The sequence below is a fragment of the Nomascus leucogenys genome, chromosome 21, assembly GCF_006542625.1.
Source record: "Nomascus leucogenys isolate Asia chromosome 21, Asia_NLE_v1, whole genome shotgun sequence".
In the NCBI taxonomy this organism is placed as follows: domain Eukaryota; kingdom Metazoa; phylum Chordata; class Mammalia; order Primates; family Hylobatidae; genus Nomascus; species Nomascus leucogenys.
The window spans coordinates 35380944-35525122 of NC_044401.1; positions in this window are offsets into that span (position 1 = coordinate 35380944).

The following is a 144179-nucleotide window of genomic DNA, read 5'->3' on the forward strand; positions in this document are numbered from 1 at the left end:
TTTTAGTAGAGACGGGGTTTCACCGTGGTCTCGATCTCCTGACCTCGTGATCCGCCCGCCTCGGCCTCCCAAAGTGCTGGGATTACAAGCATGAGCCACCATGCCTGGCCTAAATGACCTAATTTTTTAAAGGAAAAAGTGAACACATGTACACAGAATAAAATATACAAATGGCCAGAAAGCACATGAAAACCTGCTATTATTAGCCAATGGAAAATGCCAGTTAAACTACAATCATATTACATTTCAGCCAGTACAATGGGAAACAAAACCAAACCTAAGGACACTAAGTGTTGGAGCAGATATGGAACCACCAGGACCCGGTCTTTCATCCACTGCAGATGAGAATGTAAAACAGTACAACCAATTCGGAGAATTGTTTTGGGAGTTTATCATATACAGTTAATTATTCCAATCCTATTTATTCAATAAAAATACAAGTATATATTCACAAAAATATTTGTATCATAATGTTTGTAACATCTTTATTCATAGACGAAAACTGAAAACAAACCAAATGTTCATTGGCGGGAAATTGGACAAACATATTGTGGCATGCCCATGTGATGGAATACTGATGGTCAAGCTGAATAGTTACAATATGTATAGCTTAAATTATGTTAACTGTATTTTAATAAAAATTCCCAATTATTAAAAAATAAGATGACAAAAGAATATTTCTATGAAATAAATATAAGCACATCATATAACCTCACTGAGCCTCAGTTTCTCCAAGTAAAATAAAGAATATAATAAAATATATCTAAAACGCAAGTCTCATTTTACTGTATATTTTGATAAGGAATTATTTGTTTTTTAAGGAAGAGGAATATATTCAAACTAATTTTGGAATGAAACTAATTATGAAACATACAAAGCAAGGAATGCTCTATGAGTTCACAAAAAACTAACACAGGAAATGAAACTTAAATGGTGTCAAAATACTCTCTCACCCTCCTTCTACTTTCCTTTTTATCATCTCTGCTTAATTTTCTTTTTCCCTCTGTAATCTGACTCTCACAATCTACCTTCCTGCAAACCAGACGGGCTGCCCCAAATTGATGCCATTGGGTACTAAGTTGACAAAAAGTAACAAATTCTACCCTTACACTTGATTGTCCCATTCTCATCATGAGCCAGTATGTAGCAAAAAGAAAATTATTAGACCAGCTCACACTTTCAATATCATATGTTCACCTCTGGCCCAATCAATTGAATTCACAAAAAGCAAAGGCTGTATACATAGAGACATGGACAATAATTCCAGCTCTGAAGCAACAGAGAGAATGGAAAGCTTTTTGGAGAGCCCACATTTATAAATAAAAGCAACAACAATACTTAGGAAATACGAATAATGCAAAATTTATTTTTAATTATACAAATATTCATTTTAATTACATGTAAATTAATTGTATACATATTTTGTGGTTTTTATACTTAATTATATGTACCTGTTTGGTGCTGATACCCCAAAGTTATAATAAAAATAATAATTATACAATAGAAGCAAAGAATTACATTTTACTTACATGTGAAACTTGTTCTTGCGTCTGAGTGCTGGGCTCCATGTGTTTGATTGCTTATACAAACAGATGTTCATTAGCTGCTAAAGAGTACAGATTCATGGGAAATATTCTTTGTTATCCAAAATGTAATTTCTAGTAGCAAACTTCTAGCTTATTGGATAGCAAATTATTAAAAATTAATAATAGCTAAACCCAATATTTTCCTTATGGCACCCAAGAAAGTTGTTAAATAAAAATAAAAATCATGGCACTTTTTACCTAAGCCCAAACTTAATCATTCAAGAGATAGGCAGTGAAAGATTCTCACTACACATTAGTTTTTAGTCATTTTAAACCCCTGTAAGAGCTTTCTCTATTGCCCCTAAAGCAAATGATGTCTAAAATAAGATATAAAACTATTGATATTTTTTACAGAGTTTATAATTTATCCTCAAGAATAAAAAACACAATTTCTGTTCTTCTTGAAACCAAATATACTTATTTAAGTCACCACTCCAAATGAAATGAAGTCTACCTATTTTTGTGTGTGCACATGAAACAACTGTTTCTACTAAAAATGAGACTGCATATCAAATAACAATAGAAAATAGATTAAAAAAATCATATCTCCTGTGTTCAAATAATAAAGATGTGCCTTGCTTTGTACCCTCTACCAATAATCTTCAGAAGCAATTTGTGGATAATGCCATATCAACTCCATGACAGTTGCAATGAGGTTAATGCAAAATTGAAAAAGTGACTTACAACTTTCAGTTAAAAATCTTAGTTAAATATAGAAGCTAACATATATTAACCTAATTTATCTCTGTTTTATTTGATCTGAAAATTTCTATGTATTAGATTCAATTTATATGAGAATACGAACTAATAGGAATGAAATTATTATTTAGAGATAAAAATAGTACTGCTTGATTTAGAAGAAATTTTCACAGTCCTCTGGTTCAAATACGTTTTGAATATTTAAATACTGAACATGTTATCTCCATCATTCAAATGTTTCCAGTATTGGAACCTCCTAAAGAGCTATATTTCCAGAATGCTCTGGAGTCATGCTTAGGCCACCAACAAAAGAACGTCACAAAATTCGATAATGAAAAAAGTTTTTGATAATGTTTTCTGAAATAATTTGAAGTGTTGATGTGTCAGAAATAGTATTAACAATAATAGGGAGCACATAATTCTTCTAGACTTTTTAATACATCTTTTATGTTTCATTGATGCTATATTTTAAATTAATTATGAGAGATGTGGCTCCATAAAGTGCTTTGAGCCCCCGAGTTCAGTGCATGGGTTTATTTGCTGCCCCGTAATTTTCCATTCTTCATATTAAATATTTCTGCCTCCTTTAATATTCAGCATACAGAACTACTAAAAGCCCATACAAAGCACTAGCTACTCTTCCCTGACTATACACCAGTTCACGTTTTTGCCTCTTAAATTGTCATGCAACAAAACTGAACATAACTCCACTTGTGGTCTAACAACAGACTGTGTGAAGAGAGTGGAATTATCACTCTTCACCGATTATTACTAATAATGAAGTCTAAGATTATTATCATTTTGACAACCAGATCTCACTGCTGTCTCACGTTTATTTCAGTCAGAAAACCTCTAACTGTACTTATATGTATATATGCTGGCCTCTCACATATTCTGTTGTGCAGATGGAGTTTTTGGACACAAGTTTGATACTAAATTTATTTCTATTAAACTTCATTTTGTTTGAGTCAATCATCCAGCACAACTCTGACATATTTTTGATTACTGATTCTTCTATTAAACCTACCTTCAATGACTTGGAAACAAAAATCCACTTTATAAACGACCTTTACATAAAACTATCCACTATTTAATCAATGCGCATTTGGAAATGAATTCCCATTGTTTTAAAATGTGAAGTTCTCTCTCAACTGTTTGTTCCTTATTAATTAGAACCCCAAATTTCCATCTCCATAAGATAGCAGAGAAGTTAAAAAGAGAAGATACATTGCCAATCCTATGGCCATGCCTTTCTGCTGAATAATTTAAGATGTCACGAAAGCCTTTTTAACTGGAAAATAAAACCACTGGAATAAGAAACAAATGAATCAGGTGGAAAACATTATCTTTATAATACCATGAAAATAAGCTAGAACAAAAATATAAATTAATTAGTTTTAGCTACATTTGGGGTCAAATAACCCTTTGTGTATTATCTTACAGATAAAATACCACTTAATGCATTTTTTTAAAAAGCATATATGTTAGTTTTTAAATCGCTTTTGGGTTATAACATTTTTAATGTGAGGATCATAGCTAAGTATACAATAAGGTAGTATATTTCGGTGTCACTACTACATTTTTTTTTTTTTTTTTTTTTTTTTTGAGACAGAGTCTCACTCTGTAGCCCAGACTGGAGGGCAGTGGCATGATCTCCACTCACTGCAACCTTCGCTTCCCGGGTTCCAGTGGTTCTCCTGCCTCAGCCTCCCAAGTAGCTGGGACTACAGGCATACACCACCATGACCGGCTAATTTTTGTATTTTTTGTGGTGACGGGGTTTCACCATGTTGGCCAGGCTGGTCTCAAACTCCTGACCTCAAGTGATCTGCCAGCCTCAGCCTCCTGAGACTACTTTTTAATTTCAAAACTATGGCAGGACTTAGTAGTAGCTTTTCTCTATGTAATTTCTTTACATCTGGATTTTTTGCCTGATCTTACGTTTTCTTCCCATACCTGTAGTTTTTCATCTGTTTGTTTGTTTTTTGAAAATTCTATCTCCAGAATTTGGACCTCCTTGTAAAATAATGTTGAATTTTCTTTGCATTAACATCACTTAGATGTTTAATGTGACCTTCTACTGTTAGAATAGGTTTCGTATTCAACATAAATCATTGTGATCATTTCAGTTTCTAGAAATATCCCTTTTCTTTTATTTTTTCCTTTCTTTTTTTTTTTTACAAGTGGGTTCCATTTGTTGCTTTAAAAGAAAAATGCTTGTAATGAATCCAATTTTCCTCCAAGGAAAGAAAATTTTTTCTTGGTACCATTCGTTTTGTACAACCAAGGAAGAGTCGCTGTTTTAAGTGACCTCCTGGCATGTTTGCTCAAGGGTCCAGGAAGTGCCTGCCCTCTGTGGACACCGGGGCAAGATGCTCTCTTCTGTGTAGAGCTGCCGGAATTGACTGATGCTGAAGTCAAGCTCTGTTAAATAGAGCACTTCCTTTCTGTGAAAAGATTTCGCTTTCAGATCTCCTGCCTCCTCTTCTGGGGAAGCTCATTCTCTGATCTGCACTTGAATACGTGTTGACCTACAGGTCTCTCAGGTGGATCTACCTCCATTCTACGTTAGTTTTCTTCCGGTGTGATGTTGCTTTTATCACATTTTCAGAAAAAGGCCAGTTTTTCATCTTCCTTTTCTCTGCTGAATGTGTCAGATCCTAAAAATATTTCCCTGAAGCGTTGTTACTGAGACCTCTGGTGCTACCATCTCATCCTGAATGACCACAGAAAGAAAATGTTTCTTTTTGTCTACAAGAGTTGAATTAAGTTATTTTAAAAGCAACACATGAACTCGCTGGAAAATATTATGTCAACTGAGGTAGAAGTAAAACAGAGAGCATGTCATAAATTTCTATGATCAAGGAGAGTAGCATATGGTCCTGTAATATTAGAGAAACAGCCAGAAATAACATCCTCGGGGTGTTTAGAAATATAGCAGCAAGAGGGTGTAGAGCAATGTCACGAGAGATTAAAAATACTGATGATACCTGAAGAGACCTGGCAACAAAATCATCTCTCCCCTTTAGAGCTATTTCCATAAATCATTGGGGAAAAGCCATCGATTGCATTGTATTGTATGAAAGATGTGTTTTTGTTTTATGCTTGTTCAAAGTAAAATATTTTCTTTATGCTATGAAAGCCAATACAAGTAGGTTGACCAAAATTAAATAAAACAGCAAAAACCTGTTTGCTCTTTTATTTTCTAACTCATTCCTCAATTCTGCTGCTTAAAGAAGCCTTCTTTCTCTGATGAATCTCTCCCCCTTATCTGCTTCATCCAATCAGTCACAACCATTGCCAATTTAATCTTGAAAATGCTTCTATTCTGTTCCCACTGGCATTCTTTTAGCAAATTACCAATGAACCTGAAAAGGAGAACAAAGAAGATGCATTTAAATGAATCAATAATAATAATATCAGAAAAAAATGAGAAAATATGGTACAATCTGCTATTGAAATTAGTTTTTAAAGTGAGTATAGGAATAAGAAAAGGATTTACCCAAAGTTTATATTATACGGGGTTAAGATGCCAGATGACAAAAATAGTAGCTAGATTAAGTCTTCTTTTTTTCTTTTGTCTTCTGTCAGGAAGAAATATACTCAGTTGGGAATAGTCTTTTAAAAGAGAAGTAACAGCTAACCTATGTGAAAGAGAATGAGTGCACCTAGTTTTTTGAAGGTAACGTTTTTAGTCAAAACACACGTTAATGTATGGAATTCATACCTAAGTGATGATTTCTCATTAACTTCAGAGGACACTTAGAAAAAAGCAAAAGGATACTCTCCTTGAATAGCCTATCGCAATCAGTAATACTACCTTCCCACTTCCCACCCAGCCTAAGTCAGCAACCTGAACACTATCTTCTACTCACTAGTTTCCTCTCCAGACTTAGCCAAAAATGATTCGTTAAACTTGTCCTGATGATTCTACTTCCCAAACACCTTTTACATAAGTTACTTTGTTTTCTTTCAATAGCAACAAACTTATTACTTAACAACTACAACAGTGTGATACATTTTTATTTAATAGATATTTATTATATGCCTACTAATATGCCAGCCACTGATATAGTGCTGTACATACAGTAGAGAAAAAAAATTACAAAGTTCTGCCGTCTTATGGAACTTTTGAATGGTTTCTTCAGCCTTGTATCTTCCAATACAGCCTCCAAACTGCAGTCAAAGTGGCCAATGCCCGAATTAGAGCAATGTAGTAGGTTACCGAAGACCATCTAGGAATATGAATACTGAAGATGAAGATTCAAAATCACACTTAAAACTCTACACTCAAAAAAATACAAACAAACAATAAAAAAATTCTAAGTACAAATTTCACCTCATTTAGACCCAATACAGTAAAAATTATGATGATTTTGGTGAAAACTATAATATGTCCCTTGCTAATATCTCCAAATTCATCTTCTGCAAGAATTCTACAAACACCCTATGCTTACATTTTTTTTGAAATATCACAATAAATTGTTCTGACTTTTCATAATCTGCCATATAATTGTCTCTCCTATTATTTCTTGTTAATTCCCAAGACTCTACATAAATATTATTATTTCTTGGTAATTTTTCCCAGTCTACAGCAATTGTTCACTGAGTTAGAATCTCTCAGTATTTGTATAGCTCCCTAGACACACATTAATACAAAATATAGTATACCCTATGTTAATTTTTATTTGTATAAGCCTGGTCTACAAATGTATAAAGTCTGAATGGTCTGAATGGGGGAATAATGGCCTCGTCACTTGTGTATGCTCATTACCTAAGCCAGTACATAGCATATATTAAGTAGATATATAATAAATTTTGACTAAATAAATGAGTCAATGGGTATATTCAACCAGTAAACTCTTACTTCATCATTCTTTTATCCTAAAAATTTGACATCTCTTATTAAATCTTCCAAGTTTACTGGAGCCAATTCACTATGATAAATCATTTACAAATATACTATTTCTCAATGCTTAATTTTAATTTCCAAGCACAAAATGTCATGTTGATTAAGTACTTCTTTAGTTAATTTAGTGGTAATAGATATATGAAGTGAAATTATTCACATTAGGAATTGGCAAGATTCTTTAAACCTCTCCAGTTTCCAAGAAGTGATGGAATCTCACAGCCAAAACTTTCTTGCTACAAATATTAAAGTTAGTTCTTTTGTCATTAGATGTCACAGTTTTAGCTTTTACGCAACATCTGCCTCAAATTAAAAACTCAAATATATTTTATTTAAAGTAGATGACTGAACCTTGAAGAAACTAAAGAAAATCACAAGATACAATTTATTTTTATTCATTATATCTAGAATAAAGAACTCAACTTTTTGGTGAAGTCTCTCATACATTTATTCCAGGTTTGGCTATTTAGATTTTTGCCTTACATTTTCCAAATTGTATTTAAAAATTCCAGATAAAAATGCATTTTAAGACTTCCCAATAAAGCATTATACATCTCATTTGAAAATATCTTCATCAAATATTGTAAATATTGTACTGTGTTAAGAAAGTAGTTTCTGTTTTAACAGTTTCAGTTCCTAAGTGTTGCCAGGGAAGTTTATCTAAAAACTAACAGTTATATAATTAATCAGTATCGAAACTTTACTTATTCTGTATCTAGACTGAAAGAGGAGGTATGCAAATTAAAGCAATTTTCTTTGGGAAAAAATATCTATGGAAAATAAAACAAATATAATCTTAAAAGAAAACGAAGCTCTAGCATCAGCATAAATAGATATGGTTTTCTTGCTTTTAATAAATGAAAGAAAACATTCATGTTGGAGACGCCTGAATTTGGTAGATAATGTATTATAATAAGATTTAGTAAACACAAACACACACACACACACACACACACACAAGTTCCTGATGCCATTTTTAAATTCAGGTTGTTTTTAAAACATGAGTAAACTAAATATACAATGAAGCATATTGCTACCTGATATTTTGCCCCAATAATATTCAGGGGATTTGCCTGAGTTATAGATAATCATAGAGAGCATTAATTTTCAATTATTAAGTTATGAAGTGACAGCATACAATAAAGAAACTAACTCCACTCTTTGAGAAGGCGAGGCTGTTCCATTTTAGAAGCATATTAATTCATACAATCCACAAGGGGCCCATGTCACCACTGTGAAACGTAATCAGTGCAGTTAAAATAGGATAGCTTGATCCTTTGTAACCTCCCTTCACTTCATCCTAATAATTACCTGAGGTATTTTGGGGTTGGTACTACATACGGAACTATTTCCTTACCAATTTTTTGTTCTATGTTATAGGCTAAAAATCCTGTTGAAATCACAGCAGAAATTTAAATGTAACAGCTACGGAGGGGAAACATTTATTTTCTTAATTCATAAATAAAAGAAGTGTGAGTGTGGGTGAGAGAGGGACAGACAGAGATAGAGAGAGAGAAAGAAAGAGAGAGAGAGAGAGAGAGAGAGACCTGGTAATATTACGACCATATCCAGAACACTGAATGTTTTCCTTCCCATGAGCGAGGGTGATAGAAGCAGCTAGCAAACAATATTTCTTTTTAAGAAACATATAATTTCTGTTTTCACTCCCTCCGTTGACTTCTATTTTCTCAGGTCAGGAAAATTTTTCTGATTTTTGTTTAAGTTGGAGGAATATTGTAATGTTGAGGGTAAAAAGCTTCAGAGTCAAGCTTTACATTCTGAAGACTGAAATATGTTTATCTTATAACACAGAGAAAAATAGGATTCTCCAGTCACAACAATAGTTTTCATTGCTACAGTTAAATATTAGGTCTTGCATCTGCCATTTTTCTGATTCCCAGCTTTGTCGTTGTTGTTTTATTTGTAAAATCATTTCATTGCATTTCACAACACAATTAAAAGAGAAAATCTAGCAACCAAAATCAAGTCTTTACTTTTGGAAGTTTCAACTTCAAGATAATGAAACTGTCTTTGCCCAAATTTTTCTGTAAAAAAATTCATAATTGCCCTTCTTTACATTTTGACGTCCACGGAAATTTGTTAACAAATGACACAATTGTCCAGGCATGGTGGCTCATGTCTATAATCCCAACACTTTGAGAGGCCAAGGCGGGAGGATCACTTGAGTCCAGATGTTTGAGACCACCATGAGCAACACAGCAAGACCCCATTTCAAAAGAAAATAATTTTAAAAAAATGTAGCAGAGTATGGTGATGCATGGCTGAGTCCCAGCTACTCTGGAGGCTGAGATGGTAGAATCCCTTGAGCCCGGAAGTTTGAAGCTTTAGTAAGTTGTGATAACACCACTGCACTCTAGCCTGGGTGACCAAGTGAGCAAAAACAAAAACAAATGACACAGAATTGAGAATTGTACAGATTTATATGAACTCAGAATAAACTGAGTAAATTAAATGAATACTGTAGTAAAATTTGGTAAATTTGGTAAATGATGGCAAATGTAACCCATAGATCTCTCATTATCGAGTTGAATGGTCAAGTGTGTGTGTGTGTTTTTGTGTGTGTGTGCTTCTTACTGTGTTATTTAACAATTATACCTATTATTTTGTGACAGCTTTGTTTGATATTAGCAAAGAAGATCTGTATTTTATATCAATGTTTAGCTTGATAGTTTCATTTCTCAAAATGAGAGGGGGGAAAAAGAGAATATACAGAAACTGATTTCCAGCCTGGATGCTACATTTCTCTTTGCTATCTGATTGCATATTAAAGGTTCTGCAGAACGGGAAAAAGAGAATAACGACAGGAAAATATTCAAAAGAAGAACTCATGAAAAGAATGGTACTTGAGACCTTGAGAAAACTTTCAATGTCAAAAACAAAAAATTTTCATTCAGAAAATGGGAGAATCAAGTTTAACATATTAAAGGAGTATGTTGCAGATTTAAGTAATTAGTAGAAAATGTACAAAAAAGAAAATGGCAAATATCCTTTCTCTCTGACATCATAACTTTAGTACAGTTAATTTTTTCCGAAAGCCAAAGTAATAATGATATATTAACCAGATTAGTATTAGACTGCCAAAATTTTATGAAAAAAATCTATAAAGTTTGTCAAAAAAGCCACCAATATTTTAGATTTTAAAGCATACCTTTTCTTCTTACTATCTCACTACTCTTCTGTGTCTCTTTCAAACACCTTTTCCTCCATTGTTTTTCCACTGAACTTCTCCAGTGTTATCCGGATGGCTTTCTTCACTTGTATAATCTCCACTTAACCTTTTATATTGCACATCCGAAATGAAATCAACGACAGTCAATTTGTCCAAGAGAACAAAGGGAAGATGCAGCAGAAAACATGCCAAGGAAATGTGTGTTAAGAATATGGTAATTGAACAGATGTTAAACTACATCAGAAAAGATCAAAATGTATTGATAAATCAACCGAACAGAAATCATACAGACAGAAAGCAGAAAGGTGTTGTTTCAACTGGGTAAACACGCCTTTTTTCTTTATCATTCCTACTATTAAACATATGCAGCTCCTTAAAATGTTTTATGAATTTCCTAAGTGATATATTCAAACTACAACCTGAGTCTCTGCTAACGTCTAAAGTGCTAATTAAATGCTAAAGAAAAAAATTATCTCTCAAGCCTATACAGTCAGTGATTTTGATCAACAGACATTGTGCCAATTGTTAACATATTCAAATTTTTTCCATACTGGTTGATTTGCATAGCATTGGCCACAATGGGCAGTTAACAGGCCCTTGCACAGATGCTGCCAGTGGTTGTTAAGTGCATTAGGGTGACAGGGGCATGAGCGAATACATGTTTTATGTTCCCCACTACTCCAAAAAAGCTCAAATCCACTGGGGGCAGTGGAGCAGGTGACAAAACACACAGCTTTTTCAGAGGCCTTATCAATAGTGGTCCAGGTCTCTCTGGGATGAGTCATTTCAGAAGGTACTGACACAAAATATGTACCATCCAGGACAGGTGGCAGGGCACCTGGTCGCCCTCTGGCTGCAACAATGTGCCAGGTGCTGGGAAAATCAGAGGATAAATGTTCTGGAATTCCTTTTCTCAGATAATATATCAGATAAGGGCAGGTTTTACCTAGTGATGTTCTTTCAAACAATTTTGAAAAATCAACAAATGATTTGAAAATTATTAGAAGGATTTGATTAATAGTTTTCACTACAATATATACTTTTGGTAATCGAATTTATGATATATGAAGTCCAGTTTCTAAAGAGTGCTGTAAAATATGGAAGGCGAGAATCACATATGGCTATTTAAATATTAATTTAAATGAATTAAGGTTAAATAAAATTAAAATTCAGTCCTCAGTCACACTAGCTACATTTCAAGTGTTCAATAGACACATGTGGTTCGGGGCTACTATATTGTTCTGTGAAGAAACAGCTCCATCATTGTAAACAGCTCTTTTAGCACAGATTTAAGGATTAAAATGGAATATATTATTATTTGTATGTAATAAATTATATATTAATGTATATTATTATGCTGATTGTGAATATTTTAATATATATTTGACATATAATTAGCAAATCATTGGTAGGCAAGGGTGCCACTTCATTGTGAAGAAATTGTTTGATTTCAGAAAAAAAACACTAAGCGTTTTCAGAAGTTCTTTTGTTATGCCATATAAATGTATCTATAGAATATCTACACTCATTAACAGTGCTCAGTGTCTATTTTGATACACATGGGAAACATTACCACCTTTCTCTCTTTGAAAAAAAGTCCTCAGCACCTCAAAAGCTTTATTTTTTTCACTGTTCACATTATGGCCTCTGCGTTTAAAAAGCTCTTGGCCTTTGCAGTGGTCTGAATTATTAAAAAATAAAACAAAATTTTACAGTTTTAAGTAGAATATTTCAGCCCAAATCAAAAGGCTCCATAGCTATATGAGAGAGAATTACAGTATCTGAGATTTCTTGTTCTAATTTATTGCTACAGATTTGTTTTCTGGTTTCCATTTACATGAATAGCAATATACAAGTATCACTATTTGAAAATTATTATTGTCTTGCATAAATAGATGTTAACAAGTGACATTATTTCCTAAAGAGTAGACACTATTTTTTCTGATGTTTTAACAATAATCTATTATATCTCAGAGTAAACACAATTATTATCCAGACATTCAGACTTCTATATCCATGACAATTGTTAAAAAAGACAGGCCTTAAGGAGATTACTTAGAGAGTTTAGTATTTCCCCATTCAGTTCCAGGAAGTGGAGGGGACATACAGAAGCCTTTTGTTTGTTTGTTTTTTGTTTTTTGTTTTCTGTTTTTGTTTTGTTTTGTGTTGTTTTGTTTTACTTCTGCCAAAGAAAGCTAAGGACGTGAAGTTGTGCTGCTAGCTCCCTGCTGAGGAATAAGTCCTGGAGAGGCAGCACATAGGGATAGGTCTGCACCCCATGACTTCATGTGTCAATCAATTCATGAGTGTTCACCAGTTGGAGCTGAGCTACACACAATGCCCAGCCATGGGTTCATCTTAGGAACTGTATAATAGGACCAAGCATAGTAGTTATTCAACAGTCAAAAGCTAAAGTCACTATCAACATTTCTAGGCATCGTTGAAGAAGTAAAGCTACCAGTTAATTTAGAGGAACCCTTTTTAGATGTAATTAAGAAATCTTCAGTAGGGATGTAGCTAGGAAGAACGCCCCTTACCCCTACAAACACAAAAAAGTGTCACTTAGGATAAATTCAGTTTTAAATATCTACCAGACCCAGCAATTATGAAACCATCTGGTAAAGTAAACAAATATGCCATTTTTCTTACTTTTCTTCTGATTCCTAGATCCTACTCTAAAGAAATAGGAAAGTGTTTATATAAATTTCAGAAAAGGTGAGGAGCATAGAAAGAAACAGGCAACTGTTTTCCTTCCTAGACACCACAGGGCTGTGCACAGCCTTTTCTCCATGAGAGGAGAAGAAACAGCTATAACTCTAAGTAAAGCTAGAAACATTACAGGGAACTGAATATTCTAAGAGGGCAGTTGAAATTGTCACTTATAATTTCAAGTTTCTTTTTATTTTTATTAAACAATATGTTTTTTGCTTAAAGATAATAGGAAAAAAACATACAAAATTCATGAGTTTTTACCCAGGGATAATGGGTAAATATCCCACAGTAAATATATGTTAAAGAAACATGGGAAAACAAAGTAGAATTGCTTTTTGACTGAATTTTATGAGACATATTTGTTGCAAATATGTTACAATAGGGTTGAATGAAAGATAGAAGGTGGCCTTTCTGATGTGTAGTATTCTATATTTCAATATTATCAACATCTAAAACAATGCTAGGTTATAACAATGATAATAAAGAAAACATAGAAATCATTCCTATCCTCTAAGAACTTACTATCTGTTTTGTTTTGGTTTCACTGGCATGTGAACCAACCCCTTTCACACTCTCCTGCCAAGCAAATTCTCATTGTTTGGAAACAATCCTACTCTCCATGAATATTTTGATGTTTCTGCATGATCAGGAATGAATGATTAAATGGAAAGCAGGATTTGGAAGTTAGAGATTGTGCATTACTCTGAGACATTTGCTATTTGCTTATGTTTGTAGGAGCACCTACCCTATCATCCTCAGAGATAATTTGTTTACATTCCAAAGCAAAATGTCTCTCTCTCACTCCCTGTCTCTGGGTGGGAGGTGGGGTACCCAATGCAGGATTTGCATCTGTTTATTTTGTGGTTCTTCCCCTGGGGTGTAATTCCTACAACATATCCTGGTAACCTCTGGGTCTTACTGTCTTGTCCCACAGGGAATTGGAGCATGGAGATCTATTGCTACTAAGATTGCTCTGTGAGTAAACAAAAGGTTGATTCTTTGATCCAGAGGTCTAGGATTCCTCTGGGGTAGGGATGTGGGGAGGTGAGACAGAGAAATAGTGGCAAGCTTACTTGTTAGTTTAAAAGTAGGGTAATATCAAAGACCCTTCAACCCTTCTCAGTTTTGTACTTAATGTTTCTACTCTTATACATACAAAAAATTTTTTTGACACCTAGTCTCACTCTGTGGCCAAGGCTGGAGTACAGTGGTACAATCTCAGCTCACTGCAACCTCTGCCTTCTGGGTTCAAGCTATTCTCCTGTCTCAGCCTCCCAAGTAGCTGGGATTACAGGCCTGCACCACTACACCCAGTTAATTTTTGTATTTTTAGTAGATAAGGTGTTTTGCCCAGGCTGATCTCGAACTCCTGGGCTCAAGGGATTCACCCACCTTGGCCTCCCAAGGTGCTGGGATTACAAGCATGGGACACCACACCAGGCCTCTAATTAATATTTTTAACAATGTCTTTGTCAGTTTTCTAGATGAACTCAAAGAAGAGCTAAGTACTTATTTTGATTCTATTATATACCTAAAACCATTATATTCACTCCCTCAATCCTTAAACTACATTCACTTTCCTATATTTTCCATCAATCTGCCTCCAAGCCATGCTAGTCTCAACACATCGTTTGTGTTCCCCATACCTACTACTCATAAGAGATGAAATCAACTCAAAATAGTGGTTGCCATCTTTGAGCAGTCAGAATATAGCCTTGAGAGTTGCATGAGAAAAGAGGAAAGGTAGATATGATTTTGACCCAACAGAGGAGAAGTGTTTAAAGGTTGATTACATGTATTACAATTTAAGTTTTATTTTAAAGACTGCCTATCACACCATCTCGATCCCTTCTGGGTGGGTATCCTAAAGCCACTTGGGATTCACAGACCAGAAAATACTGCATGGCATTTCTTGTGCACAGACATCAGTGCTTCAGTTTTTACACATTCATGGATTAGGTTAGGTGGTCTTGGTCTTCTGTTCCGAAAACATTTGAGCATTATTTAAAGAGAGAGTCTCCAGCACTGCCTTTGATATTCGGCTTCCATTTGCAAAAGCTAGAACATAATGAGAATAAAGCCATTTTCCCCTCCTCTATTATGCCTTTGCTTTTGTGCTTTCCCCAGTTGTATGTCTCTTGCTATGCAGTACAGCTCATAAAATCAGTCAGAGCCAGGGCTCGTAAATGTCACTTTGGTTAGGACTTACTTTGGGGCTATTGTTTTGCCACTGATTATATAAGAGAATTCTAGCATACTCTGATAACACATAGGATCTTCACAGGAGTCTCTTTTTAAAGCAAACTAGAATGATAGTAATATATTAAAAATTACTTCCTTGAAACACCTAACATCACTAGAGTTGGTGAATTACATAGGTTGCCAACTAGTCTTAACTTTGCTTCCAACAGCTCATAATATCATCTCTGTCAGCAACTTACCTACACTGTGCCACTGTTTGCTCAGGTATCAAATGAGGGTGTTGAATATGATGAGGTTGCTCGATAGCTTCAGTAAATACGACTCTATTTTCAACTTTTCTTATTAGCCTTTTTAAGAAAAAAAAATGTATCCAAGACTCCCAAGATTATATACTCAAAATGTAATTATCGTTTTGGTGGTTTTTTGTTTCTCTGGGCCATTTCTTTAAAAAGACCTGTGGGGTCTTGGTTGGCTGCTGATGTTCTTAGAGAATTTTTTTTAAAATCATGCCATAAGGCATAATTTCTTATTTGCTATTTGATATAGTTGGGCTATGTTCCCACCTAAATCTTATCTTGAATTGCAGTTCTTATAATCCCCATGTGTTGTGGGATGGACCCAGTGGGAGGTAATTGAATCACGGAGGCAGTGACCTCCATGCTATTGTAGTGACCGTGAGTGTGCTATCACAAGATCGGATGGTTCCATAAAGGACTTTTCCCCTGCTTGGATCTGCACTTCTCCTTGCTGCTGCCATGTGAAGGACCTGTTTGCTTCCCCTTCCACGATGATTGCAAGTTTCTTGAGGCCTCCCTAGTCGTGCTGAACTGTGAGTCAATTACACCTCTTTCCTTTATAAATTACCCAGTCTAACGTATTTCTTCATAGTGGCATGAGAATGGACTAACACACTAGTCTATTCAAAGGAACTCAGCAGTAAAAAATATAATCCAGATCTAGGAGCACTGAGCATAATTCCCTCAGGGAGCAATTGTACAGCAGCCCTCCATCTTGGTCTTGCATTTTAATATTATTCTGTTTTTATTATTTTTTAATTCTACATTCTCTGAACTAGTTTTCCTACAATTGCAAAGATTACAGTGTCCAGTGAATGGATACTATCCCACATTATTTGTGGAGCAAAATGTTGCTTTCTATACTTCTCATTTAGGGAGATCAGAAGCTACAAAATAATTTGACAAGGAGTAAATGCCAGATGTGATCTTTCCTACTCGATTAACAGACACACACCTGCTTCTCTTAAGCCACAAGAAGTATTAATGTAGACTTAGCAGATGCTTATAGTGGATGAAGGTTAGTGAAGCAGCAAAGCAAAAGGTTCCATAAGCTGATTCCTCCCTAGGCAACAGCTAAAGATATTTTTGCCTCAGGACTTTCATAGGAAGAAAAAATGCCATGAAGGAAAAAGAATTTGAGAAATTAGAAGAAAAAAATAGAAAAAAAAGAAAAAAGGTAGGAATCTGTTTGTGATGAACATGAGTTGTATATAGAGAGTTATTCTTTTTTAAAATAATCATATTTTGCCTCTCTAAATAGAAAAGATCCTTCCATAATTCCTAGGCATTAATGGTATAGTCCAGAATATGTCTACTCCCATGACTTTCCTTATGACCTTGGGCAATTAGGATTGTTCTAACACAGTGTTTTGTGCATATGGCTTTTCCACACTGAAAATATGGCAGGTCACATCTGTAATGCCTGGCTCCTTCCACCTTGTAAGTCTGAATAACAGTATAAGTTTCAGTCTAGGGCCAAGTTGAGAAGCTACGACAAGCAGTCTATGTTGTTCCAGGAAAATAAGTAATTAAAAAATATTGTTCTCTTATGAGAATACAGTTCTGTATTTAACAACTCTCATTATATTACTATGATTCTCAATAAAGAGGCTGATGTCTTGAAAATCACTACTCTCTAAAACGAAGGAGCCTCAGAGCAGTCACCATTATCTCTGTACTATGATAGGCATTAATTTTTCTTTGAATAGGCTTTTGGGCAAATAAGCAAGTGGGATAATAATGTATAGGCATTTGAATACTTCCAGGTGAACTAACAATTAAGTTATTCCCTTACATTTCTTTTAAGTTCAAGATAATGTAAACATGGGTCATTAAGCAATACAAACCTAATGTCAGGTTTTACACTTTAGTTACAAATATATAGCTTAGGAAATTTTACAGAATATTGATAAATAACTGATATATAAAAATTAGTAAATGCAAAACTGTTTATTTGGTAACAGTTAATACAAGTGAGTTTGAAATATGTTTTCTGTATAAGTATGGTGAAGGTATTTACCCAGCATTGTCAATAGAAAAATTCATATGACTTAATATTTTGCCATTCAATGCCCTACTTACATAATTTCTACATAATACATTTTTAAATGTATATTTTTAAGATAAGAATGGCCTACAAATTTTACTTTTAGAAACATATTTATACTGCCTTTTGCTATTCAGTTCCTGTCTTTTCCCTAACTTTTTATCAGGTAATTATATAGGAGAAAATATTATTTTCCAGTTGAATTCTTTAATGAATACACTACACGTGGCATATTACCTACCTGTATCAGTTCTTTTTCACACTGCTATAAAGAACTTCCATGAGGCTGGGTAATTTATAAAGGAAAAAGATTTAATTGACTCACAGTTCTGCATGACTCAGGGGACCTCAGGAAACTTACAGTCGTGATGAAAGGGGAAGCAGGCACCTTCTTCACAAAGCAGCAGGAGAGACAGACAGCAAGAGTGGAACTACCAAACACTTAAAAACCATCAGATCTCATGAGAACTCACTCACTATCACAAGAACAGCATGGGGGAAACTGCCACCATAATCCAATCACCTTCCACTTGGTCCCTCCCTTAAAACCTAGGGATTACAATTTGAGATGAGATTTGTGTGGGGACACAGAGCCAAACCATGTCACTACTTCACTTTTATTTGAATATTTAAATGAAATGGTTAGTATCTATGCAAATTGGCAAAACACTGCAAATTGTCCAAACACAGCTTATACATTTTATCCCAGACATATTGTTAATTGGATAGTAAAATATACAAATAAAACAGAAATCTTATCTGCCAGAAAATTTAGAAAATAACATTTAAGAAGATTTAATTACGCAAAAATTATGTTGTTTATGCCTATTAAAATATTAATGATCAGTTTTAAAGTGTGGAGAATTGCTGCTTTTGCACATGCTATGGTTTGAATGTGTCCCCCAAAGTTTATGTGTTAGAAACTTAGTCCCTAGTGCAACAGTGTTGGGAGATGGGGCTTAATAAGTGATTGAGTCATGAGGGTTCTGCCTTCTGGAATCAATTATTATTCCAGGAGTGGGTTAGTTATCTGGTGAGTGGGTTTGTTATAAAAGTGAGTTTGGCCCCCTCTTGCTCTTACTCTTGTTCTCTCTCACTCTCTTGTTCTTCCACTTTCTGCCATGGCATGATGCAGAAATGCCAAATGCCAGCACCCTGCTCTTAGACTTCCAAGCCTCCAGAACTGTGAGCCAAATAAATTTCTTTTGTTTATGAATTACCTATTCTGTGGTATGCTGTTATAGCAAAACAAAATGAACTAAGATAGCACATTAAAAAAATTAATGAAAGGGCTAGTATTACTGGTGGAAACTGAAAGGGGATTAAAATTTTTCTTCCCTCTCTGTGAGATAGTTTTTGTTTCTATAAAATGTACATTATATTGGTTGAATATTAAATTTTTTCAACATGTAGATATCTAGGAATATCTATGCTTAGGATATGCTTGCTTGTACTTGATTGAATTATCATTTTAAAGCATATACAGAATATTTTCCTAACTAGTTAACGAATTTTAAATTATCTTTATTATAATTTGTCCTCAGTACAAACAAGTTATTCAAGAACATTTTTCTAACATAATGACGAGGGTGCAATTTAACTTAAGAAGCAATATAGAAACATATCACACCCCAGAATTCCCACACTTTTTGCAGTCTCACAGAACCATGATTAAATCCTAGCTTCAAGCCTCAGCTCTCAGTAACAAGATGAAAAGAAAGTGCAAAAGTAAAATGCTAAGCATGACAAGTACTACGTAAGTTCTCAAAATTAAAAAAGGGAGTTTCCTCTCCCTCTTTTCCTGTTTCTCTTTCACTTGACATTTTTCCCCAGTTTCCACCATCAGTGCACTTTTAGCATTCACCTACAGTGTTCACCTACAGTGGTCACCTACAGCTATATTTCCTGAAATAAGAGTTTTGGTTTTGTTTCCTTAAAGTCTCCACTTTACATCTATTCAAAGAAAAGTTTCTGACCTTATGATATATTATTCAGTCTGGCCACTATTTCCACATTATCAGCCTGAAATGTATTAAAATACTTACTAAATAGTAGACACTGAATATCTTTGAAATGTTGGGGGGATAAATGAAAGAGAGAGAGAAATGTGTGTGCATATGTGTGAGAGAGAGAGGTAAATGAGAGAGAGACAGAGACAGAGAGAGATCACACAGGTGGAGATCTCTGTAAATTGTTACCTAATGATTTGAGAAATATTTTTTCAAAAATATCAAGACTATGCTGTATATTTTTTATCTTAGAAGTTCATTTAGCATTTTATCACAATTTTGTTATGTTTTTGAAAGCATATTTATTGGCCTCAAATTAGTGCTAGAATTTAATTTAGTGTCATAATCAACAAATATTCTTTGTGCAATAATTTAGTCAACACATATCTCTTGTGGAATTTAAGCTTTGTGTGCTCATGTGTATGTGCATGTATGCACACATGTGTGTGTTTTGGCTATTGAAAATAATCTTTCCACAAATACTCTTGCAAATGACGTTTGATTACTTCCCTAGGAGACAGCCACTGAAATAAAATTTCAAGCTGAAAGCCATGGATATTTCTGAGCTTCTTTATAAATATTGTCAAATTGCTGTCTATAATTTTTATGCCAATATAAAGTAACTCATAGTTTAGAAAAAACAGGTTTACCATGCCTTCTTCTGCTACATGAATTGTTTTCATTTCTTAATTCAAAGGGAGCATAAAACTTAAGCAGGTCTCCTAGATTTTTGTATTTCTTCTGTTGCCAAGTGATGTGTTAAAAATATTTTGCCTTTATTTCCATCGGAGGATTTTCCCTTCTTTACTGACATATAAGATCATTTTATTAAAGATCGAACTCCTTTGTTCATATATGTTTCAAATATTTGTTTCTAATTTGCTATTTGCCTTTTAATTTGAGGCATGTAATATTTGAGCATGTAATATTAAAACATGTAAAAATGTACTTATGCAAATACTGTTTAAGCCTCTATACCCCTTTTTTTGTGCTTTTGCATTATATTTACTCTTCAACTTGACGTTCTCTAGTAATCTACAGCTAAACAAAAACTCCAAATCACTAACAGCAAATTAAACATGAATGTAGCTCACTCAACAAACATTTAGCAGACTTATCTTCACTATTAGAATTAAAACATGAGATTAAAATAATTGTATTTTATTACAACTTGAAAACTTTTGCTTCCTAACAAAGATGTTTTGTCAAAGTACAAAGTCCTTCTTTAGATAATATAGAGATAACCTCTTATGCTTTCTCTTGATCCCCCACCTCCAAGCAAGTTCTTCCTGGCTTCTTGTCCTAAGTGCAACTTACTCTGTCTTTGTAAAATCAGGGTCAGTAAAAACCTTCTTCTCCTAGAAGACAGGGGATCTAGAGAGAGTACACAGCTGGCATGCATCTGGCCTACTTGCTAATACATTACTTTGCAAAAATCAAGTGGTATGTCTTTCTGCTATGAAAGTGGGTGCTCATTGTATTTAGATATACAAAAATAAAAAGAAATACAGAAATATTTTTGGGAAATGTATGTTTAATAATACAAAAAGAACACATATACCACTTAATACATTTAGGCTATTACACAAATATTAAAAAGAAATATACAGTTATTTTGGGGAAAATGTATGTTTAGTAATATAAAAAGAACACCCCTACAGCTACTAGACAATCACTTCCTAAATCCACGTCAAATAATTGCTCTGAGTTTTCCTCCTTTTATCCTTCCTTTCTTTCTCCCCACCTTCCATTTAAAAGTTGACTTTTATTGCTTTTTGTATATAGTATTGTTAGGGGTTTGGCTTTATTTTTATCCAAATAGCTTAAAATATACCCCTGTACATTTATTAAAAAACCATACGTCGGCCAGGCGTGATGACTTATGCCTGTAATCTCAGCACTTTGGGAGGCCGAGGCAGGCGGATCACAAGGTCAGGAGTTCGAGACCAGCCTGGCCAACATGGTGAAACCCCATCTTTACAAAAAATACAAAAATTAGATAGTCATGATGGCGCGCGCCTGTAGTCCCAGCTACTCCGGAGGCTAAGGCAGGGGAATCGCTTAAACCCAGGAGGCAGAGGTTGCAGTGAGCCGAGACTGTGCCATTGCACTCCAGTGCCTGGGTGACAAAGCAAGACTCTGTCTCAACACAACAACAAAAACCCATATGTCATGAGTGGTTTAAATTCTCCATTTTATTATATACATAAGTCCCTTCTAAAGTCCTTTTCTGGAGCTTTTTGTCTGTGTAATGGGTATTTTCTTACAGGAATTCACTTTTCAAATTAGTCCATCTTTATCACATATTTATTATGTAGAAAAGCATGTAACTTCATATTTTCAAATTTGATTATTTTTAACTATTTTTCCACATTAACTTTACAATTGTTTTCTATTTCTTACCCAAAATACCTTAATATTTCTTTAAGTGCTCACTTATTTTGTTTAAAAATTCATTATTTATTTCTAAAATTGTTGGATTGTGGTCAGAAATTTATATACGCAATTCTAATTGGGAAAATAACAATTTTTCACTTTACAGTACACATACATTATGAGTGTTTCTAAATATTACATTGATGCTTGATTATTCTTTGTTAGTTTTTACACTATATTATCCTGTTTTTCAACATCTTTGTTTCTGCTTTTGGGTCAAAGAATTAAAAAGTATATGAAGATTATGTTCTACAATGATGTTTCTCTGTTTCCTCTTTCATTTCTTATAATTATTTTTTGTTAGTCTGTTAATGTTATTCACTACTAAATCTTCATAACTTACATGTTTATGAACTTTATATTTTTCAACATATAAAAATTATTTTGGGGCTATGCAACAACTTTTGTTTTAAATTTTTCTAGAATTACTATTTCATATTTTACTGTCTTCTGCTTTTATTCACTTGGCTTTTGACTTTTAAAATCTTCCTATGCCTCTTTGACTCAGGTGTATGTTTTGATAGTGTAATGCTTTTGTCTATTTTGTTTGATCCCTACTTTAAAATCTTTGTCCTTGGATATGAGGATACAGAGAAATGAGTGGCCAGGTGCAGTGGGTCATGCCTGTATTCCCAGTGCTTTGGGAGATTGAGGGATGAGGATAACTTGAGCCCAGGAGTTTGAGACCAAATAGGCAACATAGGCAACATAGCAATTATTTGTCTCTACAAAAAAATTTTAAAAAGTAGCCAGATGTGATGGCAGGTACCTGCAGTCTTAGCTGCTCATGAGGCTGAGGGAGGAGGATCCTCGAGCCACGGAGTTTGAGGCTGTAATGAGCTATGATTGCACCACTGCACTCCAGCCTGGGTGACAAAGTGAGACTTTGTCTCAAAAAAAGAGAGAAGGAAAGAAACAAAGGAAGAAGGGGAGAAAAAAAGAAAGGGAGAAAAAGAAAGAAAGGAAGAAAGACAGAAAAGAAAGAAAGAGAGAAAGAAAGAGAGAGAGAAGAGAAGGAGAGAAAGAGAAAGAGAGGGAGGAGGGAAGGGAAGGGAAGGAAGGGCAGGGGAGGGGCAGAGAAGGGAGGGGCAGAGAAGGGAAGGGAAGGGAAGGGAAGGGAAGGAAAAGAAAAGAAAGGGAAGGGAAAGGAAGGGAACAAGGGAAGGGAAGAGAAGAGAAGGGAATGGAACTAGGGAAGAGGAGGGAACTAGGGAAGGGAACGGAACTAGGGAAGGGAAGGGAACTGGGGAAAGGAAGGGAAGGGAAGGGAAGGGAAGGGTACTAGGGAAGGGAAAGGGACTAGGGAAGGGAAAGATCCTAGGGAAGGGAAGGGAACTATGGAAGGGTTAGGAAACTCTGGGAAGCCAGATATTTTTCAAGACCAACCAGACACAGATTCTGGTCCTTCCTCTAGGATGATAATGTGACCTTGCTATAGCTGAAATTCTTTCATGAAACAGGACAGGACAATATTTAACAGGACAGGATGATATTTATAGATTCCCTTAAAAGGAAACACTTAGATGTTTAGAGTAAGTTATGCTAAGATCATCATTTCAGTACCAAGAGGTATGGAAAGAATTGAGACTTCCAGATGTGTCTAAACTCTATGTATCTTGCACAGTGTCCCTAACAACTTCACACCCTCCGCCTTTCTTTGGAATTCTAAAACCAAAGGAAATTGTCATGGATCTGTTACCTCTGATTTTATCCTATGTTACCAACCTACATCTCGAATGATTACTAATATATTGCATTATTATTTAATTGGAAACTATTAAACACACAATGATTGGATGAAAACGGTTACTGCCTGCAGAAATTTCTATTTATTTTTATTTACCAAAGTCACTTAAATATTTGGCTTTATGTCATTTTACCTTTACTTAATATTTCATGGGATTTATACTTAGTCTCTTTAAAGTATTTTTATTTTACACTTTTATGGGTTCATAGTAAAAGTACATATTTATGATGCATATGTGATATTTTGATGCAGGCATACAATGTGTGATAATCACATGAAAGTAACTGAGGTATACATTACCTCAAACATTTATCATTTCGTTGTGTTAGAAACTTTCCAATCTCATTCTATATACCTATTCTTATTCAATTCTATTCTTCATCTTCTCCTCATTCTCTTCCTCCTGCTGCTACTTCTGCTTCATCTAATCCAGTAGGATTTATCACCCATTTTTAATTATAATAGTGGCCATTTATAATAATTTTTATTAGCTTCATAATGAAATAACACTTACTGATGCCATTAGATCATTACATTGACTAGGAAGTGGTAAAAGTATGAATTTAATGCAGACATCAGTAAGGTCAGGATGAATATAAAACTTCTACTGTAACAAAAGAATAATAATGATACAACTCAACAATAACATATGCAACTTAATTTAAAAATGGGCAAAGGTTTTGAATAGATATTTCTCCAAAGAAGATATACGAATGGACAATGAGCACATGGTAACATGCTCAACATAATATTATTAAGGAAATGCAATTAAAATCATAATAATAATCCAATTCACACACATTAAGATAGTGATGATATACAGGCATGCATACCTACATAAAGTCAAACAGAAAATAACAAATTTCAACAAAAATATGGAGAAATTGGAGCTCTTCTGAATTGCTGGTGAGAATATAAAATGATGCAGCTGCTACAGAAAATCATATGGTGGTGACTCAAAAAATTAAACATCAAATTACCATTGGGGATCCAGCAATTCCACTTCTGGGCATATCCTCCCAAAATTGAAGACAGTAACTCCAACAGATATTTATACATCTATGTTCATGGCAGCATTATTTTCAATAGCCAAAAGGCAGAAGTAATCCTAGTGTCCATGGACAGATGAATAGAAAAACAAAATATGGTATATTTATACAGTGAAATATTATTTGGACCTAAAAGGGAAGGACGATCCAGTGCATGCTACAACATGGATAAACCTTGAAGACATTATATTAAGTGAAATAATCCAGTCAAAGAAAGAAAACTACTGTATGATTCCACTTATTTGACATACCTAACTAAAGTAGTCAAATTCATAGATAAAGAAAGTAGAATGGAAGTTGCCAAGGGCTGGGAAGAGAGACAACGAGGACCTGTTGTTTAATGGGCATTAGAGCTTCAGTTTGAGAAGATTAAACAGTTCTCTAGATGGGTGGTTTTAATTGTTGCCCAACAATGTACTTAATGCCACTGAAATGCAAATTTAAAAAATGTTAATAATAAATTTTATGATATTTATGTTTAACCACAATAAACACAATTCTGATATTTAGCTAGAGTTAAATAGGGGGACATAGGCTTTAGTCAAATTTCTGGTATCTGGTATTAATCTGTTCTGATGTCTGGATTGAAGGAAAAAATTCTTGGTACTTCATCTTCTTTATGTTCATAAAGTGTGGTGGAGAAATTAGTCTTTACTGTAGTCTTTAGTTGACTCCTTATTGAAAAATCATGGATGCAATATGGCCACCAGGCAGTGCTCACTCCTGCGGCTTTTCCTGATCCAGCCACTTTCCTATTCCTAACTTCAAATGCTGGTTGCATCATGCTTCAATCTTCCTCTTCTACCAAAGGGCATGCCTCATTTATGTTAATTATGGTGACAAATGAATATTTAAAAGAAATGAAGGGAGCATTTGAGGGTCAAAATGTGCTTAGCCAACTTAAAAAGCAATTTGCAGTTTTCTAGTTGATTCAGATGATGAGTCAGAAGCAAGTTGTAGGTAAGATTACATTGTCCCTTGAGCAACCTTCCAGTCACAGCTCTTGCTCTCCATCACAGGTGGAAGCTTGTATCTGTGTCAACCACACTGGATTTCTAGGATAATAGTTTAGTTTGGGACGTTGCAAATTATTGCATTTTTTGATACTTGGTATATTTCACAGTGGGAAGTTGTCATGAGTTGAGTCACAAAATTTGTATCAATTTGTTTATTTCCTGCCTCGATTCATTTGAATTAATGTTTATTTTACAGTTAAGCTAGAAGGAACTGGTTGCCTAAGGTGATTTTTTTTTTTTTTTTTTTTTTTTTTGAGAGCAGTCTGCTCTGTCGCCCAGGCTGGAGTGCAGTGGCGTGATCTTGGCTCACCGCAAGCTCCACCTCCCGGGTTCATGCCATTCTCCTGCCTCAGCCTCCCGAGTAGCTGGGACTACAGGCGACCACCACCACGCCCAGCTAATTTTTTGTATTTTTAGTAGAGACGGGGTTTCACCATGTTAGCCAGGATGGTCTTGATCTCCTGACCTTATGATCCGCCCACCTTGGCCTCCCAAAGTGCTGGGATTACAGGCGTGAGCCACCGCGCCTGGCCGCCTAAGGTGATTTTTAAAGTAGCTATTATATAATGAATACAAATTCGTTTTTATAATAATTTATTCTCAGAACTTTTGATGTTTCCCTTTTCTTATCTTTAGTCTTGTCTTCAGAATGCATGTTACATGTCAGTATATTGGGAGGAAGGGCAGACAGTGAGTAAATTCCTGGGCTTAGGAAAAGATGAACACTTCCTATCTTCATACAGATGCACTGCATTTAAAGGATGATCTGCAAAACTCTACTTTGCAAATTATGCTTGAAAAAGTCTGACGGAGCTGAGATTTCCTGTAGAAATACCCTCAATTCTAATTTTTCAACCTATTACTAAAGCTTTATGGTCTTATAAAAATAAAGAGGGATCTATATACCTAGATGATCTAGATGGAACAGACACATGTATTCCTTTTTCCATGAAAATATGAATTCCACACCATTGCTTCTCCCACTAGTATTCATTAATGTGCCATATTCAGGACATATTTGAATACTTTTCTCTGTTTACATGTGTTTATTTGGGTTTCACTCCTTTTGAAGAAAAGATTGTAACAAATTAATTCATGACTAAATGGAAAAAAAAAACCACTATTAGTAATTGCTGTCCTTTACTGACAACATTTTAACCCTGTGGCAGGATATTTTGTCCCTTTACTTTTCTGGATTTGTAACGCCTTCATGCCGAGGAGTTCATCTTCTGACAGAAAACGAAAGAAAACCACTTGTCTGTTGAACTGAGAGAACAGGCTCCCCTCAACTCAAAGCACATGGGTAGCTGCCACGGTTTTGCTTCCCACTCTAAAGCTTCCTTTTGAAAAGTAGCATTAACATTGTTTTGGGAGAATAATTATCATCCTCCACTGATACAACATATAAATGTGCCATCTTTACTATTCTGAGTCTGAAACAATACCTTGGGCATCTGTAATACAGCTCACCTTCCCACACTAAGGAATAAATCAGATTTCTTGTGTAGAGGTGATTATCCTTTTCTATCTTTTGCTTGGCTATCATTTAAGTCTAAGGCCATCACATATCGTCCCTGTCATTTTTATGTGGGATATTCTCAGTGATAAGGTGACAGAGTCTGGCAACCCATTTACCGCCCTGGTTACTATCACTCATTCTACTGAATGCTCTATCTTTATTGTGGAGATATATAGGTAATTGCCTCTTTCTTGAAGATTTTGCAGGACAGTCATGTAGACATTGGAGAAAACATTCACAAATGAGGCCCCTAGTCCTAACCACCTGCTCTGTCAATGTTCCTTCAGTTACCCCATATATAAATATGATTATCAGTTTTTAAAATTTTTGGTATTATATATGAGGATCCAGACTAATATGTAAGATCTTCACAAAATTTGAAGACATGACATCCAACATATTTGCAGTTCTAGATTTTAAAGAAACCAAAATAATCAGTATGTTGGAAAACAACAGAAATGTTAATATTCACTTCATCATTATCACCATTTTTCCTACTAAGTTTATTTACATGTTAATAAAGGCATGCAATTTCCAAAGCTTTACTGGTTTCTCTCTTATTGTAAAGCCTTCACCTTTACAATATATAATATACTGTGTATATATATATATATATTATCCACAATATACATTTAAAATGTAATCACTCTTAATGCCACATTATTTCAAATATATCTACATATTTATCCAAATAACCTACTTAATGATAAAGTAGCTTCAAAGTATAAAACCTTATAATGTCTGTTTTTTTGTTTTTTTTTTTAGATGAAGTCTCACTCTGTTGTCCAGGCTGGAGTGCAGTGGCACGATCTCAGCTCACTGCAACGTCTGCCTCCCAGGTTCAAGCTATTCTCCTGGCCCAGCCTCCCAAGTAGCTGGAATTACAGGCACCCGCCACCACTCCCGGCTAATTTTTGTATTTTTAGTAGAGATGGGGTTTCACCATGTTGGCCAGGCTGGTCTTGAACTCCTGACCTCAGGTGATCTGCCCACCTCGGCCTCCCACAGTGCTGGGATTACAGGCGTGAGCCACCATGCACAGCCCAGAATGTCTGTATTTTATACTTGGATCTTTATTACATGTCACTTATTATAGAACACTTGTAACATTTATGTTAGCTCACGGAATCTCAGATTCAGCTGCATATTTTAAACCCAGATTAATATTTTTATCTTATGTAATCAAAATAATTGGACTAAAACTTCTTTTGCCTGAATTAACTGGTGATGTGGTATCATTGAATATTAAAATAAATCAAGTCAGGTGTGTAATTGCTAAATCCTATTGTTAATGTAACTTTAAATAACTTGAGGAAAAAATTCTTACTTATCATTAGAGATTGAGTTCATAAGATTTGTTTTGGAGATTAGGGCCTCTAATAAAATTCCACCATAATGAGAAAGAAAGAATACATGTTCCTGCTATAAATATGGTTTAAAATGCTTATCATATTTATGTTTTCTATTATGTTTAAATGTTTATTCAATTTTTTTTTTTTTTTTTTTGAGATGGAGTCTCACTCTGTCGCCCAGGCTGGAGTGCAGTGGCATGATCTCAGCTCACTGCAATCTCTGCCTCCTGGGTTCATGCAATTCTCCTGCCTCAGCCTCCCAAGTAGCTGGGACTACAGGCGCCCACCACCACGCCCAGCTAATTTTTTGTATTTTTAGTAGAGACGGGGTTTCACTGTGTTAGCCAGGATGGTCTCAATCTCCTGACCTTGTGATCTGCCTGCCTTGGCCTCCCAAAGTGCTGGGATTACAGGCGTGAGCCACTGGGCCAGGCCATTTATCCAATTTCTTAAATAGAATGTTATCACAAAATTGCAAATGCTGTATCTTAGAGTCTTCATCTAACTATTGTCTCCTTCTATTAGAATTTCTCATCACCTGATAAAACTGGTCCTAGTCTCCATATTTATCACGTATGACTCACATGTCTTTTCTTATCCAATCCCAACCATCCAACCACAGTTGATTAGTTAGAAGCAGGAGTCAAGATAGGCCAACCAATGGTTCTCTAAGTGAGTTAGAATTGGAATCCTGTCACATGGTGCTAGGTCCCATGAGTGAGAAATCCGATGGTAAATAACAGTCTGGGACATAACCGTATTTAAAAGACAGTTAAAAAATAACTAGAAATAAAGGGTAAACTATCATTATGAGAATAAGTGGAGAGTTGGAAAAAGTATGCACAAATTCAAACTTGCTAGTTCATAGTTCCTGGATGTCTTTCCTTCCAGAAATTGATTCCCATTTTGTGGTTAGCAACTGTTAAATTTATATTCTAACTACTGTGCAAAAATGTGTTTATTTATTGCTTTATAACAATTTAACTGTACATGAATTCTATTTCTAATGATGACATCTATTGCAATCTTGACAATTCATGATTGATCAATTCTTGCTTAAATTTCCATGTCTGTTGAGTAACCATTTGTTCAATTCAGAATTTTCCTTTTCCCATTTCTCCTAACCTTCTACCTGATGGTAATCTTAAGTCAAGAGATACTGAAATATTGCTCTAGTATTGAAAAGAAGGCCTATGATCCATAGTTATTCTAGTTCTCTGAAGTTTTCCACCAGTGAGATTTTCACCTAATCTGATTGGGTAATTCTTTTTACACAATTCTGCATTCTTTACAGCTCTATAGTTTCTGGGTCAAGTTTTTCAGGCTTTTGCTGCTCATCACCATTACAATATTTTTGGACTTTTCTTTCACAGATTCCAGCCTTTAAAAATCTAAAGTATTTTGGTTTTCAAGACTATTGACTCTGCTATGATTTTTCAAGGGGATATTTGACAGTTGGTTCTTAGCAATATTAATTTTCTCCTGAAAACGGTGCTTATGAAATTCAAAGGTTGCTGCATACATCATTGCTGTATATTAGTATTATGAAAAGACTAAGGGGGTGGACAATAAACTTCAAATAATATCTCAAAAACTATTTTCTCAATATTGCCACCAAAAATTAAATATGCTTAGAAGGCACAGAGCCTGGTACACAATAGTAAGCATTAAATGTTTCCTGGTGTGCTAGAGGGATAGACAAGTTGATGCATAAAGAATACGCAAACATCTAAAAAATGCATGTTTAAGTTCAAGAAAAGGTCAATAATTTTAGTAGTAAGATAATAGGGAATAAATATTTTGTAAACAATTAATAGACCACAAGGGAACAAGTGGTCTGGAGTAAGATGACTCATATAGCATCTTTCCTGATAAAGAAGTTTCAAATTAGTTTCCAAAAGTTGGAAAAAAGCAGGTGATGTATATTCATGTATGTGTGTGTGTGTATATATATACACATACATGACATATATATGTATACATACACATATATATCTGTACATATATGTATGTGTGTGTATATATATACACATATATGTATATGTATACATATACACATGTATATGTATACATATACACATATATATGTATGTGTGTATACATATATACACATTCCTTTCAAGTGTTTTATATCAGTAAATCTGATTTCTAAGAGTTCAGAGATTTTCATTTTTTCTTTAATGCAAATAAAGTAGAACCTTGTGAACACATATACTCACAGGAGTAAATGGATGTAAGAGAATGAGTGCTCGCAATAATTTTTAAAACATAATTGCACTTAAAAATGAGTTATGTGCACTAAATGGTTTCCCAGATCCCTTTCTACTTTATGAGTTCATTGTTGGATGATAGAACATTAACCTTGGGCAAACAGCAGAAAATTGTAAATTGCGTGTAAATCTTATTCCCTTGGGTTTTAATCTTTTTAAATGTTCTGACTTTGTAATACATTCAGTGTTACCATATCAAGTAATAGTGGATATAGAACAGGTGAGAACGATTACGGAGAGAAATAGTACTGGCAATTTAGATGAGAGCGGGAACCAAGAGTTATATTTTGTGTTTTCTTTTGACAATCCTAGTAACTTTAACATGTTACCTGCTATGAAAGAACAAATAAACCATTGCCTCCTTTTTTTCATAAATTCACTACTCAGGAAGCCCCTTTCGGGCCACAATGCTTGTTCTCTGTTATTTTAGCAGAATGATGTGTTACAGAACTAGAACAGGAATTACGTCACCCTGGGAAGTGTCTCAAGATACTTGCATATTAAAAGCAGAGGATGAACATATTGTGAACCCATGATTAGGCGTCTGAGGACCATTACCATTGAAACAGCTGCAAGACTACTGTGAACAGCAAGCACTGAACATAGCAAAACCTGTTGTTTTAGATATATACACTAGTACCAAATTAGTTTAATTTTTTTAAATGTTCATATTTAAAAACACATTTTCTTGCACTGGTAAACAATTAGATAAGAAAGCCTATAACTGCAACATATAAGTATAGAAAAAAAACTGTATACTTTAGGGAATTTTCCCATTTCCAATTACAAAATAATTTTTCTTTGAGTTTTTAAACAGCTTTAATTTCTTCTCACCATCTGCTAGTCTTTTCCATGTATTTTGGGAAAAGCAAAATTAAGTTTATGGGATGTGGATCACAATAAAATCAATCACCATATCCTCTAGTTCAGGATAATACAATTCTCTAGTCAATTATTTTTCAAAAATATTTAGTTCCTGAAAAATCTTTACCCATACAGTCAGCCCTTGTGTCTGGGATTTAACCAACTGTGGATCAAAAATGTACCTAGGCCAATGATGTTTGTGTCTGTATTGAATTTGCACAGACATTTTTTTCTTAACATTATTCCCTAAACAATATGGTATAACAAATATTTACATAGCATTTACATTGTATTAAGTGCTATAATAATCTAGAGATCATTTAAAGTATATGAGAAAATGTGCCTAGGTAATATGCAAATATTACACCATTTTATATAAGACTTCAGTATCTTAGGATTTAGGGATGCTCTGTGGGGACGGTGGGAGTTCTGGAATTAATCCCTTGCAGACACCAGGGGACAAAGACTATATATTGATACACACCAAAATCATACTCTGTAATGAATCAGAAAGTGGTCTTGTAAGTGGTGTAATTTTTACGTCCCATCATTAAACAGGAAATTGGTGTCCTCCTTCTTTCACCTATTATTATACTTCTCTGAACTAACCTTCCTTGAACTCAGTTTATCTTTGAGTCATTCTCATTTTCCTTAGAAATTTCTCATGTTTCCATTATTAAATTCTGTTAATGTTTTTAGAATAGTGGTGTTAATTATACAAAAACTTAAGAGAGTACAGAAATTTAAATGACTCTCTTCTATTAAATATTTATAACTTAAAAACCTATAAACATTAAAAATATACTTCTGCTGTTCTATAAAAGCATTATATAAAATATATATTTAATATATGATAAATATAGTAACAATATATAATAAATAATATATATTTTAAATATTATAAATATGTAACTATAATTATTACAAATAAACACAACAGTTGTTCTATACAAATTTACATATATTACATGTATATTTAACATATAAATATGTTATTTAACATATATGTTACATATAATGTATATTTAATATATTATAAATATCTAAGTTTATATATAAATATACAATTTATTATAAATATATATTAACAAGTGATGTTCTATAAGAGTTTTTCATGTAAATATACATTCATACATAATATGTACTCATATATATTTAATATACATTATAATCATACACTATATATTATTAATATATATATTTATACTGCATATTAAATGTATACATGTGGCAAATTACATACATATTATATACATAAATACATAGCATACATAAATACATGCTAAAATATATACTAATAATATATACCAAACATCTATATATAAAACTTCTATAGAACAACATCAGTGCATTATTCAATCTTTATAGGTGTGTCAATCAGAATATTTAATATAAATTTATATATGGTATCTATGTATAAGTATATATGAATAAGATCATCAATAAAATTAACTCTGCCATAAAAAATTATCTGCGTTATTGAATTTCTTTCAGTGCTTTGCTTCTTCAAGTAACATACAAATCTTTTGTAATGCTTTGTAAATTATGCTTTTCACATTTAATAAAACCAATGGCATTAGGCCACTAAGCATATGAAGAAGTTAGTAACAATGTAAGATCGTAAATACTATAAAATTAAAGGAAGCTAATGTATCTTTCACAGGGTACATAGACAGTAACTATGCATATTTATTTAAATAGAAAATCTATGATTACTCCAAATTCTGCATCTTGATTTTTGTAAGAAAAAAAGAATAGAAAATTGCATATAAAATGTAGTAAGTTCAAGCATTATGTAGCCAGATTCCTATCAAGTAGCATCTATATGAAAAACAGTCATTTATAGGAGATAAGATTTTACTATGCACTTTTGCTTTTTTTTTCCTAAAAGCATCATAATAAAACTAGTTTTTTTCACCCCACTGACAGTAGCTATATCTGTGCATATAAATAGAATACCCATTTAAATGATTTTTTAAGTCATAAAGCATTAAATTGGCTTCTCATAAAAAAAAAGAAGTTACAGTGCTCAGAACTGCTAAAATTGTCTCAAACTGCCCACATGCTCCTCCTGTGTGAAAGCTGATAAATGATACTGCTCTTTTTTAAGTTGGTTCGATCTACTGCTGTGACTTTCAAAATGTGCTACATCATTTTAAAGGCAATATGCAAGACTTTTTTATTATTTTTAATTAAAAGCATTTATAAAGAATATCAATCTGTCCCTCTGCCAAAGACATTTGTTACTTTCTTGCTATTATTGGAAAACAATAGTTGTACACTTTTACATTTATTTTGATCCCACTGAGCTACCTGTTTGAACGATAATAATGCTTTCTTGAATTTCATTTTTTGAGATGTGATTGTGATATTGGATTTCACTGAGATAATCAACATAAACAAGACTGGAATTTATGCATACTCTATATGCCTGCTGTTTTTAAAATGTCATAAAAATAAAAAATTTCCCTAAAGTACAATGTTTCATTTAAAAGCAAACCAATATCTGGCACTTTTGAAACTTTTATTATAAAATCTTAAAACTCTTTATTTTACTCACAATCAGAATCTATCGTAAGCTCACTAGATTTATTAGATTACGTGAGAGATACTACGGTGTGTTCTACAGTTGATTAAATGTATTCATGTCACGACAGCAAAACACAGTTAAAAATTTAACTAGATTTGTCATCTTATTTTGCTCAATAAGTGTCAAGCTAAAAGTTTATACATTTAGGCACGGATATGCAATAAACTTCTGTTTCCGTCATGTCACCTATTCTCATAGAACAGTACAAAGATGAACAGGTTATAAAGAACTTCAGTGTCCAGCCAATACATTTAACATGTTTGCCTATGTGAATTTCCCTCTGTCTTAATGAGGAATGTCAAATGAACAATCAAAGGTATATATTTATGAAAATGTGTTTGGATATCTACAAGTATTTTCTAGAATTTTTAATATCAAAGCCCTTTGCCCCTCCCTCCTACCAATCAATTTGGTGGAACACACGTGGTAGGTCTGGGTTTATTTCTACGCCACAGCTTTTTCCTTGAAGTATATAGTCCAATTTTAGAGAAAAGGCAGTGGGGAACTTTCCTCCCACTGGTTTGCAGAGTTTCTTCCCTGTCTAAGAGATAGGGAAGGAGAAGAGAGAGTGAAGAAGTGGTGAGCACTGAAGGAAACTGTTAGAAAGGTTAGAAAATTACAGCATCTGGTTATACACGCCTACTTAAAAATGTATATTTTTATGGTGTTAAAAATAGAACCACTAGAGCATGTTGCTGTATGGGATTTGTATGGGATTTTGTGGTTAGAAGTCTGACAAAGTGACTAATGAACTCAGTTCAATAAGTGTTCCTTAAATTTCGAATAACCCCGGGTCTGCCGGAGGCCTCCCCACTGTGTGGTCCCTGATGCTGTCTCTGCTTCATCCCCGTGTCAGCCTAGTTTTGAAACAGCTGCCGCTCCACAAGAAATTCAGTCACCTCAAGAATGCAGGAACATCGAAGATTTGAGAAACAGTGGGGAGGAATCCCTGGTGTACCAGTCTGCATTCTGTCATCTGGCTCCCCATCTCCAAAGCCCTGTTTTTTTCTTAAACCCCTATCCGTCCCATACCCCAGGTACGAATTCTTCTCGCTTTATTATGCAGTTCCTTCTCTCTGGCCTGGAATCCTGGCAGTCAGGATTCCACTTGAGCTCTGTATTTCAATCTACAGGCCACGAAAATTTGTTGAGGCTTTGTCCCAACAGAGGCGGGTGGCTCTCTAAGAGTGACTATCAGGGCAGTTGACTAGGAATAATAATTTTGTTTAACTCGTTACACAAATAAACATTTGATTTAAAGTATGTTTACAATGTGCTTTCTTCTCACAATTTCCATATCACCACATTGATCCAAGCTACCTTCCTTGATCTGTCCCAAAAAATGAGAAACATGTCCTAACTGCTTTACTAGTTTCTACTCTTGCCCCAGAACCACAGACCTAAGGGACCCTTAGGAGATGGCAGACAGATCATGCTCAAGATGTTACTGGTGTTCCATCTCACCAAGGGTGAAGAAAATGTCTCCTCTTTCACTCCACCCTAGCTGAAGCCTCTGTCGCCCCCTTATGTTCTTACTAACACATCCAAACTATTCCCACCTCTAGGCCTTTGAACTTGCTGTTCCATTGCCTAGAATGCTTTGCTTTACGATTTCTGTACGTCAGTCCCTCTCTAACTTGTTTCATACCTCAGCTCACCTTAGCAGTGAGGACTGCAAAAAATGGCAAGAAATTCCTACCCCACCCACCACTAGCAAAGACAGATAAACACACACACACCACACACACACACACACACACGCATACACAAAGAAGTATCCCAATCTCCCTTAATCCATTTTATTTTTCTCTATAATGATTACTACCTACCCTCTCATCATAACTGGTGTATTAATAAAAGTCAGTAAAGTACTGGCTGAAATCTCAGATTTATTTCTTTGTATGTAAAACATGAGACATATTCTTGTAATGTATGCCATGTAGCATGTATTTTATTTCTTTATTCATTTATTCTGCAAGTTTCCTAGTTTCTATTTGCTTCAGTTTATTAATCTGTAAAATAGAAAAAAAACTTTTAGCAACTTCCACCAATAGTGTTTTAGGAGTTATAAATTCAAGTGATATATTTAAATAATTTGCTTAATGCCTAGCAGAGAGAAAATTACTATTAAATACTGGATATTGTCATTTTCTTAAGGACAAGTGATGATATTAATGCAAAATAAATAATAATATTCCTGTTTCTATTCAAAGGTACTTTTAGGTCTTAGGTGTGATTTTCAAGAAATGGAACCTGTGATGAGGATTTTGTTAAAGAGATTGACCAGTGTGGTGGCTCACACCTGTAATCCTAGCACTTTGGGAGGCTGAGGCGGGCGGATCACGAGGTCAGGAGATCGAGACTATCCTGGCTAACACGGAGAAACCCTGTCTCTACTAAAAATACAAAAAATTAGCTGGGCGTGGTGGCGGGCACCTGTAGTCCCAGCTACTTGGGAGGCTGAGGCAGGAGAATGGCGTGGACCCAGGAGGCGGAGCTTCCACTGAGCCAAGATGGCGCCACTGCACTCCAGCCTGGGCAACAGAGCAAGACTCCGTCTCAAAAAAAAAAAAAAAAAAAGAGATTAAATTGAGAGATGCTTTCAGGTAAAGAGAGTGAGGAAAGCAGGATAAAGCCAGGAAAAGCAGCAAGGATGTGGTTTCTGCTAAACAGTAGTTCAAGCTTGATCTCACTGGAAGCTCTGATGCACAAATTGCAATACTGAGTACCTCCAGGTGCAAGGGGATAAAACTTTCATGCCCTTGTGACAGTTAGGCATGGCCATGAGGACTTCGGATGCTCTCAGTGGTGACTACCTGACAAAGTCATCACCATTCGCCTAAAGGTGATTCTCTTGAGAAGCGGACAGCTGTGAAGAGTTGGCAGCCAATATTCACAACTGCTGAAGGATGGCCACACCTTTGGAAATGCAATCTGGGCAGGACAAAAATAGCATCTGACACAACTTCAAAATTAATGATACTAGGCACAGAGTTTAAAATTCCTTCAGGAACGGTTCAATATATATTAAAATCGTGATAACTCATATTCTTTCTATTCTTTTTACCTTGTAATTGGACTCCAATTTTAGATTGGTGATCACACTCAATTTCATAGCCTCATAGGAGTCGTAAAACTTGTAGGGCATGCTGTGGAATGGTGATTGATTTCTTTCAGTTTGTTTATCTAAAATCTCCAGGAGATTAGCAGATGGAATGTCTGATTCAAATGAAACTTTATTGCTTCAATTAGATTATTGTGTAAGTAGATTAACACTCTGAAACCCCAACTTCTCCAAAATACTTACGACTACGACACGACTAGTAACTATTGATATTAGGCAGCTGGAACAGCAGACAAAATATCTGAGGCTATTGATAAAACTTTTTATCGCTGAATTATACTTTCTGTTAATAATCCATCTGCCAATAATAATAGGTATTCTGGTATTTATTACCCAAATATATGCTGAATAAAATACATTTTAAAGATTTCAATTCCCCATGTTAAAATATGATAAACTAAGAAGCATTTAATGATTAAAGTGTCAACATATACAAAGCAAATCATAAAACACCTGATGTGGCAAATAAATAGTAGGATTAGTCACTGGATTATTGAGAATTCAGGACTGTGTGCTTTTTTTTAAGTCCATTTTAAATAATTACAAATCTACTAAGATTTAGCACCTCATCTTCTTCATGATGCAGTCTTAACCCTTTGGTCTTACAGAAATGGATATGGTGAAAAGGGATTTAACGGCCAAACATATAATAGTTTTTATTACTGTACATTTTAAATCAATTCCACATAGAAGGTAATTCCTCAGCTGATTTATAGGTCGGCAATTCACACCTAAGAAATCTACAAAACTCTTCTCTCAAAATGTACACACAACTAGTAGTGGAGTAGATAACATAAGAAAATACATAGGAATGTTAAAGTGAACTAAACATGGCCTGAGAAGGACTCTGTATTTCTATATTTTAGTCCTTGGGGACAAACTGCAACCTAGCTTAATAGGTAGACAAGATTTAAAACCTAACTTAGGAGTACATGCCTTTAGAAGAGCTGAGTCTTGGCCAATCACTGCTGCCATAGTTCAACCATTCATACACTCCTGAGTGTTCAAATTGTGTTCAAATAAGGCAAACACCAACTTGAAACCAATTCAGCCATTCTTTACCTTACTTCCAACTTCCATACATCATTTCCATTTTCGTCTATAAATCTTCTTCCACCACATGGCTGTGCTGAAGTCTCTGCATATCTGCTGTGATTCTGAGAGCTGCCTGATTTGAAAATTGTTCATTGCTCAAACTCCTTTAAATTTAATTCAGCTGAAGTTTTTCTTTTATCAGATGGTGTCAGAAGCCGGATCTGTAGCAGAGCTTCTAGAGACCCCCAGGAGGGCTGAGTGAACAAACAAGGTACCTACCGGACCTACTTGTGTCCATTGATCTCTCAGAGTGATGGGAATCATGGTAAGATTTCTCTCTCGAATTTCAGAGCTCCATGGATTTGTGTTTTGAGTTTCAAGCTTCTTTGAGCAAATTTCTAATCCAAACTGGGTTTGGAAGTCACTACAGAAACTGGACTGGGTCCAGGAATGGATTTGATCTGGGAATTAACTGGCTTGGATCCAGTTAGAGGGCTCTTACATACAACTGGGTCAAAAAGGAACTGGTCCTAAGCAGTAGTATTGCAAGGGTTATAAAATTTGGCTTTTGGAAATTCATAGAGATTTTTGTTCTACCCCTTTGTTTCATTTTTCTTGTGCACTTAGGTAGGAAAAAAATCACTGGCTAAGTTAATCAAGAGAACCTGAGAGTAAAGGCAATATTTTAGGTAAAAATGGGATCCTTAATTTCTGGAAAACTGAGTTCCTTCTGGCTTATACATTAACCGTGGAAGACAGCACAGTCTTACAAAAATGGTGAAATCTTACTAAAGATAACTTACAGTAAAATGTTCCAAATGAACAACACCACACTGACGTACATTTAAAAATGAAGGCTCTTGGTAAAATCCCCTTCAGCTAAGAATGGGTTCATCACTATGGGATGTTAGCTGCTATTCTCTTTAGAATAATCTGCCTTGTGCTTTTTGCTGATGGCTGTGGGTGACGGGATTATGCATGTACAAGATCATGCAGCATGGGGAGCTTTTTCCTCTCCAAAAGGGGAAACTTGAGAGCTGAAGAGACTGCTGGAAAAGATCCCTTCACTACTGACAAACAGCTGCCTGAAATTTTGATTCAGTGTCATCTGCAGTGGGTGGGTCTTGCTCTGGGCTCCCTAAGCTCTTCACCCTCCCCACTCTGCCACAGGCAATATTTTTTTTTCTCTACTTTTCTTTTCATACCTTTTCTGTTACTCAGGGCAACCATCTTGCCCAGAGACTATGTGTTGAAACTCATAGTCTGAGGTCAGATTAAAGATGATGGGGCCCATGTAGGGGCAAATTTAAGCCCTGCCAGTTTGATATTGGGTTCTAAGCAGAGTGGCTAATGTCTATGTTTTATCACATGCATTTTGCTCTGACCAGAACATAAAAAGAAAGATAATTTTCCTTTGTGTTGCAGCTTGGACCCCAGGGGTAATGTGCAGCAAGCTGGGTCACTAGCGCCGCTTAGCAAAAGAGAACTCAGAAGCTTGGCATGCTGGCAAAAGGGTGAGAATTTCTTATCAGTCAGATTTCTGGCCTCTCTCTCTGTGTGTTTGTGTGTGTGTGTGTGTGTGTGCAAATCAATTGAATGAGTGTTAAAAATCCCTGGTTATCTCTTCTGTAAATTTTTGATTAATGGAAAAAAGGATTTGTGAGACTAGTGTTAAGCTGTAGTGAATCTAGTGTGCTTTGTGTGTCTTTCTATATTGTTCTGTCATAAAGAAAGAGGCATTCCTTAGGATAGAACACTGGCTTAGGACACCTGTAAGCCCACTTTTCAAGTTGGCCTGGCAAACTGGCCAGTTACAAACTTGCTGCAGATCCCTAAAAAAAAAAAAAAAAAAAAAAAAAAACAAAAACTGGATGAGGTTGCCCTCTTGTCTTGTATGTCCTTGGGAGCTTAAACTTGTAACCACATGGCAGTACTTTCTCATTTCACAATGGTGGCCTGGGTTCAGGGTTCAATTCCCAGCTTAGGGGATGACCTTTATCTTCTGTCTGTGTATTCATATGCGTTTTGTGTGTGTGATATTAAAAAAGCTTTAATTGCCTTAAAAATAAGTGATAAACCAAATATTTTATCAGAAAAGTAAAAAGTGTAATGCCTTTTAGTTCATGTGACTTAAGTAATCTTTGGGAAATACAGACTGTTTTAAAGATTATTGGTAAAATAAAAATATCTTCAAAAATGTAAATATTTGGTCTAAACAGTGGAGGTCAGATACTAAGTTTGCTAGATGCTTTCAATTCATAAACTGCTTCTCTAACTTTTGCAAATTGTTCAATATATTTTGGAGACATTAGATTCTAAATAAGGCCTGTAGACATGTGGAATTAGTCATGCCCCCTAGCTATGCAAAGAAGATTATAAAGGAAAGAGTGTTTATATAAGAAAGAATCTTGTATGGTACATTCTTGTCCTAAGAAAAAAATGACTGGTTGTTTAAAAAGAAGGATGTTTAGAACAAGACAGAAAGTCTAAGCATGTCGTAGATGGTCTTTGTAAGTCGTGAAAGGATTTGTCAAAAAAATGTATGCGCCAAAAGTGAAAGCTGCTAAGAACTACCATTATAACATGTAATTGAGACTACTGAAAAAATAGGTTTCCATGCAAGGCATGTGAGGAGAATGAAATGTGTCTTTAGTAAGAGATTATAAGAAGTCATGGGAATGTAAACTTTTGCCTTGTTTAGAGGGTTAAAGGATGGATTTAAATTAAATACTATAATGTTAAAGGTTTAAACAAGTTGTGAAAGGTTTGTAAAAAATTAACCTTGTAAAAGAAAATTAACCTAGTAAGAGAAATTATTTCTGTGGAAATATTGACTAAATTTAAAGGAGTATTGTTTGTTTTTTCCTATAAATTGAACATAGAAATAAAAGCACAACAGGGTTTTCTTAAAGCACTAATCTGCTCTTTAACAAAAATTTGTAAAGGGTTATAAATGGTTTATGAAAATCTCACCTTATGGTCAAACAGGTTAAGATTGGATAGATTGTCTATGAGGTTTTATTCAAAATTGGGGTCAGCATTGATAGTCTACTAATGTGTGTTCCAAGATGGCCGAATAGGAACAATTCCAGTCTACAGCTCCCAGCGTGAGCGACGCAGAAGATGGGTGATTCCTGCATTTCCAACTGAGGTACTGGGTTCATCTCACTGGGGATTGTTGGACAGTGGGTGCAGGACAGGGGGTGCAGCGCACCAAGCATGAACTGAAGCAGGGTGAGGCATCACCTCCCCTGGGAAGGGCAAGAGGTCAGGGAATTCCCTTTCCTAGCCAAGGGAAGTGGAGACAAATGGCACCTGGAAAATCAGGTCATTCCCACCCTCATACTGTGCTTTTTGGACAGTGTCCTGCGCCTGGCTTGGAGGGTCCTACAACCACAGAAGCCTTGCTCATTGCTAGCAAAGCAGTCTGAGATTGAATTGCAAGGCGGCAGTGAGGCTGGGGGAGGGGCACCTACCATTGCCAAGGCTTGAGTAGGTAAACAAAGAGGCCAGGAAGCTCGAACTGGGTGGAGCCCACCACAGCTCAAGGAGGCCTGCCTGCCTCTGTAGACTCCACCTCTGGGGGCAGGGCATAGCCGAACAAAAGGCAGCAGAAACCTCGGCAGACTTAAATGTCCCTGTCTGACAGCTTGGAAGAGAGTGGTGGTTCTCCCAGCACAGAGCTGGAGATCTGACAATGGACAGACTGCCTCCCCAAGAGGGTCCCTGACCCCCGAGTAGCCTAACTGGGAGGCACCCCCCAGTAGGGGCAGACTGACACCTCACATGGCTGGGTACCCCTCTGAGACAAAACTTCAAGAGGAACGATCAGGCAGCAACATTTGCTGTTCAGCAATATTCACTGTTCTGCAGCCTCCACTACTGATACCCAGGCAAACAGGGTATGGAGTGGACCTCCAGCAAACTCCAACAGACCTGCAGCTGAGGGTCCTGACTGTTAGAAGGAAAACTAACAAACAGAAAGGACATCCACACCAAAACCCCATCTGTATGTCACCATCATCAAAGACCAAAGGTAGATAAAACCACCAAGACGGGGAAAAAACAGAGAAGAAAAACTGGAAACTCTAAAAATCAGAGCACCTCTCCTCCTCCAAAGGAATGCAGCTCCTCACCAGCAATGGAACAAAGCTGGATGGAGAATGACTTTGACGAGTTGAGAGAAGAAGGCTACAGACAATCAAACTTCTCCAAGCTAAAGGAGGAAGTTTGAACCCAATGCAAAGAAGTTAAACACCTTGAAAAAAGATTAAACAAATGGCTAACTAGAATAACCATTGCAGAGAAGTCCTTAAATGACCTGATGGAGCTGAAAACCATGGCACGAGAACTATGTGACGAATGCACAAGCTTCAGTAGCCGATTCGATCAACTGGAAGAAAGGGTATCAGTGAAGGAAGATCAAATGAATGAAACGAAGCAAGAAGGGAAGTTTAGAGAAAAAAGAATAAAAAGAGATGAACAAAGCCTCCAAAAAATATGGCAGTATGTGAAAAGACCAAATCTACGTCTGATTGGTGTACCTAAAAGTGACGGGGAGAACGGCACCAAGTTGGAAAACACTCTGCAGGATATTATCCAGGAGAACTTCCCCAACCTAGCAAGGCAGGCCAACATTCAGATTCAGGAAATACAGAGAATGCCACAAAGATACTCGTCGAGAAGAGCAACTCCAAGACACATAATTGTCAGATTCACCAAAGTTGAAATGAAGGAAAAAATGTTAAGGGCAGCCAGAGAGAAAGGTCGGGTTACCCACAAAGGGAAGCCCATCAGACTAACAGCTGATCTCTCGGCAGAAACTCTAGAAGCCAGAAGAGAGTGGGGGCCGATATTCAACATTCTTAAAGAAAAGAATTTTCAACCCAGAATTTCATATCCAGCCAAACTAAGCGTCATAAGTGAAGGAGAAATAAAATCCTTTACAGACAAGCAAATGCTGAGAGATTTTGTTACCACCAGGCCTACCTTACAAGAGCTCCTGAAGGAAGCACTAAACATGGAAAGGAACAACTGGTATCAGCCATAGCAAAAACATGCCAAATTGTAAAGACCATCAATGCTAGGAAGAAACTGCATCAACTAACGAGCAAAATAACCAGCTAACATCATAATGACAGGATCAAATTCACACATAACAATATTAACCTTAAATGTAAATGGGCTAAATGGTCCAGTTAAAAGACACAGACTTCCAAATTGGACAAAGACTCAAGACCCATCAGTGTGCTGTACTCAGGAGACCCACCTCACATGCAGAGACACACATAGGCTCAAAATAAAGGGATGGAGGAAGATCTACCAAGCAAACGGAAAACAAAAAAAGGCAGGGGTTGCAATCCTAGTCTCTGATAAAACAGACTTAAAACCAACAGAGACCAAAAGAGACAAAGAAGGCCCTTACATAATGATAAAGGGATCAATTCAACAAGAAGAGCTAACTATCTTAAATATATATGCACCCAATACAGGAGCATCCAGATTCATAAAGCAAGTCCTTAGAGACCTACAAAGAGACTTAGACTCCCACACAATAATAATGGGAGACTTTAACACCCCACTGTCAACATTAGACAGATCAATGAGACAGAAAGTTAACAAGGATATCCAGGAATTGAACTCAGCTCTGCACCAAGCAGACCTAATAGATATCTATAGAACTCTCCACTGCAAATCAACAGAATATACATTCTTCTCAGCACCACACCGCACTTACTCCAAAATTGACCACATAGTTGGAAGTAAAGCACTCCTCAGCAAATGTAAAAGAACAGAAATTATAACAAAGTGTCTCTCAGACCACACTGCAATCAGACTAGAACTCAGGATTAAAAAACTCATTCAAAACCACTCAATTACATGGAAACTGAACAACCTGCTCCTGAATGACTACTGGGTACATAACGAAATGAAGGCAGAAATAAAGATGTTCTTTGAAAGCAATGAGAACAGAGACACAATATAGCAGAATCTCTGGGACACATTTAAAGCAGTGTGTAGAGGGAAATTCACAGCACTAAATGCCCACAAGAGAAAGCAGGAAGGATCCAAAATTGACACCCTAACATCACAATTAAAAGAACTAGAGAAGCAAGAGCAAACACATTCAAAAGCTAGCAGAAGGCAAGAAATAATTAAGATCAGAGCCGAACTGAAGGAGACAGAGACACAAAAAAACCCTTCAAAAAATCAATGAATCCAGTAGCTGCTTTTTTGAAAAGATCAACAAAATTGATAGAACACTAGCAAGACTAATAAAGAAGAAAACAGAGAATAATCTAACAGACGTAATAAAAAATGATAAAGGGGATATCACCACCAATCCCACAGAAATACAAACTACCATCAGAGAATACTATTAACACTGCTATGCAAATAAACTAGAAAATCTAGAAGAAATGGATAAATTCCTCGACACATACACTCTCCCAAGACTAAACAAGGAAGAAGTTAAATCTCTGAATAGACCAGTAACAGGCTCTGAAATTGAGGCAATAATTAATAGCTTACCAACCAAAAAAAAGTCCAGGACCAGACGGATTCACAGCCGAATTCTACCAGAGGTACAAGGAGGAGCTGGTACCATTCCTTCTGAAACTATTCCAATCAATAGAAAAAGAGGGAATCCTCCCTAACACATTTTATGAAGTCAGCATCATCCTGATACCAAAGCCTAGCAGAGACACAACAAAAAAAGAGAATTTTAGACCAACATCCCTGATGAACATCGATGCAAAAATCCTCAATAAAATACTAGCAAACTGAATCCAGCAGCACATCAAAAAGCTTATCATCGTGATCGAGTGGGCTTCATTCCTGGGATGCAAGGCTGGTTCAACATATGCAAATCAATAAATGTAATCCAGCATATAAACAGAACCAATGACAAAAACCACAAGATTATCTCAACAGATGCAGAAAAGGCCTTTGAAAAAATTCAACAACCTTCATCCTAAAAACTCTCAATAAATTAGGTATTGATGGGACGTATCTCAAAATAGTAAGAGCTATCTATGACAAACCCACAGCCAATATCATAATGAATGGACAAAAACTGGAAGCATTCCCTTTGAAAACTGGCACAAGACAGGGATGCCCTCTCTCACCACTCCTATTCAACATAGTGTTGGAAGTTCTGGCCAGGGCAATCAGGCAGGAGAAAGAAATAAAGGGTATTCAATTAGGAAAAGAGGAAGTCAAATTGTCCCTGTTTGCAAATGACATGATTGTATATCTAAAAAACCCCATCATCTCAGCCCAAAATGTCCTTAAGGCGATAAGCAACTTCAGCAAAGTCTCAGGATACAAAATCAGTGTGCAAAAATCACAAGCATTCTTATACACCAATAACAGACAAACAGAGAGCCAAATCATGAGTGAACTCCCATTCACAATTCCTTCAAAGAGAAAAAAATACCTAGGAATCCAACTTACAAGGGATGTGAAGGACCTCTTCAAGGAGTACTACAAACCACTGCTCGATGAAATGAAAGAGGATACAAATAAATGGAAGAACATCCCATGCTCATGGGTAGGAAGAATCAATATCGTGAAAATGGCCATATTGCCCAAAGTAATTTATAGATTCAATGCCATCCCCATCAAGCTACCAATGACTTTCTTCACAGAATTGGAAAAAACTACTTTAAAGTTCATATGGAACCAAAAAAGAGCCCACATCACCAAGTCAATCCTAAGCCAAAAGAACAAAGCTGGAGGCATCATGCTACCTGACTTCAAACTATACTACAAGGCTACAGTAACCAAAACAGCATGGTATTGGTACCAAAACAGAGATATAGACCAATGGAACAGAACAGAGCCCTCAGAAATAATACCACACATCTACAACTACCTGATCTTTGACAAACCTGACAAAAACAAGAAATGCGGAAAGGATTCCCTATTTAACAAATGGTGCTGGGAAAACTGGCTAGCCATATGTAGAAAGCTGAATCTGGATCCCTTCCTTACACCTTCCACAAAAATTAATTCAAGATGGATTAAAGACTTAAATGTTAGACCTAAAACCATAAAATCCCTAGAAGAAAACCTAGGCAATACCATTCAGGACATAGGCATGGGCAAGGACTTCATGTCTAAAACACCAAAAGCAATGGCAACAAAAGCCAAAATTGACAAATGGGATCTAATTAAACTAAAGAGCTTCTGCACAGCAAAAGAAACTACCATCAGAGTGAACAGGCAACCTACAGAATGGGAGAAAATTTTTGCAACCTACTCATCTGACAAAGGGCTAATATCCAGAATCCACAAAGAACTCAAACAAATTTACAAGTAAAAAACAAACAACCCCATCAACAAGTGGGCGAAGGATATGAACAGACACTTCTCAAAAGAAGACACTTATGCAGCCAAAAGACACATGAAAAAATGCTCATGATCACTGGCCATGAGAGAAATGCAAATCAAAACCACAATGAGATACCATCTCACACCTGTAAGAATGGCGATCATTAAAAAGTCAGGAAACAACAGGTGCTGGAGAGGATGTGGAGAAATAGGAACACTTTTACACTGTTGGTGGCACTGTAAACTGGTTCAACCATTGTGGAAGACAGTGTGGCGATTCCTCAGGGATCTAGAACTAGAAATACCATTTGACCCAGCCATCCCATTACTGAGTATATACCCAATAGATTATAAATCATGCTGCTATAAAGAAACATGCACACATATGTTTATTGCGGCACTATTCACAGTAGCAAAGACTCGGAACCAACCCAAATGTCCAACAATGATAGACTGGATTAAGAAAATGTGGCACATATACACCATGGAATACTATGCAGCCATAAAAAATGATGAGTTCATGTCCTTTGTAGGGATATGGATGAAGCTGGAAACCATCATTCTGAGCAAACTATCACAAGGACAAAAAACCAGACACCGCATGTTCTCACTCATAGGTGGGAATTGAACAATGAGAACACTTAGACACAGGAAGGGGAACATCACACACCAGGGCCTGTTGTGGGGTGGGGGGAGGGGGGAGGGACAGCATTAGGAGATATACCTAAAGTAAATGACAAGTTAATGGGTGCAGCACACCAACTCGAACACGGCACATGTATACATATGTAACAAACCTGCACATTGTGCACATGTACCCTACAACTTACAGTATAATAATAATAAAAAAAAGTCTACTAATGGAAAGGTGAAATTTGGCTTTCTCTCTTGAATAAGATTTTAATGTAATATTAAAAGATAACAAAAGATTTTTGTTTTCTTTTTAAATACATAACAAAAAGGAGGGAAAAGACAAAAGGCAGATTTTTTTGAAAAGCTAAGTCTTTCCTCAAGCAATGAGTAAAGGTTTTTGCCTTTTTAAAAATGTTTGAGTCTAATGACTTACGGAGACCTAGAATTCTAGTTAATAATATCAAGTGTTTTAAACTTTTAACGTATTTAAAAGGCTTCCTAAAATCAAATTTCAGTTTCAAAATAGTCTTTTCAGAACTCTAACTTTGGAATGCTACAGAGTTCCCCTGAATCATCCTAAAGAGAGGTAAACAGAATTATTTAACACATTAAGTTACATGGGAACCATTGTCAAAATAGAAATAATGTTTAATCTTTAGGTTATATTTTAGTGAATGATATTAATATATGTTCCAAAATTGTATGGAAATTCTAAAATTCTAATATGCCTCAGTATACCCTATCAATCATAATTATGGTTATTATGTTATTTTACACCACAGAAATAACCACATTTCCTTGTAAAAAACTGTTAACTCAAGTAGAACAAAAACATTAATTAAATACCAAGAAAACACCTTGCCAGATTTTTATGTTAAACTAGCATATACTGAAATTGCTTAGATATACAATTTGAACTCTATGGTTTAAGTCAAATTACCCATGATAACCCATTAGTTATCAGTGGCTAAATTGGAAAAACAACTGGTATTCAAGAGGACATAAGTCCAATGTTAAGCATGGACTCATGGAGAGCCAGGACAGCTGCCTTGTCCTTCCTGAGTCCTTAAAGCTTTTGTTATTAAAGGTTCTTCATTCCATGACTCATCATGGAAATGATAAAATAATACAAATTGAATATATTGATGTGTTGACTTATACATTGCAAAAATAGTTTAAAACCAATGTTTGATTCCATGCTCCTGGGAAGACAATAAAACCTTCATGTACATTTGGCTACCTGGTGGGTCATTTAAACACTTATAAAGAGATTTCTTGTCACTTTTAAAGCATGTTTTATGTTATAACAGTTAATTATTATGCCACAGTATCTTTTCACCAGGTATAGAAAGCTTTTTTATAGTTCACTGAGGACAATCAACCTCTTCACAGTCTAGAAACTGAAGACTGGATCTTCTGAGAACATCAGAGGAAGATTTACCTTGCCATCCACACTGCAACAAAACTTTGGAAGCTTGAACCTTGGGTTTATAATCTCACAACTGAGAAGGGTACCCCGACACTCTTGGAACTGTACACCCATTGGAACCCTTAAGGTAAAACTAACCAGGAAAGTTTCTCCCCAGAAGAAGATGGCATCCTTGACGTGAACAGATTTTCCCAAGATCCTGAATCAAGACTTCTACCATCATGAGACTCTTATCTTTGAATATTTTTTCCCTGTTTATGCCTCTAGGAACAATGGAAATGAAAAGGGGGCCTATTATGTGCACTTATAGGGTATAGTTTTATTTGTGAAGAATTTTGCATCTGGACTTATACATAAATACATTTATACTTTGATAGATAAAAGATGAAGCCCCAGTGTAGGTGAGAAACTTTAGTGGTACATACATTGCCTCATAATCAGTCAAAACTCCTCTTAACCTACATCATAGATTAAAGAGAACATTGCCAGGAGATGTTCACTCTTCTTCAAGGACATCATTTGTTAGGTCCTTTTTCCATAGTTTAGAATAAAAGAGGCAATAATTAGAAATGTATCCCTTTTGATAGGCTGTACAGCAGATTCTACTGTAAAGGCTATCATTAAACAACAGACTTTAAGTTCTTTTGTGAAAGTTATTCTAAATAATATCATTGGCTAAACAGAAAAGTACTTGTGCAGCTGCTGGTACTTATGTCCTATGAAGAAATTTATCAAATGTAGATTATAGAAATTCAGTTGTAGGGCATTAGTAAAAAGACCATTTAGTCAAGTGAGTACATTCTTTAGCTCATTCTTTATTTAATTTTCGGTGGTTTGCTTTATGGGGACCCTGGGTAAGGAGCATACTCCAAACTCTTGGTATTATCCTCCCAATAGTCATAATAATAGTCTTGCTGGTGCACTGTATTCGCTCAAAAGTTTTAAATGTTCACATGCAGGCATCTCTAGAACAACAAATGGTCTCTGTTCAACTGGAATAACAAGAGATGAAAGAAATGTGTGACTATGAAGATACTGTAACCTATGAATGATGTGCTGAGACAGGAAACCCAAAATGATGGTGACAGAGAGTGGAGCTAAGGCCCTAGTTTTGGTCACATGCTCACCTAAGTGAGAAGCTGACTAAAAGGGGGGATTTTTTTTTTTAACAAAATTATGGAAGGCCATTGTTTTGGACTGAGCTCACACACTAGGCCCCAACAGGCCAAACCAAACTAAAATGGAGTCAATCCTGCTAAATAATCATACTAAGACTTTAAGGAAACACATAGATCTTAAAATATAATCAAACTAAGACTTTAAGGAAACACATAGCACAGACTGGGTTTTGTTTTTCTCCTGTAAACAGTATGTTCCAGCAGAAAGAGGTATCCTCTACTCAGTCCTTGTTCTTACCTTTGCAAAACTCAATGTTCTACTGTTTCCCAGTGGGTTTCAAGACCAAATAAGTACATTTACAATGGTGATAGTGATATTAATAACTAAAATTTTGGTCAATCTCTCAAAATTAAGAAAACGACCAAAAGGGGAGAATTGTTAAAGTGAATGAAATACGGCCTGAGAAGGACTCCATACTTCTATATTTGAGTCCTTGTGGACAAAATGCAGCCCAGCTTAAGAGGTAGACAAGATTAAAACAAGTGCCTGTAGCAATAGCTGAATCTTGGCCAATCACAGTCACCATACATCAACCATTCATACACCGCTGAGTGTTCAAACTGTGTTCAAATAAGGCAAACACTAACTTGTAACCAATCCAGTCGTTCTGTACCTCACTTCCAATTTGTATACATCATTTCCTTTTGTTTTTCTTTTTTTTTTTTTTTTGTCTATAAACTTTCTTCCACCCTGTGGCTGCACTGAAGTCTCTGTGAATCTGCTGTGATTCTGGGGGCTGCCTGATTTGTGAATTGTTCATTGCTCAATTAAACTCCTTTAAATTTAATCTGCCTACAGTTTTTCTTTTTTTTTTTGAGACAGAGTCTCGCTCTGTCGCCCAGGCTGGAGTGCAGTGGCACAATCTCGGCTCACTGCAAGCTCCGCCTCCCGGGTTCACCCTATTCTCCTGCCTCAGCCTCTCCGAGTAGCTGGGACTACAGGAGCCCGCCACCACGCCTGGCTAATTTTTTTGTATTTTTTAGTAGAGGCGGGGTTTCACCGTGGTCTTGATCTCCTGACCTCATGATCCGCCTGCCTCGGCCTCCCAAAGTGCTGGGATTACAAGCGTGAGCCACCGTGCCCGGCCCAGTTTTTCTTTTATCAGGAATAATTATTCACATATCCCTGTTAGAGTTATAATAAATACTTGCTAATACTGAATTTAAAGTGGCTGAATGTATACAGAGCTTTATAGGAGTATTTCTCAACATTGGTACTATTGACATTTTGGCTAGATAGTTCTTTATTGTGGGAAGCTGTACCATAGACTGCCATGTGTTTTTCAGTATTTCTTACCTCTACTCATGAGGTACCCAGATATTATCAAATATCCCATGGAAGGGTGAAAAATCCCCCTGATTGAGGACCACTGCCTTATTATATGTTGTGTCTGATGACAGTGGGAATTCATCAGTGTTCAACAATGTTGCAATTTGTTACAAGGCTGAGTGGGATTTTTTGAGTAGCTCCAGATACATTCTTAGGCATGTTGAACAGCCAAAGAAGGTTGAGTGGTGAAGAAGGCACATGACAGGAAGGAGAATGTCAAGTCTACACTCTCTTGGGCCACACACTGTTTGGCCCAATGTGTGGCCCAACTTCTGGAAGTACCTCTGAAACAAAGAAAACAGAAAGCCCACCTACAGTCACACGATGTGCTATCATGTTACAAGTAATATGTAGAAAACACTGGAAGCATTGCTGTCCTCCAACTACTCCTGATGTTGTGAATCTCAAATCAAATGGACAATGATCTGTAAACAATGCTTCCTATCTGGCCTTTTAAAAACTCTTTCTCTCCTCAATCAAACACTCTCTTCTAACATACTCATATTAGTTATTTATATGTGACTAAAGGCAATTTCACTTTTTTAGAACCCTGTCCTAACTCCCAGTATAGCTGTTCTTTATGCACAAGTTTTGCAAAATATATGTGTAAAATAATTAGGTTATAGCAGAGAGAATATCAACTTTTCCTTCCCAATATCCCATTCAAATGCTAAAATGCATCTCCTAACAGTTTTAGAAATAAAAATTGTTGGGAGATAATTCTCCATGGGTCTAGCCAATTCTGCATGCCTTGTCAATTGAGATAATGACTACTTTTATTCTGGATTATCTTTTCACAGATGTTTCTATAGTGAAAAGCCTGGAAATATAACAAAAATTTCTCCAACCAAAGACAATGACAGGCCCACTTCCTGTTCAGTGTAATAAAGATTCCTCCAGTATAATAAAGACAACGTTTCCCTCTGGAACAAAATTCAGGCAAGCTTACAGCCTACTTAAAAGATCCTGGTTCCCTAATCCCAGAGATCCTTTAGTGTAACAACTCACTGTGTGTGCGGGTGCACCTTTACATTCTTTCACATCACCCTGTTGGGACTGGGCCTGGGGGAACAAGCACAGAAGATGTCAATGCTCTACTTCCATTGCTCTAAGAAACAGAGTCTTTTGTCTCTCATTCAAGAATATTATGTCTTCTTTCACCACACATGTAACAGTGGCAGGCGAATTTGTATTTTCTCCTCCTTGGTGCTGTTGCTGTGTATACACTGTTTCTTCATCAAGGCTGTGTACAAGTATAGTGACTATCCATCCCAGTTTACCCAGACTTTCCTGGGTTTAGCAGTAAAAGTTTCACATCTAAGGAAACACTTTGGTCCTGGAGAAAGAAGAATACATACAAAAATGTTCTTTCTCTTTGTTTTTCCTGCATTTCTCTATCTTCTCTCCTTCCTTCTTTTCTTCCCTCATTCCTTCTTTCTTTCCTTCCCTCCTTCTTTCTTCCTTCCTTTTACCCTTCCTTCCTGCCTTCTTTCCTTCCACCATTTTTCAATTAGAATTTTTTTAAAGATATCAAAGAATTAGCTTCAAGTATCAGATATCAATATTTAGAACATTAACTGTTTTCTGTGTAATTAATTAGGAAAGTTGTAGAAAGCAATTCCTGGTTTTAACTTTTATTACCTACTATTCATAGATAGCTTTTTCATGTATAGTAATTCCATGTCCTGAAATTGATTCTATAATTGTTTTTAAATATTTGCTGCTAATCCCTGTGGTAGGGTTTGATCCCTCGCCCCATTCATAAAGCCTGGTCACATGACTTGCAGTTCTTCTTTCTGTAGGGGAGATTTTACCTGCCCATCTCATTGAAATCAGGGTTGCCTCTGTGGTTTGCTTTAGCCAAGGAAATATAAGCAGGATAACACGTAACTTTTTGAAAGAGAACTTTCCAGAGCCAGCACGTAATTCCACCATTGTCCTTTGTCATTTGCTGCAATACTGGCAATGTTCCATGTAGACAGATCTAAAACTGGAATCGGGTTATCTGTCTCTTCTGTACATTGATGAATCGCACAAAACAATACAAGAATCATCTCATTTTGCTAATACTTTTCTCATTCTCTATCCATTTGACTTTGGGAAGGGAACATCATTCACCACACAGAATAGTTAGAAGTATTGCTGAACAGTTAGTTGCAAAACATCAAAGACATCAGAGCAAGAAACACTCTGATATGAAATTTATTTCTAGATTATGATTCATATTTTTCTCCATGACAACTTCATGTGTTCATGGAAGACTAGGCTCTCAGCCATCCAAATATTCAGAAAACAAAAATAGTTAATATTCAGTGGTGAAATTTTGAATAAAAACACATTTAAGAGAATCTTCCCAGGACCAATTTATCTAACTAATTAGCTGTTTGATCATGTATAGGTCACAATAGCTTTTGATATTTATTTCCTCATTGAAAAGTGAACTGATTAAGGTCTCGAAGGTTCCTGCAGTTCTAACATTTGATCTCTCTCCTGAGTGTTATTGACTTTTATGACAGTAATTTTCCACTTTTATGAGAGAAATATGTTTTTTGTAGTATCATGTTCAGATAAATTGGGGTTATTCCTTCATTCTCTAAAATGCTTGAATGTTCTGGTTTACATAGCCCATATGTGCAAGTGTTCCTTGCAGTTTTTTTATGCAAAATATATAATTTAGGATTCTTTTCAATGACATTGTTATTGAGCCAGCATAGAAGACAAAGTAGCTGAAATGGTGCATGCCAAATATTGTTCTTAACAGATAATTGTGGACACGCTTCTATGTAGGGTCCAAACTCTACTATCACCAATGTTTAGGATTGAATGAAGGTAGGTAAGAATTCAGTAGAATTCATTGTATGTCATTTCTAGAGGAACACAGTTGTCATGAGTATCCATTTGAATCAATACTAATTAAGGCTCAAATTATCACCTTCTAAAGGCCTTGCTGGCTCTCCATGGAGGGTAACAATAGGCTGTATAAATGTAGGGTCCATTTGACTTGTTCTTCACATAATGCAAATCATTCTCATTGTAAAGGAAATTTGCATACAAATGAGAGTACATTTACTTATTTCTCCAGATCATAGAAGTCTGAAGCCTCCAAATAAAGTGTTCCTCTAAAGATTGGGAACTAGTAGGAAAATTTCACTCTGATACTGAAGTTGGAAAGATTCAACATAAATTAATGAGATTAGCCATCTGCAGAAGTGACCCATTCTAGCAGATGGTTTCTAAATGTGAAAATTATTACACAAGGGTGCTTCTCAAATCTCATTAAAGAGACTAAAATAAAACCAATATAAGATAAACTGACCTAATTAATTGTTACTTCTTTTATGTAATGTCAGAAGAAGGCAAAGGCATGCTTGAAGTCTGGTGAGGAAGAAAAGAAGAGCCAAAGGGCCAGAATTTGACATTGGCATTCATTCATGCAACATTTATTGAGCACCTACTTATAGGCCAAGTATTATGCAATACCAGGCTGATACTTAGAGAATAAGGAAGACAAATGTATTTGCTTGGCAAATATTTTTCTTTCTGCTGTAGAGGGTTGGATCAAAGTACCAGATTTTATTAATCTTCCAAATTTCTCCGGTCAAATATTTTCATAGATTTGAAAACTGATGAATTAGTATATTTAACTTCTTTTTTTTTAATTTGAGTACATTTAATTAAATTATTATTTTATTGAGAAAATACTAAGTGAAAGACATTTTGCATAAAGCTATGTAGAAAGCAGTAATAGGTATGTGTTGATATATTACTTACTGCCCTCAAAGAGTGTAATCATAAGAGAAATAAAATCTAAGAAAACTTACATATAGTATTAAGTGAAAGGTTATGGAAAATACACAATAATTCTGCAATTGGCATTTGGAAGCAGAAAGTGGAACAGAAAAAGCTTTCATGGAGAAAACAAGTTGAATTTGAAAAGATTTGAACAGCTCTAGAAAGAAGGAATAGCACTCTAATTGGAGGGTACAATGTAGCTAATGCATAAAAGCAGGAAAAGGTAAAGCTGGAAATATTGTTGGAATGTAGCAGGAATGGAAGGAAGTAATAGCAAGTAAAAGTAGAAAAATATTTGGAATAAAGTCAGCATGAATTACATGCCAAGATAAATATATTAGACTTTGTTCTGTAGAATACAGGAAAAAACAGTGAAATTTTGAGTTATAATATAAACGGCGATTATGGTTAAATGTTTGAATGTCTCCATGCAAAGTTCTAAATTGCTTTCTAACTTTTAAATTAATCCATTGTTATTTGGATGAATATACTAGCACATGAATATCCCTAGTTAGATTGATATGATCAATATCCAGATTTTAAAATACTGAGAACCAGGCTCTGGTCCCATGATATAAATGTATCATGGAGTCATAAGATAGCAAAAAGTTGTTGATAGATATTTTATCCATCCTTTTTCTCCTCTAAACTATGATAAGGCCCACATTTTTAAAGCTAAATTATCACTGAATTAAAAACTGACTTTAGCCAAACTATGATATATTTAGTGAAATAATAATTCTTCATTAAAAGAAAAAAGCCCTTTTTCCTCCTCAAAGCTACTAATAGTAGATAATTACTTTATTGTACATGTATTCTCCTTAGAATTTGAAATTTCACATACTTTGAGATTGGAACATTGTTTCAGCAATCTTCTTCCTAATGAAAAACCTATCTTCTGAGAGTAAGTTTTTAAAAATATATTTCAATTTACGCTTCAAGTCAGAGATTAGAGTTTTAAAGTACTTCTCTATTTGTTTCCTTCAAAGAGGAATTTTTAACATCATTGACATTAATAATTCTACACAGCTGTTTTCCTTTGTCATATGCATCCCTGATTTGATTAGGGATCAAGGTGTCAAGTTGTGTACCCTTAAAGACTATTTTTGAGAGGCCTATACTAGACATTGAAAAAAGAAAAATGACCACCTTATTTACTAACTTTGATGTTAATTGAATTATTTTTCCTTTCTTATGATTACCTGATTGAACTTTTAAAAGAAATTTCTGCTTTCTATCAGAGATTTCAATACGCAGCAACACTAAGAACTCATTTTGTATTTATGTGTCACTAGACTGTACATCATATCATTAATAACATGTATATAGGTACACTTTTTACTTATTAATTTTCTAATGAGAGAATATAGATGTATTGCTCCTTTCTTCTAGATAAGCTGGTGTCTATCACCACAGATATTTTGATGAAAATAATCACTAAGACATAAAAATAAAAAACTAAAAATGGAAAAGTACTTCCATATTAAAAAAAAAAAATCCAGGAGAAATAGCATTTTCTCATAGGATCAAGTACTATTAGGCTGCCCAAATGGTGCTAATGCTATGATTTGGGGTAAGTCATACATCAGACATAGGATTAGCTCAAAACTCATGCCCTCCATCAGCCCATTACCAACCCCTGGGCTCAAACCTCGTATGTGGGCTTATGCGGCTCTCTCCTATCCAATTCCAACCATGTTGCCTCAAACTCCAAAGACAGTGGGGATTGTCATAGGCTTTTTTGCCCTACGTGTTTTGCATCATTCATACCAAGGGCACTTGCCCCACCACTTCCACAAGCCCCATGCCCGAGATCAGGCAGTCTTCCAAGGATAGTGTTATGGGTTGAATTCTGTCCCTCAAATGTTGAAGACTTAACCTCCAGTACTTGTAATTGTGACCTTATTTGGGAATAAGGACTTTGCAGAAAATCGAGTTAAGATGAAATTATTAGGTTGGGCACTATTCCAACATGACTATGTCCTTAGAAAAAGCATAAAGCATAAATTTCAACACAGAGACAAATATACAGGAAGAATACTATGTGAATATTGGAATTGTATTGCCACAAACCAAGGAACACCAAAGATTTCCAGCAAACCACCAGAAGCTAGAAGACAGGCTTACAGTCCTCAGAAAGAAGCAATGTTAGCCTTCAGATCTGTAAGACCATAACTTTCCCTTATGTAAGCCATCTACTTTGTGGTATCTTGTTACGGCAGCCCTAGGAAATTAATCTAAGTGGCCAAGACTATCTCCTCTGAGAACATTTGAGACAATTGCTTCAGAGTACTAATGAGCCCTCCCAGTCAGTGTGGCAACTTTCAGCCTCTCCTAGGCTGGTCTTAAGTCCTACTGGACAAAGGAAAAACATTCTTGCCTTTTCTCCCTTCTAATAGTGGCTGTGAAAGACATGGATGCAGTCAAAATGTCAAAAAGATCACAATCTAGGAGTGCATTGGTTATGGCCTAAAGTATAATAAAGAAGATGGTTTTTGGAGACGTATACTATATTAATGGTATAAAATAATTTTAAATGTTTTTAATTTTAATCTAACATGACCAAAAAATGAATTACTGTCCACATTTTCCTGTGTACTCCGGATAAGAATTGATTTGTCATCACCATCAGCAAAGCACAGTCACAATCTCTGAAAGTCATTGGCACCACGATCAATGATCCAACACATGAGTAACGATGATAAAACAGAATTATGTAAGTGGTATTAGGGAAGTGGAGAGGCAAGAAGTTCTATATTATTTGAATACAGAAAAGTTCTGAAGAGTCATGGCACAATAAAAAGTAGCAGAGTCACTTCCCTTTTTATTGCAATGGAAGATATAAAATTAAAATTAGCCAAGCATGTTGCATTTAAAAAATAAAGGAAAAAAAAAGGTAATTTTTGGACCTGAATAACAAAAGATACTTGACACTAACAAGAATATTTATTGACACTGATTTGGCAATAAATATGAGTACCTCTTTGATATCTATTATTCTCAATCTTCATTAATAAATCACTATGCTTCACATGGGCTCATACATTTTGTAACACATAGTCTGCCCAACTTATTTATATAGCAATGGGAGTTAGAAGTGAGGGTCAGAATTGAGCAAAGGGGCAGATATTTGTCCAAAAAAAAGACCAGGTGTTAGGATTACAAGAACCAGATAGATCATAAGAACAAATGATCCCCAGTGGAAATTATTCCAGATCTCTCTGGCTCTCTGCATATTCATCCCTTCCCCTGCCTCTGCTCTTCAATGCAAGGCACCAGATCTCCGCTTAGTGTCAGTTTTTTGATGTCTTTATGGGATGTATCAATGGTAAACACTGGTGTAAAATTGAAGGGATGGTGGCAAAATGTAGGATGTTGTTCTCATACTTTCAGCCTCAGGAGATTTCTCTGGCCAAAGCTGCATCTTCTCTGTGGTTTCCATTACTACCAGACAAGCCCACTGTGTGCCCATTCCAGTAGTCCCCCAGGGTACCAGTAACGATGCTTCTTTCTAGACTAAGATCTAAAGATAATGACCACAGCTGCAAAACTCTAAAGAACATTAAGGTTTTCTGGATATCAGCTCCTCAATATGTGTATAACCAATTCCCTGCTACGAATATTTGGGGCATTTCCCTTTTTGGGATTAGATCATTATTAAGGCATCACCTTAGGTGTAGATGGCTACTGCTATAGTTTGAATGATGGTGCCTTCTCCAAAATTTGTGTTGAAATTTAATTCCCAATGCAATTGCTAAGGGGTGTGGCTTTGGGGATAGTCTTCATGAATAGGTTTAGCACCCTTATAAAAGGTCTCAAGGCTGAAAGGAGTGATCACTTGTCCTTCTGCTGTCTGCCATTTGAGGACACAGCATCTGTTCCCTGTGGAGAACACATCCACAAGGTGTCATCCTGGAAGCAGGGAGTAGCCCTCACCAGACACCAACACCAGCACCTTGATCTTGTACTTCCCAGACTCCAGAACTGTGAGAAATGAATTTCTGTTCTTTTAAAGTTACCCAGTCTCAAGCATTTTATTAGAGCTGCACAAACAGACTGAGGCAACCATTCTTCGCATAGAGTAGGACACTGCCAAGGCTGACTTCAAGTAAAGCTTGTTAGGCCAGTTAGAGAAAAAGAGCAATACCTTAGCTAGCATAAAGATGCTGCATCAATTGAACAGAAAGTGTTTGCTGCAGGAATAAAGCCCCTTCTCGAGGTTAGTATGGAATGGAGCTCTTCCCTGGCTACTGGAACCTCTATTGTGCCAAAAAAACAAGAATGTTTTCCTTCCTTCCTTCCTTCCTTCCTTCCTTCCTTCCTTCCTTCCTTCTCTCCCTCCCTCCCTTCCTTCCTTCTTTCCCTCCCTCCCTCCTTCCTTCCTTCCTTCCTTCCCTCCCTCCCTCCTTCCTTCCCTCCCTCCCTCCTTCCTTCCCTCCCTCCCTCCCTCCTTCCTTCCTTCCCTCGTGAGCTCTCATGAGATCTGGTTATTTGAAAGTGTGTTGCTCTTCCCATTTCTTTCTCTCTCTCCTATGGGAAGATGTGCATGCTTCCCCTGCACTTCCGCCATGATTTTAAATTTCCTGAAGCTTCCAGTCATGCTTCCTGTTAAGCCTGCAGAACTGTGAGTCAATTAAACCTCTTTTCTTTATAAATTACCCAGCCTCAGGTAGTTCTTTATAGCAGTGTGAGAATGGACTAATATATTACTATTTGCAAAAATATACACAAATTACAAATGTGTATAGGAATAATAGAGAAAAGTGGGCCTTTCGCTATAAAAATAAACAAATATGCATCAGATAAAATTTTATCATTAAATAAAATATTTTAAAAAGGAATCAAATCAGAGCAAATACCTCTGAAACAAACAAGAAAACTTTTACTTATACACCAAATAGTATTAATATTTCTTCTATGAAGCAAGAAAAGCTAGCCACATAGGATGACAAAGTAACTTCTCTGGGTGAGTGATTTTTGCTTTCATTCCCATGCCCTTTATTTTGGAGATAATAGCTATGGACAGTCAATTGCTCTAACTTTGGAGATATTTTGTACTTTTCAGTACCTAACCCTGTTGAGCTAGTTAGTTTTTGTTGTGAGGTGCAAAGATGAAATTCTGTAATGCTGCTGCATTTTGTTTGTTTTCCTGCTTTTTTTTTTTCCTATTTCAGAGTCAAATGGTGGTGGTGGAGCAGATTCCTCCAAAGTTAGTGTTTTCACAGCCCACTGGGGTGTCACTAATAAACCCTAGGTTTTCACAACCTTATCTTTTAAAATTCAGTAGTTTAACGATACATTTTTAGAGTTCTGTATCACAATTCTTCAATCAATCAATTGAAATTACTCATAAATAATGATTGACAAGTGCTGGACAATGTCTGCTCAATATTAAAATTATCTCAACTTTTGGCCTATGAAAATTGCAGGTAATATGTCTATCAACTAAAATTTGAACGTGCTTTTTTATATATACTTTATATAAACAATCTGGTTGTGAAGACAATGCTTTGTTCATTATAAATCAATACATACACTAGATGCTCCTCTGTGTCAGCAGTCAGCAGCTATAAGGTGTATCCTACCTTTAAGAACTTCATAGAATAATCATTCTGTTTTCTCTTTATTCACTAGAAATCTCCGTAACTTAAGGTTTTCTTTTTCATGTTAAAAGGAAGCCATTTGTGGGAATAACCACGGATATAAACTTCTCTGTTAGGACTGAGTCCTGTAAGAACCTGGCCCTGGAGCCTGAGACAGACATTTCCATGCTCATCTTCCCAGTGATTTTGTTTGCTGCTTCTGTGAATTCAGCTAATCTATCAGCAAGTGTGTATTGCACTCCTGCAAATACAGAACTGGGCTAGGCAATGTAGGGAACATAAGAGAAATATCAGGTTTAACCCTGGTCGTTACTTAGTCTATGAAAGTTCTCTGAACTGATTCCTTCACACTTCCATCACTTATTTACTCAAGATTGTTTCAGGAATGGCAGAAACTACAATTTTGGAGCTATCAACATCTCCTCCTAAACCTGGAAATCGTAAATTTCCAGTCTTAATACTTCTTAAATATTTCTTAAGTCTTCCTCTTGGGATAGCAAATTATATCTAAAGTCATAGAGGTCAGTTGACCGAAAAGGTCAATGATAATCACAAAAACCACTGGAAGCATCCTAAACTAAATATTTATAACTCAGTTCAGCCGCAGCTTTTCTGAGCCTTTTCCCCAGCTTCAGCTCTTAAGGAAAATAATTCCCACTCATATGTGTAGTGGATAAAGGGCACACCAGCAGAGACTTTTAAAAACCTGACCATCATTTTATCTTCTTTTTCTAGCACTATGTCAGAGTCTCTGTAAATAACCAATACGTATTTGCTAAACTAAGTATTTGGTTAATTGGTTAAATAAAATACCATATATAATGGATGAAGTAACTCTAGTGATTAGTCATGATGTTCCTGGATATTGACTGATGACATAAAACCATGTACATGATTGTGGCAGGCAAAATAGTGGCCTCTTAATGATGTCCACATTCTTATCCCTGGGACCTGTGACTTTACATGTCAAAAGAGCCTGTGCAGATGTGATTAGGTAAAATATCTTGAAAATTAATTCTGGATTATCCACATGGGCCCAATGTAATCACCAAGATCCTAGTAAAGGAGAGGGGGAGAGGCAAGAGAGTCAGAGAAGGCTACACGCCAAGTAAGCAGGCCTTGGAGGGATGCAGCCATGAGCAAGGAACATGAGAGGCCTCTTGAAGAAAACTAATATAATATTTGCATTAAAAAATTATGCCAAAGATTTTAGTTCAAATTGGCAGAAGGAGCAACTGTATCAGCCTTCTGTTTCCCTCTAAATCTTATTGCAATAAATAAGATTTTAACAAAATGTTACAAATCTGTAACAGTAAGGAGCACAATGTGCATGGCAGGGATGGATCATCAACATGCAAACAAGATTAAAATACTTCTGACAGGTTGAAAAATCAAGACATAAATATCAAGAGAAATATCAGAATAAAAGAATCTGCAATCCAGTGCAAAAAGATAGGAAGGCAAAGGGAGTGCTGAGAGGATATTTTTCAAAAACCCACAAAAGTAGACAAGTGTTGAGAGTGGGAGTGAGAAGTGGGACAGAAAACAGGTTGATTATTTAAAGGGTTTTCTATGGGAAAAGTTGCTTGGTCAACTTTTTACCTTCCATTCCTCAACACCACTTATAAAGGTCTTCACCCCCTAATGTTTCTCTCAAGGCAAAAACTGGAGGTCTGTTTCTAGAAATTGCATGCCTCAGGAAAATAAAGGTTTCTCAAATGATGTTAGCACTTCAGAATAATTTTATCTCATTTTAGATGTGCATAGGGATGGGGGCAGGAACATGTGTGCTTCTGGTCTCTGCATACATTTACAAAGCATTCCCGCAAGTCTCACAGCTCTCCCACATACCTTTTGCTGTCAGCCAGCCGTATTATCAAGAGAAACTGGGCCTCATTACATAAGGACAGAGAAAATCCAAGGTAGTTACATATATTGATCAACATTCAAACACTATTAAAAATATTTCTGGCAGATTGAAAATCAAGGTGTGCGTATTGAGAAATTAACCCAAATAAAAGAAGCTGTATTCCAAACTAACCATTCATTCTTAAAGAGTAACAGAAAACCAAGGTCACCAGATTTTTGAGAAAATATTACTACATATAACAAAAAGACTACTAGAGAAGTGATTACATAAATTAAATTTGTATCCTGGTAGTTGTTTGATAAGTTATTAAGGCCATAAATTACAAACAAGAAATTTTGCTATAAAACAAAACAACTTGGCCAAGAACACAAAACAAATGTATAAATTTTGAAAACATGGTTTACTATTTTAATGATTCAATGCAGTCATGTCCGAGTGAAAGCAAAGAGAAAAAGAATGTGAAAAAAATAATCAAAAATAGAGTTGCTCCAGGAGGCTAATATTCAATGAACAAAAAAGAAAACAGAGAAAATAGAAATGAAGAAATTATCCCTCAAATATTTGAAGAATCATCCAAATTGACAGGACCACCAAGTTCATGGTAAGGGAATTACAAAAGACTTCCACCTGGACACAGCCTCAGAAAACCAAAAAGAAAGAAATCATAAAGCTACTAGATCAACAACAGCAAAAAGGAGATTCAAACCAGTATCCAACATTTCTGTAGTTCATTTAAAAGAAATTTTAAAACGAACTACCAGTCAGACATATCCTTTAGTTGCATTTAAATCAGCTTAAGAGTATTCTAGGCAATTGTTATTAATATTCTGCAGCTAAATACCTCTCCATAACACTTGGCCCTGTCTCTCTTCACTTCCTCATAATCTGCCTCAGTTACAATCTGGTTCGCAACTAGAATGTTGCCTCTTGTTTACCACGTAGCTCTATCCCTCTGGACTTGGCATTTATGTAGGGTTACTCGGCAGGCTTCTGGCTCCCCTCAAGGTCTTTGGCTCAATTTCACACACTGACCTTCCCCACTGTGGATCACTTCTGAGAGCACAAGGCGTCTCCTATCCTGCCAGCGCAATAGCCAACCAGAAAATCCTTTACAATGGAGAGAATGGAAAAGCCGTGTTTTTGCTTAAAATGACTAACTTAGTTTTAGTGTCCATCAGGTGAATGTGACACATTTTTGTTGAAGAGAAGGTAATTATTGTTCTTGTTGTTTTGATTTTAGTTTATTTACTCGGTTATTGAAATGATACACAATTTCTCCTTGTGGTATTTTCTGTCAAATTTCTTTCAGTCATCCAAAGTTTGCTCACTATAAAGTATGTTTCTGAGCCATCTGTAGCTACAATTCACAGCCCATTTATGTCCAGATCAGCAAAACATATTTCAGTAGACATAAGTTGAATGATGATGGATTCAGAAGTGACACTAATGGAAATGCTCAAAATATAAGATTTGCTGCCTGTCGAATAGCTAAAAATTGCAGCCATATTGAAAATTAGGTATGCGTACTGCAGGAGGCCAAAAAGCCTTAAAGAGGTTTTTTTTTATCCTGAGATAGTTACCACGAAAATGCTACATGCTTTTAAAAATATGACCATTCAAGAACATAGGAAAGAAGCTGATCATGACAACCATCGTGTGAAATGTTATGTTACCACAGCAGTCACTTCTTACTGTAGGAACGAGGTATTAAGAGACCTCCCCAAGAATAGTTCCTGAGTGGACCTGAAGCCTAAAATCAATGTTTACCCATGTTTTTAATAGCACTTTGCTTTCAACATTGATTGAGTTTATTGAAAACTCCCACTGGCCATTTTCAAGTATCAAGTTAAATTGAAAGTTCTCAATGGTGTTACTGAAACCTACAACTTACAGGCACCCTTGGTTTTTCAGAGAGCCAATGACCCTGACTATCATTGGTTGCTTAAACCTTTGGCAAGCAGCCACCGGATTTCTGAAATTAGCTGCTTTTCTGGCCTGTTTTCACTGAATTAAAACAAAAAAAAAGCCTTTATAGAAAGTAATTACAAAGTCTTTACATTAATTCTAGTAATTAAATGTGACTACAGCTATCATTATAGCCTCTGTTCTTTTCTACATTACCAGAAGCAAGAGAGATCAACATAAGGGATCTTATGTTAGCTGGGCATGAATTATTTAAGTCAAATAAACTGACATCAATTTATTCTATTGGAACAACGTGGACAAATTGAAAATTTTTTTGAGTGGCAGGGGGCATTTCATAATGAAAGTAAAGTTGTGTGACTAGACCAAAGAAACCTAAAATTATGAAGTTCATTTCCTCACTCAAATATTATTTTAAGATAGAACTAGTATTTAAAACAGCAGGAGTTCAGATAATAGCAGAGCTAGATTCTTCTGTCTAAGTTACCTCTACCTTAATTTGGAAAAGAGTATTCTGGAGAAAAGGAATGATGAAGCATCTTATCCTTGTTCTCTACATATGATTTTTATGGCATTTTGATTAATGCCCACAGACTTAAAAACAACTTCCAGCTATTACCCCTTCAGCATAGTATGGACTAAAGTGTGATTTAGAAAAAATTGTCTTTATATGGCCCTTTCATGATAGTTGTGTATTAAATTAATATCCCCAAATTCCTTGTTTCTTCCTATTGACATCCATTAGTCCATGATGGAGGAACATGAGAAAATTACTTAATATACCCCTTCCTGTCTTGAAACTATTTAAGATTAGAGGATCTCCCATGATATTCTCATAAGGAGACAGTAGGAAGTTAATAATTGCAGGAGATACATGGTTGTTTTCTCTTCAGTACTTGTCACTCCTTATTCTTTACCATAGCACCTAGTTTTTACATGCTATTCCAGGAGGTAGCCAAACTTTCATCTAGGAATTTAAGCATGTATTTGTGACAATACTAATCATTATAACCTATACTCTGGCCACAATTATTGCTTCAGAGATGAGAATATAACTAAGCTGATCCAATCAAAGCAAAGCATAAAATTTATAGTCAAATTTCTAACATATATCCTCCTCCAATCAGGATAATGTAGTGGAAAGACGAAGTACAGCCATTTTATCATAAGATCCATGCCATCTGGACAATGAACTTATGCATGAAGAGAGAAGAATCTTGGGGACTCATAGAGCAATGGAGATGCAGCCAACAGTAAGCCAGTCCTGGACCCTACCACTTTTCTGGACTTCTGTTTTAATAAAATGTGAACTATTATTTAAGCAGTTTGAGTTTGTGTTTTCTAAGCAAGAATCTTGACTAACATAGTAATAGAGAGAGATAAGAAAGAAATAAGGACATAAATACATAAATCACCTGTGAGATTAGCAACGCATTTTTAAGCCACAAAACAATGGAGCTTAACAAATATTCTGTGATGCACTGGTTCTCAATCAGAACACCACAGCCACAGTGATGAACTCCAAGCCTTCCATAGTCATATCACATTTCAGTTAATATAAATCATGTATTTTTGTAAAACTATGCATTTTCATTGTTTTGATGCTTGCATTTAAAATATTAGTACTGTACTAGTTTATTATGTGCATAAAGGTGTTAATAGTAGCTGTGAATGACCTTTTGTATTTCTATGGTATTGGTTGTAATATCTCCCATTCTTTTCTAATTGAGCTTATTTGGATCTTCCCTTTTCTTTTCTTGGTTAATCTCACTAGTGGTCTATAAATTTTACTTATCTTCTCAAAGAACAAGCTTTCCATTTTATTCATATTTTGAATTTTTTTTTGGCTTCAATTTCCTTTATCTCTGATCTTTTGTTTTGTTTTGTTTCTGCTGGGTTTGGGTGTGGTTTGTTCTCATTTCTCTAGCTCCTTGAGGTGTAACCTTAGATCGTCTATTTGTGCTCCTTTAGACTTTTTGATGTAGGCATTTAATGCTGTAAACTTTCTTCTTAGCACCACCTTTGCTGTACCCCAGAGATTTTTACAGGTTGTCACTATTATCATTCAGTTCAAATAAAGTTTTGATTTCATTCTTGACCCAACAATCATTCAGGAGTAGGTTAATTAATTTCCACTCATTTGCATGGTTTTGAAGGTCCTTTTGGAGTTGATTTCCAATTTGATTCCACTGTGGTCTGACAGAGTACTTGCTATAATTTCAATTTTCTTAAATTTGTTGAGACTTGTTTTGTGGACTACCATATGGTCTATCTTGGAGAATGTTTTATGTGATGATGAATGGAATGTGTATTCTACAGTTGTTGGATAGAATGTTCTGTAAATATATGTTAAGTCCATTTGTTCTAGGGTATAGTTTAATCCATTGTTTCTTTGTTGATCTTCTGTCTTGATGCTCTGTCTACTGCTGCCAGTAGTGTATTGAAGTTTCTCACTATTATTGTGTTGCCATCTATCTCATTCCTTAAGTCTAGTGATACTTGTTTTATAAATTTGGGAGCCCCATTGTTAGGTGCATATATATTTAGGATTTTGATATTTTCCTGTTGGACTAGTCCTTTTGTCTTTATATAATGTCTCTCTTTCTGTTTTTAAACTGTTGTTGCTTTAAAGTCTGTTTTGTTTCATATAAGAATAGCTACTCCAGCTCACTTTTGGTGTCCATTTGCACCAAATGTCTTTTTCCATCCCTTTACCTTAAGTTTATGTGATTCTTTATGGGTGAGGTGAGTCTCATGAAGACAGAAGAAACATGGTTGGTGAATTTTTATCCATTCTGCCATTTTGTATCTTTTAGATGGAGCATTTAGGCCATTTACATTCAACATTAGTGTTGAAATGTTACTATTCTGTTCATCATACTAGTTGTTGCCTGAATACCTTCTGTTTTTTTTTCCATTGTATTATTGATTTATAGGCCCTGTGAAATTTATGCTTCAAGGTGGTTTTATTTTTGTGTATTTTGAGGTTTTTCTTTTCAAGACTTAGAACTCCTTTTAGCAGTGCTGGCAAATTCTTACAGCATTTGTTTGTCTGAAAAAGATTTTACTGCTCCTTCACAATCTACACATCTGACAAAGGATTAACTTCCAGACTCCACAAGGAACTCAAACAAATCAGCAAGAAAAAACAAACAATCCCATCAAAAAGTAGGCTAAGGACATGAAGAGACAATTCTCAAAAGAAGACATACAAATGGCCAACAAACATATGAAAAAATGCTCAACATCATTAATGATCAGGAAAATGCAAATTAAAATCACAATGTGATACCACCTTATACTCCTGCAAGAATGACCATAATAAAAAAAAATGGTTGTTGGCATGGATGCAGTGAAAAGGGAACACTTTTACACTGTTGGTGGGAATGTAAACTAGTTTAACAACTATGGAAAACAGTGGGAGATTCCTTAAAGAACTAAAATTAGATCTACCATTTTGTCCAGCAATTTTACTCCTGGGTGTCTACACAGAGGAAAAGAAGTCATTATACAAAAAAGATACTTGCACACATGTTTATATCTGCACAATTTGCAATTGCAAAAATATAGAACCAGCCCAAATGTTCATCAATCAATAAGTGGATAAAGAAAATGTGATATATATATATATATATATACACATATATATGCACACACTTATATAAATATGTATGTGTGTATATAAATACACACACACACACATATATATATACACACACATACATATATTTACCATGGAATACTATGGTATATAAATAAATATAAAGGTATATAAATAAATATATATACATATATATATTTACCATGGAATACTAGTCAGCCATAAAAAGGAATGAAACAATGGAATTCACAGCAACCTGGATGGAATTGGAGACCATTATTCTAAGTGAAGTTACTTAGGAATGGAAAAAAAAAAAACATTGTATGTTCTCACTTATAAGTGGGAGCTAAGCTATGAGGATGCAAAGGCATAAGAATGATATAATGGACTTTGGGGACTTGGGGGAAAGGGTGGGAGTGGGTGAGGGATAAAAGACTACAGTGTACACTACTCAGGTGATGGTACACCAAAATCTGAGAAATCGCCACTAAATAATTTATTCATGTAATCACACACCACCTGTTACCCAAAAACCTATTGAAATGATAAAAAATGCTTAAAAATAAAATAAAATACAAATACTGTAGTAGGTAGATTATAATACACTTAGGTTTAGTCAGTTGTCTTAATCAATAAATTAACTTCAATGTGGGTCAGTTATAATTAAATTTTATAAATCTAAACTCAGGAGTAACTATTAAAAGCACTTCTACTATCCATATCTTAATACAAAGGCTTTCTCCAATAGCATAATAAAATGTTTCAAATGGCAAAATTATGGCTTGTTAATTATTATAATGTATATTAGCAATAGAATCTCAGTAAAATTAATAGTATTTAAGATATATAAATTGAAATATTTAAGAATCATTCCTCATCTTTGCATAATCAGAGCACAGAATTCTCAAAAAGCTTGATCTTTAAATGGTCTTGTATCCAGTCATTGGGTTAAGGGATTTCTAATTGTCTGATATCAGCTAAACAGGAAACAAAGGCCTATTTTCAGAATATTAGCATGTCTCACTTATATCAGTCTTTCATTCAAGCTGTGGTCAAAGCATCAAAAGTTGAGAGAACTGGGGTTTCATGGTGCTTACAAAATAAATGGCCTGAACTATTTTGTGTCTACTTGTCAATATTTGCTTAATACATTTCTGTATATATAACAAGATTTGGCCTAAATGTTGGTTTTCTTTCCAACTTTTAGCAAGACATCAGGGATAGAGCTAATCTTAGCCTACCTCAAAATTCTCCGGAAGTTACCATCATCCGACAAAATGAACCCAAGTAGTGTGCATGACCAAAATGTTTTAGAATCATTTAAAAATGTCCATTGTTAAAGCAGTGTCTCTCAGACTTAACATTGTACTACATGTATTTGAAAATATGGCTTAGAGTAAGACATAATTTGTTTTAGGAAAGAGGTAAGAATTATCATTCTTTCCAAGATGACGTAGAGCTAAACACCTGTTATATTCCAATGGTGACATAAAGCTAAATGGTAACTAAATGAAGAACATTAGGCATGAGATTACATACTTTTTTTTCTTAAAGCTACTATTAGATTTATTTTAAGTTTATTTTTCAAGTAAAATTTTATTTATATAAATAACATATGTATAATTTTTCCTGGAAAAAAATTATTAAAACATTGTACATAAGAATGAACTCACTACAACTATTGCTATTAACCACCATCAATCATGGTCTCTTTGTTGGCTACTGAATGCTGTGCATCTTCAATGATTGTTTTCTGGGTATTTACAAACACAAGCAGGAATGTGAGCACTCACATATACATCATTGGAAATACACAATATTATTTAAGAGGGAAGAAGAAAAGTTATAGAAATACATTCTTTTTTTACTAAACATTGCCTTAAAGTAATGCACACTATTCCGACCTACTGTTTTTTACCTGTTTTTCATATTGCTTGTTTATTTGCCTTTTTTTCCTAAATTACAAACAATGTGTGGTGAATGTCATTATGGTTCCTTCTTGCATTAATATAGGAGTGTTTCTCCTAGCCTAAATTCTAAGAGTCTGAAGTAGAATTGCTAAGTCATAGAGAATGTACATGTAAACCCTTAATACATTTTACCAAATTGTCCTTCAAGTGTGTCTTCCAGCATATGAGAGGGCCTGTTTCCGTATACTGTTTGCCTTGTCAACACTTGAGGTTTGCTAATCTGATGGATGAAATAAGAATCTCATTAATGCTTTTAGCAATTTACTGGTGACTTGCAAGACTAAAAACTCTTTTATCAGTGTATTAAGTGATTGGAATTTCCTCTTCTATGAATTTCCTGTTCATGTTTTTCGCCCAGAAATGCTTTCATAGATACACATAATCATTGCTACACAGCATTAGCTGATTTCCAGCTTGCTTGGTGTATTGACGTTTGTAATCCCTTAACTGTATAGCATGCAGAAAAAGAAAATCTAGTGGTTTAAAAGTAGACTACATTATGAATTGCTGCTAAAATTTAATAAATACATACTTACATAGTTTAGCATATCTGTTATTTAAAAAGTGTACAACCTCCCTGAAGGAGAAATTATGAGAATAAATTACTAACAACTTCTGTCTTTCTAACTTCTTTACTTTATATTCAGATCAACTAAACTCCAAACAGCAAACAAGATTTATGGAAGTCTTATTTTTTTAGACAGAACAGAAACTTAATATTTGGATATCAAGAAAGGGAACCTCCATCAAAAAAAATACCAACGATTTTCAATGGATTTTCTTTTATCCATAACGCAGCAGCATCAAAATATGGCTACAGAGGGTTAGATGTGACCTATTAAAGTGATTAGAGTGTCACTTAATTCTAGTTTTTCTTTTATGACTGAAACAAATAGTTTTAACTTTCTGGTTCTCTTTGTCCTTATTTGCAAAACAAGAAAATATTTACTTATGCTTCTGCTGCTTTAAGTTATTGTACTGAGGATGTAAACAAATTAAGTTCGGGAGAAATCGTTTCAGAGTGAATTAGAAGCACATACTCCCCTCATTATATTAAAAAGAGTTGAAGACAAATTCAAGGAAATATACCTTAGGGGAAAAAATTGAAAGAACGTATTTTCTCTTAACTTTATCTTCCTTGAAATTCTGGATAACAATTTTCTCTTTCTTGAAAATTCAGATTTTTAACATGTAGATTTCAGGTACATTTAGCACATTTTACTCTACCATTTTTTTCAAGCATTTTGTTTTTGAAATTTCTTAGACTATTTCACAAAAGAGACACTGCAATTACTGAAATGTCTCATAGATTGATATAATAGGAATTTAAGTTTGACTTAATTTGAGTTTTTTTTCCAACATCTTTCATGTGTCTCTAGTGTTTCCTTGTCCTTTTATAAACAACTTTCCCTTCCAACCCCATTGTACTATTTTTACCCTACTGATTCTGTAAGATTTCTGATTATGATGATGAGTGGTAATATTGTAATTTAAGGGCATTGATTTATTAATCATGCAACCATTTCTTTTATGATGAGCATCACAGACTATTCAATTTCCAAGGAAATTCACTGTTTTAAACAACGTAAATTAAAGTGCCACTCTGTGGGTCAATATACCATGGTGGTATCTCTATAGATTTCCAGAAAAAATGAATGGGGGATTTGCGAAAGCAATGTAAGTTATACCTCTACCTCTATGTATTTTGTCTAACTCTCAATAACACATCTAGTTCAAAAGGCTTTGACTATGCCAAGAACTTATAGAACAGCTATGGAAGTTACACAAATAGATTTTGAATTGAACATGGAAAATAGAGTAATCCAATAAATTGATTATCCTTTAGTTTAACTTAATTAAGTAGAAAGTTAATACCAGTGAGAAAATTAAATCCTCACTTGCACCATAAATTAATGTCAAATTATTAGGGAAAATCACAAAAACACAATGATGTCTTTATTCTTCGTTACCAGTAGGCATCCCATAGATGGTCTAAAACATATATTAAATTATCACTGGTGATTGTCTTTTATGGAGAAGTTTTGCTTTCTGGAAAAGATGCTTCAGATCTAGGAATGGTGATTCATGGGTAGAGACATTACTGGGCAGTAAGGTTTTAGAAGATAATGTATTATGACATCAAAATATCTGGCTGAGGCTGTATGGCTAACTTAATATTTCAGAAAATAAAAGTAACATTCTCTAACATTATGTGTAAATTCTTCTTCCCTTAATTTTTTTCTCATGTAGGGCATGACTTTTTTTAAAAGAATAAAAATTGTCATAACTCTCCAAATAAATACTTTGTTAAAAGTACACAATGTTTTACCCTGATGATGATGGCTATGTTTTCTTTCAGGCTGTTTTTACACTTTCAAAATTAAGCTTTTAAAAATTATTTTATTTCATTTTATTTTCACAGTAGTCAGTGGAAAAGGTAAATGCTAGAAACTAACGTATTTACCAAAATCACTTGTGTTAATCAGAAATAAAAAAAGTATATTATTTTTCAGATGTTCTCCATGCTAGACATTAAGTATGATGCTGGTAGCAGCAAACTATATTTTTTCCTTATTCTAAGCTACAAATAGAAAATCTTGATGAATAAATAAATATTTACTTAACTTATATTCTTGCTGAAATTACAGAGATGTATTATGTTTTTTGTTTCAATTCAGAATGCTGATAACAATTAATGTAAGTCAGTCTACAGTTATGGTAGATCACAAGAAAAGATCAGCAGGCAAACACATTCAATTTAAAAGTGACATCATAATAATTTTATTTCAGTCAAACAGCTTCACATTTACCTGCTTAAAAGTTGTGTGCATAATATTTTTAAAATTTTCCTATAGGGATTATAATTTTTGGTACAAGTTTTTGAATGCTGCTTTTTCCCAAAAACTTTTACCTGATATAAGAATACAATTATTCATTTTAAAAGTCCATTTCTTTCATGTTTGGGGTGTTCTCAGGCATAAAAACCTCTTGAGTGAGAAAATATAATTCAATCCACAACTTATTATGTCCCGGGAGTCCTATGCTAAGTTGTGAAGAAACAAGGCAATTAGCATGAGCCCAGGTTTAATAGAGCATACCACATAAAAAAGAGAGAGATTTATGAGCAGTTCACGGCACTACAATGTAAGTGTTAATCCAGCACTACAACTGAAGTAGTTATACAGTCACAGAGAAAGGCAGAAATTAATCTCTGAGTGGAAACAATGAAGTTGTTAAGACTTCATAGAAGAGATGCTATTTACACTGGACCTTCAAGGGTGATCCGGCTTTTGTAAAGTGTATAAAGGTTAGGGAGGGTATTCTTGCCAGAGACAGAAGCATGAATAAACACATCTAGGTATATAGGCATCAGGGTCACAGGACCCATGGCGAAATTTATAGGAAATGAGATCAGATTGTGAATGGTCATGAATTCATTTGGGCAATTATTTGCCTCACAAGCAATGATATGTTAAATGATAAACACTGTGGATATCTGAGAAAGAGAGGCTGAAAACAAGTATGCTGTTAGGAGCACAATGAAATAATATGAGCAAGAGATAATATCATCTGGATAAGGACAAGTAGAATTAGAGTGAAAATGAGTCATTGAAGGCATTTTAGGCATTAATTTGCAGCCGTTAGGATATAACTTCTAGAGAGTGAAGCCAAGAAATCAGAAATTTCTTGTGTATAGTTACCAGGTTTTTGACTCGATGTGGAGATGTTACTTTAACTGAAATAAGAAATTCAGGAAGAGGAACTTGGGAGAGTGAAAAAAGGAGAATGTATTCATAGTTGAACTTAGTTCCTTGTCAAAGCTATGAATGCATAGGTAGAGATATCCAGCTTTAGTCACAAATATAAATCTGGATGTGACAAAATTATTTGATTGTGAAGGTAGTACTTTTGGAATCATTGACATGTTGGCAGCAACTGAAAAGGGCTAAAATTAAATATCAATATTTAAGGTCGGAAATAGATAAAAAGGCTCAGGTGAAAGCCTGGGGGCTTTACAAGGGCCCCTCTTCCTTTGCAAATGGAGTATTCTCATTGTTGTCCCAACAGTGAGGAACTACTGAAATCTCTGCTTAGTTTTTGAGCCTCCTAACGGCTGCTTTGGAACTGGTTTCTTGGAATCTTGCCCCCAAATATGTAGCATTACATTCAGGATATTGGCCCTTCAGGTTCTGATTGCCTTGCTAGCTTTAAATCCAATATTTGTGAGATGCGACAAGCTTTAGACTGTTGCTTCTTCTACAGCTTCTCTGTCTCTCACAGTGAATAAACAAATTCCTTGACAGGGAAAGTCTACAGAAAAATTCAGTTTACCACAATACATTTTATTCTTTCTGGAATATTGACCCCTACACTTTTGGCTTACTTTTATCTTTATGTTGACTTTAAGTAGTCATTTTTTAAAACTATTGTACCCAAACTCTGTAGTTTGTCATAGTGGGAAAATCTGGTTACAGGATTTTATCACAGGTAGATGTGAATTATCTCCATAGTATCTTGAATGTAGCTCTATTAATGCACTACTTCCGTGTGTTCTAATTATTTATATACATTTTTCTCCAATTGGACTTAAGAACAAGGAATTGTTATATATTTGTTTGCATTTTTCTTTCCAAAACTTAGTATCTGGCATCAATAAATGATGTTTGAATAGATAACGAGTGTTTACAAACTATGTGAAATTTTCTGAGAGCTATAAGGGAAGGAAATCAACTGTCCCTGAAGTGAGAAAGAAGCTGTCTTTATATCCACTTTCATGGAATGTGTCTGACTCCCTTGAAGCTGACCTTTCCATCATTCTCAACTTCTTGCTGGCTCCTACCATTCTAATTAAATTTGTATTGTTACCAATTGGTAACGCTACCACATTGCGGTAACATTGTTCTGTCACCACATTCCATCAGTATCAAATAATTCCATCTTGCTTTTCTTTATCTCTGTACCAAACTCCTTTTCATTCCTCAAAATTTGGTTAAACAGCATCTCCTCAGTAAAGCATTTCTAAATCTCCTCCCTTTTTATGCTGCTTTCATAGTTTGCATTTTTACTGATGCACTTATTGTTTGTTTATGTTTTTGCCTCTTCCGTGGAGACAACTGAATGTAGAGTCTATATCCAAACATTTTCCAAATTCCTTTAATGAGTAATCTCCATGCAGGGCTTCAAGACTGTGTATAAGAGCTTTGCTTGCATCTTCTTCTTTAAACTTCAAACACACACAACTATGATGTAGGTACTGTTAGTTTCACTTTATGTATTAAAAACACTGAGGTTCAGAGAAATTAGAAAGTTATCAAAATCCACAAATATAGTGCTATGGTGTGCACGTTTATGTGGCCCCAATACCCAACGCAATAGTATTTAGAGGTGAGGTCTTTGGGAGGCAGTTAATTCATGAGATTAGAGCCCTCATAAGCAGGATTAGTGTCTTTTTGTTGTTGTTGTTAAGAGACAGCATCTCACTATGTTGGCCCAGCCTTGTCTCAAACTCCTGACCTGAATTGATCTTTCTACTTTGACCTTCCAAAGTGTTGGGATTACAGGCACAAACCACCGTGTCTGGTCAGGTAGTGCTTTTACGTAAGAGGCCAGAGAAAGCTTGTTTGGCCCTTCTACCATGTGAGGACACACTGAGAAGGCACCATCTGTGAATCGGAAGAGCAAGCCCTCACCAGATACCAAATATGCTGATACCTTGATCTTGGATTTCTAAGCCCCTAGAACTGTGGGAAATAAATTTCTGTTGTTTATAAGCTACCCACTCTATGGTATTTTGTTGTATTATAGCATCTCAAAGAAACTAACAGATAGTAACACACCACATAGTCTGTATGCTCCCAAAACTTGTGTTTTTAATTTCTATTCTTGTTGTCCATTACGGTGTCTAGCATGAAGTAGGCACCCTATAACACTTGTAAAACATGATAAAATTACTATCAAATATAATATATTATTCTGTTATATTACTTTACATTATATTGCATTACATTGCAATGAGATACAATGTCATGATTATTTTATAATCAAGGTTAATCACCAAGCAATACATTAGATTCATCCTCAGTTATCTTAAACAAAATAATGAAAAGAGGGCAATGAATTATTCATTCAAAAAAAAATCCATGTGAAAACTAAAATATTTTAACATGCAAAGCTACATAGACCTGTGGTTTCTTAAAATTATAGAACTTCCAAATATAGGGCATGTGCCAGTAAAATTCTTTATTTCAACAATTTGGTAATCTGTGTAAATAAAATTTATAGGCAGGCTTCATTTGTACACTGGTAAATGTTTAATTATTGAAATAATATAAGAGATGACTTCATGTGACAATATAGAAATGTAAACAAGAGCCTAGGGCCCTATGTTTTACCAGTGTATTTTGCATGTTGTTGGAGTTTGTCTCTATTACATCATATTAGTCATTTGCACTATGGCCACTGAAGGAACTGTTCACATTAAAGAATATAAGAATAACTTCTTGAGAAATAATTAAAGCTAGGTAGAGGAAAGACTTCCTATTCCCATAGACTGGAATAAGAGTTGTATTATTGCGAGCTTAACAGGAAGAATCAATACACAGAGTAATAAATTATTATCTTCATGAAAAATCTGCTACATCTAATCAGGTATTATGTTTTAAAATGCAACTTAAGTACATAATACAAAGGATAGTGAAGAGCTATGAGATTCCCAGAATCACTTTTTATGCCATTACAATTGTGAATCACATAAAAAAGGCACTGGTAATACATGGTATTTCAGAACTAGAATTAAAGGACACACAGATATGCATCACAGGGATATGTGTGAGACATGCATTGTTAGGCAATTTAGTCATTGTGGGACTATCATAGAGTGTACTTATATAGCTCTAGATAGTAGAGACTGCTTCACACCTAGGCTATTGCTCCCAGGCTGCAAACCTGTACAGAATGTTACTGTACTGAATACCTGTAGGCAATTGTAACACAATGGCAAGTATTTGTGCATCTAAACATAGAAGTGGTAATGTGTTTCACTATGGCCTTATCATACATTGTCAACGTTCACTATAAAACAGGAATTTTTCACCTCCAATAAAATCTTATGGGACCCAAAGTCATATATGAGGTCTGTCATTGACCAAAACATTGTTGTACTGTGCGTGACTGCATAGTCAATGGAATTACACACACACACACACACACACACACACCGTATAAACAGTCAACCTTTTGCAACCTATAAGCAGATATTGTGCTTTTTGAAAGCGCATGTGCTTATTTTAGTTCTCTTTTGCCCTATTACCTGACACCTGGCATTTAAGCTGTCTCATTCTCTACTTATTTTGTGGGTTTTGAAGTAATTAAGCTTGATAATTCAGAGAACTAACTTACTCAAGTAAATTATAAAATGCTTTCTAAAATAAATTAGAAATAGTCTGCTTAGTGACCTCATTTTATTTATTTTTATCAATAAATTCATAATCTGACATTAAAAAAACTACAGGTCAACACTGTGATAGCGTTCATACTCTCACACAAGTTGACCCTGGGTTTACTTTCAAAGATGGCTTATTGGGCTGGATGGAACCACTATAATAGTTTGAACGGGAAGATCAAGGAAATATCACGTTTGTAGATTTTCAAAGTGTTTTCACTTCTTTCATTAGTTAGATTTTATATACATACAACAGGCCACTCTGGTAAGCCAGCCATTATTGTGCATTTCATTAAGGCAGAAGTTGAGGAGAAGGTGGGCGTGCATTCTGCAACAATAGAATTGTTAATTTAATGTCCATAATTTACTCGTTATCAATTTTTTGTAAAAGATAGTTCACTGATACTGTATTAGGATATTATTTGTGATAGAGCCTACAAGAAAACAATGAAATATATTTCAATTCTAAAACAAAAATAGATTTTTCAATTTTTTTATATTTAAATAGTATAAGATGTATTTTCTAAAGTATCAAAGAGATAGACAGAGGTGTCAACATCTTTCTCTCCATGAGTTACTTTGATTTTAATTCTTTAAAATCAGTATTTGCTACAGAACTCTGACTGAATCAGAATCATGAAATAACCAATCAGCTAGTCCTGAAACCACTCCTAGAAAATGTCAGTTTATGATATAAAAGCATTACAATGTTTGCTAAGGAATTATACATACACTTGTCGCTTTCTTTCTAGTTCATCCTCCTAGGGGAAGAGAATTCTGGTTTGCTTTAGAAACTTAATTGTATGACATCACTGGCTCCCTTTCCTAAATACCATTACTAAACCAAGGCTAGGAACACATATAAGAACACCAAAATAAAGAAATAAATCTGGCACAAAAAATACAAAAATCAAAATATCTTTCTTCCTTTGAGCACTACCTTTTCAACTGATAATGGCTGGAGTGTTAAAGTGTGAGTGTCTGTGAATGGCTCTTAGTAGACCCTTTGTTTGAAAGGTGAAGTAAGACTTGAGTATGATACGAGTTATAATAAAGGCACTTCAGGTGCAGACTTCCAGGGACAGACGTGAAGTAACATCTTCGAAGGCACTTACTGTATCGATCACATGAGATTGGAACATAAAAGTAATTAGGATTCAGTGTGAATATTTAAAAATGTTTGAAAGATATATTTAACTGAGTTGTTTATTTTTCCTTAGCTCTCAGTAATCTAATTGTAAGAGTTATTGGAAGGAGATCAATTGAAACAATAAAATCTTACAGCCTGGAAAACCCCAGAAATAACATCATACCATTAGTTTCCTAAAACTAATTAGCAGCAATTTATTAATATAGGACTACATAGCAGTTAAATTTTCCATACAAATATCATGTGTTTTAGGTGTGAAAACTTTACAAAGGACATATATTATAAATATCTCTGAAATACTGAATAAGTTCCCTAAAAATAGATATGTTGTCTTTATGCTTCTAATGGCTCTGATAATAAACAAAATAAAATATGTGTAAACTAACAATATCAGATCATTTGGTGAGGTTACATAAGGGGAGAACATATGATAAGACACAAAAGTAGAAATTCCTTATTATTGCTGCATATTTTTACAACTGCTTCAAAATAATTCTCTGATTTTTTTTGTGTATAAAACATGTTTCCTTCGTTCTTCTTTGTATTTTACTTGGAATTTCATGGTACAAATAATTAATGCAATCACAAAGAGTAATTTAATAAAAGTCATAACTGTCCATTTGTATTCTCAATTTTTAAAAAGACATTTGATTACTAAGCGACTAAGGTAGTAACTATAGTGTGAAGATGCTAGACAAAGGAGTAATTCACATCCAAGGCATGATGGAGCAGGACAACATGAAATTTCACCATGGGATGACACACAATTTTATAAATTGTTTATTTCTAGATTTTTTTATTTAATATTTTCAGACCATAGTTGACTGCATAAAGCAAAACCACAGATTGGGAAAACGACTTTATATATATTAAGTCATTGAAACCTCAACAATTTTATGAGAAAAATAACATTGTATTTTCATTTTATAGAATATTTTGTCTAAGTATAGATAGCCAGTGAATACCACTAAATCTGTACTCTTAACCATTACTCTGAAAAGTTTACATTACTACTTACTACTTACTTAGTACCTATTGTGTGATTTTTTTTCTTTTTTCTCTGATCACCCCAGTTTTCTATAAATTGAGTCATTAAGGATTAGAGAATTAAAATTCAAGTGATTTGCTGAACATTCCAGTGACTGTCTCAGTTCCTGGAAATTGATAGAATTTTATTTAAATTCAACAATTGAATGAATAAGTGAATGTATACATTTTTTAAAACTTAGTTTGTACTAACTCCATTTGATGTTTTTTGCCTAGCTTAGATAAGAAATAATGACAACTTACACTTCCAGGCCTTTTCAATCTTGAGAGAAAAAAAAAAAAGTATAATAATTGACATGGAAAGCCTTTCTTATGTAAAATAACTAAATCTAAATTCTGCGTCTTTTTATTTCTATTTTGAAAGTCCATATAAAACATTGCAGAGGAGGAATGACTGTGGAGAGCCATGAGAACATTTCAGCATTCCATGAAATAAAGGCATTAGGACTAGTTCAGGTATCTGAATTTCTACAGAGACTGTATTATATATAGCGAAGTGCAAGGGTAAGGATATCCAGCTAAGTTCAAGGTTAAGGGCGTATTTGACAGGCAGACAGACAATACCCTTACCTGGAATGCAAGTAGCATGAATCACAATTTAAATGTCAGTAGATTTCACCTACGCTAAACTATTAAAGACGGATTGTGTTGGAGAAGCATATAATTGTGAGGACTACTAATTTTATGTTAAAATGAGTTACATGAACTTTGGGGACAACACCTAAAATAATTGTCCTAGCAGGGACATTATAAAATATAAAAGGAAAATAGTAGTACAAAGACCACTACGCTGTTTAATAATTAAATACCTGGAAAGAGAAGAAATAAAGTTATTTATAACATGTTCATTAGACATTAAAATTACAGACTGGAAAAATTGTTAAGTTTAAAAATAAAGTAGCAAAACACAATAGATAGGAATTGGAACATCATGCTGTTTTACTCTTAATTTCCCAAGCTCTCTTTCTTAAGGAAAATGTGGCATCACCTAAGCAAGATTCATTTCCACAAAAGGTCAGTAACAGCCCATTAAGATGTCGGTATACATACATTATTACTGGTTATGTTAAGGTCTTGCAGCCACCCTATCTCCTCAGAGTTAGGCTTATCATTCTACAGACATCTTTCAAATTTAGTTCCATCCTATCTTTTCTCAAAGCCAAGAACATGAACCCAGATCTCTACATTGCACTTTACAGATTGCAAGAAAGATGAGAAACATTTTGCCAAGTACACAAACTGATCATCAGTTTTATTAACAGAGTAGGATCCTAGGGCAGACAAATGTACAGAAATATTTAATTAAGACTATTAATATCTGAATCCAACCCAAAAAATGACATAAGAATTTTAATGCAGTGTACTGATGCACTGCATATATGAATAGTCTTCAGTGGATGTCATTTAGGCCATTTAAATGTATTTGTGTACTTTTGGGAAACAATTTAATTTCTCTGCATATATAGTCATGTGCCACAAAATGATATTTTGGTCAATAATAGACAGCACATACAATGGGGGTACCATAAGATTATAATACTATATTTTTACTATATATTTTCTATATTTAGATATGTTTAGGTACACAAGTACTTACAATTGTGTTGCAATAGCCTATGGTATTCAGTACAGTAACATGCTGTGCAGGTTGGTAGGCTAGAAGCAATAGGTTATACCACACAGGCTAAGTGCATAATAGGCTACACTATCTAGGTTTGCGCAAGTACACCCCATAATGTTGACATTACAACAAAATTTTCTAAAGACAAATTTCTTAGACCATATTCTCTTTACTAAGGGAAGCATGAATGTAATAATATACAGTATAAATAATTTTTATTATTATTATTTTACTGCTATGAGTATCATGTACATTTGTTTTTCAGTTTCAAATTCCATAACTATAGGGTATGGCTAATTATTAGCATGCTTAGATACTTCCTATGGGGGTTGAGGATAGAGTATAAATGAGAATTAGAAATGTCAAAACCACATTAATATTAATTTGGCAAGGATAACAGTCTAATTGATGAATGACATTTTAGACAGGACAGATTCACCTACAAGAACTTTGTAAACACTGATAGTTTAGTTTAAAAACTAATGTAAATCAATTATATTTACTTTATTATATTGCTTTATAATTTAGACCTCAAGCTTTAAATTTTGTTTTTGCTTTTTCAGAAGCCTAGAGAACACAAAGCACACACACAAAAATCTTTGGAAAATGTGTTTAGAGGTCTTTACATGTATTTTTTACAAAAGCAAACAATATATACATGCCATTGCTCTGATTTTTAAATTACTCTTTAATCATATTTGCAAGACATATGGAAAAAACTTCTATGTCTTTGGATTCAGAAAAGAAAATCCTTCTCTGATAATCAACATAATCATAAAGCCTGTAGTACCTGCATTAGCCACTTGGGTACGCTATTCTCTCCAATATACTATGTTCAAAATATCCTGTTAGCTATTCTATAATTATCTGATTTTTCTTTTTCAGTGCAACATATTTTTATATAGTTAGTCTTATTTATATAAAGCGATTGTTGATGCTGAACATATATTTCAATATGAACATTCTAATTTTTATATTAAAGATTACTTAAGATTTTTCCAAATACACATGAGTATTATAGTATATTAAAATATGTTATTTTCACCACAGCTTGGAATTGGCATATCAAAATAAAATAAATATGACTGTTTCTTATTATTTTATATTAAAATAAACATTAAAAATTTTGTCAGGTAAATTTAGCTCTTTTATTTTATTTAATGTAGTTTTAATTCACACATAAATATTAGTGTGTAGGCTGGAATAAAGCTTGAAGTATTTTTCCTTTCCATGCACGTCTTTATTTGTAAGTCAAATTCAAATCTAAATGTGGTTCATGCAAAATTTTAGCAGTTCTAGTCTACTGCTTTATTCCATGATTTATTTTTCGCATTATTGTTTTAACTACTCTATAATTAAACTGCTTAATTGACTATATGACATTAAAATGATAACTTTTCTGTGAAAATGAGAGATTATGCGGCCAGTTAGTACTTTTCATACTTTTTTCTATAGCTAATTCCTTTCATAGGATGACAGAGTCAAACAATTTTCATTGTTTGCTTTTCAGTTAAAATTTGATTATAAAGATATTTTAAATTGTAAGTATATTTAGAAGGAATAATTTTACTATCAAAATTCTAAATAAATCATGAGAATCTTCTATTTACTTGTGAAATAGTTTACTGATAGTTTTCCTCTTAAATATTTTTTCATAGTATCCCTTTCTGTTTTGTTTTCTTTTCATGGAATATACTACAAGGATAAGCTTAAATTCCTCAACAATATCGCTTTCCCTGTGGTTCACTGAGTCAGATGTCTTAACTACTCTTTAAAAAAAAATGTAAGGACATCCTTTTGTCTATTGTCTCCTAAATATTTTGATGGAGAACAGCTTGTTTGCTGATTTTAGCAATGGCTATAAGTTGACGAGCTTCCTAAGTTCCCTGTTGAAATAGATTTTCCAGAAATATCTTTTGCTCCTTGCAGAATAACAGCATATGTCTTTGATTCTAAATTACTCCTTATTCTTTCACACACTATACATTGAGTGACTGTGCACATAAATAGCTGCTTTTTTAACAAAAATTCTGGACACTAAATATAGGTTCAAAGAAGCATTGCCTTATACAATAATAACATAGCAACCAAAGTTCTAAACTAAAGCAATCAGAATGGGAAATGATGTATTCCAGACAAGTATATCAGAACAAATAAGTATGACAGGAAGAATTTGCCACCAACTTACTCAATTCACGCTGAATATGAGACAATTTTTATTCTCCGGGTTTCAAATACTCCCACTCCTGGGTTTTACCATGTGGAGAATGTAAAGCCAGAAGTGTATGTCTCTACAACTCTTGTCTAATTTCGGATGGAAATATCTAATTGACACACATATGTCAAAGCAATGACTGTATTTTTAATCCCTAGATACAAATTACTTTTCTAATGGGGAAAAAGGTATATAATGTCATGAAAGAAAAATCCAGAAACCTCAATTCACTTAACACTGCCTATTATTGCAAAAAGGACATAAAGGGAAAAGTGGCTACTGGAGTGAAAACCCTTTATTCATTTTAGGGCTGTAGTTTGTACATTTTATTTTGTAAGCCATGCTTAACAAACAAAGCATTCTTTTAGAAAATGGGTTTAAACACACGGGCAGCCAAAAGAAGGAGGCATGGAGGAATAAATATATAAGAGTAATGAAACCATTCCAAAATGAAGTTAACAAACTGAAGGTGGCCATCGATGTTTAGAAGCGAGGAAAACAGCCTCGTTTGCAATATGTCTCAGTAATAAAAAAAAAACAGGCACTGTTTTAATTCTCCTTTTCAGACTCTCTAGGGACTCAAGATACATCTGCTATATCAGTTTGGAATGATGTAGGGTGACATAGTCACTGATGATCAGCCAGTTTCAAGTAGCCAAGACCCTTAAATTTTATCTTTGTTTGAATGTTATTTTTTCTTCTTTATAAGAAATTTAAATGTCAATATCAGTAACAGAGAGAATTTGTTGCCAAAATATGATGTTATTGAAAACTGTTACCAGATAAGGCATTGTTAACCGATGTATCACTAAATATTGAGTGGATATTTTAAATCTATTTGAAAATGTGAAAAATTAATCAGAGTCCAGAGACAGAGAATTAACCGAATGAGGATTCATGGAGCCCATGCAATAATTAGGGAGGAGAGGAAAGAGATAGGCTTAAAATAGAGTCCATTGATCTTTCTTCCATTTTTAATGAATACTATCCCTCAACTTTATATCACTCTCTGACTTTAACCTATTCATTCCCAACAACAGTCTGTCTTCCTTGTTCTTCTTCATCCTTCACCTCCCATTCTTGATTCCCTGCATATTTGCATAATCTTTAACACCTTTGTGCAAATATTTTACTAAGATTCAATCTAAAGCAATATCAAAACATGATTTTAGTCAACCTCTTTCTTGAAATGTCCAACATGTCTACACTGAAACATTGTTAATCTGGAAACATTTTCTTTGCTTTGCATCATTTTTCGGGGGGGTTTCATGCATTTCTTACCACTCTTAACTCTGTTTCTCAGTCTCTCTCTTGATTTTTCTTCTGCAGCCTGTCACACAAAAGTTGGTGTTCCCTGAGGTTGTACTATTGGCCTTCCCCTCGTCACTTTATATACTCTCCTTCATCAACCTTATCCATGGTCACAATTACAAATTCTCTGGTGAGTTCCTATAGAATACCCACTAACTCATGTTATTTAACTCAAGTGTCCATCATTGAACTAGTTACCTAGCCTTTTCAAAACCTTTCCCTTCCTGAATCTTTCACTTTGGCAGAAGACTTCCTGATCAATGTGATTGCTCAATTCAGAACTATGGGTGGCAGAGATTCATTCATTTACTTTAGCATTTATATCCGTATCATTGTGCTTCTACATCAGTCTATTTTAATTTGGTCTCTTCTTTGTCATTATCATTTTTGCTTTTTGTGTCTTACCTTGATTATTATAATGTCTTACAGAAAAAAAAATTAGGTTTCATAAGCCTTTAGTTTCAATATGCTCTTCAGTTTGTTCTCAACTTCCCCACTCCCCAGGCAGAGGTGTGTTTCTAAAATTCATAATTATGATATTTCTCTATGTTAAGTATATCTTTAAGACTCCACTTGCGTATAGGACAAAGTTCAAATGCCACTGCATAAAATAGAAAGCTCTTAACTGTTGGGAAAAGCTGAGTGTCGGGAGAAGCTGAGGCAGGGCTTGCATGTCTGACACAATGTAAGAGAGTCTTGGAACATGTCCGGAGTCCAGGGTCTAAAACCCCTTGTGGCCTTTGGAACACCAAGCTCTATGCTAAAGGGTGGAAGGCTACCCTGACGCACCATAATCTAAGCCCAGGGCATAAATCCCCTTGTGGCTTGGATATAATCCAGGGCTCGTGACTCTGGAATAGACTTGCTGGCTCCTTGCTCCTTGCTCTCCCAGGATCCATTGTATCCTGAGTTAAAAGAACCTGCTCTCCATTAGCTCAAGTAGCAGAGCATATGCTAAACCGTCACAGCTGTAAATCATGTGCTTACTGCAATGCTCCCTTTCAACCCCACCTTCTCACCACCTGTTTCTTTGTTTGATCACCAATAAAAAGTCTGGGCTTCCAGAGCTCGTGGACATCGCAGCCTCCCTGCTTAGTGATGGCCCCCTGGACCCACTTTCTCTCTCAAACTGTCTTTTCTCATTCCTCTGACTTCACCGGACTTTGTCGCCTCCACGACCTGATGTTGGGTCCGATCACCCCAACATTAGCCACAGCTGTACAGAGCAATCAAGCTTTCATTAAATAGACTATATAATATCTTCTACCTATTTCTTCTCTCTTAAATGACCTTTTCTATCTGCCCTGGAGAAAAATACTCTGGCATCTCTATACAGAGTTAGGGTCTTTCTCTTCTGAGACTCCACAAAAACTTGATTATAGCCTTTCATAATATTCATTGTATTTTGTAGAATTTATAGTAATAATTTATATTCTATTCATCCAAGTATTTTTGGTTCTTATTAGTGTCCCAATAAATTATGTTGAATGAAAGGAAAGGAAGATAGGGAAAGAAAAAGTAAGAAAAAAGGGGTTTACCATTAAATCTAATTTTAGATTGTTCTCAGCTCTTCTCAAATTCAACTAACTTATAAATATCTGACATTATTTTTAATGCATGCACACATTGTGCTGGTTAATTTTATGTGTCAATGTGATTGTGAAGGTGCCCAGGCATTTGATCAATCATTATTCTAAGTGTGCCTGTGAGGGAGTTCCTGGATGAGACGGTCTGTTGATGGGTAGACTAAGTAAAGCATATTGCCTTTTCTAATGTAGGCAGACCACACACTACTAGTTGAAGCCCTAGGTAAAATGAAAGGCTGGCATTCCTTCAAGTAAAAAGTAAAAGGAAATTTTTATAAATTTATTACCAAGACCAATGTCCAGAATGGTGTTTCCTAGATTGTCTTTTAGAAGTCTTATAGTTTGAGGTCTTACACTGAAATTTTAATCTATCTTGAATTAATTTTTGTATGTTAAAAATAGAGGTCCAGTTTCATTCTTCTGCATATGGCTAGCCAGCTATCCCAGCACCATTTATTACATAGAGTCCAGTCCTTTCCCATTGCTTATTTTTATTTACTTCACCAAATATCAGATAACTGTAGTTGTGCAGCTTTATTTCTAGGTTTGCTATTTTGTTCCATTGGTCTATGTGTCTGTTTTTGTACCAATACCATGCTGTTTTGGTTACTACAGTCTTACAGTATAGTTTAAGTTGGGTAATGTGATGTCTCCAGCTTTGTTCTTTTTGCTTCAGATGGCTTTGACTATTTGGACTCTTTTTCGTTCCCTACAAATTTTAAAGTAGTTTTTATAATTCTGTGGAAAATGTCATTGGTTGCTTGATGGGAATAGCATTGAATCTATAGATTGGTTTTGGAAGTGTGGCCATTTTAACAATATTAATACATCTAATACATGAACGTGAAATATTTTCCCATTTGTTTGTGCCGTCTGTTATTTCTTTCAGCAGTGTGTTTGTAGTTTTCCATGTACATATCTTTCATCTTCTTAGACAGATGTACTCCTAGGAACTTTTTTGTTGTTGCAGCTATTGTAAATGAGATTTTATTCTTGATTTGGCTCTCAACTTGAACTTTATTGGTGTATAGAAATGCTACTGATTTTTGTACATTGATTTTGTATCCTGAGACTTTACTGAAGTCATTTATCAGTCACAAGAGCCTCTTGGTGGAGACTTTAGAGTTTTCTAGCTGTAGGATCATATTGTCAGCAAACAGAAACAATTTACTCCTTCTTTTCCTACATAAATAGCTTATATTTCTTTCTCTTGCCTGACTGCCCTGGTTAGGACCTCCAGTACTGTTGCATAAGAGTAGTGAGTGTGGGCATACTTATGTTTTTCCAGTTCATAGAGGGAATGCTTTCAGTTGTTGATGAAAAGAGTCAAACCCTGTAAAATACTTGAAGATATTTATTTTGAGCCAAATATGAGTGACAGTGACCACAGCCATCACACAGCCCTCAAGAGGTCCTGAGAACATGTGCCCAAGGTGGCCCTACAGCAGTTTGATTGTATATATTTTAGAGAAGAATGAGACTTCAATCAAATACATTTAAGAAATACATCGGTTTGGTCCAGAAAAGCAGGACAACTCAAAGTGACGGGCCAGGGGTGGGGGGTGGTGGGGAGGGTTGGTAATTGGTGCGTGCTCAAGGCTTTAGGTAAGTTTAAACATTTTCTGGTTGACAATTGGTTGAGTTTGTCTAAAGACCTGGGATTCACAGAAAGAAAATGCTTAGGTTAAGATAAAAGATTGTGGAGACCAAGGTTCTTTTCAAGTCTTATAGTGGCTGCCCTTAGAGACAATAGATGACAAATGTTTCCTATTCAGATCTTTAAAAAGTTCTACACTCTTAGTTAATCTCTTTAGGATTGGGAGGGCCTGGAAGAAAAAGATCACACTATGCTTATAGAGATTCTTTACAGATGCAAATTTTCCCCCACAAAGGACAGCTTTTCAGGGCCATTTCAAGACATGGCAAAGAAACGTGTTTTGGGGTAAAATATTTTGACTTTCTTCATTGTCACATAATGTTATGCCAGAGTCAGACTGGAAAGTAAGTCACAATATATAAGGTTAAATAAAACCCATCTGATGAGAATTTATGGTTTGTAGGGCATGACTCTCTAGACCCCTTAGATAGGAATTTGGGCAAGATAAAAAAAAAAAATCAGAGCTTAGTCTTCACAGCTTTTGCCCATTTGGTATGATGTTGGCTAAAAGTTTGCCACAGATGGCTCTTATTATTTTCAGGTATGTTCCTTCAATGTCTAGTTTCTTGAGGGCTTTTATCATGAAGAGATGTTGAATTTAATTGAAAACCTTTTTCACATCTATTGAGATGATCATATGGTTTTTGTTTTTACTTCTGTTCACAGGGTGAGTCACATTTATTGGTTTGTATGTGTTGATTCAACCTGCATCCCAGGAATGAATACCACTTGATTATGGTAAATTAAATATTTGATGTCCTGATGAATTTGGTTTGCCAGTATTTTGTTGAGGATTTTTGTGTCTATGTTTATAAGGAATATTGGCCCGTACTTTTCTTTTTCATTTTGTCTTTGCTAGGTTGTGGTATGAGGGTGATGTTGACTTTGTAGAATGAGTTAGGGAGGAGTCTCTCCTGCTCAATTTTTTGGAATAGCTTCCGTGAAATTGGTACTAGTTCTTCTTTGTATATCTGGTAGAATTGGATTGTGAATCTATCTGGTCCAGAGTTTTTTAGTTGATAGTTTTTTGAAATTCACTGATTCAATTTCAGACCTTGATATTAGTCTGTTCAGGGTTTCAATTTCTTCTTAATTCAATCTCGGGAGATTGTACGTTTCCAAGGATTTATCCATTTCTTCTAGATTTTCTAGTTTGTGTTCATAGAGGTGTTTATTATAATCTCTGGGGATCTTTTTTATTTCTGTGGGATCAGTTGTAATGTCACCTTTGCCATTTCTGATTGTGCTTATTTAGATCTTCTCTCTCTTTTTCTTTGTTAATCTAGCTAGCAGTCTTTAAATTTTGTTTATCTTTTCAAAGAACAAACTTTTGAGTTAGTGATTTTTTGCATGAATTTTGGGATCTCAATTCCATTCAATTCTGCTCCATTTTAGTTATTTCTTTCCTTCTGCTAACTTTGGGGTTAATTTGTTCTTGTTTTTCTAGTTTGTCTAGGTATGATGTCAGATTATTAATTAGAGCTATTTTTAACTTTCTGAGTCACACAGTTAGTGCTAAAATTTCCTTTTAACACCACTTTTGCTTCTTCCCAGAAATTCTGGTACATTGTGTTTCCACTTTCATTTATTTCAAGGAATTTCTGTATTTCTGCCTTAATTTCACCAAAAACAAATATTGACAAGTAGGACATAATTAAACTAAAGGGTTTCTGCTAGCAAAGAAAAACTTTCAATAGAGTAAACATACGACCTAGGAAATGGGAGAAAATATTCACAAATTATGCATTTGACAAAGGACAAATATCCAGAATCTATAAGGAACTTAAAACAGTTGAAGAGGCAAAAAACAAATAACCCCAATAAAAATGAGCAAAATACATGAACAAGCACTTTGCAAAAAAACACATGCGAGCAGCCAACAAATATACGAAAAAATGCTCAACATCACTAATCATTAGAGAAATGCAAATAAAAACCGTATTTTGATATCATGTCACACTAGTTGGAATGGCTATTATTGAAAAGTCAAAAAACAACATATTTTGGTGAGGCTGTGGAGAAAATGCCGAGACCAGCTCATTCGTGGAGACCCTAACCCAGCAGTGCTAGAGGAATTAAAGACACACACACAGAAATATAGAGTGTGGAGTGGGAAATCAGGAGACTCACAGCCTTCAGAGCTGAGAGCCTCAAACAGAGTTTGACCCAAATATTTATTGACAGCAAGCCAGTGATAAGCATTATTTCTATAGATTATAGATTAACTAAAAGTATTCCTTACAGGAAACAAAGTGATGGCCTGAAACAAAGGGATGGGTTCTGGCTAGTTGTCTGCAGCAGGAACATGTCCTTAAGGCACAGATCACTCATGCCATTTTGTGGTTTAGGAATGCCTTTAAGCGGTTTTCCGCCCTGGGTGGGCCAAGTGTTCCTTGCCCTCATTCTGGTAAACCCACAACCTTCAATGTGGGTGCAATGGCCATCATGAACATGTCACAGTACTGCAGAGATTTTGTTTATGGCCAGTTTTGGGGCCAGTTTATGGCCAGATTTGGAGGCCTATTCCCAACAAGAAAAGGGAACATTTATACATTCTTGAGGGGTATGTAAATTAGTTCAGCCACTGTGGAAAACAATTTGGAGATTTCTTGAAGAACTTAAAACAGGAAATATTTGATTTAGCAATCCTATTACAGGTTATATATCCAAAAGAAAATAAATTGTTCTACCAAAAAGACACATGAACTCTTATGTTCATCACAGCACTATTCATAATAGCAAAGACATGGAGTCAACCTCAGTGTCCATCAGTGGCAGATTGGATTTAAAAAATGTGGCACATATATACCATGGAATACTATGCAGCCATAAAAAGAATGAAATTTTGTTCTGATATAGTGTGGATATTTGTCCCTGCCCAAATCACATGTTGAATTGTTATTCAGTGTCTAATGGAATGTATTTCCATCATGGGGGTGAAGCCCTCGTGGCTTGGTGCTGTCTATATGATAGTGAGTTTTCATGATAACTGGTCATTTAAAAGTATGCGGCACCTTTTCCCTCCTCTCTCTCTCTCTCAGTCCTGCTTTTGCCATGTGATGTGCCTGTACTCCCTTTACCTTTTGCCATTATTGGAAGCTTCCTGATGACTCCCCAGAAGCAGATGCCTTATGCTTCCTGTATAGCCTGCAGAATCATGAGCCAATAAAACCTCCTTTCTTATTAATTACCCAGTCTCAGGAATTTCTTCATCGCAGTGCAAGAATAGCCTAATACATGACCTTTGCAGTAACATGGATGCAGCTGGAGGCCATTATCATAAGCAAATTGATGCAGGAACAGAAAAGCAAATATCACGTGTTCTCATTTATAATTGGGAGCTAAACACTGGGTACTCATGGTCATAAAGATGTCAACAATAGACAATGGGGACTTACTATATGGGAGAGGAATCAAGGGGGCCTAGTGTTAGAAAATTAACTATTGAATACTATGCTCAGTACCTGGGTGATGAGACGAATCATATCCCTAATTTCAGCATCATGTACTATACCTAGGTAACAAACCTGTACAGGTACCTCCTGAATCTAAAATGAGTATCTGAATCTAAAATTCAGATCTAATTTGAATCTGAATCTAAAATTATTTTTAAAATTTAGAAGACATCTACATAAAGATGGCTTTTAAAGCCATGAAAGTAGACAAGGCAACTAGGGGAAGAGTTTAGAGAATGAAATAAAGAGGGCATGAGGCTAATCCTCAAGAAACAACACATTTAGATGTTGTTTAGAAAAGAATTTTGCCATTGGACAGACATCCAAACCAAACAAGACCTCAACTACTTTGTCTTTTTTTAGACATAGCCTCTCTCTGTCACCCAGGCTGGAGTGCAGTGGTGCCACCTGGGCTCACTTCAACCTCTGCCTCCAAGGTTCAAGCAATTCTTCTGCCTCACCTCTCTAGTAGCTGGGAATACAGTTGTGCACCACCACACCTGGCTAATTTTTGTATTTTCAGTAAAGATGTGTTTTTGCCATATTGGCCAGGCTGGTCTTGAACTCTTGGCCTCAAATGATCCACCTACCTCAGCCTCCCAAAGTGCTGGGATTAGAGGTGTGCATCACCAGCATGCACCACCATGCCCGGCCAACCTACTTTGTCAAATGGCCCCACTACACATCCAGTTGCAGCAGCAATGATCTATCCTCTGTAAACGTGGGAAAGTGCCTCTTGCAATTAACCAGTTCACCCAGGCTTTCGACCAGCTGTCATTCTGCTACGTAAGCTGGCCCACAAGTACAGACCAGAAACAAAGTGCTGGAAGAAGTACAGACTGTTGGCCTGGGCTGAGAAGAAAGTTGCTGGCAAAGAGGATGTCCCCACTAAGAGATCACTTGTTCTTTGAGCAGGGGTTAACTGTCACCACATTGGTAGAGACCAAGAAGTTTCAGCTTGTGGTGATTGCACATGACACAGACCCCATCAAGCCAGTTGTTTTCCTCTCTGCCCTGTGTTGTAAAATGGGGGTCCATTACCAAACTATCACAGGGAAGGCAAGACTGTGACATCTAATGCATAGGAAGACCTGCACCACTGTCATCTTCACATAGGTTAACTGAAAAAAATAGGAGCTTTGGCTAAGCTAATGGAAGCTATCAGGACCAATTACAATGACAGATATGATGAAATCTGCCATCACAGTGGAGGCAAGGTCCCGAGCCCTAAATCTGTGGCCCGCACTGGTGCTGGAAAAGGCAAGGGCTAAAAAATTTGCCACTACAAACTGGGTTAAATATATACTGTTGAGTTTTCTATACATAAGAATAATAAAAATCCTCCTTTAAAGAAAAGGTTATTTTCTCTTGTCTGACTGCCTGGAGTTAAGACACAGGTTTTTTGTCTTTTATTTTTTGTCTTTTTTTTTTTCTGCCTTTGGACTTCAAATAAAACATTAACTCTTCTTGGGTCTCAAGCCTGCAGGCCTTCAGCAGTCTAGAAGTACACCCTGGGTTCTCCTGGGTCTACAGCTTGCTAACCTCAGATCTTAGGACTTGTCAGCCTCCATAATGTGTAAGCCAATTCCTGATAATAAATCTTTCTCTCTGGGTGTGGATATATGTGTGTGTGCACATACACACATGCACACACACACACACACACACACACACATCTCCTACTGGTTCTGATTCCCTGAAGAACCCTGACTAATATAATATACATGCAAGGACTAAAATGGACAAGTATGAGAGGCACATTTTTAATATATCTTACTCAGACTAAAATGTAATCAGCTTTTCAAGACACAAGAATGAATGACTCCTAACTGTTGCTTGTTTCTGTCATTGAGAACTTCAGAGGGCAAGGAAACTAAAGTGGTTACAGTTACTGACAATGGGCATAATATGGGCACGGACACAAAAGTAAAGAAAGAAACGATTCTCTGACTTCACCATTTTCTTGTGTTGACCTGGATTATATCAAATATTTCAACTTCTTAACTTTCTTAAATTTCCCTCAAATGGAAATGTATTATTCTTCAAAACAATAAATAAATAAATAAACCTTCCTGACACCCACTGCTTCTACTACCTAGATACATAATAAATATTTAAGAAAGAGGCTCTAAATGAACAGCCTGCAAAGAGTGTCAACGTGTGACACTTCATCCTTATTAAGATATCTTCCTGAAAGTACACAAAACAAAATAGACCTCAATTTTTATGATGAGGTACTGGAGCATTACATGACATGGAATTTTGTGACCAGTGGCAGATGGAAAGAGAACAGAAAGTGATGCATACAAAATTTCAACCGTGAAGTAGATTAGTTGAATTATCTGTAGGATTTTGTCTGACTTTAATTTCTGAAAACATACGGGAATGGAAGTGACAGAAGTGAGGCTGCCATGGTGAGAGATTGAGCCCTGGAAATTACAAATTGGTATAAAGCATTAACAGAGACAAGGGAAGATCTAAAGTACAAATCCAAAGGGAAATCAGAGAGCAAAGATGGAATCTGAAGTAAATGTGCCTGGACAGAGTAAAGAACCCAAAGATGGGTTTACAGAGTCACAGCTGTGCACACAAAGAAGCTTCTCATTAGGAGCTTGCACTTAAATTTACAGAACACTTTTTAATAAAGCATTTATCATTTGAATTGATGGGGTAGTGTAGAATATAATGCGATCCCATTTTACTTTGCCAGGTATATATGAAGAAGTGGGACTACATTTTTTTGTGAGATTTTAAGCTAATTGCCCTAAGTTCTTAGGTTGTTACTAGACCAAACCTCCTATATTAGTTTTCTATGTTGTGTAACTAATTTCCTCAAGTTTAGTAGCAAAAGCTACACACATTTACTTTTTTCATATTTCCTTGTGTTAGGAATCCCGGCATGGTATAGTTGGACCCTCTTCTTAGGGTTTCATGAGACTAACATTAAGGCTGGGCAGGCTACATTCTCACCAGGAAGTTGAATGGGGAAAAGAGTAGCTTCATAGTTCCCCCAGGTTGTTGCCCGAGTTCATTTCCTTGCAGCCCACTTCTAGATCCTTTTATAAAGAGCTCACCTTTTGATTAATATAAATGATCTGCCTCAACTAATATATAATTTAATTAATTTAAAGTCAACTGACTTAGAACTTCAGTGCATCTGTACCATCCCTTCATCTTTGTGACATTTTATTGGTTACAAGAAATAACCAGTCCTGTTTACACTCAAGGTGAGAGGATTGTACAAGGGAGAGTTACTGGAGGTCATCTTAAAATTGTTCCAACCCACAGCTATCAAGAGGTGAAACGGAATCAACACAAAGGGGTTTCATCTCTGGGTGTTTTATTAAAAATGGTATGACTATGCTGGGTTATAAAGCTAAAAGCAACTGTCAGACACAGTTGAGCTCAGACACAAATTGAAAAAATGCTAATCTTCAAAATTTTCAGACTGAAGAGTACAAAGCTTCCTACCTCTAATACCCAAATCATAGAATTCTTCTTTTACTAATTATTTCAATTAAATCTATTTTATTATATTCTGATTTTTATAGTATCATGATAATTAGTATCTTCTTAAAACCTCTCATTTCCAGCTTCAGATACTTTAAAAATTACTTCCAGTTTTCAAAACGTGTTTAAGTTAGTTGGGTCTTCAGCTGAAGTAAGATGAGTCTAAGAGGGTTTACTATATAAGCTTTTATTACAACAAACACACTTTCGGGGTTTATAAACAATGTATTAATATATTTTCAACTTATATTCCACTCAGGAAATACATACCTCTACTTTACTGCCATATTATTGAAAATTATTTTCCAATTTCCACATGTTAAATATTGGCTTATATTGTACCAACCTTCCTATATTTTCTAATTATTTTTTCTAGTATTTTACAATGGTTTAGTGTGCTAACCTTTTTTTTTTTTTTGGTTAAAGAATACATTTTCCATGTTGTTATCTAGGTCATGAATGAAAATGTTAAACAGAACTGGGCCAAGTCTCTATAGATCATTTCTTATTATGTCTTCCATTCTCACCCTGAACTGTTGATAATGATATTGTAGATAAGCCACCTACACACTCATTCTATAATTAGTTGTGAGTCGAATAGTTCACTTGAATAGTTTAAATTTTCCCAATGTATTGATAAACATGTGAAACAAAATAAAAAATCTTGCTAATATAAAAGTCTGTTGTATCTATTATTGTCCTTGTATTTTCCAAAGCCATTATTTAGGATGACAAGCCTTTTTAAATTTTGAAAAAAAAATTCTAAGACCTTTATTTCTCGGTTAGAAAATCTTTCTGGATTTTTTGTTGTTGTTGTTAATTAAGGTGCAAACACAATACATACATAAATATGTAGTTTTTAATATAACCTTTTCCATTGTTTTTTATTTTAACTTTAAAAGACTCTGCAGTTGTCTTGCTCATTCTCAATAAATTACAAGAATCAAAATCTACTAGCTTATTTTTCTCTTCATATCATCAGTGCCTGAGCAATTTAACACATTCAACATCTACATATCTGTATACTCTTTTCTGTACCATTGTTTTCTCTGTTCCACCTAGTTTTGTACTTCTATAGGTTCCCATTTCAACTGTTTTTAATGGAAGAGGTTAAAATAAGCAACATTAGAAATTTTTGTCCTTTTTAGTGTCATCTGTTATTAGCTCTATCTACTTTTCTTTATCTGTCATTCAAATCTGCCACATGAAAAAAATGTTGAAAAATTTTCTTTATGTCATGTATAACTACATCTCATTTTGGTTTGATTTGTTTTTATTTTTTTCTCTCCAAGCACCCAAGAATTATTTCCACTAGTTTTGATAATTTAATTCATACCCTTATATTGCTGTCTCCATGTGTTAAATTCTACTAGATTGTGCACTTAACTAAATAGATATCATATCATCCTGTAGAAAGAATAATCGACTCCATATAGCTCATGTCTAAGTAATAACAGTTAATTGAACCAAAGAATTTTTCCAACCTCACTGAGAATGAAGAGGAGAAATGTTATTTTGTGAAAAAATGCTTCACAATATGGAAAAGACAAAAAGTGATGAAACATTTAGTAACACAGAATGAAGTGTGTTTATCCTCAACGTAACCTCCCTGAAATTAATTTTAGTATGCAAAATACATATTTGTTGCTGTATAAATGAAGTCTTCCATGCATCATATGATGAAAATGCAAGTAAGTCTTTTCTCATTTTTCTTAGTTTAGCTAAGAACTTGTCAATTTTCTTTATGTTTTCAAGAAAATTCAAATAAAATCAGAAAGAGGAGACATTACAACAGACATCTGAGATCATAACAGATGATTATAGGGGGTGGAGCCAAGATGGCCGAATAGGAACAGCTCCAGTCTACAGCTCACAGCGTGAGCAACACAGAAGATGAGTGATTTCTGGATTTCCGTTTGAGGTACCGGGTTCATCTCACTAGGGAGTGCCAAAGAGTGGGTGCAGGACAGTTGGTGCAGCGCACTGTGTGCGAGCCGAAGCAGGGCGAGGCATTGCCTCACTCGGGAAGCACAAGGGGTCAGGGAGTTCCCTTTCGTAGTCAAAGAAAGGGGTAACAGACGGCACCTGGAAAATCGGGTCAGTTCCACCCTAACACTGCACTTTTCCAACTGGCTTGGAAAACGCACACCAGGAGATTGTGTCCCGCACCTGGCTCAGAGGGTCTATGCCCACAGAGTCTCGCTGATGGCTAGCACAGCATTCTGAGATCAAACTGAAAGGCGGCAGCGAGGCTGGGGGAGGGGCACCGGCCATTGCCCAGGCTTGTTTAGGTAAACAAAGCAGCCAGGAAGCTCGAACTGGGTGGAGCCCACCACAACTCAAGGAGGCCTGCCTGCCATTGTAGGCTCCACCTCTGGGGGCAGGGCACAGACAAACAAAAATTCAGCAGGAACCTCTGCAGACTTAAATGTCCCTTTCTGACAGCTTTGAAGAGAGTAGTGGTTCTCCCAGCACACAGCTGGAGATCTGAGAACAGACAGACTGCCTCTTAAAGTGGGTCCCTGACCCCCAAGCAGCCTAACTGGGAGGCACCCCCCAGTAGGGACAGAATGACACCTCACTCGGCCAGGTACTCCTCTGAGACAAAACTTCCAGAGGAACTATCAGACAGCTGAATTTGTGGTCTCACGAAAATCCACTGTTCTGCAGCCACCGCTGCTGACACCCAGCCAAAAGCGTTTGGAGTGCACCTCTAGCAAACTCCAACAGACCTGCAGCTGAGGGTCCTGTCTGGTAGAAGGAAAACTAACAAACAGAAAGGACATCCACACCAAAAACCCATCTGTACATCACCATCATCAAAGACCAAAAGTAGATACAACCACAAAGATGGGGAAAAACCAGAGCAGAAAAACTGGAAACTCTAAAAAGCAGAGCACCTCTCCTCCTCCAAAGAACGCAGTTCCTCACCAGCAACGGAACAAAGCTGGATGGAGGATGACTTTGACGAGTTGAGAGAAGAAGGCTTCAGACGATCAAACTACTCTGAGCTACAGGAGGAAATTCAAAACAACAGCAAAGAAGTTAAAAACTTTGAAAAAAAATTAGACGAACGGATAACTAGAATAACCAATGAAGAGAAGGGCTTAAAGGAGCTGATGGAGCTGAAAGCCAAGTTTCGAGAACTACGCGAAGATTGCAGAAGCCTCGGTAGCCGATGCGATCAATTGGAAGAAAGGGTATCAGTGATGGAAGATGAAATGAATGAAATGAAGTGAGAAGGGAAGTTTAGAGAAAAAAGAATAAAAAGAAATGAACAAAGCCTCCAAGAAATTTGGGACTATGTGAAAAGACCAAACCTACATCTGATTGGTATACCTGAAAATGACGGGGAGAATGGAACCAAGTTGGAAAACACTCTGCAAGATATTATCCAGGAGAACTTCCCCAATCTAGAAAGGCAGGCCAACATTCAGATTCAGGAAATACAGAGAATGCCACAAAGATACTCCTCGAGAAGAGCAACTCCAAGACACATAATTGTCAGATTCTCCAAACTTGAAATGAAGGAAAAAATGTTAAGGGCAGCCAGAGAGAAAGGTCGGGTTACCCACAAAGGGAAGCCCATCAGACTAACAGCTGATCTCTCGGCAGAAACTCTACAAGCCAGAAGAGAGTGGGGGCCGATATTCAACATTCTTAAAGAAAAGAATTTTCAACCCAGAATTTCATATCCAGACAAATTAAGCTTCACAAGTGAAGGAGAAATAAAATACTTTACAGACAAGCAAATGCTGAGTGATTTTGTCACCACTGGGCCTGCCCTAAAAGAGCTCCTGAAGGAAGCACTAAACATGGAAAGGAACAACCGGTACCAGCCACTGCAAAAACATGCCAAATTGTAAAGACCATCGAGGCTAGGAAGAAACTGCATCAACTAATGAGCAAAATAACCAACTAATATTATAATGACAGGATCAAATTCACACATAACAATATTAACTTTAAATGTAAATGGGCTAAATGCTCCAATTAAAAGACACAGACTGGCAAACTGGATAAGGAGTCAAGACCCATCAGTGTGCTGTATTCAGGGAACCCATCTCACGTGCAGAGACACACATAGACTCAAAATAAAGGGATGGAGGAAGATCTATCAAGCAAATGGAAAACAAAGGCAGGGGTTGCAATCCTAGTCTCTGATAAAATAGACTTTAAACCAACAAAGATCAAAAGAGACAAGGCCATTACATAATGGTAAAGGGATCAATTCAACAAGAAGAGCTAACTATCCTAAATATATATGCACCCAATACAGGAGCACCCAGATTCATAAAGCAAGTCTTGAGTGACCTACAAAGGGACTTAAACTCCCACACAATAATAATGGGAGATTTTAACACCCCACTGTCAACATTAGACAGATCGACGAGACAGAAAGTTAACAAGGACATCCAGGAAGTGAACTCAGCTCTACATAAAGTGGACCTAATAGACATCTACAGAACTCTCCACCCCAAATCAACAGAATATACATTTTTTTCAGCACCACACCACACCTATTCCAAAATTGACCACATAGTTGGAAGTAAAGCTCTCCTCAGCAAATGTAAATGAACAGAAATTATAACAAACTGTCTCTCAAACCACAGTGCAATCAAACCAGAACTCAGGATTAAGAAACTCACTCAAAACCGCTCAACTACATGGAAACTGAACAACCTGCTCTTGAATTACTACTGGGTACATAATGAAATGAAGGCAGAAATAAAGATGTTCTTTGAAACCAACAAGAACAAAGATACAACATACCAGAATCTCTGGGACACATTCAAAGCAGTGTGTAGAGGGAAATTTATAGCACTAAATGCCCACAAAGGAAAGCAAGAAAGATCCAAAATTGACACCCTAACATCACAATTAAAAGAACTAGAAAAGCAAGAGCAAACATATTCAAAAGCTAGCAGAAGGCTAGAAATAACTAAAATCAGAGCAGAACTGAAGGAAATAGAGACAAAAAAAACCCTTCAAAAAATTAATGAATCCAGGAGCCGGTTCTTTGAAAAGATCAACAAAATTGATAGACCGCTAGCAAGACTAATAAAGAAGAAAAGAGAGAAGAATCAAATAGATGCAATAAAAAATGAAAAAGGGGATATCACCACCGATCCCACAGAAATACAATCTACCATCAGAGAATACTACAAACATGCCTACGCAAATAAACTAGAAAATCTAGAAGAAATGGATAAATTCCTCGACAAATACACCCTCCAAAGACTAAACCAGGAAGAAGTTCAATCTCTGAATAGACCAATAACAGGCTCTGAAATTGTGGCAATAATCAATAGCTTACCAACCAAAAAGAGTCCAGGACCTGATGGATTCACAGCCAAATTCTACCAGAGGTACAAGGAGGAACTGGTACCATTCCTTCTGAAACTATTCCAATCAATAGAAAAAGAGGGAATCCTCCCTAACACATTTTATGAGGCCAGTATCGTCCTGATACCAAAGCCTGGCAGAGACATAACCAAAAAAGAGAATTTCAGACAAATATCCTTGATGAACATTGATGCAAAAATCCTCAATAAAATACTGGCAAACCGAATCCAGCAGCACATCAAAAAGCTTATCCACCATGATCAAGTGGGCTTCATCCCTGGGATGCAAGGCTGGTTCAACATACGCAAATCAATAAATGTAATCCAGCATATCAACAGAACCAAAGACAAAAACCACATGATTATCTCAACAGATGCAGAAAAGGCCTTTGACAAAATTCAACAACCTTTCATGCTAAAAACTCTCAATAAATTAGGTATTGATGGGACGTATCTCAAAATAATAAGAGCTATCTATGACAAACCCACAGCCAATATCATACTGAATGGGCAAAAACTGGAAGCATTCCCTTTGAAAACTGGCACAAGACAGGGATGCCCTCTCTCACCACTCCTATTCAACATAGTGCTGGAATTTCTGGCCAGGGCAATCAGGCAGGAGAAGGAAATAAAGGGTATTCAATTAGGAAAAGAGGAAGTCAAATTGTCCCTGTTTGCAGATGACATGATTGTATATCTAGAAAACCCCATTGTCTCAGCCCAAAATCTCCTTAAGCTGATAAGCAAATTCAGCAAAGTCTCAGGATACAAAATCAATGTACAAAAATCACAAGCATTCTTGTACACCAATCACAGACAAACAGAGAGCCAAATCATGAGTGAACTCCCATTCACAATTGCTTCAAAGAGAATAAAATACCTAGGAATCCAACTTACCAGGGATGTGAAGGACCTCTTCAAGGAGAACTACAAACCACTGCTCAATGAAATAAAAGAGGATACAAACAAATGGAAGAACATTCCATGCTCATGGGTTGGAAGAATCAATATCGTGAAAATGGCCATACTGCCCAAGGTAATTTATAGATTCAATGCCATCCCCATCAAGCTACCAATGACTTTCTTCACGGAATTCGAAAAAACTACTTTAAAGTTCATATGGAACCAAAAAAGAGCCCGCATCGCCAAGTCAATCCTAAGCCAAAAGAACAAAGCTGGAGACATCATGCTACTTGACTTCAAACTATACTACGAGGCTACAGTAACCAAAACAGCATGGTACTGGTACCACAACAGAGACGTAGATCAACGGAACAGAACAGAGCCCTCAGAAATGATGCCGCATATCTACAACTATCTGATCTTTGACAAACCTGACAATAACAAGAAATGGGGAAAGGATTCCCTATTTAATAAATGGTGCTGGGAAAACTGGCCAGCCATATGTAGAAAGCTCAAACTGGATCCCTTCCTTGTACCTTATACAAAAATTAATTCAAGATGGATTAAAGACTTACATGTTAGACCTAAAACCATAAAAACCCTAGAAGAAAACCTAGGCAATACCATTCAGGACACAGGCATGGACAAGGACTTCATTTCTAAAACACCAAAAGCAATGGCAACAAAAGCCAAAATTGACAAATGGGATCTAAGTAAACTAAAGAGCTTCTGCACAGCAAAAGAAACTACCATCAGAGTGAACAGGCAACCTACAGAATGGGAGAAAATTTTTGCAACCTACTCATCTGACAAAGGGCTAATATCCAGAATCTACAATGAACTCAAACAAATTTACAAGAAAAAAACATACAACCCCATCAAAAAGTGGACAAAGGACATGAACAGACACTTCTCAAAAGAAGACATTTATGCAGCCAAAAAACACATGAAAAAATGCTCATCATCACTGGCCATCAGAGAAATGCAAATCAAAACCACAATGAGATACCATCTCACACCAGTTAGAATGGCCATCATTAAAAAGTCAGGAAACAACAGGTGCTGGAGAGGATGTGGAGAAATAGGAACACTTTTACACTGTTGGTGGGACTATAAACTAGTTCAACCATTGTGGAAGTCAGTGCGGCAATTCCTCAGGGATCTAGAACTAGAAATACCATTTGACCCAGCCATCCCACTACTGGGTAGATACCCAAAGGACTATAAATCATGCTGCTATAAAGACACATGCACACGTATGTTTATTGCGGCACTATTCACAATAGCAAAGACTTGGAACCAACCCAAATGTCCAATAACGATAGACTGGATTAAGAAAATGTGGCACATATACACCATGGAATACTATGCAGCCACAAAAAATGATGAGTTCATGTCCTTTGTAGGGACATGGATGAAACTGGAAAACATCATTCTCAGTAAACTATCACAAGGACAGAAAACCAAGCACCACATGTTCTCACTCATAGGTGGGAATTGAACAATGAGAACTCATGGACACAGGAAGGGGAATATCACACTCCGGGGACTGTTGTGGGGTGGGAGGAGCGGGGAGGGGGGAGGGACAGCATTAGGAGATATACCTAATGCTAAATGACGAGTTAATGGGCACAGCAAACCAACATGGCACATGGATACATATGTAACAAACCTGCACATTGTGCACATGTCCCCTAAACCGTAAAGTATAATAATAAAAATAAAAAATAAAAAAATTTAAAAAAGAGAGGATTATAAATAATTACATATCAACAAATTAGATAGTCTAGTAAAAGTAGATACGTTTCTAGAAACATACAATGTACCAAACTGGGTCGAGAAGAAATAGAAAGTCTAAACAGATCCAAAAAAAAAGAGAGAGAGAGAGATTGAATCAGTAATCTAAAGTCTCAACAAAGAAGAGCCTAGGACCAGATGGCTTTAGCAGGAATTCTACCAAACATTCAACAAAAAATTAATACCATTTTTTCTGAAATCCTTCCAAAAATAGAAGTGGGACCACTCCCATACTCATTGTATGAGGACAGGAAACATCCCTTTAATAACAAAGCCAAAGAAAACACAGGAAAAATAAAAACTACAGACCAATGTCCCTGATTAATACAGATGCAAAACTGATCAATAAAATGCGATAAAACTGAATCCAACTGCACATTAGAAGGATTATATACCATGACAAAGTAAGATTTATTATCGGATGCAAGAATGGTTAAACATATGCAAACCAACCAATGATATATCACATTAACAGAATGAAAGGTTAAAAACATATTCTCATCTCAATAGAAACATAAAAAAGCAATGTATAAAATTCAACATCCATTCATGATTAAAAAAACACTCAACAAAATAGGTATAGAAGAAACTTATCCCAACACAATAAAAGCTGTATTTTAAAAACCTACAGATAACAACATAACAGATGGGGAAACTCTGAAAGCTTCTTTTTCTAACATCCAGCATGTGGCAAGGATACCCACTGTACATCACTTCTATTCAGAGAAATTAGAACAACAACAACAACAATATCATCCAAATCACAAAGGAATTGGCAAAATTATCTCTGTTTGTAAATGACATAATCATATATAAAAACATAAAAGACTCACAGAAAAACAAACTGTAGAACTAATGAACAAAGTAAAGTTACAGGATACAAAATCAACATACAAAATTTAGTGGTGTTTCTATACACTAACAAAGAGCTATTCAAAAATAAAATTAAGAAAACAATCCTATCGACAATAGCAACAACAACAAAAAATTCTTAGGAATAAACTTAGCCAAAGAAGTGAAAGGCTTGTATACTGAATATTATAAAACATTGATAAACAAAAGAAGACAAAGACACATGTAAACAGAAATATATGCTGTGTCCATGGATTGGATACATTAATATTGTTAAAATGCCCATAATACCAAAAGTGAACAATGCCATCCCCAAAATAAAAAAAGAATCCCAAAATTCATTTGAAACCATGAAAGACACCAAATAGCCAAAGTGATTTTAAAAGGAACAAAGCTGGAGGCATCACACTTTCTGATTTGAAATTATATTACAAAGATGAAATCATAAAAACAATATGGTATTGCATTAAATTTGAAAGACATGTAGACTAATAAAATAGAATAGAGAGCCCAAAGATAAATCCAAGCATTTTCACTCAACCCATCTACAACAAAGTTGTCAAGAAAATGCAATGGTGGAAGCACAGCCCCTTCAATAAATAGTTTTGGGAACTGAATATCCACAATGATATTGTCCTCTTATCTCACATCTCATATAAAGAATTAACTCAAAATGGATTAAAGACAAACGTAAGATCTTAAACTGTAAAATTTCTGAATAAAAACATAAAAAGGATTGGTCTTGACTTTGGTCTGGGCAGTGATTGCATATGACACCAAAAGAATAGACATTAAAAAAAAATAGAAAAGTGGGATTACATCAAACCAAAAAGCTTCTGCACGGCAAAGGAAACAATCAACAGAGTGAAAAGACAACCCATGAAATGGGAATAAGTTTTGCAAACCATGAATTTGGTAAGCGGATAAAATCCAAAATATACAAGGAACTCAAACATCTCAATGGTAAAAACCAAATAACTGGCTTTTAAAATGGGTTAAGAAACTGAATAGACATTTCTTCAAAGAAGTCATATAATGGCCAACAGTATATAAAATGTGCTCGATGTCACTAATCCTCAGAAAAATATAAATTAAAATCACAAGGAGATACCACTTCACACCTGTTAAAATGGTTATTATTAAAAAGACAAAAATAACCAGTGTTCACGAAGATGTGGAGAAAAGGGAATCCTTGTACAGCGTTGATGAGAATGTAAATTGGTACAGCCATTTTGGAAAACAGTAGGGAGGTTTCTCAAAAAACTTAAAAAACTACCATATACTCCAGCAATCTCGGCTTGGGGTATAGAACCAAAGAAAATGAAATCAGTGTCTCAATGAGATATCTGCACTCCCATGTTCATTGAAGCATGATTCACAGTAGCCATGATATGCAAACAATGTAAATGTCTGTCAACACATAAATCAATAAAGAATACATGTTAACTAGTTTGGTTGTGGTGATAATTTCACAATGTACACATGTATCAATGCATCAAGTTGTACACCTTAAATATGACCAGTCTATATTTGTCAATTATATCAAATAAAACAGAAAAAAAGAAAAAGAAATCATAAGGAAGAGAAAAAGATTCCTGATTTCCTGTACTAAATATTTTACACCACAACCCACTTTAAGATGACTTGTTGTATACTACACTCAATGAACACAAATATAATGTTATGAATATAAAAATACCTTAAAATTTTAAAAGAAAATTATCAGAATAACTAATACTATACTGAATACATCATTATATACTATATTCTGACTAACAGATGACTCATGATTATTGAGTTGATTACACATAACCAGTAGGTTTGTGCCTGTAAGTGCAGTTGATGGTGTAATCTACTTAATGCATGAAAAAATAAAAAGATTTTTCAAAGTTTCTTAGCTACTGCAGCTTTTCAGACAGTAAAATGTCTTCTACTTTATTATTCATTACAATTGTACTTTTCTGAGTCTGTGGAGGTTGATTTTCTATTTTCATGTCAATACACTGGAGATAAGCTTATGAATAAGAAATTAAAGACATAATCTGTTCATATTTAGCTCTAAGCTAAATTTCAGTTTACCACACATTTATCTATTTTCTAAAGAATGACAACTATCTTTTCCTGTTGTATAGTAAATGTTTTATAAGGTGATATTAACTAAAGCAATGTGATAACAATGGGCAATAATAAAACAATGATAAAATTTTAAGAAGTTTGATGAAGATAGGGAGCAACAAGAACTTTCATATGATAGTGTGGAAATGAAAATTACTAAAATCATTTTGGATATCTGTTTAGTAGCATTCATTAAGCATACAATATTACTCAGTAATTTTACTCCTAGATATATACAAAACAGAAATATAGACATGTATGCATGGAAAGGCTGACTCAAATATAGTCAAAGCAGACTTAACCAGAATAGTCAAAGACTAGTCTAAGAAAATGACTAGCAACAGTAGAAAGGCTAAAGCAAATATAATGTGTTGATTCTAGGGGTTTTAAAAGCAATGAAAAAATAATATTATACACAATATGTAATAAAAATATAACAAATATGATATTAAACAAAGACAGATATATAAGAATATACATGCTATGATTCCAATTATGAAATTTTGAAAGAAAGCATAAGCAATCTTTGCTGTTAAGAGTTAAGAATAGCGGTTTCCTGGCCGGGCGCCGTGGCTCATGCCTGTAATCCCAGCACTTTGAGAGGCTGAGGTGGGCAGATCACCCGAGGTCAGGATTCGATACCAGCCTGACTCACATGGTGAAATCCCGTTTCTACTAAAAATACAAAAAATTAGCCGGGTATGGTGGCGGGTGCCTGTAATCCCAGCTACTAGGGAGGCTGAGGCAGGAGAATCGCTTGAACCCAGGAGGCGGAGGTTGCAGTGAGCTGGGGTTGCGCCACTGCACTCCAGCCTGGGCAACAAGAGCGAGACTCGCTCTCAAAAAAAAAAAAAAAAAAAACAAAACCGGTTTCCTTTGAGGAGGAGAGTGGCCTGCTGTACTGAATTCAAGGCGGCAAGAGGAAAGCTTATTGCTGCTGCGTAAGCCTTAACTTGGTTACATGGCCATATATGCTCTGCAGAATTCCACTGAAATGTACTCTCTTGTATATATATTGTTTATGTTAAAATGTTTCCAACTAATTGTTGCTTGTAGAAACACACCTGCCCTTGGTATCCTGACATTATGTCAAACAGCCTCACATTTATTCATTCTGAGTTTAGTCTACAGATTCTCATAATTATTTTGTGTTTATTTCTTTTAGTTAATTAAACCCTTATTACCACACTTCTGTATAATCTGCTTGACAGAACAAATACAATAGTGAATAGAAGCTGTACTAACAAAAATCCCTTATGTTATTTCTGATTTTAACAAGAAATGCTTCTATTTCCACCATTATATAGAAAGTTGGCAAAAGGATAATTAATGTTTATAAAGTTTTGTAGGATTTCTTATCCATTTCTCATTTTGTTGAATATAGTTTGTTAGTACTTTATTTAGGGATTTTACATATATGTAGGTAAGTGAGTTTTTCCTCTAACGATTGTTTTTTCATGCTCTTAAAAGTTCTATTATTTTGAAATCTTAATTCGTACATCGTCTTTCTCTTTAGGCTTACGTTTGTCTGTTTGCTTGCTTTTTTATTTTATTTTAAATTGACAATTCACAACTACATGCTTTTATGGGGTACATAATAATGTTATAATTTATTAATACAATGTGAAATAATCAATTAACATATCCATAACCTCAAATACTTAACTTTTTATGTGGTAAAAACATTTGAAATTTATTCTCTTAGCCATTTTGCAATTTATAGTACACTATTATTAATTGTATCTATGACAGTGTGCAATAGATCTCAAAAAAAAAATTGCTTTTTTCTGAGTTTTTTTACCTTTTGACCATCATCTCTCATTCCTCTCATCTCCCAGCCTTTGTAATCACTCTACTCTGTTTCTGTGAGTTTTGGTTTTGATTCCACATATTATGTGAGAACCCGTGATAATTGTCTCTCTGTGCCTGGCTTATTTCACTAAATATTCTCCATTTCATCTATGTTGTCAAAAATGACAGATAATTTCGTTCTTTTTTAATGCCGAATGATATTTCATTGTATGTATATGCCACATTTTCTTTATTCATTCATTTGTTGATGGACACTTAGGGTGATTCTATAACTTTGCTGTTGTGAATAGTGCTACAGTGAACATGGCTTCGGGTATCCCTTCAACAAGCTTATTTCAAATCTTTTGGGTAAATACTCAGAAGTGCAATAACTGGATCATATGGTGGTTCTCTTTTTAGTTTTTTGAGGAATCTCTATACAGTTTTTCATAACTGCTGTACTAATTTACATTTCCACCAACAGTGGCCAAGGGTTCTGTTGTCTAGACATCCTTACTAACATTTATTTTTTATCTTTTTGATAAATGCTATTATGACAAGTGTGAGATACTATCTCATTGTGGTTTTAATTTAAATTTACCTAATAGTTGGGAATGTTAAGCATGTTTTCCTACATCTGTTGGTCATTTGTATGTCTTCTTTTGGGAAAGTCTATTTGGTTTCCTTGCCCATTTTTAAATTTACTTTTTCTTGCTATTCAACTATTTGAATTACTGATATATTTTGAATATTAATCTGTTATTGAATATATGGCTTGCAAATATTTTGTCCTAATTTGTAGGTTGTCTCTTCACCTTGTTTGTTTAAGTGGAAAAGCTTTTTAGTTTAATGTAATCATATTTGTCTATTTTTGGTTTTGTTGTGTGCTTTTGGGGACAAAAGGTAGTGTAATGCCTCCAGCTTCTTTATTTTGTTGTTCATGATTGCCTTGGTTACTTGCGGGTTTTTTTTGTTTGTTTGTTTGGTTGGTTGGTTGGTTTTTTGTCATGGAGTCTCACTCTGTCACCCAGGCTAGAGTGCAATGGTGCGATCTCGGCACACTGCAACCTTCGCCTCCCGGGTTCAAGTGATTCTCTTTACTCAGCCTCCTGAGTAGCTGGGATTACAGGTACGCGCCACCATGCCCAGCTAATTTTTGTATTTTTAGTAGGGACGGGGTTTCACCATGTTGGTCAGGCTGGTCTCGAACTCCTGACCTTGTAATCTGCCCACCTTGGCTTCCCAAAGTGCTGGGATTATGGGCGTGGGCCTCCACACCCAGCCTATTTGCGGTTTGCGAATGAGTCTCACAAAAACAACTCAGAAGAATTTCTGTCTTTTCAAATTTTTTGCCCATGCCTATGTCCTAAATGGTATTGCCTAGATTTTCTTCTGGAGTTTTTTTAGTCTTTAATCCATCGTGAGTTCATTCTTATACAAAGTGTAAGGAAGGAGTCCAGTTTCAATTTTCTGCATATGGCTAGCAAATTCTCCCAGCACCATTTGTTAAATAGGAAAAACTTTCACCATTGCTTGTTTTTGTTAGATTTGTCAAAGATCACATGGTTGTGGATGTGCAGTTTTATTTCTGAGCTCGCTATTTTATTCCATTGTTCTATGTGTCTGTTTTTGTACCAGTACTGTGCTGTTTTGGCTACTGTAGCCTTGCAGTATAGTTTGAAGTTGGGTAGCATGATTCCTCCAGCTTTGTTCTTTTTGCTTAGAACTGTCCTGGCTCTACGAGCTCTTCGTCAGTTCCATATGAATTTTAAAATAGTATTTTCTAATTCTGTGAACAATGTCAATGGTAGTTTAATAGGAATAACATTGAATCTATAAATTGCTTTGGGCAGTATGGCCATTTTCATGATATTGATTTTTCCTATTCATGAGCACGAAATGTTTTTCCTTCTGTTTGTGTCCTCTCTGATTTCCAAGAGCAGTGGTTAGTAGTTCTCCTTGAAGGAAAGAACACTTCCCCTGTCAGCTGTATTCCTAGGTATTTTATTCTCTTTGTGACAATTGTGAATGGGAATTTATTCATTATTTGGCTCTCTGCTTGTCTGTTGTTGGTGTATAGGAATAAGTGTGATTTCTGCACATTGATTTTGTATCCTGACACTGCTGAAGTTGCTTATCAGCTTAAGAAGCTGAGTCAATGGGGTTTTCTAGGTATAGCATCATGTCATCTGCAAAGAAAGACAAGTTGACTACCTCCCTTTCTATATGAATATCCTTTATTTCTTTCTCTTGCCTGATTGCCCTGACCAGAACTTCCAATACTATGTTGAATAAGAGTGGTGAAAGATGGCATCCTTGTCTTGTGACAGTTTTCAAAGGGAAATGCTTCCAGCTTTTGCCCATTTAGTATGATATTGGCTGTGGGTTTGTTATAAATGGCTCTTATTATTTTGAGATATGTTCCTTCAATACCTAGTTTATTGAGAGTTTTTAACTCTTATCTCTTGTGTATCTCATTACTTTGTCTTTGATTTTTTGATGGCTTGAATCACATACAAACAAGTGCCAAAATGATCTTCAGTGAATTTCTCAGCAGAAATCTTGCAGGCCAGGAGAGTGAGATGATGTATATAAAGTGCTGAAGGAGAACCACTACTAACCAAGAATATGTTACCAAACACAGCTATCTTTTTGAAACGAGGAAGAAAGAAATACTTTAGTTATCTCATAACTTTGTCCTTGATTTTTTGATCGTTTGACTATTATATGTCTTGGTGAGCTCGTGTTTGGAGTGAATTTGGTTGGAGACCTATGTTCTTCCTGTACCTGTATATTGGCATCTATCCCCATATTAGAATTTTTTTCACCATTATTTCTTTAAATATGCTTTCTTCTACTTAGTCTTTCGTCTTCTGCAACTTCTATTATGTGAATTTTGATCTCCTAATATACCATAATTCTCATCAGCTTTCTTCATTCTTTTACATTTTGCCTTTTTGCTCATCTGCCTGGATAATTTCAAATATTCTGTCTTCTAGCTTACTGATTCTTTCTTCTGCTTGATTAAACCTGCTGTCCAAGCTTTATATTGGATTTTTCAATTTAGTCATAGTATTCTTCATCTCTAAGATTTGTATTTTGATCTTTTTTATTGTTTTTATTTATTTGTCAAAATTATCTTTTCGTGTGTATTGTTTTTTAAATTACATTTAATTTTCCATCCACATATTCTTGTAGTTCACTGAAAATTTTAGACAGTATTATTCTGAATTCTGTATCAGTCATTTCATAGATCTCCATTTTGTCAGAATCCATGATTGGATCTTTATTGTTGCTTTTGAGATGTCATGATTCCCTCAGTCTTTGTATGTCTTGTGCTATAGTGTTGTTGTCTGCACATTTGAGGACACAGCTTCCTTTTCTGGCCTTTGCCTGTGGTTCTTTGGCAGTAATAGACCTTCACTATTTAGGTTAGCCTGTGATTCTGGAAGGGCCAGCTGATGGATGACCCCAAGCAGGCAGAGCTTATTGTGGGCTTTCTTGTTGCCTGGGTGGCTGCCTTTACTCTAATATTGAGTCGGGCTGCTGACTGGGCTACACTATCTAGCAAGACAATTGTCTGAGCTCTGCTATCAGGTGGAGCTGCTGTCTGAGTACTAACATGGTTTCTGTTCAAGCTAGTCATAAGATGTATTCTCTGTCTGGGTGATTTCACTAGTTAGAACCTGCAGTTGTGCAGGACTACAGTATGGGCTCCATAGTTAGGTGGAATGGAGCTCTGGATGGGTGGGATCAGAAGTTATGCTCCCTAGAAATGCAAGATTGAAAATTACTTCCCTTTCAGAGTCCAGATTTTTGACCATTATACAAGGGAAGAAGCTAAGATTTCCTCTCTTCCAGGGTGCAGCTGTGAGGTGGGCTCTCTGCTGAATTGAGCAGCTGTTTGTCCTCCTCACTCAAGCAACTCTAGCCACCATGTTTCCTTGAAATGAGCAGAACCAGGCATCTTTCTGCCTGTGTGGGGTCATTGTGGTGGGCTAAGAGGCTGGACATGGAGGTTAGCTGTCTAAGGACTCAAACTAGGTTGAACTTCCCACCGTGCTTCTGAAGGTGACTAGGTTGAACTTCCCACCATGCTTCTGAAGGTGACTAGGTCAGCTTTGTGAGTGGGCTATAAAATTAGCTAATATCTGATTGGTGCCACAATTAGCAGGAACGTAGAGGCACCACTAAGATCTGTCTGCTCATCACTGTGACCTCTGCCTACTTTCTTTGTTTTCACTTGACCCTAGGCAATCTAGCAATGCCATTAGACATAGTGTTCCTTGGGAGATGAGATCACAGTGGGCTTCCGGGGAAGTGTCTCACGCTGCTAGGAAAGCTGAATGACTGCCTCCAGTTCTTTTTTCTCTCTACAAAAACGGAGGACCAGGGGAAATCCTCTCCATCTGGAATTGTGCAGATATGAGAGAGACAGGGAGGTGTACCATGGTTGTAGAGACACCATTCTTCTTTCTCTTCTAGTAAGGTTTTAATTCATTTCTGCAGAACACGTGGGTATCTTTGGCTTGTTTCCAATTAATGGGGTTTTCAAAAAGATTTTCCTGTCTATGGGTAGTTGCTAGCTAAACATTCTGGGGGAGATGTCAGGGCGGGTAGTGGAGCCTAGATTTTCTATTCTGCCATTTTACTGAATCAGCTCCCTTTTGGGTTTTGTTGAAAGTTTTTATATCAATCACATACTAGTTTCCTGAAGTGAACTAGATAGGTTTACACTTTTTTTCAATTATCCAGAAAATATTCTATAACATAGGAAGTATTTCTTCTTGAGCATTTAATAGAATTGGCTTATAAAATAGCCTAGGGCTGATGTATTTGTTTATGAAAAGCATATGTGTGTTTTTTGTAAATGATTTATTTCTATAATAATTATAGATCTATTCAGGTGCTCTCTTTGACAATTTTGAAATCTAAACATTTTGTTAAAATTGTTCATTACTTCTATATTTTTAAATGTATTGATGTAATATATTTTAGATTATTACCTTATGAATTTTTAATATTTATCTGAATTTAGCTTGTTTATACCTAATATTACATAAGTATGCCTTCGATTGCATATTTTACACCAATAAGATCACTGTTTTGTCACATACAAAAGAAAACTTTTCCACAAAGTATTAAATCATTCATTTTCTCCTTTTACAAAAATTGTATCTTCTTAATTTCTACTTTGATGTTTATTACTTTAATTTCATCTGCTTTCAAGTATACTCTACCATTTTTAAACATAATGAGTTTGAATACTACTTATTCACTTTTTAAATTATTTTACTTTGTGTTTTAGAGACAGGGTCTCCTTATGTTATCCAGGTTGGCCTTGAACTTCTGGGCTCAAGGAATCCTTTTTTCTCAGCCTCCTACAGAGCTGGGACTATAAGCATATGCCACCATGCCTGACTCACTACTCATTTACTATTGATTCTTATTTTTTGCAATATATTTATTAATAGTTACAAATTGTTTAAGACTTTTTCCTTAAATACCAGAAATTTTGCTATATAGGGGTTTTTCTTAGTTTGAAATTGTCATTCCATTATGATCTCTTCTTTAGCCTTTACAATGTTTTACTACTTTCCAAATACATGTATGAGTATTGAATTTATATATTCAGTTTGAACATTCTGATTCACAGATACCTTAGCCTGCATGAAACTCATTCTTGTTTTTTCAGTTCAGGATACAGAAAATTTCTTTAAAGATACATTCATGCTTAAAAGTACTCACTTTTCAAATATTGCTTCTGTAAAATCTTGTGTTAGAAAGCTTTCTTGACACATAATGTCTGGATTAGTTACTTCTTTTGTGTTCTAGCATACTAACGTATTATTCCCCCTATTTCAGTGTTTATCATGCTGTGGTATAATTGCCTTGTGTCTCATTTGTTCACTTCACCAAATTTTGAGTTCTACATAGTTTGAAACAATATTGATCTTGTTCACTCTTGTATCCCCAGTGTCTAGCACTTTCCAAATGTCATCTATAAATATTTGTTGTTTGAATAAATTCAGAACAAATGGTCCATGCTCAGCTGAAGGCCTGGAAGGTATCAGACCCATCACTTTTGTGGATGCATTTATAATATAAACGTCACTTGTACCATGGCTTCATTATTTTACAACACAATGTGTATCCCTATTTGCCTATTTCTGTCGTTTTCTAGATAGCACTTAAAAAATATTGCTTCTTCACATTTGTACTTATCTTACTTTTCCCAGTGCCTGACCCACACTAGGCTTAATAATTGGCTATGGAATAATTGAATTCCTCTCAATTTTGCATTTACAGTGTTTCTCGTACTATTTCTTTTTATTTCACTTCATTTCTACTATTCTTACCAAGATTTAATTACATATTTGCATTATAGTTACATACTTTCCACATTCCTTCTTTTTAGTGCTTTCTCACCTTCCAATAGCTTCCACACATTGTTATTCAGCTGAGATGATCGTCAAGAATTTTTTTCTAAAAATCCAGGTTTATAATACCATAACTCAGCTCAGAAACTATTTTTCTTTCAAGAAAAACTCTAAGCTCCTTAATGTATTTTGACCTTCAAAACATTCTAGTGTGTATAACCCTTGACTGCTATAAGATAAGTGGTTTTTCATTTTATTTATGATTACCCATGACTGCACCCAGCATTTAACCAAGCATATCATAATTACTCAGTAAGAACCTATGAAAGAATGGGTTTGTTGATACCTTGCTTCTTAAAATGATTCTATGAAAAATTATCTGTACATAACTAAAAATTTATCTGTTTTAAAGGCATATATTCGTAAGTAACTTATTGTGCAACATCTAATAAAATGATACACATAATTGAGAAAAACACTTGCATTTCTTGGTTTAGAAAATAAAATGTAGGTAGATAACATTTATCTATTTAATTGTAAATATCAATGGAAAACATATTTCAAATTTGATTTGAATGATATTTTCAAACAGCTAAAAGACTCATTGTCTATTTGAAAGAATACATAGGAAATAATAGAAAAAAAATATTTGGCAATGAAAAGTAATCTGACAATCCTTGACCCAGAATGAAGATATCAGTGAGTAAGATAATAGTGACCAGAAACAGTCAAGCTCCAATTAAGTATTCCAGATGATTTGTGAAGGAGAGAGTGTGCATGAAATATTGTAGGGTAGTTCACTGCCGATCGGACATAAAGCAAAACAGACATAGTGGAGATCATATCATCACCTCACAACATGCACCAAATAAAGTATTAAAAAAATCAAAAGGTTAATAGGTAAATTACATGTAATAAAATGAAAGGAAACCCAGATGAAAGTGAGTATTTCTAGTTCTAGATCCCTGAGGAATCGCCACACTGACTTCCCCAATGGTTGAACTAGTTTACAGTCCCACCAACAGTGTAAAAGTGTTCCTATTTCTCCACATCCTCTCTAGCACCTGTTGTTTCCTGACTTTTTAATGATCGCCATTCTAACTGGTGTGAGATGGTATCTCATTGTGGTTTTGATTTGCATTTCTCTGATGGCCAGTGATGATGAGCATTTTTTCATGTGTTTTTTGGCTGCATAAATGTCTTCTTTTGAGAAGTGTCTGTTCATATCCTTTGCCCACTTTTTGATGGGGCTGTTTTTTTCTTGTAAATTTGTTTGAGTTCATTGTAGATTCTGGATATTAGCCCTTTGTCAGATGGGGAGGTTGTGAAAATTTTCTCCCATTTTGTAGGCTGCCTGTTCACTCTGATGACCCAGCCATCCCATTACTGGGTATATACCCAAAGGACTATAAATCATGCTGCTATAAAGACACATGCACACGTATGTTTATTGCGGCACTATTCACAATAGCAAAGACTTAGAACAAACCCAAATGTCCAACAACGATAGACTGGATTAAGAAAATGTGGCACATATACATCATGGAATACTATGCAGCCATAAAAAATGATGAGTTCATGTCCTTTGTAGGGACATGGATGAAACCGGAAATCATCATCCTCAGCAAACTATTGCAAGGACAAAAAACCAAACACTGCATGTTCTCACTCATAGGTGGGAATTGAACAACAAGAACACATGGACACAAGAAGGGGAACATCACACTCTGGGGACTGTTGTGGGGTGGGGGGAGGGGGGAGGGATAGCATTAGAAGATATACCTAATGCTAAATGACGAGTAAATGGGTGCAGCACACCAACATGGCACATGTATATATATGTAACAAACCTGCACATTGTGCACATGTACCCTAAAACTTAAAGTATAATAATAATAAAATAAAATAAAGAAAGTGAGTATTTGTTGCACTCTAGGTAAAGAATTCTTAAACTCAAACGGTATTGAAAAATTCTAAAGAAATATTGTTTCACTATAAAAATTTTAACTTTTGTTAAACAGCTCATGTTTGCTACAAAACAATTACAGAGAAAAGTTTACAATTGTAATATGAATGGCAGTAATATGGATGTATGAGAAAAATATTAATAGATCAAATAGATGGTAGAGCTTAGAGCAAAACAGACACTCATAATAAATTCAAATGAAAAACAATTATGAATGGATTCCAAATAGTTTGTGAAAAAAATAGAATTAAAAGTAAGAAAAAAAATTGAATTTACATAATCCCCATCAAGTTCAAGAAACTTTTGTAAGCAATGATATCAGATATTTAGTTCATCCCTAAAGATTTGACGGTCCTGGAAATGTAATCATATTAATGCCATCGTTTTTACATTAACTGAAGAAAAATGAGTGCCCTTTACACGTTTTTGTAATCAGGAAATAAAAAGAAGTCAGAAGGAGCCAGGTAAGACTGTAAGGTGGATGCCTAATGATTTCCCATTAAAAGTCTCACAAAATGGCAATTTTTTTAAAGAGAAGATTGAACAGGAGCTTTATTGTGGTGGAGAAGGACTCTCTGGTGAAGCTTTCTCAGGTATAATGCTGCTAAAGCTTTGGCTCACTTTCTCAAAACTCTCTGAGAATAAGCAGATATTATCAATCTTTGGCCTTTCATAAAGTCGACCAGGAAAATGCCTTGAGCATCCCGAACACCTGTTGTGTGACCGTTGCTCTTGACCGGTCCACTTGTGCTTTGACTCCACTACTTCCACCTACTGGTAGCCATTGCTTAGATTGTGTTTTAGCTTAAGAACTGTCCTGGTAAAATCATGTTTCATAACCTGCTGTAATTCTTCAAAGAAACGCTTCAGGATCTTAAGCTATTTCTTCAAGGAAATGCTTCAGGATCTTAAGCTGTTACAATTCTTCAAGGAAATGCTTCAGGATCTTTATCTCACTTGTTTAAAATTTTCATTGAAAGTTCTGCTCTTGTCAGCAGCTGATCAGGCTCTTGTCTGCAGCTGATCAGGGCACAACAGTTTTGGCACTCATTGAGTAGAAAGTTTGCTCAATTTAAATTTTTCAGTCAAAATGGTGTAACCTGAACCTACTGAGATGTCTATGGGGTTGGCTGTTGTTTCAGCTGTTAATTGTTGATCCCGTTTAATTTAGGCATGAACAAAGTCTTTTCCTTGCAAATTGATGAAGATAGACTGCCTTTGCAGGCTTCATCTTCAACATTGTCTCATAACATTTTTAAATGAGTTATCCATTTGTATACTATTGATTTCTACAGGGCATTGTCCCTACCAACTTTGTGTAAAGCATCACGATTTCACCATTCTTCTACCTATACCATAAACTTGGTGTTTGCTCTTGTCACAATTTTAGCAGAATTCATGTTGCTGTGATAGGGTCCCCTTTTAAACTGATGTGTAATCCTTCTTAGTGTCTCAAACTAGGTCCTGTTCAGACACGTTACAAGTTGATACAAGTTTATTTTGGTGCCAAAACTTTTGAAATCTATGCATAATTTTTTCATAATATACATTTTCCATAAGGTTTTATTAAAACATCTCATAGATGTAAAAAAAAATAGAAGCCATATAAATAAATAAATAAATGGTTATACCATTTTTCCTCATATGGTATTTTAACAAAGCTCAAAAAGTCCTAAATTCTGAATCTGACAAATGTATCTCATAACTCACCTTTGAAAATCAGCAGAGGCAAGGTAAATTAGAAAAATTCATTTAGAAAACACTGGATAGATATTATTAATACATATTATCCAATTGAAATAACATATCTATATTCAATGGAATGAATAGATCTATATATTCTATTAGATTATTTTGTAGATTATTGTATATATAATAATATAATGTTTATATTATAAAATAATATAATGTTTATATTATAAAATAATATAATGTTTATATTATAAAATAATATAAATAATGTTTATATTATAAAATAATATAATGTTTATATTATAAAATAATATAAATAATGTTTATATTATAAAATAATATAAATGTTTATATTATAAAATAATATAATGTTTATATTATAAAATGTTTATATTATAAAATAATATAATGTTTATATTACAAAATAATATAATGTTTATATTACAAAATAATATAATGTTTATATTATAAAATAATATAAATAATGTTTATATTATAAAATAATATAAATAATGTTTATATTATAAAATAATATAAATAATGTTTATATTATTAATATAAATAATGTTTACATTATAAAATAATATAAATATTTAAAATTGTAACTTAAATTATTTAAATTTTTTAATATATATTGAAATTATATGTTATAGATATCCATAAAATGTCCTTACACTTTGATTTAGTAATTAAAATTATAACTGGAAATGCATGCTATAAAAATAATCTTAAATACAGGGAAAACTCCAAGTATAGACCTATGTACAATAGTAAATATAAAAGGTAAACTGAATAGAGGAATAATCAATAAAAAATGTCCATTATTCTTAAGAAATATTAACAATGGCATTTTAAAGAATATATAACAACACAGAAATCTCATAAAATGGAGAAAATACTTTTAAAGTTGGAAATGTATAGAACAGTTTATACTTGATATTCAAACTTTTAAAAAATAAATTATTCATGAGAAAGGAATATTTCACAATATTTTCATTAGTTGTCTTTACATATCAATAGCAAACATTGGCATGTATGCAGGTTATTAAACAAAACAGGCAGTGGCTTATCTGCCAAATTTGAGTTTTCTCATAATTATTTTGGCTATTCTAGATCCTCTGCATTTTCATATGAATTTTAGAATTAGGTTGTCAGCTTCTAAAGGAAATTCTGCTGGGATTTTAACTGGGATTGCATTCAATCTATGGATCAATATAGGAGAGTTCGCATTTTAACAATGTTGAGTATTCTCATCTGTGAACACAATTCTCTCTCCTGTAATTTCTATCTTTTAAAATTTCTCTCAGCTATGTTTTGTAATTTTTCAGTATAAAAGTCTTGCATAAAAACTCCTATATGAGGTGGAGCCAAGATGGCCGAATAGGAACAGCTCTGGTCTCCAGCTCCTAGCCTGAGGGAAACAGAAGACGGGTGATTTCTGCATTTCTGCTTGAGGTACCGGTTTCATCTCACTAGGGAGTGCCAAACAGTGGGTGCAGGACAGTCGGTGAAGCGCACTGTGCACGAGCTGAAGCAGGGCAAGGTATTGCCTCACTCGGGAAGCGCAAGGGGTCAGGGAGTTCCCTTTCCTAGTCAAAGAAAGGGGTAACAGACGGCACCTGGAATATCGGGTAAGTCCCACCCTAATACTGAGCTTTTCCAACAGGCCTGGAAAACGGCACACTAGGAGATTGTGTCCCGCACCTGGCTCGGAGGGTCCTATGCCTACGGAGTCTCACTGATTGCTAGCACAGCAGTCTGAGATCAAGCTGCAAGGCAGCAGCGAGGCTGGGGGAGGGGCGCCCGCCATTGCCCAGGCTTGCTTAGGTAAACAAAGCAGCCAGGAAGCTCCAACTGGGTGGAGCCCACCACAGCTAAAGGAGGCCTCCCTGCCTCCGTAGGCTCCACCTCTGGGGGCAGGGCACAGACAAACAAAAATTCAGCAGGAACCTCTGCAGACTTAAATGTCCCTGTCTGACTGACAGCTTTGGAGAGAGTAGTGGTTCTCCCAGCACGCAGCTGGAGATCTGAGAACGGACAGACTGCCTCCTAAAGTGGGTCCCTCACCCCTGAGCAGCCTACCTGGAAGGCACCCCCCCAGTAGGGACAGACTGACACCTCACTGGGCCGGATACTCCTCTGAGACAAAACTTCCAGAGGAACTATCAGACAGCTGAATTTGTGGTCTCATGAAAATCCACTATTCTGCAGCCACCGCTGCTGACACCCAGCCAAACAGGGTCTGGAGTGTACCTCTAGTAAACTCCAACAGACCTGCAGCTGAGGGTCCTGTCTGATAGAAGGAAAACTAACAAACAGAAAGGACATCCACACCAAAAACCCATCTGTACATCACCATCATCAAAGACCAAAAGTAGACAAAACCACAAAGATGGGGAAAAAAACAGAGCAGAAAAACTGGAAACTCTAAAAAGCAGAGCACCTCTCCTCCTCCAAAGGAACGCAGTTCCTCACCAGCAACAGAACAAAGCTGGATGGAGGATGACTTTGATGAGTTGAGAGAAGAAGGCTTCAGACGATCAAACTACTCTGAGCTACGGGAGGAAATTCAAAACCACAGCAAAGAAGTTAAAAACTTTGAAAAAAAATTAGAAGAATGGATAACTAGAATAACCAATGGAGAGAAGGGCTTAAAGGAGCTGATGGAGCTGAAAGTCAAGTTTCGAGAACTACGCGAAGATTGCAGAAGCCTCAGTAGCTGATGCGATCAACTGGAAGAAAGGATATCAGTGATGGAAGATGAAATGAATGAAATGAAGCAAGAAGGGAAGTTTAGAGAAAAAAGAATAAAAAGAAATGAACAAAGCCTCCAAGAAATTTGGGACTATGTGAAAAGACCAAATCTACGTCTGATTGGTGTACCTGAAAATGACGGGGAGAATGGAACCAAGTTGGAAAACACTCTGCAAGATATTATCCAGGAGAACTTCCACAATCTAGCAAGGGAGGCCAACATTCAGATTCAGGAAATACAGAGAACGCCACAAAGATACTCCTCGAGAAGAGCAACTCCAAGACACATAATTGTCAGATTCACCAAAGTTGAAATGAAGGAAAAAATGTTAAGGGCAGCCAGAAAGAAAGGTCGGGTTACCCACAAAGGGAAGCCCATCAGACTAACAGCTGATCTCTCAGCAGAAACTCTACAAGCCAGAAGAGAGTGGGGGCCGATATTCAACATTCTTAAAGAATTTTCAACCCAGAATTTCATATCCAGCCAAACTAAGCTTCATAAGTGAAGGAGAAATAAAATACTTTACAGACAAGCAAATGCTGAGTGATTTTGTCACCACCAGGCCTGCCCTAAAAGAGCTCCTGAAGGAAGTACTAAACATGGAAAGGAACAACCGGTACCAGCCACTGCAAAATCATGCCAAATTGTAAAGACCATCCAGGCTAGGAAGAAACTGCATCAACTAATGAGCAAAATAACCAACTAACATCATAATGACAGGATCAGATTCATACATAACAATATTAACTTTAAATGTAAATGGGTTAAATGCTTCAATTAAAAGACACAGACTGGCAAACTGGATAAGGAACCAGGACCCATCAGTGTGCTGTATTCAGGAAACCCATCTCACGTGCAGAGACACACATAGACTCAAAATAAAGGGATGGAGGAAGATCTATCAAGAAAATGGAAAACAAAAAAAGGCAGGGGTTGCAATCCTAGTCTCTGATAAAATAGACTTTAAACTAACAAAGATCAAAAGAGACAAAGAAGGCCATTACATAATGGTAAAGGGATCAATTCAACAAGAAGAGCTAACTATCCTAAATATATATGCACCCAACACAGGAGCACCCAGATTCATAAAGCAAGTCCTGAGTGACCTACAAAAGGACTTAAACTCCCACACAATAATAATGGGAGATTTTAACACCCCACTGTCAACATTAGACAGATCAACGAGACAGAAAGTTAACAAGGATATCCAGGAATTGAACTCAGCTCTACATAAAGTGGACCTAATAGACATCTACAGAACTCTCCACCCCAACTCAACAGAATATACATTTTTTACAGCACCACACCACACCTATTCCAAAATTGACCACATAGTTGGAAGTAAAGCTCTTCTCAGCAAATGTAAAAGAACAGAAATTATAACAAACTGTCTCTCAGACCACAGTGCAATCAAACTAGAAGTCAGGATTAAGAAACTCACTCAAAACCGCTCAACTACATGGAAACTGAACAACCTGCTCCTGAGTGACTATTGGGTACATAATGAAATGAAGGCAGAAATAAAGATGTTCTTTGAAACCAACAAGAACAAAGACACAACATACCAGAATTTCTGGGACACGTTCAAAGCAGTGTGTAGAGGGAAATTTATAGCACTAAATGCCCACAAGAGAAAGCAGGAAAGATCCAAAATTGACACCCTAACATCACAATTAAAAGAACTAGAAAAGCAAGAGCAAACACATTCAAAAGCTAGCAGAAGGCTAGAAATAACTAAAATCAGAGCAGAACTGAAGGAAATAGAGACAGAAAAAACCCTTCAAAAAATTAATGAATCCAGGAGCTGGTTTTTTGAAAAGATCAACAAAATTGATACACCGCTAGCAAGACTAATAAAGAAAAAAAGAGAGAAGAATCAAATAGATGCAATAAAAAATGAAAAAGGGGATATCACTACTGATCCCACAGAAATACAATCTGCCATCAGAGAATACTACAAACACCTCTATGCAAATAAACTAGAAAATCTAGAAGAAATGGATAAATTCCTCGACAAATACACCCTCCCAAGACTAAATCAGGAAGAAGCTGAATCTCTGAATAGACCAATAACAGGTTCTGAAATTGTGGCAATAATCAATAGCTTACCAACCAAAAAGAGTCCAGGACCTGATGTATTCACAGCCGAATTCTACCAGAGGTACAAGGAGGAACTGGTATCATTCCTTCTGAAACTGTTCCAATTGATAGAAAAAGAGGGAATCCTCCCTAACACATTTTATGAGGCCAGCATCATCCTGATACCAAAGCCTGGCAGAGACATAACCAAAAAAGAGAATTTCAGACCAATATCCTTGATGAACATTGATGCAAAAATCCTCAATAAAATACTGGCAAACTGAATCCAGCAGCACATCAAAAAGCTTATCCACCATAATCAAGTGGGCTTCATCCCTGGGATGCAAGGCTGGTTCAACATATGCAAATCAATAAATGTAATCCAGCATATAAACAGAACCAAAGACAAAAACCACATGATTATCTTAATAGATGCAGAAAAGGCCTTTGACAAAATTCAACAACCCTTCATGCTAAAAACTCTCAAAAAATCAGGTATTGATGGGACGTATCTCAAAATAATAAGAGCTGTCTACGACAAACCCACAGCCAATATCATACTGAATGGGCAAAAACTGGAAGCATTCCCTCTGAAAACTGGCACAAGACAGGGATGCCCTCTCTCACCGCTCCTATTCAACATAGTGCTGGAAGTTCTGGCCAGAGCAATGAGGCAGGAGAAGGAAATAAAGGGTATTCAATTAGGAAAAGAGGAAGTCAAATTGTCCCTGTTTGCAGATGACATGATTGTATATCTAGAAAACCCCATTGTCTCAGCCCAAAATCTCCTTAAGCTGATTAGCAACTTCAGCAAAGTCTCAGGATACAAAATCAATGTACAAAAATCACAAGCATTCTTGTGCACCAATCACAGACAAATAGAGAGCCAAATCATGAGTGAACTCCCATTCACAACTGCTTCAAAGAGAACAAAATACCTAGGAATCCAACTTACAAGGGATGTGAAGGACCTCTTCAAGGAGAACTACAAACCACTGCTCAACGAAATAAAAGAGGATACAAACAAATGGAAGAACATTCCATGCTCATGGGTTGGAAGAATCAATATCGTGAAAATGGCCATACTGCCCAAGGTAATTTATAGATTCAATGCCATCCCCATCAAGCTACCAATGACTTTCTTCACAGAATTCGAAAAAACTACTTTAAAGTTCATATGGAACCAAAAAAGAGCCCGCATCGCCAAGTCAATCCTAAGCCAAAAGAACAAAGCTGGAGGCATCACGCTACCTGACTTCAAACTATACTACAAGGCTACAGTAACCAAAACAGCATGGTACTGCTACCACAACAGAGACATAGATCAATGGAACAGAACAGAGCCCTCAGAAATGATGCCGCATATCTACAACTATCTGATCTTTGACAAACCTGACAAAAACAAGAAATGGGGAAAGGATTCCCTATTTAATAAATGGTGCTGGGAAAACTGGCTAGCCATATCTACATATGCTGAAACTGGATCTCTTCCTTACACCTTATACAAAAATTAATTCAAGATGGATTAAAGACTTACATGTTAGACCTAAAACCATTAAAATCCTACAAGAAAACCTAGGCAATACCATTCAGGACATAGGCGTGGGCAAGGACTTCATGTCTAAAACACCAAAAGCAATGGCAACAAAAGCCAAAATTGACAAATGGGATCTAATTAAACTAAAGAGCTTCTGCACAGCAAAAGAAAATACCATCAGAGTGAACAGGCAACCTACAGAATGGGAGAAAATTTTTGCAACCTACTCATCTGACAAAGGGCTAATATCCAGAATCTACAATGAACTCAAACAAATTTACAAGAAAAAAACATACAACCCCATCAAAAAGTGGGCAAAGGACATGAACAGACACTTCTCAAAAGAAGACATTTATGCAGCCAAAAAACACATGAAGAAATGCTCATCATCACTGGCCATCAGAGAAATGCAAATCAAAACCACAATGAGATACCATCTCACACCAGTTATAATGGCAATCATTAAAATATCAGGAAACAACAGGTGCTGGAGAGGATGTGGAGAAATAGGAACACTTCTACACTGTTGGTGGGACTGTAAACTAGTTCAACCATTGTGGAAGTCAGTGTGGCGATTCCTCAGGGATCTAGAACTAGAAATACTATTTGACCCAGCCATCCCATTACTGGGTATATACCCTAAGGAGTATAAATCATGGTGCTATAAAGACACATGCACACGTATGTTTATTGAGGCACTATTCACAATAGCAAAGAGTTGGAACCAACCCAAATGTCCAACAACAATAGACTGGATTAAGAAAATGTGGCACATATACACCATGGAATACTATGCAGCCAGAAAAAATGATGAGTGCATGTCCTTTGTAGGGACATGGATGAAACTGGAAAACATCATTCTCAGTAAACTATCACAAGGACAAAAAACCAAACACCGCATGTTCTCACTCATAGGTGGGAATTGAACAATGAGAACTCATGGACACAGGAAGGGGAACGTACACTCCGGGGACTGTTGTGGGGTTGGGGGAGGGGGGAGGGACAGCATTAGGAGATATACCTAATGCTAAATGATGAGTTAATGGGTGCAGGAAATCAACATGGCACATGGATACATATGTAGCAAACCTGCACATTGTGCACATGTACCCTAAAACCTAAAGTACAATAAAAAAAAAAAAGAAAAAAAAAAAAACAAACTCCTATGTATCTACGTGTTCTATATTTTAGTGCTATCATATATGCTGCAACATTTTGGAAACTTGCTAATCTCACATTATGTCTAACGGTTTTTAATAGATTTAATCAGATTTTCATAAATACAATCATGTCATCAGAGAATGAAGACAGTTTTAATACTATCTTTCCAAACTAGATGCATTTTTATTTTTTTTCTTGCCGTGTTGAAGATCTGTAATACAATGAAGCAATAAGAGCAGACATTGCAACATTGGAAAGTGCCAGACAAGTTTGGTATTTGTGGAGAAAATCCATGAAATATTGGGTAGAGGTATGTAGTACTATGAAAGTAATAAATCTCACATTACTAAAAACACTAAGTTAAAATCTGTAGCAATTACATTTTCACTTCTAATACTAGGAAATTTTGTAGAAACCTGAGATTTCCACAGTTGAAATGATTTTATAAAAAGAAGTCTCCAGGATGTCTCTTTAAAGCATTAAAATACAAATTTAAAAAACTAAAATATGCTGTAAAATTGGAGCCTTAAAGTGTTAACACTAACTCTGTTTACTAGGATATTAGCATTATGGAATTTAGATAAAGGAAGAGTCCTTGGAATCGCGCTGGTCTTACACCTCATGTAACGTTTTATTTCCCTGTACTAAGTGCTTGAATATCTTCACTGACAAATAATTCACTGTATTCTGAAATAGACCATTTCACCTTTAGATTTTACTAATTGTTCACATAAGCACTGTCCAGTGTTCTGTTGAATTCTCTCAGTATTTTCTACCCACTAGTCCTTGCTCTAGTTTTTTTCTTCTCTGAGATATTTTTTCTCAATTGAAGCATTATAAGTGACATAAAAGTTATTATCATCATATAATTCCATGTTCTCTCTATCCTGATCTCTTTCCTCTGAACATAATCCAACTTTTATAAATCCCTGGTAAAAGCGAGATATGCAAAACTAATTGTCCAGGAGTCCTCTCATCAATGTCCTAAACACTATGCTTTGATAGCTGGATTAAGATGACTTTTGCATTTTAGGTAGCAAATCCCACTGCTTCAAGCAGAATTAATCATCCCCATTTTACATATGAAAAATAAAGAAGCACCAGTTCTTTAAAATAGGATGCCAATTTGACTTGAATGCGTTCTGTAATAGCTTTTCTCTATAATTGCTCTCCTTTCCATAGGAAAATCTTCACTATACCAGCCTGTACGGTTCAAATTACAAAAAAATGATAATTTCTTCTTTAGCTAATTTCTATTGAGGTGATGTTTTTATCTCATTTATTAATTCCTCAAATATGAATTACATTGATATTCAACAGGCTCTGAGCTAGGTACTAGAATTTTCAAATGGAGAAAGCAAAGTTCCTGCTATTAGAGTTTCACAATATAGTGGCCTTCACATTACAAGTACTATAAAGAAGTATATATAAAGTTAGGAATAAATAGATAAGGGATTATTTAACTCTACCTCAGTAAACCTGAAAGACGACAGGATATTTCATCTGAAGAATGTGTGAGAATGGTTAGAAATCACCAAGCTGGAAAGTGATGGAGGGGCATTCCAGGCCACGGGAACTGAATACGCAAGGAAATTGAGGTATGGGCCGGGCAAGGTGGCTCACGATCGTCATCCCAGCACTTTGGGAGGCCGATGCAGGCAGATCACCTGAGGTCAGGAGGTGTGGCCCCTTCTCTACTCAAAATACAAATTAGCTGGGCGGCGTGATGCACGCCTGTAATCCAAGCTACTCGGGAGGCCGAGGCAGGAGAATCACTTGAACTGGGAGGTGGAGGTTTCAGGGAGTCAAGATTGTGCCACTGCCAGCCTGGGTGACAGAGCGAGACTCCGTCTCAAAAAAAAAAAAATTGAGGTATCGTAACTTAAGAAGTTATACAATTGAGGTCTCAGTTCCTCTTCTTATATACCTTATGTTGGATTTTCAGGGTTTTTGTTGTTGTTGTTCTTTGATATTTATTTTTACAGGGTTTCTTCCTTTGAGAAGTAGTTGCAAGATGCGCTGTTTTTGAAGACACTGGAGAATAAAAACAAGAACATTTTCACCACTTTTATCTATAGATTCTGCATATGGAGTAAGTGGAATGATTTTTATTTTGTCAAAGTAAGAATAGTCTATTTTAGAGACTTTGTAAATATTCATCACTATTAGGATACATAAAATGGGCAGAGGATAACTTGAGTTCCAATACGCTAAGAAAATGGTATGAAGACTAAGCTGGACACAACTGTGACATTGGAGAGGGCCTTGTGAAGATCCTAATTGAGACAGGCAGTGTCACTGGGTTGATAAAACGTGTCAGCACAATTTGATATTAATGAAAATAAGTCTTTGTGGAAAGCTTTACCATTAGTACTTTTAGCAGCAACAGCTGCTCTGTCTGCCTTTGCTTTAGCAGCTGTTTCATGTAGGTGACAGGCTGACAGGAGAACAGTCAAGGGTTTATTTCTGGTTGAATTTTAGTTTCTACTTTCATTTGTTATTGTCATTGTTTGAAAAGAAGTATACCCATATTTTCTGCTTTGTCAGCAATCCTCCTTTTCAAGTTTTTGAAGCTCGTCATCGATAGCTAGGAAACAACTGAACTTTTTAAAGTTTGTTATTATATGTGCATGATGTCCACTATACGTTTAACTTTGAAATAAATAAGATGAAGTTATCCATGCTTAAAAATTGACTATTGGCATATATGTAACAAAACTAGTTTAACCTGCATAATTACAGGTATCAGTGTAGAATTGTGTCACACTAGCTGCCTGGAGTACTGCTGGCATTCAGTAAATGTTGAAATAAATTATAACAATGGGCTTGCAACTCTTACTAAGGACAAAATAATTCCACCAATTTTGAGAAAGTGAGTTACTTTAAATGTGTAAGCATATTAACTGCACATCATCATGTAGTGGAAAATTTATTTTCATGAATTGTTCCCAGAAGTAAAGTATTTTTGAAGATACATTAATGTTCTCAATTTAGGATACTGACCAGCTCTCTACAGAGGCACTCTCCCAAACAGCACCTCTGTGAACTGAGAGAGTTAATGCTGTGGCTAGTAACCTCTGTAATCAACATTCTGACAAAAAGATTCTGGATATTTTCCAAACAAAATGATTTAAAGCAGCAATAACTAAGAACTGAAAAATGTGGTCAATACAAGTTTCTTTGTAAGAAAACAATGGTGATGGTGGTCACTCCTTCTAAAGCCTCAGAAAGTACAAGCCAAATATTAGAGAAGTTTTACATCTCTATAGACTTGGCACAGAAGGGACTGCCATGACATTGCACAATGCAAATTATTCCACACAACAGAAAATAACGAACATTCATATTTTTTGGGGGAATAGTGGACAGGATATTTTCAATCACTTTGAAATGACATTTATTTAAAGCTTTTTATATACTATGTATCCATCGTTTTAAATACATCACGTCATTTAATTCTCACAAGAAATACCATAAAGTAGGACATTATTATCATGCTTATTTTATCATCTTTATTATATAGATTAGTAAGTTGATTTGCAGAGAGGTTAAGTGATCTAAGAGCACAGCCATTGTCAGTTCTCTCAAGCATTACATTAATCAGGGCAAAACTGTGATGAACATGTGGGTAATAATGCCAAATAAATTCATTCTGTTATTTGAATGCGAATATACTTGTAAGCCAGTAATATTTTATTGACTGTTTATTCGGATATAAGGCCTCATTGGGAAACATTAAACTTATTGATAGACAACTTTAGGAGGTTCAAAATTGAGATAAAGTTTATGATCATATAATTCTAAGAAAAGTTAGTAGCTTGAGAAGAACAAAATTTTAGGACAGCTAAGTTTTCAATGACATGTTTTTATTAAATGGGAGATTACAGAATAAAACAGGATAATACAATCATTTTAGACTAGGAAATTGATGGTACATATATCCATGATAACATTTAAAGAATGAGTATATTTAAATTTTGCTTTACTTTTATATAACATTCAAACATTAAATTATTTAAAGAATACTACATTATGCTATTTTCCTGACACATACAAAACTTTTTCCTTCCAGTTGAAAGTAAGAATAGTCATAAGTATGCTTAAATTAGACTGGAAGTAAAAATAACAAGTGATGTTTTAAATATATATTTAGTTTACACATGTATAAAAACAAATACTGTAGTCTGCTTCATTTCAGCATACACCTTAAAAACATAAAGCTTGCAGAAATACTATATTTGGGGTAGTGTATTTTTAAGAGATGCAATACATGTTCTTTGAAAATATTTAGTTAAAAGAGGAAAGCATAGGGCAGAATATTACAAACTCCTTAATTAGATTAGACTAAGGTAATTTCAATTAACATTGTGCTTTATTTCTTTAAACATTCATTTATATATCTAAAAGTATTTATAGAATACCTACAATGTATATGTACTTTACCAGTTAATAGGAATATATTCCTGCTCTCATGAATAGTATAACCTAGTGAGACATCCAGGCACATCAATATGCAAAACAATGTAATCTGATGAGTGCCTGGATAGGACTGCAGCAAAGCTTGGGTGCATATAGAATGAGACCCTAATCCAGATTTTAGAATTATAAAAATCTTCTCAGATCAAGTGTTGCCAAAACTAATACCTGGGGGATGTTAGCTCAGAAAAGGGCTATAAATAGGGACAAGAAAACAAAGAGAAATGTTTCTCAGAGAGAATAACATGTGCAGAGGTCTAGAGATGAGAGAGAGAACAGCAACATGACCAAGAAAATGAAAAAGACAAGTTCAGTTTCTGTATCAAAGTTTTCTAGAAGTACAGTGGAGTGAAATCAAACTAGAGTGATAAATACAAGAAAGTTCACAAAGAGTTTTTAAAGCCAATGATAAACATTTTGAGTTTTATCCTTAAAGCAACGGGAGCCAAGAAAGAGTAGGCAAGTAATGGTGAGCAGATGTGCATTCAGAGACATTGTGTTGGAGGGCACAAAACAGTGGCAGTAAGTCATTTAGAAAGCTCAAGCAGTAACTGAAGTAAGAGACTATAATGGTCTCAACTGGGCTGATGACAGTGAGGACAGAATGGATGGATTGGAGGGCTTTCTTTATAGTTTAAAGATAACTTACTGTTATCAAACTATTCGGAGAGAGAAAACTAAGTCAAGAATGAAGATATTGTTTGTGATTTGAGGAACTAGTTAGAGTCAGCACTGGCTGAGATAGGTGACCCAGGAAGATTAGATTTGATGAGAAATGACAAATTCCATTTTAGAGATATTATGTTTGACGAGTTGGTGGAACACTTAGTGTATCAATTTGCTAGGGCTCTCATACCAAAATACCATAAATAGCTTGCCTTACAAAACAGAAAATTATTTCCTCACAATTCTTGAGTCTAAAAGTCTGAGGTCAAGGTATTGGCAGTGTTTATTTCTTCTGGAGGTCTCTCTTCTTGGCTTTGTTTCTCTCAATGCTCTATCTAACACTGTCAATGGGGTGTTGAAGTCCCCCACCTTCATTATCATATGGCTGTCTAGGTTTTCTACTAGGTCTAGAAGCACTTTTTTGTAATCTGGGGACTCCAAAGTTAAGTGGACATAAGTTTAGGCAAGTTAAGTTTTCTTGTTGAATGGAACTCTTTATGATTACATAATGACCTACTTTGTCCTTTGTTACTGGTTTAATCTCTGCTTTGTCTGATACAAGAATAGCAACCACTTCTCTTTTTTCATTTTCCATTTGCATGACTGATAGATCTCCATCTCTTTACTTTGAGCCTATGGGGTATTGTTACACATGAGATAGGTCTCTTGAAGGAAACAGAAAGCTGGGTCTTTTTAAAATCCAATTTGCCATTCTGTTTTCTAAGTGGGGCATTTAGACTATTTTCATTCAACATTAATATAGATATATAAGGTTTTGATTTTTGTGGGGCTATTAGCTGGTTGCTTTGTAGTCTTGATTGTGTAGTTGCTTTGTACAGTCTGTGGGCAGTGTAATTAATGTGTCCTTTTGTGATTGTAGCTATCATTCTTTCATTTCCATATTTAGAACTCCCCTAAACATCTTTTATAAAGCTGGTCTAGAGGTAACAAGATTGCTTGCTTTGGAAAGATTTTATTTCTCCATTGCCTATGAAGCTTCGTTTGGTGGGATATAAACTTCTTGTTTGAATTTTTTTTTCTTAACAAATGTTAAAAAATAGGCATCCAATCTCTTCTGGATTGTAAGGTTTCTGCTGAGAAATTAACTGTTAGACTCCTGTAGTTCTCTTTTCAGGTGATATAATCATTTCTCTAGCTTCCTTAAAGTTTTCTTCTTTCATACAGACCTTGGAAAGTCTGATGAATATGTGCCTTTGGAGATGATCATCTTACATAGTATCTCTCAGGAATTCTTTAATCATCTATATATGCTTGTTGATATCTCCTGTGAGATTGGGGAAATTTTCATTGATTATATTCTCACATATGTTTTCCAAGTTGTTTACTCTCTCTTCTTTCTCAGAAATTCCAATGATTTCCAGGTTTGGTCACTATACATAATCCCATATTTCTCAGAGGCTTTGTTCAGTTTTTAAAATTCTTTTTTCTTACTGTTTTCTTGATTCGATGGATCAGTCTTAGAGCTCTGAATTATTTTCCTCAGCTTGACTAGTCTGTTGTTAAAGCTTCTATTGTAATTTGATAATTTTGTAGTAAATTTTTCAGTTCCAGAAGTTCAGTTTGCTTCTTTCTTAATATATTTATGTCATCTTTCAAATCTTGGATGATTTCTTTCTGGTTTCTTTAGATTGGATTTCAATTTTCTCTTGCATCTTGTTGAGCTTTCCTGTAATTCAGATTCTGAATTACGTCTGTCATTTCAATCTGGTTAGGGTGCATTGCTAGGAAGCTAGTGCAATCATTTGGATATAGTGAAAAATCCTGACTTTTCAGATTGCCAGAGTTCTTGCGTGCACTGATTCTTTCTAATCCAAGGGAAATTACATTTATTTTTCTTTTTGAACTTGCCAACATTTGGATGGGATTTTTTGTTTTTATTTCGCCTGAAAGTTTCTGGTGTATGTTGTGTATAGTCGATTGGCTTCGTTTCTGGGCACTTTCAATGGGCCGAGGATCTGAACAGGTTCCTTGGTTGTAGTTAGGTTCTTATAGTGAGTTTTCACAGGCATAATGTGTTGAGGCAATGTATTTTTGCTTGGTGGTTTAAACTAGGCTGTAGTACAGTAGGTGGCACTTAACAGTAAGACCCTCCAGCCACCTCTAACTCAGTTGTGCACCCCCTTTTCTATTTCAGTACATATGGAGCAATGCTCTGGGGAAGACAGTCAGGAGACAAAAGATGATACTTTCCTTGTTCATTCCTGGGCCTTGATGATGTCCTCTTCAACTACTGGCACCATACCTTCATTTTATTTGCCTCCAAGGGGGACTTTGGCAGGCTGTGCCACTCCACTTCGAGGTGGCCCAAGCCATGAGTTAGGCCAGCAGGGGACCTGCAGCTTCATGGGATGAACAGAGTCAGAGCAAGTTGTGGAGTATGTCTGTGGTGGTCTGGTGATGCAGTGGGTCAATGGTGGAGGATACTTGGGCAGGGCAGTAGCACCACAGGTGTGTAATAAGTGTGGTGTCCATGGTCTTGGGTTTTCAGCTTGGCAGATGGCTGTGGGCTCACATTCCTCCAACCCAATGGGTCTTACTCCAGTGTCTTCCTCAGGAGCAGTCCCAATAAGCCAGGCTTTTCCCAAGCCTTCTACAACCAGATCACTCAGCCATTCCAGATGTTTCAAGCTGTGGGGCTTCTTTGGGAGGAAGTTTCAGCTGGCTATCTATGCACACCCTTCCCATACTGGTCTTGTGAAGGGAGGGACACTCAGCTCCCATGACAGCACACAAACCTCCAGCACACTCTTTTTTTGTTGTTGTTTTCTGAAAGTGGGGGCTCCTTCCTTGCTTGAGCTTAGGCCACATATCTCAGCTTAACATGCATGGGTGATGTGCTTGAATCCTGGGGAGTTGGCACCAGGCACAGATTTGTCTTCTGGCCCCTTGAGGTCAAGCACAGGCTGTGCTGTGGGGTCTGAAGTGCTCCCAAGTCACCAGCAAAACAGTCAGGTGGGGCACTGGAGGCATGCCATTGGCACTCTTCTGCAAGAGTGGCCAGACATGTGGTCTTGGAAGGGGCTGGCAGGCAAGTGGGTATGTGGATCAGATGTGCCCTGGTCCTGCAGCAATGGTAACTCTGCTCTCTCTGGGCCCAACTGATCACAGGAGTTGCAGCCACTCAGGGGAAGCTGGAGAGCCCTGGGGAATAGACACCTATGGTTGAATTTTGTTGCAGCTGCACTGTGCAGAGAAATAATCTGGGATCCATGTAAGTTTGAGTTGTTCCTGTGCTTGATCTCTGGAAGTCTCCCCCTGCCAGTTCAAAAGTCTAATGGGGTTGTGGAAGCTCCTGTAGCTAAGTTCCCGGAGGTCTGCAGTGGGAGAGCGATGACCCAAGTTTCCTTCACTCACTCCTTCCTTAGGTTCAGTTAGGGACCAAGGCCAGTCCTGGCACCTGAGGACTATGAGCAGGATCCCCACCTTCTTCCTTCTTCAACTATAGTGTCTTCATTGCCTATTGACTTTTAGTGTTTTCTCTCAAAAGATCTGTTCAAAGTGTGATGGTTTACTCAGTATTTTGGTTCCTCTTGCTGAAAGGGGTGCTTCCCAGTTGCAACTAATCAGCCATCTTGCCTGGATCCTCCCAATTTCCCATTCCCCTCCTCTTACTTTTTTCAACACTGCTTATCTTTAAGTGCAAAGACAATCCAGGGGGAGCAGTTTCTATTAATCACACAGCCTGTTTCAATATTCCCTCTAGTCCCTCAAGCTGTGTGTTTAAGTTCTCCTTTACTCACTTCCTGTGATACTGTGCTCCTTTCTCAGTAAGGCAAAATTTTAGGAAGCATTTATTTTATTCTTTAATCTGATCCCACTTGAGCTATTTCTGTCCACAATTCTTGATGTTTCAGACACAGACATGACATTTGAACTGAGTTTCTAGAAATAGTCATGCTCCTTCCCTCTTATGTTTTTGTTCTTTGGGATATTTTAATCTTCAATCCTGTTCTACTGTTGGGAAACGGATGGGATAGGAAGTAAGAGAAGGAAAACCTTAAGCTTTTATTTTACCTCGAGTTCTTCAAATTGTTGAAATTTGAGTTTAACTAAACAAATTTCATAAGCACCAACAGGTACATTACTTAAAAATTAAATCACAATATCAGGAGTATATGAATTGATATTTGAAAATAAAGTAAATTAATTCAAATACCTAAGGACTATTATATGGTATAGGACTATAATCTTCTGTTAAACCTTTAATACATTCTCATTCACTTCCTTTCTGTTCCATGAACTCATTAAATACTTTTGGTCTTAGAGCCTTTGCATTTTTTCTCTCTGACTTTGAACATTCTTCCTTCTGATATTTATTTGGCTTGTTCCATCCCTTCCTAAAAATATCTGTTCAAATATTACATTTTCAGAAAGACCTTCCCCAGATATTCCTATGTTTTTTCAAAGGTCTTATCACAAACTTACCTATTATATATTTATTTGTTTATATTATTTCTATTCTATAATTTATAACTCTAAGATGAAACACATTCTGGTTATTTTGTTCATTGCTCTACTCAAAGTGTCAAACACAGTGTTTGCCTCATAGTAGGCACTTAATAAATATTTGTTGTTGCATAGATTACTTTGCACACTGTTATTAATTAAGTATACAAAAATAAGACAGCTAAAGTAGTTACATTTTTAATCTTAAGCATTCGGCATTATATACATAGTACTTGATATTTTTGAAGGGAAGACGTAATTCTTTATGAAAAGCTAGAAAATTTCTTTAAAATATACATAACAGAAAAAAAAAGACCAAGCTAGTCCCACTGCTAAATCATTTTATTGTGTTCACTTGTTATCATTTGATATTTTTGTCCTGATTTCTCAGCTGTGTTTCATGTATCTCCTCTCTGCAAGAAACTTCAAGGTCTGCTCCCATTTATTTATTCAGATTTTATGCACAAGGATAAGTTATAACTCCTTGAGACAGAGCATCTCATTTTCCAAGACACCCCACAGATATCAGCAATTACACTGCTATACAAAAGGTTTCCATCCAAGCAAATAATTTGTTTTTTAGTGAAAAATAAAGCATATCTCACCTCTGAGAAGAATTTTTTTTTGTTTCTTTCATAACTGTGAATGACCTGTGAGACCCATCTGGTCTTTCCACAAATGAAAGAAAGAAAATCCTTCAAGGGTAAAATATTACTTATTCTATGAGAAAACAATTTTAAATTAAAAAAGAAAGTGTTTGGCTTATATCACGGCATGTGTCTGATTTGAATCATTTTCAGCTAGTACTGTTATACCCTCTTAAAATATTTTTGTTTCTTAGTAGATGTGAAGGAAGAAAATATTTTATTTCAGAATAAGCATTTGCAATAATTATGAAAATCATTCTCACATTATCAAAATAAATGAAATATTTTTGTACATGAATATTTTATGGCTTACTGACAAAGTGAAATAATATCTTTGTACCTATACATGTTCTTTTCTATTAAAAAGTTTAAAAAAATACTGAAATATATCTCTACCTCATATATAGGATGAAAATAGTAATAGCCATTTTGCAGCATACGTAAAATAATTGAGTTAGACAAAATAAAGTTCATTCATGATTGTAGAAAGCACAAACACTTGTTTTAGTTACTTCAGTTTTAAAGCTTCCTGTCACTAGATTAGTTTTGCATATAGGTAGTAATCAATTTCTCAAGTATTGCTTCAATTAACTTTATGGGGGTTTAACATTCTGGTTGCAAAATAAAGATTAAAAGACATTCACTAAATTTTATAACCAAACATTCATTTTTTATTCTTTCATGGTTACTTCCTTGGATAAAATATTCATCATAATTTATCTGGAATTTTTAAGGGTCTCCCAACTTGTCATACAACCAATAATTTCATTCAATTCAAATACTACTCAATACCACTTTGAGATAAATCTGTAGTATAGTGGGAAATGGGATAATGGATTTAAAGAGTGTGTTAAGGCTTTAAAATTTTTGCTAATGGCATGACCTCAGATAAATCAATTAACCTCTCTGATTCAGTATCCTCATTTGTAAATCGGAAAAATATTAGCTCTGGGATGTCTGTGAAAAAAAAATGAGGTAAAATTTGACAAGCATCTACGATGGAACACAGCAAAGGCTGAATGAATTCTAATTGAAAACATGTCTAAATGCAGAAGTTCCCACCATGGCTGATTATCTAGAAAACTATCTCCTTAACGGTATCTTTGCCCACTCATTCAGGGCAAGGTCTTCATGTGTTTTCAAGGCACTCTTATTCTAATTTCAAAACAATAGGCCTAAAGAATAAGCCAGTAGTATTTTCTTCATAGATAATAGAGACGAATATAATTCTACAACAACAATTTTAAAATGTCAAATGACTTTGCAATAGGCTTATGAAAAATCAGATGTAAGGTTAAGCAATTAAAATAACTTAAAACTGGTTTTCTTCATGGAAGAAAGACAAAGCTTAAATTTTTAAGATAAATATTTTAGCACATTTTCTTAAAGCTATAGTAATAGACTGATTTTAAAAACCACCCTAATACTTTATTCTCTTTTTATCTCCAAGCCATTTCCAATCTAACTTTCAAACCCCTTCCTCAATAGACAGAGCATATTTCCCTTCTTGAATATGGGCTAATGTGTGACTTGTTTTGGCCAATAGAATATTTTCTTGTGGAATTCCAAGAACAAACTTCAAAGGTCTTGAATACTTTCATTGGGAATCCAGCAACCGCCAAATGCACAAGTCCAAGAGAGCCTGTTGGAGGATGGGAGATGATATGGAGAAAAGTCTAATTGTCACAGATAAGGGAATCATAGACTGACCTAAAAGTATATGGCAATCAAACATATGATAGAGCACTTCCAAAATTAGTAGAACTGCTTAACCAATACAGTGTCATCTACAAACTCACAAATGAGTTCAGTCAAGACAGGAAGAACAAAACAGGTAACAGACAGACTCGAGCGTTAATAAATAAATATTTTCATGCTGTTGCATTTTTGGTTGGCAACTATTAAACTCTATATGTATTGCATTAATATTATTAAGCTAGATAATAAATTCTCCAATATTCAAAATATCATATTAGGAAAAAAGTGTGCAATTGTGTGTGGTGGCTCACACCTGTGAACTCAGCACTTTGGGAGGCCAAGGTGGGCAAATTGCTTGAGCCCAGGAGCTCGAGATCACCTTGGCCAACCTGGTGAAACCCCATCTCTACAAAAAATACAAAAATTAGCCAGGCATAGTGCCAAGCACTTGTAGTCTCAGCTACTTGGGAGGCCAAGGTGGGGGGTTTGCTTGAGCTCAGGAGGCAGAAGTTACAGTGAGCTGAGATCTCACCACTGCACTCCAGCCTGGGTGACACAGTGTGATACTGTCTCAAAAAAGGGGAAAAAAAGTGTGAAAATTAATTTAAATATATATTTTCTTACATAAATGTCTTAGTTCTATGTATACTTGGCATATTTTTAATAATTTATTCTTTATTCTACTGTGCTTCATTATATGTTATACTCCTTCAGTAGTCAGGTCACACTGAACATGAGAATGTCCTCACATTAATAGTAATTTATTCAAAAGGTATGTATTAAGTAGTTTCTCAGGGCAAGTGCAGCCCACTCTATATGAGGATTGGAGGGATTAAATAATAACTGTCTTAAGATAGTCTGCCAATGAAGCTATTTAGTCAAGACACCCAGGAAGTTTATACTGTTCATGGCTTTGGAAAATAAAAACAATCATTTGTGGTTTTATTTTGTTTTCAGACTCCAATCAGAAAGTTCCATTTCTTACCAAAAAAAAAAAAAGACTAACAATGTTCCTGTATTCCACACTATCCTGTGGAAGTACACACCAGTATATGACAAGGCACGCTATTTCAGAACAGGATCCACAGATCAAAAAACCTGAACACTGCTGAAGCTTCAGCGATTCTTTCTAGGACATAAAAACAAAGCAAGAAATTAGCAATTTAAAGGATACAATGTAAGGAAGAGAATTCTCTTTAACAATGGTGATTATGACACAAGCATTCTTGTACACCAATCACAGACAAACAGAGAGCCAAACCATGAGTGAACTCCCATTCACAATTGCTTCAAAGAGAATAAAATACCTAGGAATCCAACTTACAAGGGATGTGAAGGACCTCTTCAAGGAGAACTACAAACCACTGCTCAATGAAATAAAAGAGGATACAAACAAATGGAAGAACATTCCATGCTCATGGGTTGGAAGAATCAATATCGTGAAAATGGCCATACTGCCCAAGGTAATTTATAGATTCAATGCCATTCCCATCAAGCTACCAATGATTTTCTTCACAGAATTGGAAAAAACTACTTTAAAGTTCATATGGAACCAAAAAAGAGCCCACATCGCCAAGTCAATCCTAAGCCAAAAGAACAAAGCTGGAGGCATCACGCTACCTGACTTCAAACTATATTACAAGGCTACAGTAACCAAAACAGCATGGTACTGGTACCACAACAGAGACATAGATCAATGGAACAGAACAGAGCCCTCAGAAATGATGCCGCATATCTACAACTATATGATCTTTGACAAACCTGATAAAAACAAGAAATGGGGAAAGGATTCCCTGTTTAATAAATGGTGGTGGGAAAACTGGCTAGCCATATGTAGAAAGCTGAAACTGGATCTCTTCCTTACACCTTATACAAAAATTAATTCAAGATGGATTAAAGACTTAAATGTTAGACCTAAAACCATTAAAATCCTACAAGAAAACCTAGGCAATACCATTCAGGACATAGGCGTGGGCAAGGACTTCATGTCTAAAACACCAAAAGCAATGGCAACAAAAGCCAAAATTGACAAATGGGATCTAATTAAACTAAAGAGCTTCTGCACAGCAAAAGAAACTACCATCAGAGTGAACAGGCAACCTACAGAATGGGAGAAAATTTTTGCAACCTACTCATCTGACAAAGGGCTAATATCCAGAATCTACAATGAACTCAAACAAATTTACAAGAAAAAAACAAACAACTCCATCAAAAAGTGGGCAAAGGACATGAATAGACACTTCTCAAAAGAAGACATTTATGCAGCCAAAAAACACATGAAGAAATGCTCATCATCACTGGCCATCAGAGAAATGCAAATCAAAACCACAGTGAGATACCATCTCACACCAGTTGGAATGGCCATCATTAAAAAGTCAAGAAACAACAGGTGCTGGAGAGGATGTGGAGAAATAGGAACACTTTTACACTGTTGGTGGGACTGTAAACTAGTTCAACCATTGTGGAAGTCAGTGTGGCGATTCCTCAGGGATCTAGAACTAGAAATACCATTTGACCCAGCCATCCCATTACTGGGTATATACCCAAAGTACTATAAATCATGCTGCTATAAAGACACATGCACACGTATGTTTCTTGCGGCACTATTCACAATAACAAAGACTTGGAACCAACCCAAATGTCCAACAACGATAGACTGGATTAAGAAAATGTGGCATATATACACCATGGAATACTATGCAGCCATAAAAAATGATGAGTTCATGTCCTTTGTAGGGACATGGACGAAACTGGAAACTATCATTCCCAGTAAACTATTGCAAGGACAAAAAACCAAACACCGCATGTTCTCACTCATAGGTGGGAATTGAACAATGAGAACTCATGGACACAGGAAGGGGAACATCACACTCTGGGGACTGTTGTGGGGGGAGGGGGAGGGACAGCATTAGGAGATATACCTAATGCTAAATGACGAGTTAATGGGTGCAGCAAATCAATATGGCACATGGATACATATGTAACAAACCTGCACATTGTACTCTAAAACCTAAAGTATAATAATAAAAAAATGGTGATTATGAACACTCAATACTTAAACTTGAAGTAATTATATTTGAAAAGACTAAAAAGTTCTCTGATACAGTAAACCAAGGATCCTGATATAGAAAAATGTGACTCTACTGCAAAACACATAAAAACAGTTTGAAAGAACTTGTAGACTTCCATATACAGACATTATGTATTGTATGAGAATGTTACTGTTCCAACCATACTAACTTAAGGAATTCCAAAGAACATATTGGAAAACAACACTATTGAATAGAGTATGGCAAAGTTGTAATAGTATCCCACTGCATTGCATCTGTAATCTGTTGTAGTTATGCTTAAATTAACAGGGTAGCTATATTATATTATATACCACATAAAACTGATTTCAGAGCATAGCATGATTGTTTTGTTGCTTTTTATAACTTGTATTGTTTTCATAAATTTCAAGTCACTTAAAGTCTTCAGTTAAATTGTAGGTATCTATACCAGTTTGACTCTGACAACAATTATTAACAGCCCATCTTAGGAAACATATAAAGTCTGTTAGTTTGTGTGTTGGTTTCTGTATATGTAGTACCATATGACATAAACTGTCTGCTAGCTAATTGTTTAAGAAAAAAGATTAATAAGATACATTCCCCTGCACTGAGAAACTCATAATCTAGCTATGAGGTTTCTACATTACCGCTTTCTCAGTTGAAAGCAGTGATACAATTTGGAAAATAAATAAAATAGTATTAAAAATAGCCGGCATTTTATAACTTCCTATGCTCCAGGTTTAGGGTGAAGTATTTTTACCTATGTAATCTCATTTAATTATCACAACATATCTATGAGCTTGGAATTATTGTAAAGCTTATTTTTAATAACTTTAAGCAAGAAAACAAGAACAAAAGAAGGGAAGTGCAGCCAAGTAATTGCCCATGGAAACCCAGCGAGGAAGTAGATGAAATGGGATTCGAAGCCACCACTCTGGTACCACTGTGTGTGCTCTTAATGATTATATTATACAGAATCCTTTATATTATACTATATACAGTGCTTTGTACTATATAAGCACCTTTAAAACACTTAAGAGAGCCGTTATTTGCTGTAACTTGTTTAATGTCCTTCCCTACTAGTACCTCTATATCTCAGTCTATATTACTAGAGTTCTGGATTTGAAGCCCAAAGGAGTTGTTTTGAATAATAAATTTACCAAATCCTACCTGTATCAGATTGCATAATTTACTTCTCTTCTATAACTCTAGAAGAGAGTTTTGTCAGCTCTAAATTGTGGGTTATAAAGTATCCTCTTGGCTAACTTGATTTCAGTACAATACTGATGGACAGCTCCCTGCACAGGACTGCCGTCCCACTTTGGCAAAGTTAGGAATCTTTTCCTTCCAGTCTTAAGTCTGTCTCCAAAGCAAGAAGTCTCTTAGCATAAGCACAGAAGTGCAGTTTGGAAGCTGAGGGAGCTCACAACCAATAACCTGCTTCAGTTTCTTATCCTTTTGGGCCGTCCGTTCTGAGGCGCATTCTACAGAGTTCCTCAGAATGTTTCTAGTGGAATTGAACGTCAATTCTCCACTACAGTAAATAGGTGGAGCCGATATCTACCCCCATTGGCTTTCCTTTGTTCCCCATTGTGCTTTCCCTTGTCCCTTATCGTTTATTCCATTTATAGTCTTTGAAATAAACTACTTGCACACAAGACTGTGTCTCAGGCACTGTTTCAGGTTTAGGAATGAAGAAGGTAAAGAATAAAGAAGATAGTCCACATACAGTGCTTAGTTAGTCAAGTCATCTATAGTACGTTCTCAATAAAAATCAAATAATACCACTATTGTATACCTTGGAATTTGAGGACTTTTGGAAGCATCTTAGTTTCAATTTTCCAGCATGAATTTTCTCAAAGAAAGAAAGCTGTGAGCCAAAGAGATCATGACTGCAAAATGAATAAAAGAAGCGAAGCACTCTAATATACAAGGAAATTCACTTCTGTTCTCATGAATGTTGATAACAATAATTGCCAAAACACTACAAGAAAAGTCTGAAAGTCTAAAATTATTTTCATCATATTGTGTTATAGTAAACTTGACTTCCAATGAAGTTGTTTGAGAAGGAAATAAAGATTATGCTATGAGAGATTTTCCTCTATTTATTTGGACAACTAATGTCAGGATAAATTCCCCGTAATATCTTAATACGGCTAAGCATAGGAAATAGTTTTTTGGCATGTAATCTAAATAAGACAAATGTTTGCCTATATTGATTCTGAAGCAACATCCAAATAGAAGCTAATTTTCCAATCACATTTTTGTATCCTAAATTTGAAATGAATCATCAAACTATAAGAACAGTTTTATATCCCTCCTTAAGTTTTCTTTTCCTTAGCTTCTTCCCTGTTCTTTTTTTTTAGTAGTTGTTATATTTAAAAAATATTTTTTAACTTCAGAGAGCTTACAACCTAGCTGAAGAGATTAGAGACATTAACAACAATATAAGACAAATGGCTCTATAATACATACTTTGTGCTGAAGAAATTAAGAAGAGATTAAAGTGGAATAATGTAACTAAGGATAAATAGAAGGTGGAATTTTCAATTAAACTAAAGAGCTTCTGCACAGCTAAAGAAACTATCACAAGAGTGAACAGGCAGCTTACAGAAGGGGAGAAAAATTTCACAATCTACCCATCTGACAAAGGCCTAATATCCAGAATATACAAGGAACTTAAACAAATTTACAAGAAAAAAAACAAACAACTCCATCAAAAAGTGGGCAAAGGATATAAACAGACACTTCTCAAAAGAAGACATTTATGTGGCCAACAAACATATGAAAAAACCTCAAAATCACTGCAAATCAAAACCACAATAAAATACCATCTCACACAAGTCATAATGGTGATTATTAAAAAGTCAAAAAACAATAGATGTTGGCGAGGCTGTGGTCAAATAGGAACACTGTTACACAATTGGTAGGAATGTAAATCAGTTCAAACATTGTGGAAGACACTGCGGTGATTCCTCAAGGATCTAGAACCAGAAATATCATTTGACTCAGCAATTCCATTATTGGGTATATACCCAAAGGAATATAAATCATTCTACTATATAGACACATGCACATGTATGTTTACTGCAGCACTATTTACAATAGCAAAGACACAGAACCAACCCAAATACCCATCAAGATAGGACGGATAAAAAAAAAGGTGGTACATATACACCATGGAATACTATGTGGACATATAAAGGAATGAGTTCATGTCCTTTGCAGGGATATCAACAAACCAGGAAGATATCATCCTCAGCAAACTAAGACAGGAACATAAAACTAAACACCACATGTTCTCACTCATAAGTAGAAGTTTAACAATGAGAACACATGAACACAGAGAGGGGAACTACACACACTGGGGCCAGTCGGCAGGTGGTGGGTGAGGGGAGGGAGACCATTAAGACAAATAGCTAATGCACAGAGGGCTTAAAACCTAGATGATGGGTCAATAGGTGCAGCAAACCACCATAGCACACATATACCTA